The sequence below is a fragment of the Idiotropiscis lumnitzeri genome, unplaced genomic scaffold (assembly GCF_059441095.1).
Source record: "Idiotropiscis lumnitzeri isolate Australia: NSW breed Sydney's pygmy pipehorse unplaced genomic scaffold, RoL_Ilum_1.0 HiC_scaffold_79, whole genome shotgun sequence".
In the NCBI taxonomy this organism is placed as follows: domain Eukaryota; kingdom Metazoa; phylum Chordata; class Actinopteri; order Syngnathiformes; family Syngnathidae; genus Idiotropiscis; species Idiotropiscis lumnitzeri.
This window is the reverse complement of record NW_028283617.1, coordinates 5,362-149,540: the sequence shown is the minus strand read 5'-3', so window position 1 is coordinate 149,540 and position 144,179 is coordinate 5,362.

The following is a 144,179-nucleotide window of genomic DNA, read 5'->3' as shown; positions in this document are numbered from 1 at the left end:
ATCCAAACCTTCACCTGTAAATAAAACGTCCCGACCTGAAGACATCTTAATGTTATTATTTTGTTATACACACAGCGCCGCCAAGTGGAATCAAAAATTTGTTTTTATTTTAATTTTCACGTACTGCACGGTGCCCTTTTGACGAATCCGACTGAAAATTAGTCAGAAAAGACTCACTTACTCTCTGCCGAATTTTGTGACGTTTTGGCAAAAGGCGTGGCTATTACGGTGCTGAAAAGTCCGATTGTACTCTGTGGCAACAAAAGCTCCGGCAACATTACTCAGATGATACTATCTTCTCGAAGTTGTACACATTTGAGGATACTTCAGCCCTGAAGACATCCACCAACTTATTTTTCATCGTAGTAGTAGCGCCACCAACTGGTAAAAGCTAATACAAGTTATTTTTTTGGATGTTTTTCTCCGTGCAACTCAACAAGGTCGCCCTCATATATGCTCGGATGACTGTTTCGGCCATGAGGATGTCACAATACGAAATTCATCCTTTTTCGTGAAAAGTTGTGGGAGTGGCATTGCACTGTTCGGCAATAAAACAACGCTGATTATGAGGTTCTAAATATGAACGACAACTCGTGAAACTTTACACACACATCAGGCAGAGCAAATTTATCAATATTTTATACGTTAGTTGTGCAGCTATTTTGAAATGGCTCGCCATGGCCCTCGAGAAATGTTAAAAAAAGCAGCCCTGGTTGAGTGTTTCACCTCGCTTTTTGTAAATTTTATGGAGTACAGTGAACCCTCGGTTATCGCGGTTAATGGGGACCGAGACCACCCGCGAAAACTGAAAATCCGCGAAGTAGCGGCGCACCTTCAAAAATGCTTAAAAAAAAATACAATATATATAATAAATATATAAATATATATATACGGGGAGAGAGAGAGAGAGTGAAATTGATGTTATAACAAAAAAACCAAATTATTATTAAAACGTATTATTTTTTTATTCCCCAGCCATTCTTTTTGTATTTATTTAATTACTCAGACTTTTACCTGCTGGTACGCCGTCTGGTGTGCCCTGTGAAATGAAAGGTGCCATTCTTTCTTTCTTTATTTATTTATTCATTTATTCATTCATAACTGACAGCTTCGCGCTCCGCTCGTTCCCGGGCGGAAGAGGTGCTCCAATTCGGCTTAACTGTGACACACGCCCACCCTCCTCCCCCGGAGCTTCCATTCGGTTAAACTTAGGGGCCGCTTGGCACCGCCCGTGCCCGGGGAAGGTGCTCCTCTTCGGCTTACTGTGACGCGAGCATGCCCTCCTCCTCCGGAGCTTCCATTCGGTTAAACTTAGGGGCCGCTTGGAACCGCCCGTGGCCGGGGAAGGTGCTCCTCTTCGGCTTACTGTGACGCGAGCATGCCCTCCTCCTCCGGAGCTTCCATTCGGTTAAACTTAGGGGCCGCTTGGAACCGCCCGTGCCCGGGGAAGGTGCTCCTTTTCGGCTTACTGTGACGCGAGCATGCCCTCCTCCTCCGGAGCTTCCATTCGGTTAAACTTAGGGGCCGCTTGGCACCGCCCGTGCCCGGGGAAGGTGCTCCTCTACGGCTTAACTGCCACGCACGCCGGCCGGAGCTCTGGTACTGTCCGAACCGCGCGAAACGTCGCCACCGATCGTGTCCGGGGGAACGTGCTCTTCTTCGTCCACTCTCCTCTTCGCCCACGCTCTTCTTTGGCGCACGCCGGCCGTCTAACCGCTCCAGCGCCCCGTCGTGCCGCTCGGCGAAACTACAATGCGCCCGAATATTTTTTAGACCCGCGAAGCACTGAACCCGCGAAAGGTGAACCGCGAAGTAGCGAGGGTTCACTGTAAAATGAAAATGCTCTTTCAAAAATTAAAACTATCTAAAACTAGTGATGGCAAAATGAAGCCCCATAAAGCAGCCAAGCCCTGCAGGGAAATACTTCACACACGAATGGGCTTCGAGATGCTTCATTTTTCTTGACTACGCCATCCCGTGGACAGAAAAATGTATAACATGCTTGGTGCATGCAATAAAATGGTGAGCTGTAAATCATGCTCTGCTTACCAAACAATATGTATTTGAAGAGTGATTTTAATTGTTCTGTTTTACTTTGTCTTCTCACTTCTCCAATATTCAGACAGCTCCGCAGAGACCAACGTTTCACCCCCACACTGATATAAAATGGACCCAACCGTTTGGGTCTCTTTCCAAATTTGGTACCAAAGCCTCCCCCACAGTGCGGCAGCTATCTTGAATTGGCCCGTTCCCAGAGAGTTTTACTTCATTCAGTGTCATTCAGTATTATTCAAAATCTTTCAGTGTCATTCCAAATCATTCAATGTCATTCACGATCTTTCCACATCCTTCCACCTTCCATCGTTCAGTGTCATTCCACATTCTCTTTGATATATAACATAACATAACAATAACATAATCCTGGGTCAGCAGACACCTAATTAATGTGTTAATACATGATACATTTTTATATAAGCAACACTTATGATTGTAACGTATTTTTAATTCTTTCTAGGCGGGAACTGTCCGAACAAAAAATTCATGCAATTTGTAATTATACACTTTGTCATACAAAAAGTCACTCAGGGCAAGAGAAAAAGAATTGTCACTTGCCCAAGTTGGGCAAGTAATTTGGCCACTCGGGCAAGGCAAATTTTAGTGGCACTTGCCCTATGGGGAAGCAGTTTTTAAAGTTAACTTCGAACCCTGTGATGGTGTCTTGTGACCAGTCTTAATCAGCTGATGTTCCATGAAGGCGTGCCTTACCTGTCACAAGAATGAAGGCAAGTCACGCCCCCCGCTGTCCGTTCACTCCGCCAAGATGCTGCTCCAGGTGGTAGAGAGGATGAAGGCTCCCTTGTCTCTGTTCATGGTTTTTATGCCTCGCTTGCAGATCTCAATTGCTTCTTTGATCCAGCGCTGTAGTTTGTTCTCTCCGGTGCGGATGACCCTGCCCTTCTCCCAGTCCATGATGTGGTTTTCCCTTTTGCAGTGGTCAGTGATTGCTGATTTGTAATGTTCATGTTGTGCTTGTTCTTTTACTGCTCTGATTTTTTAATTTTTTTGACAGGTAAGTCACACCCTCATGGAACATCAGCTGATAAAGACGGGTCTCAAGACACCATCATGCGACACTCTGAAGAAGGCGAAAGACTCGCCGAAACATGTCAGGTAAAAAATTAACCTAAAACATAATTGTCTGCTTTTAATGAATCAGTCAAATATCAATAATAAGAAGACAAAATGAACCTAATACAAATAAATGAATGCTTAATAACTCCCCTGGACATGCTCCTAAAAATCCAAACCTTCACCTGTAAATAAAACGTCCCGACCTGAAGACATCTTAATGTTATTATTTTGTTATACACACAGCGCCGCCAAGTGGAATCAAAAATTTGTTTTTATTTTAATTTTCACGTACTGCACGGTGCCCTTTTGACGAATCCGACTGAAAATTAGTCAGAAAAGACTCACTTACTCTCTGCCGAATTTTGTGACGTTTTGGCAAAAGGCGTGGCTATTACGGTGCTGAAAAGTCCGATTGTACTCTGTGGCAACAAAAGCTCCGGCAACATTACTCAGATGATACTATCTTCTCGAAGTTGTACACATTTGAGGATACTTCAGCCCTGAAGACATCCACCAACTTATTTTTCATCGTAGTAGTAGCGCCACCAACTGGTAAAAGCTAATACAAGTTATTTTTTTGGATGTTTTTCTCCGTGCAACTCAACAAGGTCGCCCTCATATATGCTCGGATGACTGTTTCGGCCATGAGGATGTCACAATACGAAATTCATCCTTTTTCGTGAAAAGTTGTGGGAGTGGCATTGCACTGTTCGGCAATAAAACAACGCTGATTATGAGGTTCTAAATATGAACGACAACTCGTGAAACTTTACACACACATCAGGCAGAGCAAATTTATCAATATTTTATACGTTAGTTGTGCAGCTATTTTGAAATGGCTCGCCATGGCCCTCGAGAAATGTTAAAAAAAGCAGCCCTGGTTGAGTGTTTCACCTCGCTTTTTGTAAATTTTATGGAGTACAGTGAACCCTCGGTTATCGCGGTTAATGGGGACCGAGACCACCCGCGAAAACTGAAAATCCGCGAAGTAGCGGCGCACCTTCAAAAATGCTTAAAAAAAAATACAATATATATAATAAATATATAAATATATATATACGGGGAGAGAGAGAGAGAGTGAAATTGATGTTATAACAAAAAAACCAAATTATTATTAAAACGTATTATTTTTTTATTCCCCAGCCATTCTTTTTGTATTTATTTAATTACTCAGACTTTTACCTGCTGGTACGCCGTCTGGTGTGCCCTGTGAAATGAAAGGTGCCATTCTTTCTTTCTTTATTTATTTATTCATTTATTCATTCATAACTGACAGCTTCGCGCTCCGCTCGTTCCCGGGCGGAAGAGGTGCTCCAATTCGGCTTAACTGTGACACACGCCCACCCTCCTCCCCCGGAGCTTCCATTCGGTTAAACTTAGGGGCCGCTTGGCACCGCCCGTGCCCGGGGAAGGTGCTCCTCTTCGGCTTACTGTGACGCGAGCATGCCCTCCTCCTCCGGAGCTTCCATTCGGTTAAACTTAGGGGCCGCTTGGAACCGCCCGTGGCCGGGGAAGGTGCTCCTCTTCGGCTTACTGTGACGCGAGCATGCCCTCCTCCTCCGGAGCTTCCATTCGGTTAAACTTAGGGGCCGCTTGGAACCGCCCGTGCCCGGGGAAGGTGCTCCTTTTCGGCTTACTGTGACGCGAGCATGCCCTCCTCCTCCGGAGCTTCCATTCGGTTAAACTTAGGGGCCGCTTGGCACCGCCCGTGCCCGGGGAAGGTGCTCCTCTACGGCTTAACTGCCACGCACGCCGGCCGGAGCTCTGGTACTGTCCGAACCGCGCGAAACGTCGCCACCGATCGTGTCCGGGGGAACGTGCTCTTCTTCGTCCACTCTCCTCTTCGCCCACGCTCTTCTTTGGCGCACGCCGGCCGTCTAACCGCTCCAGCGCCCCGTCGTGCCGCTCGGCGAAACTACAATGCCCCCGAATATTTTTTAGACCCGCGAAGCACTGAACCCGCGAAAGGTGAACCGCCAAGTAGCGAGGGTTCACTGTATGTATAAGACCAAGACCTACAAAAAAGACTCTTGGAGCAATGAGCTAGGTTTTACAGGAAGTCGGCCATTTTGAATTTACTTAAAAGGGGGCGGGTCACCACAATGGACTTTGTGTAGAAATTATTATTGGGGCCCGAGCAGCGACCGCGGCGAGGTCCCTATTGTTTTTGTAGAAATTATTATTAGGGCCCGAGCAGCGACCGCTACGAGGTCCCCATTGTTTTTGTGGAAATTATTATTATTATTATTATTAGGGCCCGAGCAGTGACCTGTTTATTTTTTTTAAGCATTTTTGAAGGTGCGCCGCTACTTCGCGGATTTTCAGTTTTCGCGGGTGGTCTCGGTCCCCGTTAACCGCGATAACCGAGGGTTCACTGTACTCCATAAAATTTACAAAAAGCGAGGTGAAACACTCAACCAGAGCTGCTTTTTTTAACATTTCTCGAGGGCCATGGCGAGCCATTTAAAAAAAGCTGCACAACTAACGTATAAAATATTGATAAATTTGCTCGGCCTGATGTGTGTGTAAAGTTTTACAAGTTGTCGTTCATATTTAGAACCTCATAATCAGCTTTGTTTTATTGCCGAACAGTGCAATGCCACTCCCACAACTTTTCATGAAAAAGGACGAATTTCGTATTGTGACATCCTCATGGCCGAAACAGTCATCCGAGCATATATGAGGGCGACCTTGTTGAGTTGCACGGAGAAAAACATCCAAGAAAATAACTTGTATTAGCTTTTACCAGTTGGTGGCGCTACTACTACGATGTAAAATAAGTTGGTAGATGTCTTCAGGGCAGAAGTATCCTCAAATGTGTACAACTTCGAGAAGATAGGATCATCTGAGTCATGTTGCCGGAGCTTTTGTTGCCACAGAGTACAATCGGACTTTTCAGCACCTTAATAGCCACGCCTTTTGCCAAAACGTCACAAAATTCGGCAGAGAGTAAGATCATTGTCTTGAATCTTTTCTGACTCATTTTCAGTCGGATTCGTCAAAAGGGCACCGTGCAGTACGTGAAAATTAAAATAAAAACAAATTTTTGATTCCACTTGGCGGCACTGTGTGTATAACAAAATAATAACATTAAGATGTCTTCAGGTCGGGACGTTTTATTTACAGGTGAAGGTTTGGATTTTTAGGAGCATGTGCAGGGGAGTTATTAAGCATTCATTTATTTGTATTAGGTTCATTTTGTCTTCTTATTATTGATATTTGACTGATTCATTAAAAGCAGACAATTATGTTTTAGGTTAATTTTTTACCTGACATGTTTCGGCGAGTCTTTCGCCTTCTTCAGAGTGTCGCATGATGGTGTCTTGAGCTGATGTTCCATGAGGGTGTGACTTACCTGTCAAAAAAATGAAAAAATCAGAGCAGTAAAAGAACAAGCACAACATGAACATTACAAATCAGCAATCACTGACCACTGCAAAAGGGAAAACCACATCATGGACCGGGAGAAGGGCAGGGTCATCCGCACAGAAGAGAACAAACAACAGCGCTGGATCAGAGAGGCCATTGAGATCTGCAAGCGAGGCATAAAAACCATGAACAGAGACAAGGGAGCCTTCATCCTCTCTACCACCTGGACCAGCATCTTGGCGGAGTGAACGGACAGCGGGGGGCGTGACTTGCCTTCATTCTTGTGACAGGTAAGTCACGCCCTCATGGAACATCAGCTGATAAAGACGGGTCACAAGACAGCATCATGTGACACTCTGAAGAAGGCGAAAGACTTTCGTATTGTGACATGCTCAAGGCCTAAACACTCATCCGAGCAAATATAAGGTAGATTTTGTTCACCTGCCCGGAGAAAAACATCAACGAAAATAATTTGTATTTGTTTTAACCAGTTGGTGGCACTACCACTGCGATCAAAAATAAGTTGGCAGCCGTCTTCAGGGCCTGAATATCCTCAAATGTGAAAGATTTCCAGAAGATGGATCATCTGAATCATTTTGCAGGAACTTTTGTTGCCACGGAGAATAATCAGACTCTGCGGCACCGTAATAGCCACGCCCTTTGAAGGAAAGTCGTAAAAATAGGGATAGAGTAAGATCAATGTCTTGAGTCTTTTCTAGCCAATTTTCAATCGGATTCGTTAAAAGGGCACCGTGCAGTACGTCAAAATGTAAAAATTGATATTGATTGGCGCAAGGTGTATAACTGAATATAAACATATAGATGTCTTCAGATACCGACTCTTTATGTACATGTGAAGTTTTGGATTTTTAGCAGCATGTGCAGGAGAGTTATTAAGCATTTTGTCCATTGCGGCGAAGGAAATCTTAAGTGAAAACTTTGAAGCCCCGCCCCCGTCATATAGTATTTCGGAAACAAAAAATTTTAGCCCCAGTGTTTGTCCCAGGTCTTAAGATGCTCCAGACAGAACTTTAAGGCAATCAGATGAAGCCTTTAGGATCAGGGTGCAAAAGAATGACCCCTGTAAACATGCAAAAAAGGGAAAAAGTCGGACTTTCAAAAATTCATAACTCACTTCCTGTTCATATTAGACGTTACAAAATATAAAATTTTTCGCCATGCCCGATGAGACTGCCAAGTTTGGTGAGTTTTTGTGCATGTTTCGGGGGTCAAAAATGCGATCGAACAATCGGAAAAATAATAATAATACTAATTTCTACAAAAACAATAGGGACTTCGCAGCGGTCGCTGCTCAGGCCCTAATAATAATAATAATAATAATAATAATAATAAAAGTAATAATATTTTCGACAAAAACAATAGGGACCTCGCCGCGGTCGCTGCTCGGGCCCCAATAATAATTTCTACACAAAGTCCATTGTGGTGACCCGCCCCCTTTTAAGTAAATTCAAAATGGCCGACTTCCTGTAAAACCTAGCTCATTGCTCCAAGAGACTTTTTTGTAGGTCTTGGTCTTATACATACAGTGAACCCTCGCTACTTCGCGGTTCACCTTTCGCGGGTTCAGTGCTTCGCGGGTCTAAAAAATATTCGGGGGCATTGTAGTTTCGCCAAGCGGCACGACGGGGCGCTGGAGCGGTTAGACGGCCGGCGTGCGCCGAAGAAGAGCGTGGGCGAAGAGGAGAGTGGACGAAGAAGAGCACGTTCCCCCGGACACGATCGGTGGCGACGTTTCGCGCGGTTCGGACCGTACCAGAGCTCCGGCCGGCGTGCGTGGCAGTTAAGCCGTAGAGGAGCACCTTCCCCGGGCACGGGCGGTGCCAAGCGGCCCCTAAGTTTAACCGAATGGAAGCTCCGGAGGAGGAGGGCATGTTCGCGTCACAGTAAGCCGAAGAGGAGCACCTTCCCCGGGCACGGGCGGTTCCAAGCGGCCCCTAAGTTTAACCGAATGGAAGCTCCGGAGGAGGAGGGCATGCTCGCGTCACAGTAAGCCGAAGAGAAGCACCTTCCCCGGGCACGGGCGGTTCCAAGCGGCCCCTAAGTTTAACCGAATGGAAGCTCCGGAGGAGGAGGGCATGCTCGCGTCACAGTAAGCCGAAGAGGAGCACCTTCCCCGGGCACGGCGGTGCCAAGCGGCCCCTAAGTTTAACCGAATGGAAGCTCCGGGGGAGGAGGGCGGGCGTGTGTCACAGTTAAGCCGAATTGGAGCACCTCTTCTGCCCGGGCACGAGCGGAGCGCGAGGCTGTCAGTTATGAATGAATAAATGAATAAATAAATAAAGAATGCCACCTTTCATTTCACAGGGCACACCGGACGGCGTACCAGCAGGTAAAAGTCGGAGTAATTAAATAAATACAAAAAGAATGGCTGGGGAATAAAAAAATAATACGTTTTAATAATAATTTGGTTTTTTTGTTATAACATGAATTTCACTCTCTCTCTCCCCGTATATATATATATATATATCTATATCTATATATATATATATATATATATATTTATATATTTATTATATATATTGTATATTTTTTTTAAGCATTTTTGAAGGTGCGCCGCTACTTCGCGGATTTTCAGTTTTTGCGGGTGGTCTCGGTCCCCATTAACCGCAATAACCGAGGGTTCACTGTACTCCATAAAATTTACAAAAAGCGAGGTGAAACACTCAACCAGGGCTGCTTTTTTGAACATTTCTCGAGGGCCATGGCGAGCCATTTCAAAAAAGCTGCACAACTAACGTATAAAATATTGATAAATTTGCTCGGCCTGATGTGTGTGTAAAGTTTCACGAGTTGTCGTTCATATTTAGAACCTCATAATTAGCGTTGTTTTATTGCCGAACAGTGCAATGCCACTCCCACAACTTTTCATGAAAAAGGACAAATTTCGTATTATGACATCCTCATGGCCGAAACAGTCATCCGAGCATATATGAGGGCGACCTTGTTGAGTTGCACGGAGAAAAACATCCAAGAAAATAACTTGTATTAGCTTTTACCAGTTGGTGGCGCTACTACTACGATGAAAAATAAGTTGGTAGATGTCTTCAGGGCTGAAGTATCCTCAAATGTGTACAACTTCGAGAAGATAGGATCATCTGAGTCATGTTGCTGGAGCTTTTGTTGCCACAGAGTACAATCGGACTTTTCAGCACCGTAATAGCCACGCCTTTTGCCAAAACGTCACAAAATTCGGCAGAGTAAGATCATTGTCTTGAATCTTTTCTGACTCATTTTCAGTCGGATTCGTCAAAAGGGCACCGTGCAGTACGTGAAAATTAAAATAAAAACAAATTTTTGATTCCACTTGGCGGCACTGTGTGTATAACAAAATAATAACATTAAGATGTCTTCAGGTCGGGACGTTTTATTTACAGGTGAAGGTTTGGATTTTTAGGAGCATGTGCAGGGGAGTTATTAAGCATTCATTTATTTGTATTAGGTTCATTTTGTCTTCTTATTATTGATATTTGACTGATTCATTAAAAGCAGACAATTATGTTTTAGGTTAATTTTTTACCTGACATGTTTCGGCGAGTCTTTCGCCTTCTTCAGAGTGTCGCATGATGGTGTCTTGAGCTGATGTTCCATGAGGGTGTGACTTACCTGTCAAAAAAATGAAAAAAATCAGAGCAGTAAAAGAACAAGCACAACATGAACATTACAAATCAGCAATCACTGACCACTGCAAAAGGGAAAACCACATCATGGACCGGGAGAAGGGCAGGGTCATCCGCACAGAAGAGAACAAACAACAGCGCTGGATCAGAGAGGCCATTGAGATCTGCAAGCGAGGCATAAAAACCATGAACAGAGACAAGGGAGCCTTCATCCTCTCTACCACCTGGACCAGCATCTTGGCGGAGTGAACGGACAGCGGGGGGCGTGACTTGCCTTCATTCTTGTGACAGGTAAGTCACGCCCTCATGGAACATCAGCTGATAAAGACGGGTCACAAGACACCATCATGTGACACTCTGAAGAAGGCGAAAGACTTTCGTATTGTGACATGCTCAAGGCCGAAACACTCATCCGAGCAAATATAAGGTAGATTTTGTTAACATGCCCGGAGAAAAACATCAACGAAAATAATTTGTATTTGTTTTAACCAGTTGGTGGCGCTACCACTGCGATCAAAAATAAGTTGGCAGCCGTCTTCAGGGCCTGAATATCCTCAAATGTGAAAAATTTCGAGAAGATGGATCATCTGAATCATTTTGCAGGAACTTTTGTTGCCACGGAGAATAATCAGACTCTGCGGCACCGTAATAGCCACGCCCTTCGAAGGAAAGTCACAAAAATAGGGATAGAGTAAGATCAATGTCTTGAGTCTTTTCTAGACAATTTTCAATCAGATTCGTTAAAAGGGCACCGTGCAGTACGTCAAAATGTAAAAAATGATATTGATTGGCGCAAGGTGTATAACTGAATATAAACATATAGATGTCTTCAGGTACAGACTCTTTATGTACATGTGAAGTTTTGGATTTGTAGCAGCATGTGCAGGAGAGTTATTAAGCATTTTGTCCATTGCGGCGAAGGAAATCTTAAGTGAAAACTTTGATGCCCCGCCCCCGTCATATAGTATTTCGGAAACAAAAAATTTTAGCCCCAGTGTTTGTCCCAGGTCTTCAGATGCTACAGACAGAATTTTAAGGCAATCAGATGAAGCCTTTAGGATCAGGGTGCAAAAGAATGACCCCTGTAAACATGCAAAAAAGGGCAAAAGTCGGACTTTCAAAAATTCATAACTCACTTCCTGTTCATATTAGACGTTAAAATATCAAATTTTTCGCCATGCCCGATGAGACTGCCAAGTTTGGTGAGTTTTTGTGCATGTTTCGGGGGTCAAAAATGCGATCGAACAATCGGAAAAATAATAATAATAATAATTTCTACAAAAACAATAGGGACTTCGCAGCGGTCGCTGCTCAGGCCCTAATAATAATAATAATAATAATAATAATAAAAGTAATAATATTTTCTACAAAAACAATAGGGACCTCGCCGCGGTCGCTGCTCGGGCCCCAATAATAATTTCTACACAAAGTCCATTGTGGTGACCCGCCCCCTTTTAAGTAAATTCAAAATGGCCGACTTCCTGTAAAACCTAGCTCATTGCTCCAAGAGACTTTTTTGTAGGTCTTGGTCTTATACATACAGTGAACCCTCGCTACTTCGCGGTTCACCTTTCGCGGGTTCAGTGCTTCGCGGGTCTAAAAAATATTCGGGGGCATTGTAGTTTCGCCGAGCGGCACGACGGGGCGCTGGAGCGGTTAGACGGCCGGCGTGCGCCGAAGAAGAGCGTGGGCGAAGAGGAGAGTGGACGAAGAAGAGCACGTTCCCCCGGACACGATCGGTGGCGACGTTTCGCGCGGTTCGGACCGTACCAGAGCTCCGGCCAGCGTGCGTGGCAGTTAAGCCGTAGAGGAGCACCTTCCCCGGGCACGGGCGGTGCCAAGCGGCCCCTAAGTTTAACCGAATGGAAGCTCCGGAGGAGGAGGGCATGCTCGCGTCACAGTAAGCCGAAGAGGAGCACCTTCCCCGGGCACGGGCGGTTCCAAGCGGCCCCTAAGTTTAACCGAATGGAAGCTCCGGAGGAGGAGGGCATGCTCGCGTCACAGTAAGCCGAAGAGGAGCACCTTCCCCGGGCACGGGCGGTGCCAAGCGGCCCCTAAGTTTAACCGAATGGAAGCTCCGGGGGAGGAGGACGGGCGTGTGTCACAGTTAAGCCAAATTGGAGCACCTCTTCTGCCCGGGCACGAGCGGAGCGCGAGGCTGTCAGTTATGAATGAATAAATGAATAAATAAATAAAGAATGCCACCTTTCATTTCACAGGGCACACCGGACGGCGTACCAGCAGGTAAAAGTCGGAGTAATTAAATAAATACAAAAAGAATGGCTGGGGAATAAAAAAATAATACGTTTTAATAATAATTTGGTTTTTTTGTTATAACATGAATTTCACTCTCTCTCTCCCCGTATATATATATATATATATATATATATATATATATATTTCTATATTTATTATATATATTGTATATTTTTTTTAAGCATTTTTGAAGGTGCGCCGCTACTTCGCGGATTTTCAGTTTTCGCGGGTGGTCTCGGTCCCCATTAACCGCGATAACCGAGGGTTCACTGTACTCCATAAAATTTACAAAAAGCGAGGTGAAACACTCAACCAGAGCTGCTTTTTTTTAACATTTCTCGAGGGCCATGGCGAGCCATTTCAAAAAAGCTGCACAACTAACGTATAAAATATTGATAAATTTGCTCGGCCTGATGTGTGTGTAAAGTTTTACGAGTTGTCGTTCATATTTAGAACCTCATAATCAGCTTTGTTTTATTGCCGAACAGTGCAATGCCACTCCCACAACTTTTCACGAAAAATCACGAATTTCGTATTGTGACATCCTCATGGCCGAAACAGTCATCCGAGCATATATGAGGGCGACCTTGTTGAGTTGCACGGAGAAAAACATCCAAGAAAATAACTTGTATTAGCTTTTACCAGTTGGTGGCGCTACTACTACGATGAAAAATAAGTTGGTAGATGTCTTCAGGGCTTAAGTATCCTCAAATGTGTGCAACTTCGAGAAGATAGGATGACCTGAGTCATGTTGCTGGAGCTTTTGTTGCCACAGAGTACAATCGGACTTTTCAGCACCGTAATAGCCACGCCTTTTGCCAAAACGTCACAAAATTCGGCAGAGAGTAAGATCATTGTCTTGAGTCTTTTCTGACTAATTTTCAGTCGGATTCGTCGAAAGGGCACCGTGCAGTACGTGAAAATTAAAATAAAAACAAATTTTTGATTCCACTTGGCGGCACCGTGTGTATAACAAAATAATAACATTAAGATGTCTTCAGGTCGGGACGTTTTATTTAAAGGTGAAGGTTTGGATTTTTAGGAGCATGTGCAGGGGAGTTATTAAGCATTCATTTATTTGTATTAGGTTCATTTTGTCTTCTTATTATTGATATTTGACTGATTCATTAAAAGCAGACAATTATGTTTTAGGTTAATTTTTTACCTGACATGTTTCGGCGAGTCTTTCGCCTTCTTCAGAGTGTCGCATGATGGTGTCTTGAGACCCGTCTTTATCAGCTGATGTTCCATGAGGGTGTGACTTACCTGTCAAAAAAATGAAAAATCAGAGCAGTAAAAGAACAAGCACAACATGAACATTACAAATCAGCAATCACTGACCACTGCAAAAGGGAAAACCACATCATGGACCGGGAGAAGGGCAGGGTCATCCGCACCGAAGAGAACAAACAACAGCGCTGGATCAGAGAGGCCATTGAGATCTGCAAGCGAGGCATAAAAACCATGAACAGAGACAAGGGAGCCTTCATCCTCTCTACCACCTGGAGCAGCATTTTGGCGGAGTGAACGGACAGCGGGGGGCGTGACTTGCCTTCATTCTTGTGACAGGCAAGTCACGCCCTCATGGAACATCAGCTGATAAAGACGGGCCACAAGACACCATCATGTGACACTCTGAAGAAGGCGAAAGACTTTCGTATTGTGACATCCTCAAGGCCTAAACACTCATCCGAGCAAATGTAAGGTAGATTTTGTTAACCTGCCCGGAGAAAAAAATCAATGAAAATGATTTGTATTTGTTTTAACCAGTTGGTGGCGCTACCACTGCGATCAAAAATAAGTTGGCAGCCGTCTTCAGGGCCTGAATATCCTCAAATGTGAAAAATTTCGAGAAGATGGATCATCTGAATCATTTTGCAGGAACTTTTGTTGCCACGGAGAATAATCAGACTCTGCGGCACCGTAATAGCCACGCCCTTCGAAGGAAAGTCACAAAAATAGGGATAGAGTAAGATCAATGTCTTGAGTCTTTTCTAGCCAATTTTCAATCAGATTCGTTAAAAGGGCACCGTGCAGTACGTCAAAATGTAAAAAATGATATTGATTGGCGCAAGGTGTATAACTGAATATAAACATATAGATGTCTTCAGGTACAGACTCTTTATGTACATGTGAAGTTTTGGATTTTTAGCAGCATGTGCAGGAGAGTTATTAAGCATTTTGTCCATTGCGGCGAAGGAAATCTTAAGTGAAAACTTTGATGCCCCGCCCCCGTCATATAGTATTTCGGAAACAAAAAATTTTAGCCCCAGTGTTTGTGCCAGGTCTTCAGATGCTACAGACAGAATTTTAAGGCAATCAGATGAAGCCTTTAGGATCAGGGTGCAAAAGAATGACCCCTGTAAACATGCAAAAAAGGGCAAAAGTCGGACTTTCAAAAATTCATAACTCACTTCCTGTTCATATTAGACGTTAAAATATCAAATTTTTCGCCATGCCCGATGAGACTGCCAAGTTTGGTGAGTTTTTGTGCATGTTTCAGGGGTCAAAAATGCGATCGAACAATCGGAAAAATAATAATAATAATAATTTCGACAAAAACAATAGGGACTTCACAGCGGTCGCTGCTCAGGCCCTAATAATAATAATAATAATAATAATAAAAGTAATAATATTTTCTACAAAAACAATAGGGACCTCGCCGCGGTCGCTGCTCGGGCCCCAATAATAATTTCTACACAAAGTCCATTGTGGTGACCCGCCCCCTTTTAAGTAAATTCAAAATGGCCGACTTCCTGTAAAACCTAGCTCATTGCTCCAAGAGACTTTTTTGTAGGTCTTGGTCTTATACATACAGTGAACCCTCGCTACTTCGCGGTTCACCTTTCGCGGGTTCAGTGCTTCGCGGGTCTAAAAAATATTCGGGGGCATTGTAGTTTCGCCGAGCGGCACGACGGGGCGCTGGAGCGGTTAGACGGCCGGCGTGCGCCGAAGAAGAGCGTGGGCGAAGAGGAGAGTGGACGAAGAAGAGCACATTCCCCCGGACACGATCGGTGGCGACGTTTCGCGCGGTTCGGACCGTACCAGAGCTCCGGCCAGCGTGCGTGGCAGTTAAGCCGTAGAGGAGCACCTTCCCCGGGCACGGGCGGTGCCAAGCGGCCCCTAAGTTTAACCGAATGGAAGCTCCGGAGGAGGAGGGCATGCTCGCGTCACAGTAAGCCGAAGAGGAGCACCTTCCCCGGGCACGGGCGGTTCCAAGCGGCCCCTAAGTTTAACCGAATGGAAGCTCCGGAGGAGGAGGGCATGCTCGCGTCACAGTAAGCCGAAGAGGAGCACCTTCCCCGGGCACGGGCGGTGCCAAGCGGCCCCTAAGTTTAACCGAATGGAAGCTCCGGGGGAGGAGGACGGGCGTGTGTCACAGTTAAGCCAAATTGGAGCACCTCTTCTGCCCGGGCACGAGCGGAGCGCGAGGCTGTCAGTTATGAATGAATAAATGAATAAATAAATAAAGAATGCCACCTTTCATTTCACAGGGCACACCGGACGGCGTACCAGCAGGTAAAAGTCGGAGTAATTAAATAAATACAAAAAGAATGGCTGGGGAATAAAAAAATAATACGTTTTAATAATAATTTGTTTTTTTTGTTATAACATGAATTTCACTCTCTCTCTCCCCGTATATATATATATATATATATATATATATATATATATATATATAAATTTATATATTTATTATATATATTGTATATTTTTTTTAAGCATTTTTGAAGGTGCGCCGCTACTTCGCGGATTTTCAGTTTTCGCGGATGGTCTCGGTCCCCATTAACCGCGATAACCGAGGGTTCACTGTACTCCATAAAATTTACAAAAAGCGAGGTGAAACACTCAACCAGAGCTGCTTTTTTTTAACATTTCTCGAGGGCCATGGCGAGCCATTTCAAAAAAGCTGCACAACTAACGTATAAAATATTGATAAATTTGCTCGGCCTGATGTGTGTGTAAAGTTTTACGAGTTGTCGTTCATATTTAGAACCTCATAATCAGCTTTGTTTTATTGCCGAACAGTGCAATGCCACTCCCACAACTTTTCACGAAAAATCACGAATTTCGTATTGTGACATCCTCATGGCCGAAACAGTCATCCGAGCATATATGAGGGCGACCTTGTTGAGTTGCACGGAGAAAAACATCCAAGAAAATAACTTGTATTAGCTTTTACCAGTTGGTGGCGCTACTACTACGATGTAAAATAAGTTGGTAGATGTCTTCAGGGCTGAAGTATCCTCAAATGTGTACAACTTCGAGAAGATAGGATCATCTGAGTCATGTTGCCGGAGCTTTTGTTGCCACAGAGTACAATCGGACTTTTCAGCACCTTAATAGCCACGCCTTTTGCCAAAACGTCACAAAATTCGGCAGAGAGTAAGATCATTGTCTTGAGTCTTTTCTGACTAATTTTCAGTCGGATTCGTCAAAAGGGCACCGTGCAGTACGTGAAAATTAAAATAAAAACAAATTTTTGATTCCACTTGGCGGCACTGTGTGTATAACAAAATAATAACATTACGATGTCTTCAGGTCGGGACGTTTTATTTACAGGTGAAGGTTTGGATTTTTAGGAGCATGTGCAGGGGAGTTATTAAGCATTCATTTATTTGTATTAGGTTCATTTTGTCTTCTTATTATTGATATTTGACTGATTCATTAAAAGCAGACAATTATGTTTTAGGTTAATTTTTTACCTGACATGTTTCGGCGAGTCTTTCGCCTTCTTCAGAGTGTCGCATGATGGTGTCTTGAGCTGATGTTCCATGAGGGTGTGACTTACCTGTCAAAAAAATGAAAAAAATCAGAGCAGTAAAAGAACAAGCACAACATGAACATTACAAATCAGCAATCACTGACCACTGCAAAAGGGAAAACCACATCATGGACCGGGAGAAGGGCAGGGTCATCCGCACAGAAGAGAACAAACAACAGCGCTGGATCAGAGAGGCCATTGAGATCTGCAAGCGAGGCATAAAAACCATGAACAGAGACAAGGGAGCCTTCATCCTCTCTACCACCTGGACCAGCATCTTGGCGGAGTGAACGGACAGCGGGGGGCGTGACTTGCCTTCATTCTTGTGACAGGTAAGTCACGCCCTCATGGAACATCAGCTGATAAAGACGGGACACAAGACAGCATCATGTGACACTCTGAAGAAGGCGAAAGACTTTCGTATTGTGACATGCTCAAGGCCTAAACACTCATCCGAGCAAATATAAGGTAGATTTTGTTCACCTGCCCGGAGAAAAACATCAACGAAAATAATTTGTATTTGTTTTAACCAGTTGGTGGCGCTACCACTGCGATCAAAAATAAGTTGGCAGCCGTCTTCAGGGCCTGAATATCCTCAAATGTGAAAAATTTCGAGAAGATGGATCATCTGAATCATTTTGCAGGAACTTTTGTTGCCACGGAGAATAATCAGACTCTGCGGCACCGTAATAGCCACGCCCTTCGAAGGAAAGTCACAAAAATAGGGATAGAGTAAGATCAATGTCTTGAGTCTTTTCTAGCCAATTTTCAATCAGATTCGTTAAAAGGGCACCGTGCAGTACGTCAAAATGTAAAAAATGATATTGATTGGCGCAAGGTGTATAACTGAATATAAACATATAGATGTCTTCAGGTACAGACTTTTTATGTACATGTGAAGTTTTGGATTTTTAGCAGCATGTGCAGGAGAGTTATTAAGCATTTTGTCCATTGCGGCGAAGGAAATCTTAAGTGAAAACTTTGAAGACCCGCCCCCGTCATATAGTATTTCGGAAACAAAAAATTTTAGCCCCAGTGTTTGTCCCAGGTCTTCAGATGCTACAGACAGAATTTTAAGGCAATCAGATGAAGCCTTTAGGATCAGGGTGCAAAAGAATGACCCCTGTAAACATGCAAAAAAGGGCAAAAGTCGGACTTTCAAAAATTCATAACTCACTTCCTGTTCATATTAGACGTTAAAATATCAAATTTTTCGCCATGCCCGATGAGACTGCCAAGTTTGGTGAGTTTTTGTGCATGTTTCGGGGGTCAAAAATGCGATCGAACAATCGGAAAAATAATAATAATAATAATTTCTACAAAAACAATAGGGACTTCGCAGCGGTCGCTGCTCAGGCCCTAATAATAATAATAATAATATTAATAATAATAAAAGTAATAATATTTTCTACAAAAACAATAGGGACCTCGCAGCCGTCGCAGCTCGGGCCCTAATAACAATTTCTAGAAAAACAATAGGGACCTCGCAGCGGTCACTGCTCGGGCCCTAATAATAATAATAATAAAAATAATAATAATTTCCACAAAAACAATGGGGACCTCGTAGCGGTCGCTGCTCAGGCCCTATTAATAATTTCTACAAAAACAATAGGGACCTCGCCGCCGTCGCTGCTCGGGCCCCAATAATAATTTCTACACAAAGTCCATTGTGGTGACCCGCCCCCTTTTAAGTAAATTCAAAATGGCCGACTTCCTGTAAAACCTAGCTCATTGCTCCAAGAGACTTTTTTGTAGGTCTTGGTCTTATACATACAGTGAACCCTCGCTACTTCGCGGTTCACCTTTCGCGGGTTCAGTGCTTCGCGGGTCTAAAAAATATTCGGGGGCATTGTAGTTTCGCCGAGCGGCACGACGGGGCGCTGGAGCGGTTAGACGGCCGGCGTGCGCCGAAGAAGAGCGTGGGCGAAGAGGAGAGTGGACGAAGAAGAGCACGTTCTCCCGGACACGATCGGTGGCGACGTTTCGCGCGGTTCGGACCGTACCAGAGCTCCGGCCGGCGTGCGTGGCAGTTAAGCCGTAGAGGAGCACCTTCCCCGGGCACGGGCGGTGCCAAGCGGCCCCTAAGTTTAACCGAATGGAAGCTCCGGAGGAGGAGGGCATGCTCGCGTCACAGTAAGCCGAAGAGGAGCACCTTCCCCGGGCACGGGCGGTTCCAAGCGGCCCCTAAGTTTAACCGAATGGAAGCTCCGGAGGAGGAGGGCATGCTCGCGTCACAGTAAGCCGAAGAGGAGCACCTTCCCCGGGCACGGGCGGTTCCAAGCGGCCCCTAAGTTTAACTGAATGGAAGCTCCGGAGGAGGAGGGCATGCTCGCGTCACAGTAAGCCGAAGAGGAGCACCTTCCCCGGGCACGGGCGGTGCCAAGCGGCCCCTAAGTTTAACAGAATGGAAGTTCCGGGGGAGGAGGGCGGGCGTGTGTCACAGTTAAGCCGAATTGGAGCACCTCTTCCGCCCGGGCACGAGCGGAGCGCGAGGCTGTCAGTTATGAATGAATAAATGAATAAATAAATAAAGAATGCCACCTTTCATTTCACAGGGCACACCGGACGGCGTACCAGCAGGTAAAAGTCGGAGTAATTAAATAAATACAAAAAGAATGGCTGGGGAATAAAAAAATAATACGTTTTAATAATAATTTGGTTTTTTTGTTATAAAATGAATTTCACTCTCTCTCTCCCCGTATATATATATATATATATATATATATATATATCTATATATATATATATTGTATATTTTTTTTAAGCATTTTTGAAGGTGCGCCGCTACTTCGCGGATTTTCAGTTTTCGCGGGTGGTCTCGGTCCCCATTAACCGCGATAACCGAGGGTTCACTGTACTCCATAAAATTTACAAAAAGCGAGGTGAAACACTCAATCAGGCTGCTTTTTTGAACATTTCTCGAGGGCCATGGCGAGCCATTTCAAAAAAGCTGCACAACTAACGTATAAAATATTGATAAATTTGCTCGGCCTGATGTGTGTGTAAAGTTTCACGAGTTGTCGTTCATATTTAGAACCTCATAATCAGCGTTGTTTTATTGCCGAACAGTGCAATGCCACTCCCACAACTTTTCACGAAAAAGGACTAATTTCGTATTGTGACATCCTCATGGCCGAAACAGTCATCCGAGCATATATGAGGGCGACCTTGTTGAGTTGCACGGAGAAAAACATCCAAGAAAATAACTTGTATTAGCTTTTACCAGTTGGTGGCGCTACTACTACGATGTAAAATAAGTTGGTAGATGTCTTCTGGGCTGAAGTATCCTCAAATGTGTACAACTTCGAGAAGATAGGATCATCTGAGTCATGTTGCCGGAGCTTTTGTTGCCACAGAGTACAATCGGACTTTTCAGCACCGTAATAGCCACGCCTTTTGCCAAAACGTCACAAAATTCGGCAGAAAGTAAGATCATTGTCTTGAGTCTTTTCTGACTAATTTTCAGTCGGATTCGTCAAAAGGGCACCGTGCAGTACGTGAAAATTAAAATAAAAACAAATTTTTGATTCCACTTGGCGGCGCTGTGTGTATAACAAAATAATAACATTAAGATGTCTTCAGGTCGGGACGTTTTATTTACAGGTGAAGGTTTGGATTTTTAGGAGCATGTGCAGGGGAGTTATTAAGCATTCATTTATTTGTATTAGGTTCATTTTGTCTTCTTATTATTGATATTTGACTGATTCATTAAAAGCAGACAATTATGTTTTAGGTTAATTTTTTACCTGACATGTTTCGGCGAGTCTTTTGCCTTCTTCAGAGTGTCGCATGATGGTGTCTTGAGACCCGTCTTTATCAGCTGATGTTCCATGAGGGTGTGACTTACCTGTCAAAAAAATGAAAAAATCAGAGCAGTAAAAGAACAAGCACAACATGAACATTACAAATCAGCAATCACTGACCACTGCAAAAGGGAAAACCACATCATGGACCGGGAGAAGGGCAGGGTCATCCGCACCGAAGAGAACAAACAACAGCGCTGGATCAGAGAGGCCATTGAGATCTGCAAGCGAGGCATAAAAACCATGAACAGAGACAAGGGAGCCTTCATCCTCTCTACCACCTGGAGCAGCATTTTGGCGGAGTGAACGGACAGCGGGGGGCGTGACTTGCCTTCATTCTTGTGACAGGTAAGTCACGCCCTCATGGAACATCAGCTGATAAAGACGGGTCACAAGACAGCATCATGTGACACTCTGAAGAAGGCGAAAGACTTTCGTATTGTGACATGCTCAAGGCCTAAACACTCATCCGAGCAAATATAAGGTAGATTTTGTTCACCTGCCCGGAGAAAAACATCAACGAAAATAATTTGTATTTGTTTTAACCAGTTGGTGGCGCTACCACTGCGATCAAAAATAAGTTGGCAGCCGTCTTCAGGACCTGAATATCCTCAAATGTGAAAAATTTCGAGAAGATGGATCATCTGAATCATTTTGCAGGAACTTTTGTTGCCACTGAGAATAATCAGACTCTGCGGCACCGTAATAGCCACGCCCTTCGAAGGAAAGTCACAAAAATAGGGATAGAGTAAGATCAATGTCTTGAGTCTTTTCTAGCCAATTTTCAATCAGATTCGTTAAAAGGGCACCGTGCAGTACGTCAAAATGTAAAAAATGATATTGATTGGCGCAAGGTGTATAACTGAATATAAACATATAGATGTCTTCAGGTACAGACTTTTTATGTACATGTGAAGTCTTGGATTTTTAGCAGCATGTGCAGGAGAGTTATTAAGCATTTTGTCCATTGCGGCGAAGGAAATCTTAAGTGAAAACTTTGAAGACCCGCCCCCGTCATATAGTATTTCGGAAACAAAAAATTTTAGCCCCAGTGTTTGTCCCAGGTCTTCAGATGCTACAGACAGAATTTTAAGGCAATCAGATGAAGCCTTTAGGATCAGGGTGCAAAAGAATGACCCCTGTAAACATGCAAAAAAGGGCAAAAGTCGGACTTTCAAAAATTCATAACTCACTTCCTGTTCATATTAGACGTTAAAATATCAAATTTTTCGCCATGCCCGATGAGACTGCCAAGTTTGGTGAGTTTTTGTGCATGTTTCAGGGGTCAAAAATGCGATCGAACAATCGGAAAAATAATAATAATAATAATTTCGACAAAAACAATAGGGACTTCGCAGCGGTCGCTGCTCAGGCCCTAATAATAATAATAATAATATTAATAATAATAAAAGTAATAATATTTTCTACAAAAACAATAGGGACCTCGCAGCCGTCGCAGCTCGGGCCCTAATAACAATTTCTAGAAAAACAATAGGGACCTCGCAGCGGTCACTGCTCGGGCCCTAATAATAATAATAATAAAAATAATAATAATTTCCACAAAAACAATGGGGACCTCGTAGCGGTCGCTGCTCAGGCCCTAATAATAATTTCTACAAAAACAATAGGGACCTCGCCGCCGTCGCTGCTCGGGCCCCAATAATAATTTCTACACAAAGTCCATTGTGGTGACCCGCCCCCTTTTAAGTAAATTCAAAATGGCCGACTTCCTGTAAAACCTAGCTCATTGCTCCAAGAGACTTTTTTGTAGGTCTTGGTCTTATACATACAGTGAACCCTCGCTACTTCGCGGTTCACCTTTCGCGGGTTCAGTGCTTCGCGGGTCTAAAAAATATTCGGGGGCATTGTAGTTTCGCCGAGCGAAAATAATTTGTATTTGTTTTAACCAGTTGGTGGCGCTACCACTGCGATCAAAAATAAGTTGGCAGCCGTCTTCAGGGCCTGAATATCCTCAAATGGGGCGCTGGAGCGGTTAGACGGCCGGCGTGCGCCGAAGAAGAGCGTGGGCGAAGAGGAGAGTGGACGAAGAAGAGCACGTTCTCCCGGACACGATCGGTGGCGACGTTTCGCGCGGTTCGGACCGTACCAGAGCTCCGGCCGGCGTGCGTGGCAGTTAAGCCGTAGAGGAGCACCTTCCCCGGGCACGGGCGGTGCCAAGCGGCCCCTAAGTTTAACCGAATGGAAGCTCCGGAGGAGGAGGGCATGCTCGCGTCACAGTAAGCCGAAGAGGAGCACCTTCCCCGGGCACGGGCGGTTCCAAGCGGCCCCTAAGTTTAACCGAATGGAAGCTCCGGAGGAGGAGGGCATGCTCGCGTCACAGTAAGCCGAAGAGGAGCACCTTCCCCGGGCACGGGCGGTTCCAAGCGGCCCCTAAGTTTAACTGAATGGAAGCTCCGGAGGAGGAGGGCATGCTCGCGTCACAGTAAGCCGAAGAGGAGCACCTTCCCCGGGCACGGGCGGTGCCAAGCGGCCCCTAAGTTTAACAGAATGGAAGTTCCGGGGGAGGAGGGCGGGCGTGTGTCACAGTTAAGCCGAATTGGAGCACCTCTTCCGCCCGGGCACGAGCGGAGCGCGAGGCTGTCAGTTATGAATGAATAAATGAATAAATAAATAAAGAATGCCACCTTTCATTTCACAGGGCACACCGGACGGCGTACCAGCAGGTAAAAGTCGGAGTAATTAAATAAATACAAAAAGAATGGCTGGGGAATAAAAAAATAATACGTTTTAATAATAATTTGGTTTTTTTGTTATAAAATGAATTTCACTCTCTCTCTCCCCGTATATATATATATATATATATATATATATATATATATCTATATATATATATATTGTATATTTTTTTTAAGCATTTTTGAAGGTGCGCCGCTACTTCGCGGATTTTCAGTTTTCGCGGGTGGTCTCGGTCCCCATTAACCGCGATAACCGAGGGTTCACTGTACTCCATAAAATTTACAAAAAGCGAGGTGAAACACTCAATCAGGGCTGCTTTTTTGAACATTTCTCGAGGGCCATGGCGAGCCATTTAAAAAAAGCTGCACAACTAACGTATAAAATATTGATAAATTTGCTCGGCCTGATGTGTGTGTAAAGTTTCACGAGTTGTCGTTCATATTTAGAACCTCATAATCAGCGTTGTTTTATTGCCGAACAGTGCAATGCCACTCCCACAACTTTTCACGAAAAAGGACTAATTTCGTATTGTGACATCCTCATGGCCGAAACAGTCATCCGAGCATATATGAGGGCGACCTTGTTGAGTTGCACGGAGAAAAACATCCAAGAAAATAACTTGTATTAGCTTTTACCAGTTGGTGGCGCTACTACTACGATGTAAAATAAGTTGGTAGATGTCTTCTGGGCTGAAGTATCCTCAAATGTGTACAACTTCGAGAAGATAGGATCATCTGAGTCATGTTGCCGGAGCTTTTGTTGCCACAGAGTACAATCGGACTTTTCAGCACCGTAATAGCCACGCCTTTTGCCAAAACGTCACAAAATTCGGCAGAGAGTAAGATCATTGTCTTGAGTCTTTTCTGACTAATTTTCAGTCGGATTCGTCAAAAGGGCACCGTGCAGTACGTGAAAATTAAAATAAAAACAAATTTTTGATTCCACTTGGCGGCGCTGTGTGTATAACAAAATAATAACATTAAGATGTCTTCAGGTCGGGACGTTTTATTTACAGGTGAAGGTTTGGATTTTTAGGAGCATGTGCAGGGGAGTTATTAAGCATTCATTTATTTGTATTAGGTTCATTTTGTCTTCTTATTATTGATATTTGACTGATTCATTAAAAGCAGACAATTATGTTTTAGGTTAATTTTTTACCTGACATGTTTCGGCGAGTCTTTTGCCTTCTTCAGAGTGTCGCATGATGGTGTCTTGAGACCCGTCTTTATCAGCTGATGTTCCATGAGGGTGTGACTTACCTGTCAAAAAAATGAAAAAATCAGAGCAGTAAAAGAACAAGCACAACATGAACATTACAAATCAGCAATCACTGACCACTGCAAAAGGGAAAACCACATCATGGACCGGGAGAAGGGCAGGGTCATCCGCACCGAAGAGAACAAACAACAGCGCTGGATCAGAGAGGCCATTGAGATCTGCAAGCGAGGCATAAAAACCATGAACAGAGACAAGGGAGCCTTCATCCTCTCTACCACCTGGAGCAGCATTTTGGCGGAGTGAACGGACAGCGGGGGGCGTGACTTGCCTTCATTCTTGTGACAGGTAAGTCACGCCCTCATGGAACATCAGCTGATAAAGACGGGCCACAAGACACCATCATGTGACACTCTGAAGAAGGCGAAAGACTTTCGTATTGTGACATCCTCAAGGCCTAAACACTCATCCGAGCAAATGTAAGGTAGATTTTGTTAACCTGCCCGGAGAAAAAAATCAACGAAAATAATTTGTATTTGTTTTAACCAGTTGGTGGCGCTACCACTGCGATCAAAAATAAGTTGGCAGCCGTCTTCAGGGCCTGAATATCCTCAAATGTGAAAAATTTCGAGAAGATGGATCATCTGAATCATTTTGCAGGAACTTTTGTTGCCACGGAGAATAATCAGACTCTGCGGCACCGTAATAGCCACGCCCTTCGAAGGAAAGTCACAAAAATAGGGATAGAGTAAGATCAATGTCTTGAGTCTTTTCTAGCCAATTTTCAATCAGATTCGTTAAAAGGGCACCGTGCAGTACGTCAAAATGTAAAAATTGATATTGATTGGCGCAAGGTGTATAACTGAATATAAACATATAGATGTCTTCAGGTACAGACTCTTTATGTACATGTAAAGTTTTGGATTTTTAGCAGCATGTGCAGGAATGTTACTAAGCATTTTGTCCATTGCGGCGAAGGAAATCTTAAGTGAAAACTTTGAAGCCCCGCCCCCGTCATATAGTATTTCGGAAACAAAAAATTTTAGCCCCAGTGTTTGTCCCAGGTCTTCAGATGCTACAGACAGAATTTTAAGGCAATCAGATGAAGCCTTTAGGATCAGGGTGCAAAAGAATGACCCCTGTAAACATGCAAAAAAGGGCAAAAGTCGGACTTTCAAAAATTCATAACTCACTTCCTGTTCATATTAGACGTTAAAATATCAAATTTTTCGCCATGCCCGATGAGACTGCCAAGTTTGGTGAGTTTTTGTGCATGTTTCGGGGGTCAAAAATGCGATCGAACAATCGGAAAAATAATAATAATAATAATTTCTACAAAAACAATAGGGACTTCGCAGCGGTCGCTGCTCAGGCCCTAATAATAATAATAATAATAATAATAAAAGTAATAATGTTTTCTACAAAAACAATAGGGACCTCGCCGCGGTCGCTGCTCGGGGCCCAATAATAATTTCTACACAAAGTCCATTGTGGTGACCCGCCCCCTTTTAAGTAAATTCAAAATGGCCGACTTCCTGTAAAACCTAGCTCATTGCTCCAAGAGACTTTTTTGTAGGTCTTGGTCTTATACATACAGTGAACCCTCGCTACTTCGCGGTTCACCTTTCGCGGGTTCAGTGCTTCGCGGGTCTAAAAAATATTCGGGGGCATTGTAGTTTCGCCGAGCGGCACGACGGGGCGCTGGAGCGGTTAGACGGCCGGCGTGCGCCGAAGAAGAGCGTGGGCGAAGAGGAGAGTGGACGAAGAAGAGCACGTTCCCCCGGACACGATCGGTGGCGACGTTTCGCGCGGTTCGGACCGTACCAGAGCTCCGGCCGGCGTGCGTGGCAGTTAAGCCGTAGAGGAGCACCTTCCCCGGGCACGGGCGGTTCCAAGCGGCCCCTAAGTTTAACCGAATGGAAGCTCCGGAGGAGGAGGGCATGCTCGCGTCACAGTAAGCCGAAGAGGAGCACCTTCCCCGGGCACGGGCGGTGCCAAGCGGCCCCTAAGTTTAACCGAATGGAAGCTCCGGGGGAGGAGGGCGGGCGTGTGTCACAGTTAAGCCAAATTGGAGCACCTCTTCTGCCCGGGCACGAGCGGAGCGCGAGGCTGTCAGTTATGAATGAATAAATGAATAAATAAATAAAGAATGCCACCTTTCATTTCACAGGGCACACCGGACGGCGTACCAGCAGGTAAAAGTCGGAGTAATTAAATAAATACTAAAAGAATGGCTGGGGAATAAAAAAATAATACGTTTTAATAATAATTTGGTTTTTTTGTTATAACATGAATTTCACTCTCTCTCTCCCCGTATATATATATATATATATATATATATATATATATATTATATATATTGTTTATTTTTTTTAAGCATTTTTGAAGGTGCGCCGCTACTTCGCGGATTTTCAGTTTTCGCGGGTGGTCTCGGTCCCCGTTAACCGCGATAACCGAGGGTTCACTGTACTCCATAAAATTTACAAAAAGCGAGGTGAAACACTCAACCAGAGCTGCTTTTTTTAACATTTCTCGAGGGCCATGGCGAGCCATTTCAAAAAAGCTGCACAACTAACGTATAAAATATTGATAAATTTGCTCGGCCTGATGTGTGTGTAAAGTTTTACGAGTTGTCGTTCATATTTAGAACCTCATAATCAGCTTTGTTTTATTGCCGAACAGTGCAATGCCACTCCCACAACTTTTCATGAAAAAGGACGAATTTCGTATTGTGACATCCTCATGGCCGAAACAGTCATCCGAGCATATATGAGGGCGACCTTGTTGAGTTGCACGGAGAAAAACATCCAAGAAAATAACTTGTATTAGCTTTTACCAGTTGGTGGCGCTACTACTACGATGGAAAATAAGTTGGTAGATGTCTTCAGGACTGAAGTATCCTCAAATGTGTACAACTTCGAGAAGATAGGATCATCTGAGTCATGTTGCCGGAGCTTTTGTTGCCACAGAGTACAATCGGACTTTTCAGCACCTTAATAGCCACGCCTTTTGCCAAAACGTCACAAAATTCGGCAGAGAGTAAGATCATTGTCTTGAGTCTTTTCTGACTCATTTTCAGTCGGATTCGTCAAAAGGGCACCGTGCAGTACGTGAAAATTAAAATAAAAACTAATTTTTGATTCCACTTGGCGGCACTGTGTGTATAACAAAATAATAACATTAAGATGTCTTCAGGTCGGGACGTTTTATTTACAGGTGAAGGTTTGGATTTTTAGGAGCATGTGCAGGGGAGTTATTAAGCATTCATTTATTTGTATTAGGTTCATTTTGTCTTCTTATTATTGATATTTGACTGATTCATTAAAAGCAGACAATTATGTTTTAGGTTAATTTTTTACCTGACATGTTTCGGCGAGTCTTTCGCCTTCTTCAGAGTGTCGCATGATGGTGTCTTGAGACCCGTCTTTATCAGCTGATGTTCCATGAGGGTGTGACTTACCTGTCAAAAAAATGAAAAAATCAGAGCAGTAAAAGAACAAGCACAACATGAACATTACAAATCAGCAATCACTGACCACTGCAAAAGGGAAAACCACATCATGGACCGGGAGAAGGGCAGGGTCATCCGCACAGAAGAGAACAAACAACAGCGCTGGATCAGAGAGGCCATTGAGATCTGCAAGCGAGGCATAAAAACCATGAACAGAGACAAGGGAGCCTTCATCCTCTCTACCACCTGGACCAGCATCTTGGCGGAGTGAACGGACAGCGGGGGGCGTGACTTGCCTTCATTCTTGTGACAGGTAAGTCACGCCCTCATGGAACATCAGCTGATAAAGACGGGTCACAAGACAGCATCATGTGACACTCTGAAGAAGGCGAAAGACTTTTGTATTGTGACATGCTCAAGGCCTAAACACTCATCCGAGCAAATATAAGGTAGATTTTGTTCACCTGCCCGGAGAAAAACATCAACGAAAATAATTTGTATTTGTTTTAACCAGTTGGTGGCGCTACCACTGCGATCAAAAATAAGTTGGCAGCCGTTTTCAGGGCCTGAATATCCTCAAATGTGAAAGATTTCCAGAAGATGGATCATCTGAATCATTTTGCAGGAACTTTTGTTGCCACGGAGAATAATCAGACTCTGCGGCACCGTAATAGCCACGCCCTTTGAAGGAAAGTCATAAAAATAGGGATAGAGTAAGATCAATGTCTTGAGTCTTTTCTAGCCAATTTTCAATCGGATTCGTTAAAAGGGCACCATGCAGTACGTCAAAATGTAAAAAATGATATTGATTGGCGCAAGGTGTATAACTGAATATAAACATATAGATGTCTTCAGGTACAGACTCTTTATGTACATGTGAAGTTTTGGATTTTTAGCAGCATGTGCAGGAGAGTTATTAAGCATTTTGTCCATTGCGGCGAAGGAAATCTTAAGTGAAAACTTTGAAGCCCCGCCCCCGTCATATAGTATTTCGGAAACAAAAAATTTTAGCCCCAGTGTTTGTCCCAGGTCTTCAGATGCTACAGACAGAATTTTAAGGCAATCAGATGAAGCCTTTAGGATCAGGGTGCAAAAGAATGACCCCTGTAAACATGCAAAAAAGGGCAAAAGTCGGACTTTCAAAAATTCATAACTCACTTCCTGTTCATATTAGACGTTAAAATATCAAATTTTTCGCCATGCCCGATGAGACTGCCAAGTTTGGTGAGTTTTTGTGCATGTTTCGGGGGTCAAAAATGCGATCGAACAATCGGAAAAATAATAATAATAATAATTTCTACAAAAACAATAGGGACTTCGCAGCGGTCGCTGCTCAGGCCCTAATAATAATAATAATAATAATAATAAAAGTAATAATATTTTCTCCAAAAACAATAGGGACCTCGCCGCGGTCGCGGCTCGGGCCCCAATAATAATTTCTACACAAAGTCCATTGTGGTGACCCGCCACCTTTTAAGTAAATTCAAAATGGCCGACTTCCTGTAAAACCTAGCTCATTGCTCCAAGAGACTTTTTTGTAGGTCTTGGTCTTATACATACAGTGAACCCTCGCTACTTCGCGGTTCACCTTTCGCGGGTTCAGTGCTTCGCGGGTCTAAAAAATATTCGGGGGCATTGTAGTTTCGCCGAGCGGCACGACGGGGCGCTGGAGCGGTTAGACGGCCGGCGTGCGCCGAAGAAGAGCGTGGGCGAAGAGGAGAGTGGACGAAGAAGAGCACGTTCTCCCGGACACGATCGGTGGCGACGTTTCGCGCGGTTCGGACTGTACCAGAGCTCCGGCCAGCGTGCGTGGCAGTTAAGCCGTAGAGGAGCACCTTCCCCGGGCACGGGCGGTGCCAAGCGGCCCCTAAGTTTAACCGAATGGAAGCTCCGGAGGAGGAGGGCATGCTCGCGTCACAATAAGCCGAAGAGGAGCACCTTCCCCGGGCACGGGCGGTTCCAAGCGGCCCCTAAGTTTAACCGAATGGAAGCTCCGGGGGCGGAGGGCGGGCGTGTGTCACAGTTAAGCCAAATTGGAGCACCTCTTCTGCCCGGGCACGAGCGGAGCGCGAGGCTGTCAGTTATGAATGAATAAATGAATAAATAAATAAAGAATGCCACCTTTCATTTCACAGGGCACACCGGACGGCGTACCAGCAGGTAAAAGTCGGAGTAATTAAATAAATACTAAAAGAATGGCTGGGGAATAAAAAAATAATACGTTTTAATAATAATTTGGTTTTTTTGTTATAACATGAATTTCACTCTCTCTCTCCCCGTATATATATATATATATATATATATATATATATATAAATATATATATATTTATTATATATATTGTTTATTTTTTTTAAGCATTTTTGAAGGTGCGCCGCTACTTCGCGGATTTTCAGTTTTCGCGGGTGGTCTCGGTCCCCGTTAACCGCGATAACCGAGGGTTCACTGTACTCCATAAAATTTACAAAAAGCGAGGTGAAACACTCAACCAGAGCTGCTTTTTTTAACATTTCTCGAGGGCCATGGCGAGCCATTTCAAAAAAGCTGCACAACTAACGTATAAAATATTGATAAATTTGCTCGGCCTGATGTGTGTGTAAAGTTTTACGAGTTGTCGTTCATATTTAGAACCTCATAATCAGCTTTGTTTTATTGCCGAACAGTGCAATGCCACTCCCACAACTTTTCACGAAAAAGGACGAATTTCGTATTGTGACATCCTCATGGCCGAAACAGTCATCCGAGCAAATATAAGGTAGATTTTGTTCACCTGCCCGGAGAAAAACATCAACGAAAATAATTTGTATTTGTTTTAACCAGTTGGTGGCGCTACCACTGCGATCAAAAATAAGTTGGCAGCCGTCTTCAGGGCCTGAATATCCTCAAATGTGAAAAATTTCGAGAAGATGGATCATCTGAATCATTTTGCAGGAACTTTTGTTGCCACGGAGAATAATCAGACTCTGCGGCACCGTAATAGCCACGCCCTTCGAAGGAAAGTCACAAAAATAGGGATAGAGTAAGATCAATGTCTTGAGTCTTTTCTAGCCAATTTTCAATCAGATTCGTTAAAAGGGCACCGTGCAGTACGTCAAAATGTAAAAAATGATATTGATTGGCGCAAGGTGTATAACTGAATATAAACATATAGATGTCTTCAGGTACAGACTTTTTATGTACATGTGAAGTTTTGGATTTTTAGCAGCATGTGCAGGAGAGTTATTAAGCATTTTGTCCAATGCGGCGAAGGAAATCTTAAGTGAAAACTTTGAAGCCCCGCCCCCGTCATATAGTATTTCGGAAACAAAAAATTTTAGCCCCAGTGTTTGTCCCAGGTCTTCAGATGCTACAGACAGAATTTTAAGGCAATCAGATGAAGCCTTTAGGATCAGGGTGCAAAAGAATGACCCCTGTAAACATGCAAAAAAGGGCAAAAGTCGGACTTTCAAAAATTCATAACTCACTTCCTGTTCATATTTAGACGTTAAAATATCAAATTTTTCGCCATGCCCGATGAGACTGCCAAGTTTGGTGAGTTTTTGTGCATGTTTCGGGGGTCAAAAATGCGATCGAACAATCGGAAAAATAATAATAATAATAATTTCTACAAAAACAATAGGGACTTCGCAGCGGTCGCTGCTCAGGCCCTAATAATAATAATAATAATATTAATAATAATAAAAGTAATAATATTTTCTACAAAAACAATAGGGACCTCGCAGCCGTCGCAGCTCGGGCCCTAATAACAATTTCTAGAAAAACAATAGGGACCTCGCAGCGGTCACTGCTCGGGCCCTAATAATAATAATAATAAAAATAATAATAATTTCCACAAAAACAATGGGGACCTCGTAGCGGTCGCTGCTCAGGCCCTAATAATAATTTCTACAAAAACAATAGGGACCTCGCCGCCGTCGCTGCTCGGGCCCCAATAATAATTTCTACACAAAGTCCATTGTGGTGACTCGCCCCCTTTTAAGTAAATTCAAAATGGCCGACTTCCTGTAAAACCTAGCTCATTGCTCCAAGAGACTTTTTTGTAGGTCTTGGTCTTATACATACAGTGAACCCTCGCTACTTCGCGGTTCACCTTTCGCGGGTTCAGTGCTTCGCGGGTCTAAAAAATATTCGGGGGCATTGTAGTTTTGCCGAGCGGCACGACGGGGCGCTGGAGCGGTTAGACGGCCGGCGTGCGCCGAAGAAGAGCGTGGGCGAAGAGGAGAGTGGACGAAGAAGAGCACGTTCTCCCGGACACGATCGGTGGCGACGTTTCGCGCGGTTCGGACCGTACCAGAGCTCCGGCCGGCGTGCGTGGCAGTTAAGCCGTAGAGGAGCACCTTCCCCGGGCACGGGCGGTGCCAAGCGGCCCCTAAGTTTAACCGAATGGAAGCTCCGGAGGAGGAGGGCATGCTCGCGTCACAGTAAGCCGAAGAGGAGCACCTTCCCCGGGCACGGGCGGTTCCAAGCGGCCCCTAAGTTTAACCGAATGGAAGCTCCGGAGGAGGAGGGCATGCTCGCGTCACAGTAAGCCGAAGAGGAGCACCTTCCCCGGGCACGGGCGGTTCCAAGCGGCCCCTAAGTTTAACTGAATGGAAGCTCCGGAGGAGGAGGGCATGCTCGCGTCACAGTAAGCCGAAGAGGAGCACCTTCCCCGGGCACGGGCGGTGCCAAGCGGCCCCTAAGTTTAACCGAATGGAAGTTCCGGGGGAGGAGGGCGGGCGTGTGTCACAGTTAAGCCGAATTGGAGCACCTCTTCCGCCCGGGCACGAGCGGAGCGCGAGGCTGTCAGTTATGAATGAATAAATGAATAAATAAATAAAGAATGCCACCTTTCATTTCACAGGGCACACCGGACGGCGTACCAGCAGGTAAAAGTCGGAGTAATTAAATAAATACAAAAAGAATGGCTGGGGAATAAAAAAATAATACGTTTTAATAATAATTTGGTTTTTTTGTTCTAAAATGAATTTCACTCTCTCTCTCCCCGTATATATATATATATATATATATATATATATATTTATTATATATATTGTATATTTTTTTTAAGCATTTTTGAAGGTGCGCCGCTACTTCGCGGATTTTCAGTTTTCGCGGGTGGTCTCGGTCCCCATTAACCGCGATAACCGAGGGTTCACTGTACTCCATAAAATTTACAAAAAGCGAGGTGAAACACTCAACCAGAGCTGCTTTTTTTTAACATTTCTCGAGGGCCATGGCGAGCCATTTCAAAAAAGCTGCACAACTAACTTATAAAATATTGATAAATTTGCTCGGCCTGATGTGTGTGTAAAGTTTTACGAGTTGTCGTTCATATTTAGAACCTCATAATCAGCTTTGTTTTATTGCCGAACAGTGCAATGCCACTCCCACAACTTTTCACGAAAAATCATGAATTTCGTATTGTGACATCCTCATGGCCGAAACAGTCATCCGAGCATATATGAGGGCGACCATGTTGAGTTGCACGGAGAAAAACATCCAAGAAAATAACTTGTATTAGCTTTTACCAGTTGGTGGCGCTACTACTACGATGTAAAATAAGTTGGTAGATGTCTTCAGGGCTGAAGTATCCTCAAATGTGTACAACTTCGAGAAGATAGGATCATCTGAGTCATGTTGCCGGAGCTTTTGTTGCCACAAAGTACAATCGGACTTTTCAGCACCTTAATAGCCACGCCTTTTGCCAAAACGTCACAAAATTCGGCAGAGAGTAAGATCATTGTCTTGAGTCTTTTCTGACTAATTTTCAGTCGGATTCGTCAAAAGGGCACCGTGCAGTACGTGAAAATTAAAATAAAAACAAATTTTTGATTCCACTTGGCGGCACTGTGTGTATAACAAAATAATAACATTAAGATGTCTTCAGGTCGGGACGTTTTATTTACAGGTGAAGGTTTGGATTTTTAGGAGCATGTGCAGGGGAGTTATTAAGCATTCATTTATTTGTATTAGGTTCATTTTGTCTTCTTATTATTGATATTTGACTGATTCATTAAAAGCAGACATTTATGTTTTAGGTTAATTTTTTACCTGACATGTTTCGGCGAGTCTTTCGCCTTCTTCAGAGTGTCGCATGATGGTGTCTTGAGACCAGTCTTTATCAGCTGATGTTCCATGAGGGTGTGACTTACCTGTCAAAAAAATTAAAAAATCAGAGCAGTAAAAGAACAAGCACAACATGAACATTACAAATCAGCAATCACTGACCACTGCAAAAGGGAAAACCACATCATGGACCGGGAGAAGGGCAGGGTCATCCGCACAGAAGAGAACAAACAACAGCGCTGGATCAGAGAGGCCATTGAGATCTGCAAGCGAGGCATAAAAACCATGAACAGAGACAAGGGAACCTTCATCCTCTCTACCACCTGGAGCAGCATTTTGGCGGAGTGAACGGACAGCGGGGGGCGTGACTTGCCTTCGTTCTTGTGACAGGTAAGTCACGCCCTCATGGAACATCAGCTGATAAAGACGGGCCACAAGACACCATCATGTGACACTCTGAAGAAGGCGAAAGACTTTCGTATTGTGACATCCTCAAGGCCTAAACACTCATCCGAGCAAATGTAAGGTAGATTTTGTTAACCTGCCCGGAGAAAAAAATCAACGAAAATAATTTGTATTTGTTTTAACCAGTTGGTGGTGCTACCACTGCGATCAAAAATAAGTTGGCAGCCGTCTTCAGGGCCTGAATATCCTCAAATGTGAAAAATTTCGAGAAGATGGATCATCTGAATCATTTTGCAGGAACTTTTGTTGCCACGGAGAATAATCAGACTCTGCGGCACCGTAATACCCACGCCCTTCGAAGGAAAGTCACAAAAATAGGGATAGAGTAAGATCAATGTCTTGAGTCTTTTCTAGCCAATTTTCAATCAGATTCGTTAAAAGGGCACCGTGCAGTACGTCAAAATGTAAAAAATGATATTGATTGGCGCAAGGTGTATAACTGAATATAAACATATAGATGTCTTCAGGTCCAGACTCTTTATGTACATGTGAAGTTTTGGATTTTTAGCAGCATGTGCAGGAGAGTTATTAAGCATTTTGTCCATAGCGGCGAAGGAAATCTTAAGTGAAAACTTTGATGCCCCGCCCCCGTCATATAGTATTTCGGAAACAAAAAATTTTAGCCCCAGTGTTTGTGCCAGGTCTTCAGATGCTACAGACAGAATTTTAAGGCAATCAGATGAAGCCTTTAGGATCAGGGTGCAAAAGAATGACCCCTGTAAACATGCAAAAAAGGGCAAAAGTCGGACTTTCAAAAATTCATAACTCACTTCCTGTTCATATTAGACGTTAAAATATCAAATTTTTCGCCATGCCCGATGAGACTGCCAAGTTTGGTGAGTTTTTGTGCATGTTTCGGGGGTCAAAAATGCGATCGAACAATCGGAAAAATAATAATAATAATAATTTCTACAAAAACAATAGGGACTTCGCAGCGGTCGCTGCTCAGGCCCTAATAATAATAATAATAATAATAATAAAAGTAATAATATTTTCTACAAAAACAATAGGGACCTCGCAGCCGTCGCAGCTCGGGCCCTAATAACAATTTCTAGAAAAACAATAGGGACCTCGCCGCCGTCGCTGCTCGGGCCCCAATAATAATTTCTACACAAAGTCCATTGTGGTGACCCGCCCCCTTTTAAGTAAATTCAAAATGGCCGACTTCCTGTAAAACCTAGCTCATTGCTCCAAGAGACTTTTTTGTAGGTCTTGGTCTTATACATACAGTGAACCCTCGCTACTTCGCGGTTCACCTTTCGCGGGTTCAGTGCTTCGCGGGTCTAAAAAATATTCGGGGGCATTGTAGTTTCGCCGAGCGGCACGACGGGGCGCTGGAGCGGTTAGACGGCCGGCGTGCGCCGAAGAAGAGCGTGGGCGAAGAGGAGAGTGGACGAAGAAGAGCACGTTCCCCCGTACACGATCGGTGGCGACGTTTCGCGCGGTTCGGACCGTACCAGAGCTCCGGCCAGCGTGCGTGGCAGTTAAGCCGTAGAGGAGCACCTTCCCCGGGCACGGGCGGTGCCAAGCGGCCCCTAAGTTTAACCGAATGGAAGCTCCGGAGGAGGAGGGCATGCTCGCGTCACAGTAAGCCAAAGAGGAGCACCTTCCCCGGGCACGGGCGGTTCCAAGCGGCCCCTAAGTTTAACCGAATGGAAGCTCCGGAGGAGGAGGGCATGCTCGCGTCACAGTAAGCCGAAGAGGAGCACCTTCCCCGGGCACGGGCGGTGCCAAGCGGCCCCTAAGTTTAACCGAATGGAATCTCCGGGGGAGGAGGACGGGCGTGTGTCACAGTTAAGCCAAATTGGAGCACCTCTTCTGCCCGGGCACGAGCGGAGCGCGAGGCTGTCAGTTATGAATGAATAAATAAATAAAGAATGCCACCTTTCATTTCACAGGGCACACCGGACGGCGTACCAGCAGGTAAAAGTCGGAGTAATTAAATAAATACAAAAAGAATGGCTGGGGAATAAAAAAATAATACGTTTTAATAATAATTTGGTTTTTTTGTTATAACATGAATTTCACTCTCTCTCTCCCCGTATATATATATATATATATATATTTATTATATATATTGTATATTTTTTTTAAGCATTTTTGAAGGTGCGCCGCTACTTCGCGGATTTTCAGTTTTCGCGGGTGGTCTCGGTCCCCATTAACCGCGATAACCGAGGGTTCACTGTATTCCATAAAATTTACAAAAAGCGAGGTGAAACACTCAACCAGAGCTGCTTTTTTTAACATTTCTCGAGGGCCATGGCGAGCCATTTCAAAAAAGCTGCACAACTAACGTATAAAATATTGATAAATTTGCTCGGCCTGATGTGTGTGTAAAGTTTTACGAGTTGTCGTTCATATTTAGAACCTAATAATCAGCTTTGTTTTATTGCCGAACAGTGCAATGCCACTCCCACAACTTTTCACGAAAAAGGACGAATTTCGTATTGTGACATCCTCATGGCCGAAACAGTCATCCGAGCATATATGAGGGCGACCTTGTTGAGTTGCATGGAGAAAAACATCCAAGAAAATAACTTGTATTAGCTTTTACCAGTTGGTGGCGCTACTACTACGATGTAAAATAAGTTGGTAGATGTCTTCAGGGCTGAAGTATCCTCAAATGTGTACAATTCGAGAAGATAGGATCATCTGAGTCATGTTGCCGGAGCTTTTGTTGCCACAGAGTACAATCGGACTTTTCAGCACCTTAATAGCCACGCCTTTTGCCAAAACGTCACAAAATTCGGCAGAGAGTAAGATCATTGTCTTGAGTCTTTTCTGACTAATTTTCAGTCGGATTCGTCAAAAGGGCACCGTGCAGTACGTGAAAATTAAAATAAAAACAAATTTTTGATTCCACTTGGCGGCACTGTGTGTATAACAAAATAATAACATTACGATGTCTTCAGGTCGGGACGTTTTATTTACAGGTGAAGGTTTGGATTTTTAGGAGCATGTGCAGGGGAGTTATTAAGCATTCATTTATTTGTATTAGGTTCATTTTGTCTTCTTATTATTGATATTTGACTGATTCATTAAAAGCAGACAATTATGTTTTAGGTTAATTTTTTACCTGACATGTTTCGGCGAGTCTTTCGCCTTCTTCAGAGTGTCGCATGATGGTGTCTTGAGCTGATGTTCCATGAGGGTGTGACTTACCTGTCAAAAAAATGAAAAAAATCAGAGCAGTAAAAGAACAAGCACAACATGAACATTACAAATCAGCAATCACTGACCACTGCAAAAGGGAAAACCACATCATGGACCGGGAGAAGGGCAGGGTCATCCGCACAGAAGAGAACAAACAACAGCGCTGGATCAGAGAGGCCATTGAGATCTGCAAGCGAGGCATAAAAACCATGAACAGAGACAAGGGAGCCTTCATCCTCTCTACCACCTGGACCAGCATCTTGGCGGAGTGAACGGACAGCGGGGGGCGTGACTTGCCTTCATTCTTGTGACAGGTAAGTCACGCCCTCATGGAACATCAGCTGATAAAGACGGGTCACAAGACACCATCATGTGACACTCTGAAGAAGGCGAAAGACTTTCATATTGTGACATGCTCAAGGCCTAAACACTCATCCGAGCAAATATAAGGTAGATTTTGTTAACATGCCCGGAGAAAAGCATCAACGAAAATAATTTGTATTTGTTTTAACCAGTTGGTGGCGCTACCACTGCGATCAAAAATAAGTTGGCAGCCGTCTTCAGGGCCTGAATATCCTCAAATGTGAAAAACTTCGAGAAGATGGATCATCTGAATCATTTTGCAGGAACTTTTGTTGCCACGGAGAATAATCAGACTCTGCGGCACCGTAATAGCCACGCCCTTCGAAGGAAAGTCACAAAAATAGGGATAGAGTAAGATCAATGTCTTGAGTCTTTTCTAGCCAATTTTCAATCAGATCCGTTAAAAGGGCACCGTGCAGTACGTCAAAATGTAAAAAATGATATTGATTGGCGCAAGGTGTATAACTGAATATAAACATATAGATGTCTTCAGGTACAGACTCTTTATGTACATGTGAAGTTTTGGATTTTTAGCAGCATGTGCAGGAGAGTTATTAAGCATTTTGTCCATTGCGGCGAAGGAAATCTTAAGTGAAAACTTTGATGCCCCGCCCCCGTCATATAGTATTTCGGAAACAAAAAATTTTAGCCCCAGTGTTTGTGCCAGGTCTTCAGATGCTACAGACAGAATTTTAAGGCAATCAGATGAAGCCTTTAGGATCAGGGTGCAAAAGAATGACCCCTGTAAACATGCAAAAAAGGGCAAAAGTCGGACTTTCAAAAATTCATAACTCACTTCCTGTTCATATTAGACGTTAAAATATCAAATTTTTCGCCATGCCCGATGAGACTGCCAAGTTTGGTGAGTTTTTGTGCATGTTTCGGGGGTCAAAAATGCGATCGAACAATCGGAAAAATAATAATAATAATAATTTCTACAAAAACAATAGGGACTTCGCAGCGGTCGCTGCTCAGGCCCTAATAATAATAATAATAATAATAATAAAAGTAATAATATTTTCTACAAAAACAATTGGGACCTCGCCGTGGTCGCTGCTCGGGCCCCAATAATAATTTCTACACAAAGTCCATTGTGGTGACCCGCCCCCTTTTAAGTAAATTCAAAATGGCCGACTTCCTGTAAAACCTAGCTCATTGCTCCAAGAGACTTTTTTGTAGGTCTTGGTCTTATACATACAGTGAACCCTCGCTACTTCGCGGTTCACCTTTCGCGGGTTCAGTGCTTCGCGGGTCTAAAAAATATTCGGGGGCATTGTAGTTTCGCCGAGCGGCACGACGGGGCGCTGGAGCGGTTAGACGGCCGGCGTGCGCCGAAGAAGAGCGTGGGCGAAGAGGAGAGTGGACGAAGAAGAGCACGTTCCCCCGGACACGATCGGTGGCGACGTTTCGCGCGGTTCGGACCGTACCAGAGCTCCGGCCAGCGTGCGTGGCAGTTAAGCCGTAGAGGAGCACCTTCCCCGGGCACGGGCGGTGCAAAGCGGCCCCTAAGTTTAACCGAATGGAAGCTCCGGAGGAGGAGGGCATGCTCGCGTCACAGTAAGCCGAAGAGGAGCACCTTCCCCGGGCACGGGCGGTTCCAAGCGGCCCCTAAGTTTAACCGAATGGAAGCTCCGGAGGAGGAGGGCATGCTCGCGTCACAGTAAGCCGAAGAGGAGCACCTTCCCCGGGCACGGGCGGTGCCAAGCGGCCCCTAAGTTTAACCGAATGGAAGCTCCGGGGGAGGAGGACGGGCGTGTGTCACAGTTAAGCCAAATTGGAGCACCTCTTCTGCCCGGGCACGAGCGGAGCGCGAGGCTGTCAGTTATGAATGAATAAATGAATAAATAAATAAAGAATGCCACCTTTCATTTCACAGGGCACACCGGACGGCGTACCAGCAGGTAAAAGTCGGAGTAATTAAATAAATACAAAAAGAATGGCTGGGGAATAAAAAAAGTAATACGTTTTAATAATAATTTGGTTTTTTTGTTATAAAATGAATTTCACTCTCTCTCTCCCCGTATATATATATATATATATATATATATATATATATATATATTTATTATATATATTGTATATTTTTTTTAAGCATTTTTGAAGGTGCGCCGCTACTTCGCGGATTTTCAGTTTTCGCGGGTGGTCTCGGTCCCCATTAACCGCGATAACCGAGGGTTCACTGTACTCCATAAAATTTACAAAAAGCGAGGTGAAACACTCAATCAGGGCTGCTTTTTTTAACATTTCTCGAGGGCCATGGCGAGCCATTTAAAAAAAGCTGCACAACTAACGTATAAAATATTGATAAATTTGCTCGGCCTGATGTGTGTGTAAAGTTTCACGAGTTGTCGTTCATATTTAGAACCTCATAATCAGCGTTGTTTTATTGCCGAACAGTGCAATGCCACTCCCACAACTTTTCACGAAAAAGGACAAATTTCGTATTGTGACATCCTCATGGCCGAAACAGTCATCCGAGCATATATGAGGGCGACCTTGTTGAGTTGCACGGAGAAAAACATCCAAGAAAATAACTTGTATTAGCTTTTACCAGTTGGTGGCGCTACTACTACGATGAAAAATAAGTCGGTAGATGTCTTCAGGGCTGAATTATCCTCAAATGTGTACAACTTCGAGAAGATAGGATCATCTGAGTCATGTTGCCGGAGCTTTTGTTGCCACAGAGTACAATCGGACTTTTCAGCACCTTAATAGCCACGCCTTTTGCCAAAACGTCACAAAATTCGGCAGAGAGTAAGATCATTGTCTTGAGTCTTTTCTGACTAATTTTCAGTCGGATTCGTCAAAAGGGCACCGTGCAGTATGTGAAAATTTAAATAAAAACAAATTTTTGATTCCACTTGGCGGCACTGTGTGTATAACAAAATAATAACATTAAGATGTCTTCAGGTCGGGACGTTTTATTTACAGGTGAAGGTTTGGATTTTTAGGAGCATGTGCAGGGGAGTTATTAAGCATTCATTTATTTGTATTAGGTTCATTTTGTCTTCTTATTATTGATATTTGACTGATTCATTAAAAGCAGACAATTATGTTTGAGGTTAATTTTTTACCTGACATGTTTCGGCGAGTCTTTTGCCTTCTTCAGAGTGTCGCATGATGGTGTCTTGAGACCCGTCTTTATCAGCTGATGTTCCATGAGGGTGTGACTTACCTGTCAAAAAAATGAAAAAATCAGAGCAGTAAAAGAACAAGCACAACATGAACATTACAAATCAGCAATCACTGACCACTGCAAAAGGGAAAACCACATCATGGACCGGGAGAAGGGCAGGGTCATCCGCACCGAAGAGAACAAACAACAGCGCTGGATCAGAGAGGCCATTGAGATCTGCAAGCGAGGCATAAAAACCATGAACAGAGACAAGGGAGCCTTCATCCTCTCTACCACCTGGAGCAGCATTTTGGCGGAGTGAACGGACAGCGGGGGGCGTGACTTGCCTTCATTCTTGTGACAGGTAAGTCACGCCCTCATGGAACATCAGCTGATAAAGACGGGTCACAAGACAGCATCATGTGACACTCTGAAGAAGGCGAAAGACTTTCGTATTGTGACATGCTCAAGGCCTAAACACTCATCCGAGCAAATATAAGGTAGATTTTGTTCACCTGCCCGGAGAAAAACATCAACGAAAATAATTTGTATTTGTTTTAACCAGTTGGTGGCGCTACCACTGCGATCAAAAATAAGTTGGCAGCCGTCTTCAGGACCTGAATATCCTCAAATGTGAAAAATTTCGAGAAGATGGATCATCTGAATCATTTTGCAGGAACTTTTGTTGCCACTGAGAATAATCAGACTCTGCGGCACCGTAATAGCCACGCCCTTCGAAGGAAAGTCACAAAAATAGGGATAGAGTAAGATCAATGTCTTGAGTCTTTTCTAGCCAATTTTCAATCAGATTCGTTAAAAGGGCACCGTGCAGTACGTCAAAATGTAAAAAATGATATTGATTGGCGCAAGGTGTATAACTGAATATAAACATATAGATGTCTTCAGGTACAGACTTTTTATGTACATGTGAAGTCTTGGATTTTTAGCAGCATGTGCAGGAGAGTTATTAAGCATTTTGTCCATTGCGGCGAAGGAAATCTTAAGTGAAAACTTTGAAGACCCGCCCCCGTCATATAGTATTTCGGAAACAAAAAATTTTAGCCCCAGTGTTTGTCCCAGGTCTTCAGATGCTACAGACAGAATTTTAAGGCAATCAGATGAAGCCTTTAGGATCAGGGTGCAAAAGAATGACCCCTGTAAACATGCAAAAAAGGGCAAAAGTCGGACTTTCAAAAATTCATAACTCACTTCCTGTTCATATTAGACGTTAAAATATCAAATTTTTCGCCATGCCCGATGAGACTGCCAAGTTTGGTGAGTTTTTGTGCATGTTTCAGGGGTCAAAAATGCGATCGAACAATCGGAAAAATAATAATAATAATAATTTCGACAAAAACAATAGGGACTTCGCAGCGGTCGCTGCTCAGGCCCTAATAATAATAATAATAATATTAATAATAATAAAAGTAATAATATTTTCTACAAAAACAATAGGGACCTCGCAGCCGTCGCAGCTCGGGCCCTAATAACAATTTCTAGAAAAACAATAGGGACCTCGCAGCGGTCACTGCTCGGGCCCTAATAATAATAATAATAAAAATAATAATAATTTCCACAAAAACAATGGGGACCTCGTAGCGGTCGCTGCTCAGGCCCTAATAATAATTTCTACAAAAACAATAGGGACCTCGCCGCCGTCGCTGCTCGGGCCCCAATAATAATTTCTACACAAAGTCCATTGTGGTGACCCGCCCCCTTTTAAGTAAATTCAAAATGGCCGACTTCCTGTAAAACCTAGCTCATTGCTCCAAGAGACTTTTTTGTAGGTCTTGGTCTTATACATACAGTGAACCCTCGCTACTTCGCGGTTCACCTTTCGCGGGTTCAGTGCTTCGCGGGTCTAAAAAATATTCGGGGGCATTGTAGTTTCGCCGAGCGAAAATAATTTGTATTTGTTTTAACCAGTTGGTGGCGCTACCACTGCGATCAAAAATAAGTTGGCAGCCGTCTTCAGGGCCTGAATATCCTCAAATGGGGCGCTGGAGCGGTTAGACGGCCGGCGTGCGCCGAAGAAGAGCGTGGGCGAAGAGGAGAGTGGACGAAGAAGAGCACGTTCTCCCGGACACGATCGGTGGCGACGTTTCGCGCGGTTCGGACCGTACCAGAGCTCCGGCCGGCGTGCGTGGCAGTTAAGCCGTAGAGGAGCACCTTCCCCGGGCACGGGCGGTGCCAAGCGGCCCCTAAGTTTAACCGAATGGAAGCTCCGGAGGAGGAGGGCATGCTCGCGTCACAGTAAGCCGAAGAGGAGCACCTTCCCCGGGCACGGGCGGTTCCAAGCGGCCCCTAAGTTTAACCGAATGGAAGCTCCGGAGGAGGAGGGCATGCTCGCGTCACAGTAAGCCGAAGAGGAGCACCTTCCCCGGGCACGGGCGGTTCCAAGCGGCCCCTAAGTTTAACTGAATGGAAGCTCCGGAGGAGGAGGGCATGCTCGCGTCACAGTAAGCCGAAGAGGAGCACCTTCCCCGGGCACGGGCGGTGCCAAGCGGCCCCTAAGTTTAACAGAATGGAAGTTCCGGGGGAGGAGGGCGGGCGTGTGTCACAGTTAAGCCGAATTGGAGCACCTCTTCCGCCCGGGCACGAGCGGAGCGCGAGGCTGTCAGTTATGAATGAATAAATGAATAAATAAATAAAGAATGCCACCTTTCATTTCACAGGGCACACCGGACGGCGTACCAGCAGGTAAAAGTCGGAGTAATTAAATAAATACAAAAAGAATGGCTGGGGAATAAAAAAATAATACGTTTTAATAATAATTTGGTTTTTTTGTTATAAAATGAATTTCACTCTCTCTCTCCCCGTATATATATATATATATATATATATATATATATATATCTATATATATATATATTGTATATTTTTTTTAAGCATTTTTGAAGGTGCGCCGCTACTTCGCGGATTTTCAGTTTTCGCGGGTGGTCTCGGTCCCCATTAACCGCGATAACCGAGGGTTCACTGTACTCCATAAAATTTACAAAAAGCGAGGTGAAACACTCAATCAGGGCTGCTTTTTTGAACATTTCTCGAGGGCCATGGCGAGCCATTTAAAAAAAGCTGCACAACTAACGTATAAAATATTGATAAATTTGCTCGGCCTGATGTGTGTGTAAAGTTTCACGAGTTGTCGTTCATATTTAGAACCTCATAATCAGCGTTGTTTTATTGCCGAACAGTGCAATGCCACTCCCACAACTTTTCACGAAAAAGGACTAATTTCGTATTGTGACATCCTCATGGCCGAAACAGTCATCCGAGCATATATGAGGGCGACCTTGTTGAGTTGCACGGAGAAAAACATCCAAGAAAATAACTTGTATTAGCTTTTACCAGTTGGTGGCGCTACTACTACGATGTAAAATAAGTTGGTAGATGTCTTCTGGGCTGAAGTATCCTCAAATGTGTACAACTTCGAGAAGATAGGATCATCTGAGTCATGTTGCCGGAGCTTTTGTTGCCACAGAGTACAATCGGACTTTTCAGCACCGTAATAGCCACGCCTTTTGCCAAAACGTCACAAAATTCGGCAGAGAGTAAGATCATTGTCTTGAGTCTTTTCTGACTAATTTTCAGTCGGATTCGTCAAAAGGGCACCGTGCAGTACGTGAAAATTAAAATAAAAACAAATTTTTGATTCCACTTGGCGGCGCTGTGTGTATAACAAAATAATAACATTAAGATGTCTTCAGGTCGGGACGTTTTATTTACAGGTGAAGGTTTGGATTTTTAGGAGCATGTGCAGGGGAGTTATTAAGCATTCATTTATTTGTATTAGGTTCATTTTGTCTTCTTATTATTGATATTTGACTGATTCATTAAAAGCAGACAATTATGTTTTAGGTTAATTTTTTACCTGACATGTTTCGGCGAGTCTTTTGCCTTCTTCAGAGTGTCGCATGATGGTGTCTTGAGACCCGTCTTTATCAGCTGATGTTCCATGAGGGTGTGACTTACCTGTCAAAAAAATGAAAAAATCAGAGCAGTAAAAGAACAAGCACAACATGAACATTACAAATCAGCAATCACTGACCACTGCAAAAGGGAAAACCACATCATGGACCGGGAGAAGGGCAGGGTCATCCGCACCGAAGAGAACAAACAACAGCGCTGGATCAGAGAGGCCATTGAGATCTGCAAGCGAGGCATAAAAACCATGAACAGAGACAAGGGAGCCTTCATCCTCTCTACCACCTGGAGCAGCATTTTGGCGGAGTGAACGGACAGCGGGGGGCGTGACTTGCCTTCATTCTTGTGACAGGTAAGTCACGCCCTCATGGAACATCAGCTGATAAAGACGGGCCACAAGACACCATCATGTGACACTCTGAAGAAGGCGAAAGACTTTCGTATTGTGACATCCTCAAGGCCTAAACACTCATCCGAGCAAATGTAAGGTAGATTTTGTTAACCTGCCCGGAGAAAAAAATCAACGAAAATAATTTGTATTTGTTTTAACCAGTTGGTGGCGCTACCACTGCGATCAAAAATAAGTTGGCAGCCGTCTTCAGGGCCTGAATATCCTCAAATGTGAAAAATTTCGAGAAGATGGATCATCTGAATCATTTTGCAGGAACTTTTGTTGCCACGGAGAATAATCAGACTCTGCGGCACCGTAATAGCCACGCCCTTCGAAGGAAAGTCACAAAAATAGGGATAGAGTAAGATCAATGTCTTGAGTCTTTTCTAGCCAATTTTCAATCAGATTCGTTAAAAGGGCACCGTGCAGTACGTCAAAATGTAAAAATTGATATTGATTGGCGCAAGGTGTATAACTGAATATAAACATATAGATGTCTTCAGGTACAGACTCTTTATGTACATGTAAAGTTTTGGATTTTTAGCAGCATGTGCAGGAATGTTACTAAGCATTTTGTCCATTGCGGCGAAGGAAATCTTAAGTGAAAACTTTGAAGCCCCGCCCCCGTCATATAGTATTTCGGAAACAAAAAATTTTAGCCCCAGTGTTTGTCCCAGGTCTTCAGATGCTACAGACAGAATTTTAAGGCAATCAGATGAAGCCTTTAGGATCAGGGTGCAAAAGAATGACCCCTGTAAACATGCAAAAAAGGGCAAAAGTCGGACTTTCAAAAATTCATAACTCACTTCCTGTTCATATTAGACGTTAAAATATCAAATTTTTCGCCATGCCCGATGAGACTGCCAAGTTTGGTGAGTTTTTGTGCATGTTTCGGGGGTCAAAAATGCGATCGAACAATCGGAAAAATAATAATAATAATAATTTCTACAAAAACAATAGGGACTTCGCAGCGGTCGCTGCTCAGGCCCTAATAATAATAATAATAATAATAATAAAAGTAATAATGTTTTCTACAAAAACAATAGGGACCTCGCCGCGGTCGCTGCTCGGGGCCCAATAATAATTTCTACACAAAGTCCATTGTGGTGACCCGCCCCCTTTTAAGTAAATTCAAAATGGCCGACTTCCTGTAAAACCTAGCTCATTGCTCCAAGAGACTTTTTTGTAGGTCTTGGTCTTATACATACAGTGAACCCTCGCTACTTCGCGGTTCACCTTTCGCGGGTTCAGTGCTTCGCGGGTCTAAAAAATATTCGGGGGCATTGTAGTTTCGCCGAGCGGCACGACGGGGCGCTGGAGCGGTTAGACGGCCGGCGTGCGCCGAAGAAGAGCGTGGGCGAAGAGGAGAGTGGACGAAGAAGAGCACGTTCCCCCGGACACGATCGGTGGCGACGTTTCGCGCGGTTCGGACCGTACCAGAGCTCCGGCCGGCGTGCGTGGCAGTTAAGCCGTAGAGGAGCACCTTCCCCGGGCACGGGCGGTTCCAAGCGGCCCCTAAGTTTAACCGAATGGAAGCTCCGGAGGAGGAGGGCATGCTCGCGTCACAGTAAGCCGAAGAGGAGCACCTTCCCCGGGCACGGGCGGTGCCAAGCGGCCCCTAAGTTTAACCGAATGGAAGCTCCGGGGGAGGAGGGCGGGCGTGTGTCACAGTTAAGCCAAATTGGAGCACCTCTTCTGCCCGGGCACGAGCGGAGCGCGAGGCTGTCAGTTATGAATGAATAAATGAATAAATAAATAAAGAATGCCACCTTTCATTTCACAGGGCACACCGGACGGCGTACCAGCAGGTAAAAGTCGGAGTAATTAAATAAATACTAAAAGAATGGCTGGGGAATAAAAAAATAATACGTTTTAATAATAATTTGGTTTTTTTGTTATAACATGAATTTCACTCTCTCTCTCCCCGTATATATATATATATATATATATATATATATATATATTATATATATTGTTTATTTTTTTTAAGCATTTTTGAAGGTGCGCCGCTACTTCGCGGATTTTCAGTTTTCGCGGGTGGTCTCGGTCCCCGTTAACCGCGATAACCGAGGGTTCACTGTACTCCATAAAATTTACAAAAAGCGAGGTGAAACACTCAACCAGAGCTGCTTTTTTTAACATTTCTCGAGGGCCATGGCGAGCCATTTCAAAAAAGCTGCACAACTAACGTATAAAATATTGATAAATTTGCTCGGCCTGATGTGTGTGTAAAGTTTTACGAGTTGTCGTTCATATTTAGAACCTCATAATCAGCTTTGTTTTATTGCCGAACAGTGCAATGCCACTCCCACAACTTTTCATGAAAAAGGACGAATTTCGTATTGTGACATCCTCATGGCCGAAACAGTCATCCGAGCATATATGAGGGCGACCTTGTTGAGTTGCACGGAGAAAAACATCCAAGAAAATAACTTGTATTAGCTTTTACCAGTTGGTGGCGCTACTACTACGATGGAAAATAAGTTGGTAGATGTCTTCAGGACTGAAGTATCCTCAAATGTGTACAACTTCGAGAAGATAGGATCATCTGAGTCATGTTGCCGGAGCTTTTGTTGCCACAGAGTACAATCGGACTTTTCAGCACCTTAATAGCCACGCCTTTTGCCAAAACGTCACAAAATTCGGCAGAGAGTAAGATCATTGTCTTGAGTCTTTTCTGACTCATTTTCAGTCGGATTCGTCAAAAGGGCACCGTGCAGTACGTGAAAATTAAAATAAAAACTAATTTTTGATTCCACTTGGCGGCACTGTGTGTATAACAAAATAATAACATTAAGATGTCTTCAGGTCGGGACGTTTTATTTACAGGTGAAGGTTTGGATTTTTAGGAGCATGTGCAGGGGAGTTATTAAGCATTCATTTATTTGTATTAGGTTCATTTTGTCTTCTTATTATTGATATTTGACTGATTCATTAAAAGCAGACAATTATGTTTTAGGTTAATTTTTTACCTGACATGTTTCGGCGAGTCTTTCGCCTTCTTCAGAGTGTCGCATGATGGTGTCTTGAGACCCGTCTTTATCAGCTGATGTTCCATGAGGGTGTGACTTACCTGTCAAAAAAATGAAAAAATCAGAGCAGTAAAAGAACAAGCACAACATGAACATTACAAATCAGCAATCACTGACCACTGCAAAAGGGAAAACCACATCATGGACCGGGAGAAGGGCAGGGTCATCCGCACAGAAGAGAACAAACAACAGCGCTGGATCAGAGAGGCCATTGAGATCTGCAAGCGAGGCATAAAAACCATGAACAGAGACAAGGGAGCCTTCATCCTCTCTACCACCTGGACCAGCATCTTGGCGGAGTGAACGGACAGCGGGGGGCGTGACTTGCCTTCATTCTTGTGACAGGTAAGTCACGCCCTCATGGAACATCAGCTGATAAAGACGGGTCACAAGACAGCATCATGTGACACTCTGAAGAAGGCGAAAGACTTTTGTATTGTGACATGCTCAAGGCCTAAACACTCATCCGAGCAAATATAAGGTAGATTTTGTTCACCTGCCCGGAGAAAAACATCAACGAAAATAATTTGTATTTGTTTTAACCAGTTGGTGGCGCTACCACTGCGATCAAAAATAAGTTGGCAGCCGTTTTCAGGGCCTGAATATCCTCAAATGTGAAAGATTTCCAGAAGATGGATCATCTGAATCATTTTGCAGGAACTTTTGTTGCCACGGAGAATAATCAGACTCTGCGGCACCGTAATAGCCACGCCCTTTGAAGGAAAGTCATAAAAATAGGGATAGAGTAAGATCAATGTCTTGAGTCTTTTCTAGCCAATTTTCAATCGGATTCGTTAAAAGGGCACCATGCAGTACGTCAAAATGTAAAAAATGATATTGATTGGCGCAAGGTGTATAACTGAATATAAACATATAGATGTCTTCAGGTACAGACTCTTTATGTACATGTGAAGTTTTGGATTTTTAGCAGCATGTGCAGGAGAGTTATTAAGCATTTTGTCCATTGCGGCGAAGGAAATCTTAAGTGAAAACTTTGAAGCCCCGCCCCCGTCATATAGTATTTCGGAAACAAAAAATTTTAGCCCCAGTGTTTGTCCCAGGTCTTCAGATGCTACAGACAGAATTTTAAGGCAATCAGATGAAGCCTTTAGGATCAGGGTGCAAAAGAATGACCCCTGTAAACATGCAAAAAAGGGCAAAAGTCGGACTTTCAAAAATTCATAACTCACTTCCTGTTCATATTAGACGTTAAAATATCAAATTTTTCGCCATGCCCGATGAGACTGCCAAGTTTGGTGAGTTTTTGTGCATGTTTCGGGGGTCAAAAATGCGATCGAACAATCGGAAAAATAATAATAATAATAATTTCTACAAAAACAATAGGGACTTCGCAGCGGTCGCTGCTCAGGCCCTAATAATAATAATAATAATAATAATAAAAGTAATAATATTTTCTCCAAAAACAATAGGGACCTCGCCGCGGTCGCGGCTCGGGCCCCAATAATAATTTCTACACAAAGTCCATTGTGGTGACCCGCCACCTTTTAAGTAAATTCAAAATGGCCGACTTCCTGTAAAACCTAGCTCATTGCTCCAAGAGACTTTTTTGTAGGTCTTGGTCTTATACATACAGTGAACCCTCGCTACTTCGCGGTTCACCTTTCGCGGGTTCAGTGCTTCGCGGGTCTAAAAAATATTCGGGGGCATTGTAGTTTCGCCGAGCGGCACGACGGGGCGCTGGAGCGGTTAGACGGCCGGCGTGCGCCGAAGAAGAGCGTGGGCGAAGAGGAGAGTGGACGAAGAAGAGCACGTTCTCCCGGACACGATCGGTGGCGACGTTTCGCGCGGTTCGGACTGTACCAGAGCTCCGGCCAGCGTGCGTGGCAGTTAAGCCGTAGAGGAGCACCTTCCCCGGGCACGGGCGGTGCCAAGCGGCCCCTAAGTTTAACCGAATGGAAGCTCCGGAGGAGGAGGGCATGCTCGCGTCACAATAAGCCGAAGAGGAGCACCTTCCCCGGGCACGGGCGGTTCCAAGCGGCCCCTAAGTTTAACCGAATGGAAGCTCCGGGGGCGGAGGGCGGGCGTGTGTCACAGTTAAGCCAAATTGGAGCACCTCTTCTGCCCGGGCACGAGCGGAGCGCGAGGCTGTCAGTTATGAATGAATAAATGAATAAATAAATAAAGAATGCCACCTTTCATTTCACAGGGCACACCGGACGGCGTACCAGCAGGTAAAAGTCGGAGTAATTAAATAAATACTAAAAGAATGGCTGGGGAATAAAAAAATAATACGTTTTAATAATAATTTGGTTTTTTTGTTATAACATGAATTTCACTCTCTCTCTCCCCGTATATATATATATATATATATATATATATATATATAAATATATATATATTTATTATATATATTGTTTATTTTTTTTAAGCATTTTTGAAGGTGCGCCGCTACTTCGCGGATTTTCAGTTTTCGCGGGTGGTCTCGGTCCCCGTTAACCGCGATAACCGAGGGTTCACTGTACTCCATAAAATTTACAAAAAGCGAGGTGAAACACTCAACCAGAGCTGCTTTTTTTAACATTTCTCGAGGGCCATGGCGAGCCATTTCAAAAAAGCTGCACAACTAACGTATAAAATATTGATAAATTTGCTCGGCCTGATGTGTGTGTAAAGTTTTACGAGTTGTCGTTCATATTTAGAACCTCATAATCAGCTTTGTTTTATTGCCGAACAGTGCAATGCCACTCCCACAACTTTTCACGAAAAAGGACGAATTTCGTATTGTGACATCCTCATGGCCGAAACAGTCATCCGAGCAAATATAAGGTAGATTTTGTTCACCTGCCCGGAGAAAAACATCAACGAAAATAATTTGTATTTGTTTTAACCAGTTGGTGGCGCTACCACTGCGATCAAAAATAAGTTGGCAGCCGTCTTCAGGGCCTGAATATCCTCAAATGTGAAAAATTTCGAGAAGATGGATCATCTGAATCATTTTGCAGGAACTTTTGTTGCCACGGAGAATAATCAGACTCTGCGGCACCGTAATAGCCACGCCCTTCGAAGGAAAGTCACAAAAATAGGGATAGAGTAAGATCAATGTCTTGAGTCTTTTCTAGCCAATTTTCAATCAGATTCGTTAAAAGGGCACCGTGCAGTACGTCAAAATGTAAAAAATGATATTGATTGGCGCAAGGTGTATAACTGAATATAAACATATAGATGTCTTCAGGTACAGACTTTTTATGTACATGTGAAGTTTTGGATTTTTAGCAGCATGTGCAGGAGAGTTATTAAGCATTTTGTCCAATGCGGCGAAGGAAATCTTAAGTGAAAACTTTGAAGCCCCGCCCCCGTCATATAGTATTTCGGAAACAAAAAATTTTAGCCCCAGTGTTTGTCCCAGGTCTTCAGATGCTACAGACAGAATTTTAAGGCAATCAGATGAAGCCTTTAGGATCAGGGTGCAAAAGAATGACCCCTGTAAACATGCAAAAAAGGGCAAAAGTCGGACTTTCAAAAATTCATAACTCACTTCCTGTTCATATTTAGACGTTAAAATATCAAATTTTTCGCCATGCCCGATGAGACTGCCAAGTTTGGTGAGTTTTTGTGCATGTTTCGGGGGTCAAAAATGCGATCGAACAATCGGAAAAATAATAATAATAATAATTTCTACAAAAACAATAGGGACTTCGCAGCGGTCGCTGCTCAGGCCCTAATAATAATAATAATAATATTAATAATAATAAAAGTAATAATATTTTCTACAAAAACAATAGGGACCTCGCAGCCGTCGCAGCTCGGGCCCTAATAACAATTTCTAGAAAAACAATAGGGACCTCGCAGCGGTCACTGCTCGGGCCCTAATAATAATAATAATAAAAATAATAATAATTTCCACAAAAACAATGGGGACCTCGTAGCGGTCGCTGCTCAGGCCCTAATAATAATTTCTACAAAAACAATAGGGACCTCGCCGCCGTCGCTGCTCGGGCCCCAATAATAATTTCTACACAAAGTCCATTGTGGTGACTCGCCCCCTTTTAAGTAAATTCAAAATGGCCGACTTCCTGTAAAACCTAGCTCATTGCTCCAAGAGACTTTTTTGTAGGTCTTGGTCTTATACATACAGTGAACCCTCGCTACTTCGCGGTTCACCTTTCGCGGGTTCAGTGCTTCGCGGGTCTAAAAAATATTCGGGGGCATTGTAGTTTTGCCGAGCGGCACGACGGGGCGCTGGAGCGGTTAGACGGCCGGCGTGCGCCGAAGAAGAGCGTGGGCGAAGAGGAGAGTGGACGAAGAAGAGCACGTTCTCCCGGACACGATCGGTGGCGACGTTTCGCGCGGTTCGGACCGTACCAGAGCTCCGGCCGGCGTGCGTGGCAGTTAAGCCGTAGAGGAGCACCTTCCCCGGGCACGGGCGGTGCCAAGCGGCCCCTAAGTTTAACCGAATGGAAGCTCCGGAGGAGGAGGGCATGCTCGCGTCACAGTAAGCCGAAGAGGAGCACCTTCCCCGGGCACGGGCGGTTCCAAGCGGCCCCTAAGTTTAACCGAATGGAAGCTCCGGAGGAGGAGGGCATGCTCGCGTCACAGTAAGCCGAAGAGGAGCACCTTCCCCGGGCACGGGCGGTTCCAAGCGGCCCCTAAGTTTAACTGAATGGAAGCTCCGGAGGAGGAGGGCATGCTCGCGTCACAGTAAGCCGAAGAGGAGCACCTTCCCCGGGCACGGGCGGTGCCAAGCGGCCCCTAAGTTTAACCGAATGGAAGTTCCGGGGGAGGAGGGCGGGCGTGTGTCACAGTTAAGCCGAATTGGAGCACCTCTTCCGCCCGGGCACGAGCGGAGCGCGAGGCTGTCAGTTATGAATGAATAAATGAATAAATAAATAAAGAATGCCACCTTTCATTTCACAGGGCACACCGGACGGCGTACCAGCAGGTAAAAGTCGGAGTAATTAAATAAATACAAAAAGAATGGCTGGGGAATAAAAAAATAATACGTTTTAATAATAATTTGGTTTTTTTGTTCTAAAATGAATTTCACTCTCTCTCTCCCCGTATATATATATATATATATATATATATATATATTTATTATATATATTGTATATTTTTTTTAAGCATTTTTGAAGGTGCGCCGCTACTTCGCGGATTTTCAGTTTTCGCGGGTGGTCTCGGTCCCCATTAACCGCGATAACCGAGGGTTCACTGTACTCCATAAAATTTACAAAAAGCGAGGTGAAACACTCAACCAGAGCTGCTTTTTTTTAACATTTCTCGAGGGCCATGGCGAGCCATTTCAAAAAAGCTGCACAACTAACTTATAAAATATTGATAAATTTGCTCGGCCTGATGTGTGTGTAAAGTTTTACGAGTTGTCGTTCATATTTAGAACCTCATAATCAGCTTTGTTTTATTGCCGAACAGTGCAATGCCACTCCCACAACTTTTCACGAAAAATCATGAATTTCGTATTGTGACATCCTCATGGCCGAAACAGTCATCCGAGCATATATGAGGGCGACCATGTTGAGTTGCACGGAGAAAAACATCCAAGAAAATAACTTGTATTAGCTTTTACCAGTTGGTGGCGCTACTACTACGATGTAAAATAAGTTGGTAGATGTCTTCAGGGCTGAAGTATCCTCAAATGTGTACAACTTCGAGAAGATAGGATCATCTGAGTCATGTTGCCGGAGCTTTTGTTGCCACAAAGTACAATCGGACTTTTCAGCACCTTAATAGCCACGCCTTTTGCCAAAACGTCACAAAATTCGGCAGAGAGTAAGATCATTGTCTTGAGTCTTTTCTGACTAATTTTCAGTCGGATTCGTCAAAAGGGCACCGTGCAGTACGTGAAAATTAAAATAAAAACAAATTTTTGATTCCACTTGGCGGCACTGTGTGTATAACAAAATAATAACATTAAGATGTCTTCAGGTCGGGACGTTTTATTTACAGGTGAAGGTTTGGATTTTTAGGAGCATGTGCAGGGGAGTTATTAAGCATTCATTTATTTGTATTAGGTTCATTTTGTCTTCTTATTATTGATATTTGACTGATTCATTAAAAGCAGACATTTATGTTTTAGGTTAATTTTTTACCTGACATGTTTCGGCGAGTCTTTCGCCTTCTTCAGAGTGTCGCATGATGGTGTCTTGAGACCAGTCTTTATCAGCTGATGTTCCATGAGGGTGTGACTTACCTGTCAAAAAAATTAAAAAATCAGAGCAGTAAAAGAACAAGCACAACATGAACATTACAAATCAGCAATCACTGACCACTGCAAAAGGGAAAACCACATCATGGACCGGGAGAAGGGCAGGGTCATCCGCACAGAAGAGAACAAACAACAGCGCTGGATCAGAGAGGCCATTGAGATCTGCAAGCGAGGCATAAAAACCATGAACAGAGACAAGGGAACCTTCATCCTCTCTACCACCTGGAGCAGCATTTTGGCGGAGTGAACGGACAGCGGGGGGCGTGACTTGCCTTCGTTCTTGTGACAGGTAAGTCACGCCCTCATGGAACATCAGCTGATAAAGACGGGCCACAAGACACCATCATGTGACACTCTGAAGAAGGCGAAAGACTTTCGTATTGTGACATCCTCAAGGCCTAAACACTCATCCGAGCAAATGTAAGGTAGATTTTGTTAACCTGCCCGGAGAAAAAAATCAACGAAAATAATTTGTATTTGTTTTAACCAGTTGGTGGTGCTACCACTGCGATCAAAAATAAGTTGGCAGCCGTCTTCAGGGCCTGAATATCCTCAAATGTGAAAAATTTCGAGAAGATGGATCATCTGAATCATTTTGCAGGAACTTTTGTTGCCACGGAGAATAATCAGACTCTGCGGCACCGTAATACCCACGCCCTTCGAAGGAAAGTCACAAAAATAGGGATAGAGTAAGATCAATGTCTTGAGTCTTTTCTAGCCAATTTTCAATCAGATTCGTTAAAAGGGCACCGTGCAGTACGTCAAAATGTAAAAAATGATATTGATTGGCGCAAGGTGTATAACTGAATATAAACATATAGATGTCTTCAGGTCCAGACTCTTTATGTACATGTGAAGTTTTGGATTTTTAGCAGCATGTGCAGGAGAGTTATTAAGCATTTTGTCCATAGCGGCGAAGGAAATCTTAAGTGAAAACTTTGATGCCCCGCCCCCGTCATATAGTATTTCGGAAACAAAAAATTTTAGCCCCAGTGTTTGTGCCAGGTCTTCAGATGCTACAGACAGAATTTTAAGGCAATCAGATGAAGCCTTTAGGATCAGGGTGCAAAAGAATGACCCCTGTAAACATGCAAAAAAGGGCAAAAGTCGGACTTTCAAAAATTCATAACTCACTTCCTGTTCATATTAGACGTTAAAATATCAAATTTTTCGCCATGCCCGATGAGACTGCCAAGTTTGGTGAGTTTTTGTGCATGTTTCGGGGGTCAAAAATGCGATCGAACAATCGGAAAAATAATAATAATAATAATTTCTACAAAAACAATAGGGACTTCGCAGCGGTCGCTGCTCAGGCCCTAATAATAATAATAATAATAATAATAAAAGTAATAATATTTTCTACAAAAACAATAGGGACCTCGCAGCCGTCGCAGCTCGGGCCCTAATAACAATTTCTAGAAAAACAATAGGGACCTCGCCGCCGTCGCTGCTCGGGCCCCAATAATAATTTCTACACAAAGTCCATTGTGGTGACCCGCCCCCTTTTAAGTAAATTCAAAATGGCCGACTTCCTGTAAAACCTAGCTCATTGCTCCAAGAGACTTTTTTGTAGGTCTTGGTCTTATACATACAGTGAACCCTCGCTACTTCGCGGTTCACCTTTCGCGGGTTCAGTGCTTCGCGGGTCTAAAAAATATTCGGGGGCATTGTAGTTTCGCCGAGCGGCACGACGGGGCGCTGGAGCGGTTAGACGGCCGGCGTGCGCCGAAGAAGAGCGTGGGCGAAGAGGAGAGTGGACGAAGAAGAGCACGTTCCCCCGTACACGATCGGTGGCGACGTTTCGCGCGGTTCGGACCGTACCAGAGCTCCGGCCAGCGTGCGTGGCAGTTAAGCCGTAGAGGAGCACCTTCCCCGGGCACGGGCGGTGCCAAGCGGCCCCTAAGTTTAACCGAATGGAAGCTCCGGAGGAGGAGGGCATGCTCGCGTCACAGTAAGCCAAAGAGGAGCACCTTCCCCGGGCACGGGCGGTTCCAAGCGGCCCCTAAGTTTAACCGAATGGAAGCTCCGGAGGAGGAGGGCATGCTCGCGTCACAGTAAGCCGAAGAGGAGCACCTTCCCCGGGCACGGGCGGTGCCAAGCGGCCCCTAAGTTTAACCGAATGGAATCTCCGGGGGAGGAGGACGGGCGTGTGTCACAGTTAAGCCAAATTGGAGCACCTCTTCTGCCCGGACACGAGCGGAGCGCGAGGCTGTCAGTTATGAATGAATAAATAAATAAAGAATGCCACCTTTCATTTCACAGGGCACACCGGACGGCGTACCAGCAGGTAAAAGTCGGAGTAATTAAATAAATACAAAAAGAATGGCTGGGGAATAAAAAAATAATACGTTTTAATAATAATTTGGTTTTTTTGTTATAACATGAATTTCACTCTCTCTCTCCCCGTATATATATATATATATATATATTTATTATATATATTGTATATTTTTTTTAAGCATTTTTGAAGGTGCGCCGCTACTTCGCGGATTTTCAGTTTTCGCGGGTGGTCTCGGTCCCCATTAACCGCGATAACCGAGGGTTCACTGTACTCCATAAAATTTACAAAAAGCGAGGTGAAACACTCAACCAGAGCTGCTTTTTTTAACATTTCTCGAGGGCCATGGCGAGCCATTTCAAAAAAGCTGCACAACTAACGTATAAAATATTGATAAATTTGCTCGGCCTGATGTGTGTGTAAAGTTTTACGAGTTGTCGTTCATATTTAGAACCTAATAATCAGCTTTGTTTTATTGCCGAACAGTGCAATGCCACTCCCACAACTTTTCACGAAAAAGGACGAATTTCGTATTGTGACATCCTCATGGCCGAAACAGTCATCCGAGCATATATGAGGGCGACCTTGTTGAGTTGCATGGAGAAAAACATCCAAGAAAATAACTTGTATTAGCTTTTACCAGTTGGTGGCGCTACTACTACGATGTAAAATAAGTTGGTAGATGTCTTCAGGGCTGAAGTATCCTCAAATGTGTACAATTCGAGAAGATAGGATCATCTGAGTCATGTTGCCGGAGCTTTTGTTGCCACAGAGTACAATCGGACTTTTCAGCACCTTAATAGCCACGCCTTTTGCCAAAACGTCACAAAATTCGGCAGAGAGTAAGATCATTGTCTTGAGTCTTTTCTGACTAATTTTCAGTCGGATTCGTCAAAAGGGCACCGTGCAGTACGTGAAAATTAAAATAAAAACAAATTTTTGATTCCACTTGGCGGCACTGTGTGTATAACAAAATAATAACATTACGATGTCTTCAGGTCGGGACGTTTTATTTACAGGTGAAGGTTTGGATTTTTAGGAGCATGTGCAGGGGAGTTATTAAGCATTCATTTATTTGTATTAGGTTCATTTTGTCTTCTTATTATTGATATTTGACTGATTCATTAAAAGCAGACAATTATGTTTTAGGTTAATTTTTTACCTGACATGTTTCGGCGAGTCTTTCGCCTTCTTCAGAGTGTCGCATGATGGTGTCTTGAGCTGATGTTCCATGAGGGTGTGACTTACCTGTCAAAAAAATGAAAAAAATCAGAGCAGTAAAAGAACAAGCACAACATGAACATTACAAATCAGCAATCACTGACCACTGCAAAAGGGAAAACCACATCATGGACCGGGAGAAGGGCAGGGTCATCCGCACAGAAGAGAACAAACAACAGCGCTGGATCAGAGAGGCCATTGAGATCTGCAAGCGAGGCATAAAAACCATGAACAGAGACAAGGGAGCCTTCATCCTCTCTACCACCTGGACCAGCATCTTGGCGGAGTGAACGGACAGCGGGGGGCGTGACTTGCCTTCATTCTTGTGACAGGTAAGTCACGCCCTCATGGAACATCAGCTGATAAAGACGGGTCACAAGACACCATCATGTGACACTCTGAAGAAGGCGAAAGACTTTCATATTGTGACATGCTCAAGGCCTAAACACTCATCCGAGCAAATATAAGGTAGATTTTGTTAACATGCCCGGAGAAAAACATCAACGAAAATAATTTGTATTTGTTTTAACCAGTTGGTGGCGCTACCACTGCGATCAAAAATAAGTTGGCAGCCGTCTTCAGGGCCTGAATATCCTCAAATGTGAAAAACTTCGAGAAGATGGATCATCTGAATCATTTTGCAGGAACTTTTGTTGCCACGGAGAATAATCAGACTCTGCGGCACCGTAATAGCCACGCCCTTCGAAGGAAAGTCACAAAAATAGGGATAGAGTAAGATCAATGTCTTGAGTCTTTTCTAGCCAATTTTCAATCAGATCCGTTAAAAGGGCACCGTGCAGTACGTCAAAATGTAAAAAATGATATTGATTGGCGCAAGGTGTATAACTGAATATAAACATATAGATGTCTTCAGGTACAGACTCTTTATGTACATGTGAAGTTTTGGATTTTTAGCAGCATGTGCAGGAGAGTTATTAAGCATTTTGTCCATTGCGGCGAAGGAAATCTTAAGTGAAAACTTTGATGCCCCGCCCCCGTCATATAGTATTTCGGAAACAAAAAATTTTAGCCCCAGTGTTTGTGCCAGGTCTTCAGATGCTACAGACAGAATTTTAAGGCAATCAGATGAAGCCTTTAGGATCAGGGTGCAAAAGAATGACCCCTGTAAACATGCAAAAAAGGGCAAAAGTCGGACTTTCAAAAATTCATAACTCACTTCCTGTTCATATTAGACGTTAAAATATCAAATTTTTCGCCATGCCCGATGAGACTGCCAAGTTTGGTGAGTTTTTGTGCATGTTTCGGGGGTCAAAAATGCGATCGAACAATCGGAAAAATAATAATAATAATAATTTCTACAAAAACAATAGGGACTTCGCAGCGGTCGCTGCTCAGGCCCTAATAATAATAATAATAATAATAATAAAAGTAATAATATTTTCTACAAAAACAATTGGGACCTCGCCGTGGTCGCTGCTCGGGCCCCAATAATAATTTCTACACAAAGTCCATTGTGGTGACCCGCCCCCTTTTAAGTAAATTCAAAATGGCCGACTTCCTGTAAAACCTAGCTCATTGCTCCAAGAGACTTTTTTGTAGGTCTTGGTCTTATACATACAGTGAACCCTCGCTACTTCGCGGTTCACCTTTCGCGGGTTCAGTGCTTCGCGGGTCTAAAAAATATTCGGGGGCATTGTAGTTTCGCCGAGCGGCACGACGGGGCGCTGGAGCGGTTAGACGGCCGGCGTGCGCCGAAGAAGAGCGTGGGCGAAGAGGAGAGTGGACGAAGAAGAGCACGTTCCCCCGGACACGATCGGTGGCGACGTTTCGCGCGGTTCGGACCGTACCAGAGCTCCGGCCAGCGTGCGTGGCAGTTAAGCCGTAGAGGAGCACCTTCCCCGGGCACGGGCGGTGCAAAGCGGCCCCTAAGTTTAACCGAATGGAAGCTCCGGAGGAGGAGGGCATGCTCGCGTCACAGTAAGCCGAAGAGGAGCACCTTCCCCGGGCACGGGCGGTTCCAAGCGGCCCCTAAGTTTAACCGAATGGAAGCTCCGGAGGAGGAGGGCATGCTCGCGTCACAGTAAGCCGAAGAGGAGCACCTTCCCCGGGCACGGGCGGTGCCAAGCGGCCCCTAAGTTTAACCGAATGGAAGCTCCGGGGGAGGAGGACGGGCGTGTGTCACAGTTAAGCCAAATTGGAGCACCTCTTCTGCCCGGGCACGAGCGGAGCGCGAGGCTGTCAGTTATGAATGAATAAATGAATAAATAAATAAAGAATGCCACCTTTCATTTCACAGGGCACACCGGACGGCGTACCAGCAGGTAAAAGTCGGAGTAATTAAATAAATACAAAAAGAATGGCTGGGGAATAAAAAAAGTAATACGTTTTAATAATAATTTGGTTTTTTTGTTATAAAATGAATTTCACTCTCTCTCTCCCCGTATATATATATATATATATATATATATATATATATATATATTTATTATATATATTGTATATTTTTTTTAAGCATTTTTGAAGGTGCGCCGCTACTTCGCGGATTTTCAGTTTTCGCGGGTGGTCTCGGTCCCCATTAACCGCGATAACCGAGGGTTCACTGTACTCCATAAAATTTACAAAAAGCGAGGTGAAACACTCAATCAGGGCTGCTTTTTTTAACATTTCTCGAGGGCCATGGCGAGCCATTTAAAAAAAGCTGCACAACTAACGTATAAAATATTGATAAATTTGCTCGGCCTGATGTGTGTGTAAAGTTTCACGAGTTGTCGTTCATATTTAGAACCTCATAATCAGCGTTGTTTTATTGCCGAACAGTGCAATGCCACTCCCACAACTTTTCACGAAAAAGGACAAATTTCGTATTGTGACATCCTCATGGCCGAAACAGTCATCCGAGCATATATGAGGGCGACCTTGTTGAGTTGCACGGAGAAAAACATCCAAGAAAATAACTTGTATTAGCTTTTACCAGTTGGTGGCGCTACTACTACGATGAAAAATAAGTCGGTAGATGTCTTCAGGGCTGAATTATCCTCAAATGTGTACAACTTCGAGAAGATAGGATCATCTGAGTCATGTCAGCTTTTGTTGCCACAGAGTACAATCGGACTTTTCAGCACCTTAATAGCCACGCCTTTTGCCAAAACGTCACAAAATTCGGCAGAGAGTAAGATCATTGTCTTGAGTCTTTTCTGACTAATTTTCAGTCGGATTCGTCAAAAGGGCACCGTGCAGTATGTGAAAATTTAAATAAAAACAAATTTTTGATTCCACTTGGCGGCACTGTGTGTATAACAAAATAATAACATTAAGATGTCTTCAGGTCGGGACGTTTTATTTACAGGTGAAGGTTTGGATTTTTAGGAGCATGTGCAGGGGAGTTATTAAGCATTCATTTATTTGTATTAGGTTCATTTTGTCTTCTTATTATTGATATTTGACTGATTCATTAAAAGCAGACAATTATGTTTGAGGTTAATTTTTTACCTGACATGTTTCGGCGAGTCTTTTGCCTTCTTCAGAGTGTCGCATGATGGTGTCTTGAGACCCGTCTTTATCAGCTGATGTTCCATGAGGGTGTGACTTACCTGTCAAAAAAATGAAAAAATCAGAGCAGTAAAAGAACAAGCACAACATGAACATTACAAATCAGCAATCACTGACCACTGCAAAAGGGAAAACCACATCATGGACTGGGAGAAGGGCAGGGTCATCCGCACAGAAGAGAACAAACAACAGCGCTGGATCAGAGAGGCCATTGAGATCTGCAAGCGAGGCATAAAAACCATGAACAGAGACAAGGGAGCCTTCATCCTCTCTACCACCTGGACCAGCATCTTGGCGGAGTGAACGGACAGCGGGGGGCGTGACTTGCCTTCATTCTCGTGACAGGTAAGTCACGCCCTCATGGAACATCAGCTGATAAAGACGGGTCACAAGACACCATCATGTGACACTCTGAAGAAGGCGAAAGACTTTCGTATTGTGACATCCTCAAGGTCTAAACACTCATCCGAGCAAATATAAGGTAGATTTTGTTAACCTGCCCGGAGAAAAACATCAACGAAAATAATTTGTATTTGTTTTAACCAGTTGGTGGCGCTACCACTGCGATCAAAATTAAGTTGGCAGCCGTCTTCAGGGCCTGAATATCCTCAAATGTGAAAGATTTCCAGAAGATGGATCATCTGAATCATTTTGCAGGAACTTTTGTTGCCACGGAGAATAATCAGACTCTGCGGCACCGTAATAGCCACGCCCTTTGAAGGAAAGTCATAAAAATAGGGATAGAGTAAGATCAATGTCTTGAGTCTTTTCTAGCCAATTTTCAGTCGGATTCGTTAAAAGGGCACCGTGCAGTACGTCAAAATGTAAAGATTTATATTGATTGGCGCAAGGTGTATAACTGAATATAAACATATAGATGTCTTCAGGTACCGACTCTTTATGTACATGTGAAGTTTTGGATTTTTAGCAGCACGTGCAGGAGAGTTATTAAGCATTTTGTCCATTGCGGCGAAGGAAATCTTAAGTGAAAACTTTGAAGCCCCGCCCCCGTCATATAGTATTTCGGAAACAAAAAATTTTAGCCCCAGTGTTTGTCCCAGGTCTTAAGATGCTCCAGACAGAACTTTAAGGCAATCAGATGAAGCCTTTAGGATCAGGGTGCAAAAGAATGACCCCTGTAAACATGCAAAAAAGGGCAAAAGTCGGACTTTCAAAAATTCATAACTCACTTCCTGTTCATATTAGACGTTAAAAAATATAAAATTTTTCGCCATGCCCGATGAGACTGCCAAGTTTGGTGAGTTTTTGTGCATGTTTCGGGGGTCAAAAATGCGATCGAACAATCGGAAAAATAATAATAATAATAATTCCTACAAAAACAATAGGGACTTCGCAGCGGTCGCTGCTCAGGCCCTAATAATAATAATAATAATAATAATAATAAAAGTAATAATATTTTCTACAAAAACAATAGGGACCTCGCGGCGGTCGCTGCTCGGGCCCCAATAATAATTTCTACACAAAGTCCATTGTGGTGACCCGCCCCCTTTTAAGTAAATTCAAAATGGCCGACTTCCTGTAAAACCTAGCTCATTGCTCCAAGAGACTTTTTTGTAGGTCTTGGTCTTATACATACAGTGAACCCTCGCTACTTCGCGGTTCACCTTTCGCGGGTTCAGTGCTTCGCGGGTCTAAAAAATATTCGGGGGCATTGTAGTTTCGCCGAGCGGCACGACGGGGCGCTGGAGCGGTTAGACGGCCGGCGTGCGCCGAAGAAGAGCGTGGGCGAAGAGGAGAGTGGACGAAGAAGAGCACGTTCCCCCGGACACGATCGGTGGCGACGTTTCGCGCGGTTCGGACCGTACCAGAGCTCCGGCCGGCGTGCGTGGCAGTTAAGCCATAGAGGAGCACCTTCCCCGGGCACGGGCGGTGCCAAGCGGCCCCTAAGTTTAACCGAATGGAAGCTCCGGAGGAGGAGGGCATGTTCGCGTCACAGTAAGCCGAAGAGGAGCACCTTCCCCGGGCACGGGCGGTTCCAAGCGGCCCCTGAGTTTAACCGAATGGAAGCTCCGGAGGAGGAGGGCATGCTCGCGTCACAGTAAGCCGAAGAGGAGCACCTTCCCCGGGCACGGGCGGTTCCAAGCGGCCCCTAAGTTTAACCGAATGGAAGCTCCGGAGGAGGAGGGCATGCTCGCGTCACAGTAAGCCGAAGAGTAGCACCTTCCCCGGGCACGGCGGTGCCAAGCGGCCCCTAAGTTTAACCGAATGGAAGCTCCGGGGGAGGAGGGCGGGCGTGTGTCACAGTTAAGCCGAATTGGAGCACCTCTTCTGCCCGGGCACGAGCGGAGCGCGAGGCTGTCAGTTATGAATGAATAAATGAATAAATAAATAAAGAATGCCACCTTTCATTTCACAGGGCACACCGGACGGCGTACCAGCAGGTAAAAGTCGGAGTAATTAAATAAATACAAAAAGAATGGCTGGGGAATAAAAAAATAATACGTTTTAATAATAATTTGGTTTTTTTGTTATAAAATGAATTTCACTCTCTCTCTCCCCGTATATATATATATATATATATATTTATTATATACATTGTATATTTTTTTTAAGCATTTTTGAAGGTGCGCCGCTACTTCGCGGATTTTCAGTTTTCGCGGGTGGTCTCGGTCCCCATTAACCGCGATAACCGAGGGTTCACTGTACTCCATAAAATTTACAAAAAGCGAGGTGAAACACTCAATCAGGGCTGCTTTTTTTAACATTTCTCGAGGGCCATGGCGAGCCATTTCAAAAAAGCTGCACAACTAACGTATAAAATATTGATAAATTTGCTCGGCCTGATGTGTGTGTTAAGTTTCACGAGTTGTCGTTCATATTTAGAACCTCATAATCAGCGTTGTTTTATTGCCGAACAGTGCAATGCCACTCCCAAAACTTTTCACGAAAAAGGACAAATTTCGTATTGTGACATCCTCATGGCCGAAACAGTCATCCGAGCATATATGAGGGCAACCTTGTTGAGTTGCACGGAGAAAAACATCCAAGAAAATAACTTGTATTAGCTTTTACCAGTTGGTGGCGCTACTACTACGATGAAAAATAAGTCGGTAGATGTCTTCAGGGCTGAAGTATCCTCAAATGTGTACAACTTCGAGATGATAGGATCATCTGAGTCATGTTGCCGGAGCTTTTGTTGCCACAGAGTACAATCGGACTTTTCAGCACCGTAATAGCCACGCCTTTTGCCAAAACGTCACAAAATTCGGCAGAGAGTAAGATCATTGTCTTGAGTCTTTTCTGACTAATTTTCAGTCGGATTCGTCAAAAGGGCACCGTGCAGTACGTGAAAATTAAAATAAAAACAAATTTTTGATTCCACTTGGCGGCACTGTGTGTATAACAAAATAATAACATTAAGATGTCTTCAGGTCGGGACGTTTTATTTACAGGTGAAGGTTTGGATTTTTAGGAGCATGTGCAGGGGAGTTATTAAGCATTCATTTATTTGTATTAGGTTCATTTTGTCTTCTTATTATTGATATTTGACTGATTCATTAAAAGCAGACAATTATGTTTTAGGTTAATTTTTTCACTGACATGTTTCGGCGAGTCTTTCGCCTTCTTCAGAGTGTCGCATGATGGTGTCTTGAGCTGATGTTCCATGAGGGTGTGACTTACCTGTCAAAAAAATGAAAAAAATCAGAGCAGTAAAAGAACAAGCACAACATGAACATTACAAATCAGCAATCACTGACCACTGCAAAAGGGAAAACCACATCATGGACCGGGAGAAGGGCAGGGTCATCCGCACAGAAGAGAACAAACAACAGCGCTGGATCAGAGAGGCCATTGAGATCTGCAAGCGAGGCATAAAAACCATGAACAGAGACAAGGGAGCCTTCATCCTCTCTACCACCTGGACCAGCATCTTGGCGGAGTGAACGGACAGCGGGGGGCGTGACTTGCCTTCATTCTTGTGACAGGTAAGTCACGCCCTCATGGAACATCATCTGATAAAGACGGGTCACAAGGCACCATCATGTGACACTCTGAAGAAGGCGAAAGACTTTCGTATTGTGACATGCTCAAGGCCTAAACACTCATCCGAGCAAATATAAGGTAGATTTTGTTAACCTGCCCGGAGAAAAACATCAACGAAAATAATTTGTATTTGTTTTAACCAGTTGGTGGCGCTACCACTGCGATCAAAAATAAGTTGGCAGCCGTCTTCAGGGCCTGAATATCCTCAAATGTGAAAAATTTCGAGAAGATGGATCATCTGAATCATTTTGCAGGAACTTTTGTTGCCACGGAGAATAATCAGACTCTGCGGCACCGTAATAGCCACGCCCTTCGAAGGAAAGTCACAAAAATAGGGATAGAGTAAGATCAATGTCTTGAGTCTTTTCTAGCCAATTTTCAATCAGATTCGTTAAAAGGGCACCGTGCAGTACGTCAAAATGTAAAAAATGATATTGATTGGCGCAAGGTGTATAACTGAATATAAACATATAGATGTCTTCAGGTACAGACTCTTTATGTACATGTGAAGTTTTGGATTTTTAGCAGCATGTGCAGGAGAGTTATTAAGCATTTTGTCCATTGCGGCGAAGGAAATCTTAAGTGAAAACTTTGAAGCCCCGCCCCCGTCATATAGTATTTCGGAAACAAAAAATTTTAGCCCCAGTGTTTGTCCCAGGTCTTCAGATGCTACAGACAGAATTTTAAGGCAATCAGATGAAGCCTTTAGGATCAGGGTGCAAAAGAATGACCCCTGTAAACATGCAAAAAAGGGCAAAAGTCGGACTTTCAAAAATTCATAACTCACTTCCTGTTCATATTAGACGTTAAAATATCAAATTTTTCGCCATGCCCGATGAGACTGCCAAGTTTGGTGAGTTTTTGTGCATGTTTCGGGGGTCAAAAATGCGATCGAACAATCGGAAAAATAATAATAATAATAATTTCTACAAAAACAATAGGGACTTCGCAGCGGTCGCTGCTCAGGCCCTAATAATAATAATAATAATAATAATAAAAGTAATAATATTTTCTACAAAAACAATAGGGACCTCGCCGCGGTCGCTGCTCGGGCCCCAATAATAATTTCTACACAAAGTCCATTGTGGTGACCCGCCCCCTTTTAAGTAAATTCAAAATGGCCGACTTCCTGTAAAACCTAGCTCATTGCTCCAAGAGACTTTTTTGTAGGTCTTGGTCTTATACATACAGTGAACCCTCGCTACTTCGCGGTTCACCTTTCGCGGGTTCAGTGCTTCGCGGGTATAAAAAATATTCGGGGGCATTGTAGTTTCGCCGAGCGGCACGACGGGGCGCTGGAGCGGTTAGACGGCCGGCGTGCGCCGAAGAAGAGCGTGGGCGAAGAGGAGAGTGGACGAAGAAGAGCACGTTCCCCCGGACACGATCGGTGGCGACGTTTCGCGCGGTTCGGACCGTACCAGAGCTCCGGCCGGCGTGCGTGGAAGTTAAGCCGTAGAGGAGCACCTTCCCCGGGCACGGGCGGTGCCAAGCGGCCCCTAAGTTTAACCGAATGGAAGCTCCGGAGGAGGAGGGCATGCTCGCGTCACAGTAAGCCGAAGAGGAGCACCTTCCCCGGGCACGGGCGGTTCCAAGCGGCCCCTAAGTTTAACCGAATGGAAGCTCCGCAGGAGGAGGGCATGCTCGCGTCACAGTAAGCCGAAGAGGAGCACCTTCCCCGGGCACGGGCGGTGCCAAGCGGCCCCTAAGTTTAACCGAATGGAAGCTCCGGGGGAGGAGGGCGGGCGTGTGTCACAGTTAAGCCAAAATGGAGCACCTCTTCTGCCCGGGCACGAGCGGAGCGCGAGGCTGTCAGTTATGAATGAATAAATGAATAAATAAATAAAGAATGCCACCTTTCATTTCACAGGGCACACCGGACGGCGTACCAGCAGGTAAAAGTCGGAGTAATTAAATAAATACAAAAAGAATGGCTGGGGAATAAAAAAATAATACGTTTTAATAATAATTTGGTTTTTTTGTTATAACATGAATTTCACTCTCTCTCTCTCTCTCCCCCCGTATATATATATATATATATATATATATATATATATATATATATATATATATTTATATATTTATTATATATATTGTATATTTTTTTTTTGCATTTTTGAAGGTGCGCCGCTACTTCGCGGATTTTCAGTTTTCGCGGGTGGTCTCGGTCCCCATTAACCGCGATAACCGAGGGTTCACTGTACTCCATAAAATTTACAAAAAGCGAGGTGAAACACTCAACCAGAGCTGCTTTTTTTTAACATTTCTCGAGGGCCATGGCGAGCCATTTCAAAAAAGCTGCACAACTAACGTATAAAATATTGATAAATTTGCTCGGCCTGATGTGTGTGTAAAGTTTTACGAGTTGTCGTTCATATTTAGAACCTCATAATCAGCTTTGTTTTATTGCCGAACAGTGCAATGCCACTCCACAGCTTTTCACGAAAAATCACGAATTTCGTATTGTGACATCCTCATGGCCGAAACAGTCATCCGAGCATATATGAGGGCGACCTTGTTGAGTTGCACGGAGAAAAACATCCAAGAAAATAACTTGTATTAGCTTTTACCAGTTGGTGGCGCTACTACTACGATGTAAAATAAGTTGGTAGATGTCTTCAGGGCTGAAGTATCCTCAAATGTGTACAACTTCGAGAAGATAGGATCATCTGAGTCATGTTGCCGGAGCTTTTGTTGCCACAGAGTACAATCGGACTTTTCAGCACCTTAATAGCCACGCCTTTTGCCAAAACGTCACAAAATTCGGCAGAGAGTAAGATCATTGTCTTGAGTCTTTTCTGACTAATTTTCAGTCGGATTCGTCAAAAGGGCACCGTGCAGTACGTGAAAATTAAAATAAAAACAAATTTTTGATTCCACTTGGCGGCACTGTGTGTATAACAAAATAATAACATTAAGATGTCTTCAGGTCGGGACGTTTTATTTACAGGTGAAGGTTTGGATTTTTAGGAGCATGTGCAGGGGAGTTATTAAGCATTCCTTTATTTGTATTAGGTTCATTTTGTCTTCTTATTATTGATATTTGACTGATTCATTAAAAGCAGACAATTATGTTTTAGGTTAATTTTTTACCTGACATGTTTCGGCGAGTCTTTCGCCTTCTTCAGAGTGTCGCATGATGGTGTCTTGAGCTGATGTTCCATGAGGGTGTGACTTACCTGTCAAAAAAATGAAAAAATCAGAGCAGTAAAAGAACAAGCACAACATGAACATTACAAATCAGCAATCACTGACCACTGCAAAAGGGAAAACCACATCATGGACCGGGAGAAGGGCAGGGTCATCCGCACAGAAGAGAACAAACAACAGCGCTGGATCAGAGAGGCCATTGAGATCTGCAAGCGAGGCATAAAAACCATGAACAGAGACAAGGGAGCCTTCATCCTCTCTACCACCTGGACCAGCATCTTGGCGGAGTGAACGGACAGCGGGGGGCGTGACTTGCCTTCATTCTTGTGACAGGTAAGTCACGCCCTCATGGAACATCAGCTGATAAAGACGGGTCACAAGACACCATCATGTGACACTCAGAAGAAGGCGAAAGACTTTCGTATTGTGACATGCTCAAGGCCTAAACACTCATCCGAGCAAATATAAGGTAGATTTTGTTAACCTGCCCGGAGAAAAACATCAACGAAAATAATTTGTATTTGTTTTAACCAGTTGGTGGCGCTACCACTGCGATCAAAAATAAGTTGGCAGCCATCTTCAGGGCCTGAATATCCTCAAATGTGAAAGATTTCCAGAAGATGGATCATCTGAATCATTTTGCAGGAACTTTTGTTGCCACGGAGAATAATCAGACTCTGCGGCACCGTAATAGCCACGCCCTTTGAAGGAAAGTCATAAAAATAGGGATAGAGTAAGATCAATGTCTTGAGTCTTTTCTAGCCAATTTTCAGTCGGATTCGTTAAAAGGGCACCGTGCAGTACGTCAAAATGTAAAGATTTATATTGATTGGCGCAAGGTGTATAACTGAATATAAACATATAGATGTCTTCAGGTACAGACTCTTTATGTAAATGTGAAGTTTTGGATTTTTAGCATCACGTGCAGGAGAGTTATTAAGCATTTTGTCCATTGCGGCGAAGGAAATCTTAAGTGAAAACTTTGAAGCCCCGCCCCCGTCATATAGTATTTCGGAAACAAAAAATTTTAGCCCCAGTGTTTGTCCCATGTCTTAAGATGCTCCAGACAGAACTTTAAGGCAATCAGATGAAGCCTTTAGGATCAGGGTGCAAAAGAATGACCCCTGTAAACATGCAAAAAAGGGCAAAAGTCGGACTTTCAAAAATTCATAACTCACTTCCTGTTCATATTAGACGTTAAAATATCAAATTTTTCGCCATGCCCGATGAGACTGCCAAGTTTGGTGAGTTTTTGTGCATGTTTCGGGGGTCAAAAATGCGATCGAACAATCGGAAAAATAATAATAATAATAATTTCTACAAAAACAATAGGGACTTCGCAGCGGTCGCTGCTCAGGCCCTAATAATAATAATAATAATAATAATAATAAAAGTAATAATATTTTCTACAAAAACAATAGGGACCTCGCCGCGGTCGCTGCTCGGGCCCCAATAATAATTTCTACACAAAGTCCATTGTGGTGACCCGCCCCCTTTTAAGTAAATTAAAAATGGCCGACTTCCTGTAAAACCTAGCTCATTGCTCCAAGAGACTTTTTTGTAGGTCTTGGTCTTATACATACAGTGAACCCTCGCTACTTCGCGGTTCACCTTTCGCGGGTTCAGTGCTTCGCGGGTCTAAAAAATATTCGGGGGCATTGTAGTTTCGCCGAGCGGCACGACGGGGCGCTGGAGCGGTTAGACGGCCGGCGTGCGCCGAAGAAGAGCGTGGGCGAAGAGGAGAGTGGACGAAGAAGAGCACGTTCCCCCGGACACGATCGGTGGCGACGTTTCGCGCGGTTCGGACCGTACCAGAGCTCCGGCCAGCGTGCGTGGCAGTTAAGCCGTAGAGGAGCACCTTTCCCGGGCACGGGCGGTGCCAAGCGGCCCCTAAGTTTAACCGAATGGAAGCTCCGGAGGAGGAGGGCATGCTCGCGTCACAGTAAGCCGAAGAGGAGCACCTTCCCCGGGCACGGGCGGTTCCAAGCGGCCCCTAAGTTTAACCGAATGGAAGCTCCGCAGGAGGAGGGCATGCTCGCGTCACAGTAAGCCGAAGAGGAGCACCTTCCCCGGGCACGGGCGGTGCCAAGCGGCCCCTAAGTTTAACCGAATGGAAGCTCCGGGGGAGGAGGGCGGGCGTGTGTCACAGTGAAGCCGAATTGGAGCACCTCTTCTGCCCGGGCACGAGCGGAGCGCGAGGCTGTCAGTTATGAATGAATAAATGAATGAATAAATAAATATATATATATATATATTTATTATATATATTGTATATTTTTTTTAAGCATTTTTGAAGGTGCGCCGCTACTTCGCGGATTTTCAGTTTTTGCGGGTGGTCTCGGTCCCCATTAACCGCGATAACCGAGGGTTCACTGTACTCCATAAAATTTACAAAAAGCGAGGTGAAACACTCAACCAGGGCTGCTTTTTTGAACATTTCTCGAGGGCCATGGCGAGCCATTTCAAAAAAGCTGCACAACTAACGTATAAAATATTGATAAATTTGCTCGGCCTGATGTGTGTGTAAAGTTTCACGAGTTGTCGTTCATATTTAGAACCTCATAATCAGCTTTGTTTTATTGCCGAACAGTGCAATGCCACTCCCACAACTTTTCATGAAAAAGGACGAATTTCGTATTGGGACATCCTCATGGCCGAAACAGTCATCCGAGCATATATGAGGGCGACCTTGTTGAGTTGCACGGAGAAAAACATCCAAGAAAATAACTTGTATTAGCTTTTACCAGTTGGTGGCGCTACTACTACGATGAAAAATAAGTTGGTAGATGTCTTCAGGGCTTAAGTATCCTCAAATGTGTGCAACTTCGAGAAGATAGGATCACCTGAGTCATGTTGCTGGAGCTTTTGTTGCCACAGAGTACAATCGGACTTTTCAGCACCGTAATAGCCACGCCTTTTGCCAAAACGTCACAAAATTCGGCAGAGAGTAAGATCATTGTCTTGAGTCTTTTCTGACTAATTTTCAGTCGGATTCGTCGAAAGGGCACCGTGCAGTACGTGAAAATTAAAATAAAAACAAATTTTTGATTCCACTTGGCGGCACTGTGTGTATAACAAAATAATAACATTAAGATGTCTTCAGGTCGGGACGTTTTATTTACAGGTGAAGGTTTGGATTTTTAGGAGCATGTGCAGGGGAGTTATTAAGCATTCATTTATTTGTATTAGGTTCATTTTGTCTTCTTATTATTGATATTTGACTGATTCATTAAAAGCAGACAATTATGTTTTAGGTTAATTTTTTCACTGACATGTTTCGGCGAGTCTTTCGCCTTCTTCAGAGTGTCGCATGATGGTGTCTTGAGCTGATGTTCCATGAGGGTGTGACTTACCTGTCAAAAAAATGAAAAAAATCAGAGCAGTAAAAGAACAAGCACAACATGAACATTACAAATCAGCAATCACTGACCACTGCAAAAGGGAAAACCACATCATGGACCGGGAGAAGGGCAGGGTCATCCGCACAGAAGAGAACAAACAACAGCGCTGGATCAGAGAGGCCATTGAGATCTGCAAGCGAGGCATAAAAACCATGAACAGAGACAAGGGAGCCTTCATCCTCTCTACCACCTGGACCAGCATCTTGGCGGAGTGAACGGACAGCGGGGGGCGTGACTTGCCTTCATTCTCGTGACAGGTAAGTCACGCCCTCATGGAACATCAGCTGATAAAGACGGGTCACAAGACACCATCATGTGAAACTCTGAAGAAGGCGAAAGACTTTCGTATTGTGACATCCTCAAGGCCTAAACACTCATCCGAGCAAATATAAGGTAGATTTTGTTAACCTGCCCGGAGAAAAACATCAACGAAAATAATTTGTATTTGTTTTAACCAGTTGGTGGCGCTACCACTGCGATCAAAAATAAGTTGGCAGCCGTCTTCAGGGCCTGAATATCCTCAAATGTGAAAAATTTCGAGAAGATGGATCATCTGAATCATTTTGCAGGAACTTTTGTTGCCACGGAGAATAATCAGACTCTGCGGCACCGTAATAGCCACGCCCTTCGAAGGAAAGTCACAAAAATAGGGATAGAGTAAGATCAATGTCTTGAGTCTTTTCTAGCCAATTTTCAATCAGATTCGTTAAAAGGGCACCGTGCAGTACGTCAAAATGTAAAAAATGATATTGATTGGCGCAAGGTGTATAACTGAATATAAACATATAGATGTCTTCAGGTACCGACTCTTTATGTACATGTGAAGTTTTGGATTTTTAGCAGCACGTGCAGGAGAGTTATTAAGCATTTTGTCCATTGCGGCGAAGGAAATCTTAAGTGAAAACTTTGAAGCCCCGCCCCCGTCATATAGTATTTCGGAAACAAAAATTTTTAGCCCCAGTGTTTGTCCCAGGTCTTAAGATGCTCCAGACAGAATTTTAAGGCAATCAGATGAAGCCTTTAGGATCAGGGTGCAAAAGAATGACCCCTGTAAACATGCAAAAAAGGGCAAAAATCGGACTTTCAAAAATTCATAACTCACTTCCTGTTCATATTAGACGTTAAAATATTAAATTTTTCGCCATGCCCGATGAGACTGCCAAGTTTGGTGAGTTTTTGTGCATGTTTCGGGGGTCAAAAATGCGATCGAACAATCGGAAAAATAATAATAATAATAATTTCTACAAAAACAATAGGGACCTCGCCGCGGTCGCTGCTCGGGCCCCAATAATAATTTCTACACAAAGTCCATTGTGGTGACCCGCCCCCTTTTAAGTAAATTCAAAATGGCCGACTTCCTGTAAAACCTAGCTCATTGCTCCAAGAGACTTTTTTGTAGGTCTTGGTCTTATACATACAGTGAACCCTCGCTACTTCGCGGTTCACCTTTCGCGGGTTCAGTGCTTCGCGGGTCTAAAAAATATTCGGGGGCATTGTAGTTTCGCCGAGCGGCACGACGGGGCGCTGGAGCAGTTAGACGGCCGGCGTGCGCCGAAGAAGAGCGTGGGCGAAGAGGAGAGTGGACGAAGAGAGCACGTTCCCCCGGACACGATCGGTGGCGACGTTTCGCGCGGTTCGGACCGTACCAGAGCTCCGGCCGGCGTGCGTGGCAGTTAAGCCGTAGAGGAGCACCTTTCCCGGGCACGGGCGGTGCCAAGCGGCCCCTAAGTTTAACCGAATGGAAGCTCCGGAGGAGGAGGGCATGCTCGCGTCACAGTAAGCCGAAGAGGAGCACCTTCCCCGGGCACGGGCGGTTCCAAGCGGCCCCTAAGTTTAACCGAATGGAAGCTACGCAGGAGGAGGGCATGCTCGCGTCACAGTAAGCCGAAGAGGAGCACCTTCCCCGGGCACGGGCGGTGCCAAGCGGCCCCTAAGTTTAACCGAATGGAAGCTCCGGGGGAGGAGGGCGGGCGTGTGTCACAGTGAAGCCGAATTGGAGCACCTCTTCTGCCCGGGCACGAGCGGAGCGCGAGGCTGTCAGTTATGAATGAATAAATGAATGAATAAATAAAGAATGCCACCTTTCATTTCACAGGGCACACCGGACGGCGTACCAGCAGGTAAAAGTCGGAGTAATTAAATAAATACAAAAAGAATGGTTGGGGAATAAAAAAATAATAAGTTTTAATAATAATTTGTTTTTTTTGTTATAACATGAATTTCACTCTCTGTCTCTCTCTCTCCCCCCGTATATATATATATATATATATATATATATATATATATATATATATTTATATATTTATTATATATATTGTATATTTTTTTTAAGCATTTTTGAAGGTGCGCCGCTACTTCGCGGATTTTCAGTTTTTGCGGGTGGTCTCGGTCCCCATTAACCGCGATAACCGAGGGTTCACTGTACTCCATAAAATTTACAAAAAGCGAGGTGAAACACTCAACCAGGGCTGCTTTTTTGAACATTTCTCGAGGGCCATGGCGAGCCATTTCAAAAAAGCTGCACAACTAACGTATAAAATATTGATAAATTTGCTCGGCCTGATGTGTGTGTAAAGTTTCACGAGTTGTCGTTCATATTTAGAACCTCATAATCAGCTTTGTTTTATTGCCGAACAGTGCAATGCCACTCCCACAACTTTTCATGAAAAAGGACGAATTTCGTATTGTGACATCCTCATGGCCGAAACAGTCATCCGAGCATATATGAGGGCGACCTTGTTGAGTTGCACGGAGAAAAACATCCAAGAAAATAACTTGTATTAGCTTTTACCAGTTGGTGGCGCTACTACTACGATGAAAAATAAGTTGGTAGATGTCTTCAGGGCTTAAGTATCCTCAAATGTGTGCAACTTCGAGAAGATAGGATCACCTGAGTCATGTTGCTGGAGCTTTTGTTGCCACAGAGTACAATCGGACTTTTCAGCACCGTAATAGCCACGCCTTTTGCCAAAACGTCACAAAATTCGGCAGAGAGTAAGATCATTGTCTTGAGTCTTTTCTGACTAATTTTCAGTCGGATTCGTCGAAAGGGCACCGTGCAGTACGTGAAAATTAAAATAAAAACAAATTTTTGATTCCACTTGGCGGCACTGTGTGTATAACAAAATAATAACATTAAGATGTATTCAGGTCGGGACGTTTTATTTACAGGTGAAGGTTTGGATTTTTAGGAGCATGTGCAGGGGAGTTATTAAGCATTCATTTATTTGTATTAGGTTCATTTTGTCTTCTTATTATTGATATTTGACTGATTCATTAAAAGCAGACAATTATGTTTTAGGTTAATTTTTTACCTGACATGTTTCGGCGAGTCTTTCGCCTTCTTCAGAGTGTCGCATGATGGTGTCTTGAGACCCGTCTTTATCAGCTGATGTTCCATGAGGGTGTGACTTACCTGTCAAAAAAATGAAAAATCAGAGCAGTAAAAGAACAAGCACAACATGAACATTACAAATCAGCAATCACTGACCACTGCAAAAGGGAAAACCACATCATGGACCGGGAGAAGGGCAGGGTCATCCGCACCGAAGAGAACAAACAACAGCGCTGGATCAGAGAGGCCATTGAGATCTGCAAGCGAGGCATAAAAACCATGAACAGAGACAAGGGAGCCTTCATCCTCTCTACCACCTGGAGCAGCATTTTGGCGGAGTGAACGGACAGCGGGGGGCGTGACTTGCCTTCATTCTTGTGACAGGTAAGTCACGCCCTCATGGAACATCAGCTGATAAAGACGGGCCACAAGACACCATCATGTGACACTCTGAAGAAGGCGAAAGACTTTCGTATTGTGACATCCTCAAGGCCTAAACACTCATCCGAGCAAATGTAAGGTAGATTTTGTTAACCTGCCCGGAGAAAAAAATCAACGAAAATAATTTGTATTTGTTTTAACCAGTTGGTGGCGCTACCACTGCGATCAAAAATAAGTTGGCAGCCGTCTTCAGGGCCTGAATATCCTCAAATGTGAAAAATTTCGAGAAGATGGATCATCTGAATCATTTTGCAGGAACTTTTGTTGCCACGGAGAATAATCAGACTCTGCGGCACCGTAATAGCCACGCCCTTCGAAGGAAAGTCACAAAAATAGGGATAGAGTAAGATCAATGTCTTGAGTCTTTTCTAGCCAATTTTCAATCAGATTCGTTAAAAGGGCACCGTGCAGTACGTCAAAATGTAAAAAATGATATTGATTGGCGCAAGGTGTATAACTGAATATAAACATATAGATGTCTTCAGGTACCGACTCTTTATGTACATGTGAAGTTTTGGATTTTTAGCAGCACGTGCAGGAGAGTTATTAAGCATTTTGTCCATTGCGGCGAAGGAAATCTTAAGTGAAAATTTTGAAGCCCCGCCCCCGTCATATAGTATTTCGGAAACAAAAATTTTTAGCCCCAGTGTTTGTCCCAGGTCTTAAGATGCTCCAGACAGAATTTTAAGGCAATCAGATGAAGCCTTTAGGATCAGGGTGCAAAAGAATGACCCCTGTAAACATGCAAAAAAGGGCAAAAATCGGACTTTCAAAAATTCATAACTCACTTCCTGTTCATATTAGACGTTAAAATATCAAATTTTTCGCCATGCCCGATGAGACTGCCAAGTTTGGTGAGTTTTTGTGCATGTTTCGGGGGTCAAAAATGCGATCGAACAATCGGAAAAATAATAATAATAATAATTTCTACAAAAACAATAGGGACCTCACCGCGGTCGCTGCTCGGGCCCCAATAATAATTTCTACACAAAGTCCATTGTGGTGACCCGCCCCCTTTTAAGTAAATTCAAAATGGCCGACTTCCTGTAAAACCTAGCTCATTGCTCCAAGAGACTTTTTTGTAGGTCTTGGTCTTATACATACAGTGAACCTTCGCTACTTCGCGGTTCACCTTTCGCGGGTTCAGTGCTTCGCGGGTCTAAAAAATATTCGGGGGCATTGTAGTTTCGCCGAGCGGCACGACGGGGCGCTGGAGCAGTTAGACGGCCGGCGTGCGCCGAAGAAGAGCGTGGGCGAAGAGGAGAGTGGACGAAGAGAGCACGTTCCCCCGGACACGATCGGTGGCGACGTTTCGCGCGGTTCGGACCGTACCAGAGCTCCGGCCGGCGTGCGTGGCAGTAAAGCCGTAGAGGAGCACCTTCCCCGGGCACGGGCGGTGCCAAGCGGCCCCTAAGTTTAACCGAATGGAAGCTCCGGAGGAGGAGGGCATGCTCGCGTCACAGTAAGCCGAAGAGGAGCACCTTCCCCGGGCACGGGCGGTTCCAAGCGGCCCCTAAGTTTAACCGAATGGAAGCTCCGCAGGAGGAGGGCATGCTCGCGTCACAGTAAGCCGAAGAGGAGCACCTTCCCCGGGCACGGGCGGTGCCAAGCGGCCCCTAAGTTTAACCGAATGGAAGCTCCGGGGGAGGAGGGCGGGCGTGTGTCACAGTGAAGCCGAATTGGAGCACCTCTTCTGCCCGGGCACGAGCGGAGCGCGAGGCTGTCAGTTATGAATGAATAAATGAATGAATAAATAAAGAATGCCACCTTTCATTTCACAGGGCACACCGGACGGCGTACCAGCAGGTAAAAGTCGGAGTAATTAAATAAATACAAAAAGAATGGTTGGGGAATAAAAAAATAATAAGTTTTAATAATAATTTGTTTTTTTTGTTATAACATGAATTTCACTCTCTGTCTCTCTCTCTCCCCCGTATATATATATATATATATATATATATATATATATATATATATATATATATATATATATATATATATATATATATATATATATATATATATATATATATATTTATATATTTATTATATATATTGTATATTTTTTTTAAGCATTTTTGAAGGTGCGCCGCTACTTCGCGGATTTTCAGTTTTTGCGGGTGGTCTCGGTCCCCATTAACCGCGATAACCGAGGGTTCACTGTACTCCATAAAATTTACAAAAAGCGAGGTGAAACACTCAACCAGGGCTGCTTTTTTGAACATTTCTCGAGGGCCATGGCGAGCCATTTCAAAAAAGCTGCACAACTAACGTATAAAATATTGATAAATTTGCTCGGCCTGATGTGTGTGTAAAGTTTCACGAGTTGTCGTTCATATTTAGAACCTCATAATCAGCTTTGTTTTATTGCCGAACAGTGCAATGCCACTCCCACAACTTTTCATGAAAAAGGACGAATTTCGTATTGTGACATCCTCATGGCCGAAACAGTCATCCGAGCATATATGAGGGCGACCTTGTTGAGTTGCACGGAGAAAAACATCCAAGAAAATAACTTGTATTAGCTTTTACCAGTTGGTGGCGCTACTACTACGATGAAAAATAAGTTGGTAGATGTCTTCAGGGCTTAAGTATCCTCAAATGTGTGCAACTTCGAGAAGATAGGATCACCTGAGTCATGTTGCTGGAGCTTTTGTTGCCACAGAGTACAATCGGACTTTTCAGCACCGTAATAGCCACGCCTTTTGCCAAAACGTCACAAAATTCGGCAGAGAGTAAGATCATTGTCTTGAGTCTTTTCTGACTAATTTTCAGTCGGATTCGTCGAAAGGGCACCGTGCAGTACGTGAAAATTAAAATAAAAACAAATTTTTGATTCCACTTGGCGGCACTGTGTGTATAACAAAATAATAACATTAAGATGTCTTCAGGTCGGGACGTTTTATTTACAGGTGAAGGTTTGGATTTTTAGGAGCATGTGCAGGGGAGTTATTAAGCATTCATTTATTTGTATTAGGTTCATTTTGTCTTCTTATTATTGATATTTGACTGATTCATTAAAAGCAGACAATTATGTTTTAGGTTAATTTTTTACCTGACATGTTTCGGCGAGTCTTTCGCCTTCTTCAGAGTGTCGCATGATGGTGTCTTGAGACCCGTCTTTATCAGCTGATGTTCCATGAGGGTGTGACTTACCTGTCAAAAAAATGAAAAATCAGAGCAGTAAAAGAACAAGCACAACATGAACATTACAAATCAGCAATCACTGACCACTGCAAAAGGGAAAACCACATCATGGACCGGGAGAAGGGCAGGGTCATCCGCACCGAAGAGAACAAACAACAGCGCTGGATCAGAGAGGCCATTGAGATCTGCAAGCGAGGCATAAAAACCATGAACAGAGACAAGGGAGCCTTCATCCTCTCTACCACCTGGAGCAGCATTTTGGCGGAGTGAACGGACAGCGGGGGGCGTGACTTGCCTTCATTCTTGTGACAGGTAAGTCACGCCCTCATGGAACATCAGCTGATAAAGACGGGCCACAAGACACCATCATGTGACACTCTGAAGAAGGCGAAAGACTTTCGTATTGTGACATCCTCAAGGCCTAAACACTCATCCGAGCAAATGTAAGGTAGATTTTGTTAACCTGCCCGGAGAAAAAAATCAACGAAAATAATTTGTATTTGTTTTAACCAGTTGGTGGCGCTACCACTGCGATCAAAAATAAGTTGGCAGCCGTCTTCAGGGCCTGAATATCCTCAAATGTGAAAAATTTCGAGAAGATGGATCATCTGAATCATTTTGCAGGAACTTTTGTTGCCACGGAGAATAATCAGACTCTGCGGCACCGTAATAGCCACGCCCTTCGAAGGAAAGTCACAAAAATAGGGATAGAGTAAGATCAATGTCTTGAGTCTTTTCTAGCCAATTTTCAATCAGATTCGTTAAAAGGGCACCGTGCAGTACGTCAAAATGTAAAAAATGATATTGATTGGCGCAAGGTGTATAACTGAATATAAACATATAGATGTCTTCAGGTACAGACTCTTTATGTACATGTGAAGTTTTGGATTTTTAGCAGCATGTGCAGGAGAGTTATTAAGCATTTTGTCCATTGCGGCGAAGGAAATCTTAAGTGAAAACTTTGATGCCCCGCCCCCGTCATATAGTATTTCGGAAACAAAAAATTTTAGCCCCAGTGTTTGTGCCAGGTCTTCAGATGCTACAGACAGAATTTTAAGGCAATCAGATGAAGCCTTTAGGATCAGGGTGCAAAAGAATGACCCCTGTAAACATGCAAAAAAGGGCAAAAGTCGGACTTTCAAAAATTCATAACTCACTTCCTGTTCATATTAGACGTTAAAATATCAAATTTTTCGCCATGCCCGATGAGACTGCCAAGTTTGGTGAGTTTTTGTGCATGTTTCGGGGGTCAAAAATGCGATCGAACAATCGGAAAAATAATAATAATAATTTCTACAAAAACAATAGGGACTTCGCAGCGGTCGCTGCTCAGGCCCTAATAATAATAATAATAATAATAATAAAAGTAATAATATTTTCTACAAAAACAATAGGGACCTCGCCACGGTCGCTGCTCGGGCCCCAATAATAATTTCTACACAAAGTCCATTGTGGTGACCCGCCCCCTTTTAAGTAAATTCAAAATGGCCGACTTCCTGTAAAACCTAGCTCATTGCTCCAAGAGACTTTTTTGTAGGTCTTGATCTTATACATACAGTGAACCCTCGCTACTTCGCGGTTCACCTTTCGCGGGTTCAGTGCTTCGCGGGTCTAAAAAATATTCGGGGGCATTGTAGTTTCGCCGAGCGGCACGACGGGGCGCTGGAGCGGTTAGACGGCCGGCGTGCGCCGAAGAAGAGCGTGGGCGAAGAGGAGAGTGGACGAAGAAGAGCACGTTCCCCCGGACACGATCGGTGGCGACGTTTCGCGCGGTTCGGACCGTACCAGAGCTCCGGCCAGCGTGCGTGGCAGTTAAGCCGTAGAGGAGCACCTTCCCCGGGCACGGGCAGTGCCAAGCGGCCCCTAAGTTTAACCGAATGGAAGCTCCGGAGGAGGAGGGCATGCTCGCGTCACAGTAAGCCGAAGAGGAGCACCTTCCCCGGGCACGGGCGGTTCCAAGCGGCCCCTAAGTTTAACCGAATGGAAGCTCCGGAGGAGGAGGGCATGCTCGCGTCACAGTAAGCCGAAGAGGAGCACCTTCCCCGGGCACGGGCGGTGCCAAGCGGCCCCTAAGTTTAACCGAATGGAAGCTCCGGGGGAGGAGGACGGGCGTGTGTCACAGTTAAGCCAAATTGGAGCACCTCTTCTGCCCGGGCACGAGCGGAGCGCGAGGCTGTCAGTTATGAATGAATAAATGAATAAATAAATAAAGAATGCCACCTTTCATTTCACAGGGCACACCGGACGGCGTACCAGCAGGTAAAAGTCGGAGTAATTAAATAAATACAAAAAGAATGGCTGGGGAATAAAAAAATAATACGTTTTAATAATAATTTGTTTTTTTTGTTATAACATGAATTTCACTCTCTCTCTCCCCGTATATATATATATATATATATATATATATATATATATATATATATATTTATATATTTATTATATATATTGTATTTTTTTTTTAAGCATTTTTGAAGGTGCGCCGCTACTTCGCGGATTTTCAGTTTTCGCGGGTGGTCTCGGTCCCCATTAACCGCGATAACCGAGGGTTCACTGTACTCCATAAAATTTACAAAAAGCGAGGTGAAACACTCAACCAGAGCTGCTTTTTTTTAACATTTCTGGAGGGCCATGGCGAGCCATTTCAAAAAAGCTGCACAACTAACGTATAAAATATTGATAAATTTGCTCGGCCTGATGTGTGTGTAAAGTTTTACGAGTTGTCGTTCATATTTAGAACCTCATAATCAGCTTTGTTTTATTGCTGAACAGTGCAATGCCACTCCCACAACTTTTCACGAAAAATCACGAATTTCGTATTGTGACATCCTCATGGCCGAAACAGTCATCCGAGCATATATGAGGGCGACCTTGTTGAGTTGCACGGAGAAAAACATCCAAGAAAATAACTTGTATTAGCTTTTACCAGTTGGTGGCGCTACTACTACGATGTAAAATAAGTTGGTAGATGTCTTCAGGGCTGAAGTATCCTCAAATGTGTACAACTTCGAGAAGATAGGATCATCTGAGTCATGTTGCCGGAGCTTTTGTTGCCACAGAGTACAATCGGACTTTTCAGCACCTTAATAGCCACGCCTTTTGCCAAAACGTCACAAAATTCGGCAGAGAGTAAGATCATTGTCTTAAGTCTTTTCTGACTAATTTTCAGTCGGATTCGTCAAAAGGGCACCATGCAGTACGTGAAAATTAAAATAAAAACAAATTTTTGATTCCACTTGGCGGCACTGTGTGTATAACAAAATAATAACATTAAGATGTCTTCAGGTCGGGACGTTTTATTTACAGGTGAAGGTTTGGATTTTTAGGAGCATGTGCAGGGGAGTTATTAAGCATTCATTTATTTGTATTAGGTTCATTTTGTCTTCTTATTATTGATATTTGACTGATTCATTAAAAGCAGACAATTATGTTTTAGGTTAATTTTTTACCTGACATGTTTCGGCGAGTCTTTCGCCTTCTTCAGAGTGTCGCATGATGGTGTCTTGAGCTGATGTTCCATGAGGGTGTGACTTACCTGTCAAAAAAATGAAAAAATCAGAGCAGTAAAAGAACAAGCACAACATGAACATTACAAATCAGCAATCACTGACCACTGCAAAAGGGAAAACCACATCATGGACCGGGAGAAGGGCAGGGTCATCCGCACAGAAGAGAACAAACAACAGCGCTGGATCAGAGAGGCCATTGAGATCTGCAAGCGAGGCATAAAAACCATGAACAGAGACAAGGGAGCCTTCATCCTCTCTACCACCTGGACCAGCATCTTGGCGGAGTGAACGGACAGCGGGGGGCGTGACTTGCCTTCATTCTTGTGACAGGTAAGTCACGCCCTCATGGAACATCAGCTGATAAAGACGGGTCACAAGACACCATCATGTGACACTCTGAAGAAGGCGAAAGACTTTCGTATTGTGACATGCTCAAGGCCTAAACACTCATCCGAGCAAATATAAGGTAGATTTTGTTAACCTGCCCGGAGAAAAACATCAACGAAAATAATTTGTATTTGTTTTAACCAGTTGGTGGCGCTACCACTGCGATCAAAAATAAGTTGGCAGCCGTCTTCAGGGCCTGAATATCCTCAAATGTGAAAGATTTCCAGAAGATGGATCATCTGAATCATTTTGCAGGAACTTTTGTTGCCACGGAGAATAATCAGACTCTGCGGCACCGTAATAGCCACGCCCTTTGAAGGAAAGTCATAAAAATAGGGATAGAGTAAGATCAATGTCTTGAGTCTTTTCTAGCCAATTTTCAGTCGGATTCGTTAAAAGGGCACCGTGCAGTACGTCAAAATGTAAACATTTATATTGATTGGCGCAAGGTGTATAACTGAATATAAACATATAGATGTCTTCAGGTACCGACTCTTTATGTACATGTGAAGTTTTGGATTTTTAGCAGCACGGGCAGGAGAGTTATTAAGCATTTTGTCCATTGCGGCGAAGGAAATCTTAAGTGAAAACTTTGAAGCCCCGCCCCCGTCATATAGTATTTCGGAAACAAAAAATTTTAGCCCCAGTGTTTGTCCCAGGTCTTAAGATGCTCCAGACAGAACTTTAAGGCAATCAGATGAAGCCTTTAGGATCAGGGTGCAAAAGAATGACCCCTGTAAACATGCAAAAAAGGGCAAAAGTCGGACTTTCAAAAATTCATAACTCACTTCCTGTTCATATTAGACGTTAAAAAATATCAAATTTTTCGCCATGCCCGATGAGACTGCCAAGTTTGGTGAGTTTTTGTGCATGTTTCGGGGGTCAAAAATGCGATCGAACAATCGGAAAAATAATAATAATAATAATTTCTACAAAAACAATAGGGACTTCGCAGCGGTCGCTGCTCAGGCCCTAATAATAATAATAATAATAATAATAATAATAATAAAAGTAATAATATTTTCTACAAAAACAATAGGGACCTCGCCGCGGTCGCTGCTCGGGCCCCAATAATAATTTCTACACAAAGTCCATTGTGGAGACCCGCCCCCTTTTAAGTAAATTCAAAATGGCCGACTTCCTGTAAAACCTAGCTCATTGCTCCAAGAGACTTTTTTGTAGGTCTTGGTCTTATACATACAGTGAACCCTCGCTACTTCGAGGTTCACCTTTCGCGGGTTCAGTGCTTCGCGGGTCTAAAAAATATTCGGGGGCATTGTAGTTTCGCCGAGCGGCACGACGGGGCGCTGGAGCGGTTAGACGGCCGGCGTGCGCCGAAGAAGAGCGTGGGCGAAGAGGAGAGTGGACGAAGAAGAGCACGTTCCCCCGGACACGATCGGTGGCGACGTTTCGCGCGGTTCGGACCGTACCAGAGCTCCGGCCGGCGTGCGTGGCAGTTAAGCCGTAGAGGAGCACCTTCCCCGGGCACGGGCGGTTCCAAGCGGCCCCTGAGTTTAACCGAATGGAAGCTCCGGAGGAGGAGGGCATGCTCGCGTCACAGTAAGCCGAAGAGGAGCACCTTCCCCGGGCACGGGCGGTTCCAAGCGGCCCCTAAGTTTAACCGAATGGAAGCTCCGGAGGAGGAGGGCATGCTCGCGTCACAGTAAGCCGAAGAGGAGCACCTTCCCCGGGCACGGGCGGTGCCAAGCGGCCCCTAAGTTTAACCGAATGGAAGCTCCGGGGGAGGAGGGCGGGCGTGTGTCACAGTTAAGCCGAATTGGAGCACCTCTTCTGCCGGGCACAAGCGGAGCGCGAGGCTGTCAGTTATGAATGAATAAATGAATAAATAAATAAAGAATGCCACCTTTCATTTCACAGGGCACACCGGACGGCGTACCAGCAGGTAAAAGTCGGAGTAATTAAATAAATACAAAAAGAATGGTTGGGGAATAAAAAAATAATAAGTTTTAATAATAATTTGTTTTTTTTGTTATAACATGAATTTCACTCTCTCTCTCTCTCTCTCCCCCGTATATATATATATATATATATATATATATATATATATATATATATATATATATATATATTTATTATATATTTTTTTTAAGCATTTTTGAAGGTGCGCCGCTACTTCGCGGATTTTCAGTTTTCGCGGGTGGTCTCGGTCCCCATTAACCGCGATAACCGAGGGTTCACTGTACTCCATAAAATTTACAAAAAGCGAGGTGAAACACTCAACCAGGGCTGCTTTTTTGAACATTTCTCGAGGGCCATGGCGAGCCATTTCAAAAAAGCTGCACAACTAACGTATAAAATATTGATAAATTTGCTCGGCCTGATGTGTGTGTAAAGTTTCACGAGTTGTCGTTCATATTTAGAACCTCATAATCAGCTTTGTTTTATTGCCGAACAGTGCAATGCCACTCCCACAACTTTTCATGAAAAAGGACGAATTTCGTATTGTGACATCCTCATGGCCGAAACAGTCATCCGAGCATATATGAGGGCGACCTTGTTGAGTTGCACGGAGAAAAACATCCAAGAAAATAACTTGTATTAGCTTTTACCAGTTGGGGGCGCTACTACTACGATGAAAAATAAGTTGGTAGATGTCTTCAGGGCTGAAGTATCCTCAAATGTGTGCAACTTCGAGAAGATAGGATCATCTGAGTCATGTTGCTGGAGCTTTTGTTGCCACAGAGTACAATCGGACTTTTCAGCACCGTAATAGCCACGCCTTTTGCCAAAACGTCACAAAATTCGGCAGAGAGTAAGATCATTGTCTTGAGTCTTTTCTGACTAATTTTCAGTCGGATTCGTCGAAAGGGCACCGTGCAGTACGTGACAATTAAAATAAAAACAAATTTTTGATTCCACTTGGCGGCACTGTGTGTATAACAAAATAATAACATTAAGATGTCTTCAGGTCGGGACGTTTTATTTACAGGTGAAGGTTTGGATTTTTAGGAGCATGTGCAGGGGAGTTATTAAGCATTCATTTATTTGTATTAGGTTCATTTTGTCTTCTTATTATTGATATTTGACTGATTCATTAAAAGCAGACAATTATGTTTTAGGTTAATTTTTTACCTGACATGTTTCGGCGAGTCTTTCGCCTACTTCAGAGTGTCGCATGATGGTGTCTTGAGCTGATGTTCCATGAGGGTGTGACTTACCTGTCAAAAAAATGAAAAAAATCAGAGCAGTAAAAGAACAAGCACAACATGAACATTACAAATCAGCAATCACTGACCACTGCAAAAGGGAAAACCACATCATGGACCGGGAGAAGGGCAGGGTCATCCGCACAGAAGAGAACAAACAACAGCGCTGGATCAGAGAGGCCATTGCGATCTGCAAGCGAGGCATAAAAACCATGAACAGAGACAAGGGAGCCTTCATCCTCTCTACCACCTGGACCAGCATCTTGGCGGAGTGAACGGACAGCGGGGGGCGTGACTTGCCTTCATTCTTGTGACAGGTAAGTCACGCCCTCATGGAACATCAGCTGATAAAGGCGGGTCACAAGACACCATCATGTGACACTCTGAAGAAGGCGAAAGACTTTCGTATTGTGACATGCTCAAGGCCTAAACACTCATCCGAGCAAATATAAGGTAGATTTTGTTAACATGCCCGGAGAAAAACATCAACGAAAATAATTTATATTTGTTTTAACCAGTTGGTGGCGCTACCACTGCGATCAAAAATAAGTTGGCAGCCGTCTTCAGGGCCTGAATATCCTCAAATGTGAAAAATTTCGAGAAGATGGATCATCTGAATCATTTTGCAGGAACTTTTGTTGCCACGGAGAATAATCAGACTCTGCGGCACCGTAATAGCCACGCCCTTCGAAGGAAAGTCACAAAAATAGGGATAGAGTAAGATCAATGTCTTGAGTCTTTTCTAGCCAATTTTCAATCAGATTCGTTAAAAGGGCACCGTGCAGTACGTCAAAATGTAAAAAATGATATTGATTGGCGCAAGGTGTATAACTGAATATAAACATATAGATGTCTTCAGGTACAGACTCTTTATGTACATGTGAAGTTTTGGATTTTTAGCAGCATGTGCAGGAGAGTTATTAAGCATTTTGTCCATTGCGGCGAAGGAAATCTTAAGTGAAAACTTTGATGCCCCGCCCCCGTCATATAGTATTTCGGAAACAAAAATTTTTAGCCCCAGTGTTTGTCCCAGGTCTTCAGATGCTACAGACAGAATTTTAAGGCAATCAGATGAAGCCTTTAGGATCAGGGTGCAAAAGAATGACCCCTGTAAACATGCAAAAAAGGGCAAAAGTCGGACTTTCAAAAATTCATAACTCACTTCCTGTTCATATTAGACGTTAAAATATCAAATTTTTCGCCATGCCCGATGAGACTGCCAGGTTTGGTGAGTTTTTGTGCATGTTTCGGGGGTCAAAAATGCGATCGAACAATCGGAAAAATAATAATAATAATTTCTACAAAAACAATAGGGACTTCGCAGCGGTCGCTGCTCAGGCCCTAATAATAATAATAATAATAATAATAAAAGTAATAATATTTTCTACAAAAACAATAGGGACCTCGCCGCGGTCGCTGCTCGGGCCCCAATAATAATTTCTACACAAAGTCCATTGTGGTGACCCGCCCCCTTTTAAGTAAATTCAAAATGGCCGACTTCCTGTAAAACCTAGCTCATTGCTCCAAGAGACTTTTTTGTAGGTCTTGGTCTTATACATACAGTGAACCCTCGCTACTTCGCGGTTCACCTTTCGCAGGTTCAGTGCTTCGCGGGTCTAAAAAATATTCGGGGGCATTGTAGTTTCGCCGAGCGGCACGACGGGGCGCTGGAGCGGTTAGACGGCCGGCGTGCGCCGAAGAAGAGCGTGGGCGAAGAGGAGAGTGGACGAAGAAGAGCACGTTCCCCCGGACACGATCGGTGGCGACGTTTCGCGCGGTTCGGACCGTACCAGAGCTCCGGCCAGCGTGCGTGGCAGTTAAGCCGTAGAGGAGCACCTTCCCCGGGCACGGGCGGTGCCAAGCGGCCCCTAAGTTTAACCGAATGGAAGCTCCGGAGGAGGAGGGCATGCTCGCGTCACAGTAAGCCGAAGAGGAGCACCTTCCCCGGGCACGGGCGGTTCCAAGCGGCCCCTAAGTTTAACCGAATGGAAGCTCCGGAGGAGGAGGGCATGCTCGCGTCACAGTAAGCCGAAGAGGAGCACCTACCCCGGGCACGGGCGGTGCCAAGCGGCCCCTAAGTTTAACCGAATGGAAGCTCCGGACGGAGGAGGACGGGCGTGTGTCACAGTTAAGCCAAATTGGAGCACCTCTTCTGCCCGGGCACGAGCGGAGCGCGAGGCTGTCAGTTATGAATGAATAAATGAATAAATAAATAAAGAATGCCACCTTTCATTTCACAGGGCACACCGGACGGCGTACCAGCAGGTAAAAGTCGGAGTAATTAAATAAATACAAAAAGAATGGCTGGGGAATAAAAAAATAATACGTTTTAATAATAATTTGGTTTTTTTGTTATAACATGAATTTCACTCTCTCTCTCCCCGTATATATATATATATATATATATATATATATATATATATATATATATATATATATATATATATATATATATATATATATATATATATATTATTATATATATTGTATATTTTTTTTAAGCATTTTTGAAGGTGCGCCGCTACTTCGCGGATTTTCAGTTTTCGCGGATGGTCTCGGTCCCCATTAACGGCGATAACCGAGGGTTCACTGTACTCCATAAAATTTACAAAAAGCGAGGTGAAACACTCAACCAGAGCTGCTTTTTTTTAACATTTCTCGAGGGCCATGGCGAGCCATTTCAAAAAAGCTGCACAACTAACGTATAAAATATTGATAAATTTGCTCGGCCTGATGTGTGTGTAAAGTTTTACGAGTTGACGTTCATATTTAGAACCTCATAATCAGCTTTGTTTTATTGCCGAACAGTGCAATGCCACTCCCACAACTTTTCACGAAAAATCACGAATTTCGTATTGTGACATCCTCATGGCCGAAACAGTCATCCGAGCATATATGAGGGCGACCTTGTTGAGTTGCACGGAGAAAAACATCCAAGAAAATAACTTGTATTAGCTTTTACCAGTTGGTGGCGCTACTACTACGATGTAAAATAAGTTGGTAGATGTCTTCAGGGCTGAAGTATCCTCAAATGTGTACAACTTCGAGAAGATAGGATCATCTGAGTCATGTTGCCGGAGCTTTTGTTGCCACAGAGTACAATCGGACTTTTCAGCACCTTAATAGCCACGCCTTTTGCCAAAACGTCACAAAATTCGGCAGAGAGTAAGATCATTGTCTTGAGTCTTTTCTGACTAATTTTCAGTCGGATTCGTCAAAAGGGCACCGTGCAGTACGTGAAAATTAAAATAAAAACAAATTTTTGATTCCACTTGGCGGCACTGTGTGTATAACAAAATAATAACATTAAGATGTCTTCAGGTCGGGACGTTTTATTTACAGGTGAAGGTTTGGATTTTTAGGAGCATGTGCAGGGGAGTTATTAAGCATTCATTTATTTGTATTAGGTTCATTTTGTCTTCTTATTATTGATATTTGACTGATTCATTAAAAGCAGACAATTATGTTTTAGGTTAATTTTTTACCTGACATGTTTCGGCGAGTCTTTCGCCTTCTTCAGAGTGTCGCATGATGGTGTCTTGAGACCCGTCTTTATCAGCTGATGTTCCATGAGGGTGTGACTTACCTGTCAAAAAAATGAAAAATCAGAGCAGTCAAAGAACAAGCACAACATGAACATTACAAATCAGCAATCACTGACCACTGCAAAAGGGAAAACCACATCATGGACCGGGAGAAGGGCAGGGTCATCCGCACCGAAGAGAACAAACAACAGCGCTGGATCAGAGAGGCCATTGAGATCTGCAAGCGAGGCATAAAAACCATGAACAGAGACAAGGGAGCCTTCATCCTCTCTACCACCTGGAGCAGCATTTTGGCGGAGTGAACGGACAGCGGGGGGCGTGACTTGCCTTCATTCTTGTGACAGGTAAGTCACGCCCTCATGGAACATCAGCTGATAAAGACGGGTCACAAGACAGCATCATGTGACACTCTGAAGAAGGCGAAAGACTTTCGTATTGTGACATGCTCAAGGCCTAAACACTCATCCGAGCAAATATAAGGTAGATTTTGTTAACCTGCCCGGAGAAAAACATCAACGAAAATAATTTGTATTTGTTTTAACCAGTTGGTGGCGCTACCACTGCGATCAAAAATAAGTTGGCAGCCGTCTTCAGGGCCTGAATATCCTCAAATGTGAAAGATTTCCAGAAGATGGATCATCTGAATCATTTTGCAGGAACTTTTGTTGCCACGGAGAATAATCAGACTCTGCGGCACCGTAATAGCCACGCCCTTTGAAGGAAAGTCATAAAAATAGGGATAGAGTAAGATCAATGTCTTGAGTCTTTTCTAGCCAATTTTCAGTCGGATTCGTTAAAAGGGCACCGTGCAGTACGTCAAAATGTAAACATTTATATTGATTGGCGCAAGGTGTATAACTGAATATAAACATATAGATGTCTTCAGGTACCGACTCTTTATGTACATGTGAAGTTTTGGATTTTTAGCAGCACGGGCAGGAGAGTTATTAAGCATTTTGTCCATTGCGGCGAAGGAAATCTTAAGTGAAAACTTTGAAGCCCCGCCCCCGTCATATAGTATTTCGGAAACAAAAAATTTTAGCCCCAGTGTTTGTCCCAGGTCTTAAGATGCTCCAGACAGAACTTTAAGGCAATCAGATGAAGCCTTTAGGATCAGGGTGCAAAAGAATGACCCCTGTAAACATGCAAAAAAGGGCAAAAGTCGGACTTTCAAAAATTCATAACTCACTTCCTGTTCATATTAGACGTTAAAAAATATCAAATTTTTCGCCATGCCCGATGAGACTGCCAAGTTTGGTGAGTTTTTGTGCATGTTTCGGGGGTCAAAAATGCGATCGAACAATCGGAAAAATAATAATAATAATAATTTCTACAAAAACAATAGGGACTTCGCAGCGGTCGCTGCTCAGGCCCTAATAATAATAATAATAATAATAATAATAATAATAAAAGTAATAATATTTTCTACAAAAACAATAGGGACCTCGCCGCGGTCGCTGCTCGGGCCCCAATAATATTTTCTACACAAAGTCCATTGTGGAGACCCGCCCCCTTTTAAGTAAATTCAAAATGGCCGACTTCCTGTAAAACCTAGCTCATTGCTCCAAGAGACTTTTTTGTAGGTCTTGGTCTTATACATACAGTGAACCCTCGCTACTTCGAGGTTCACCTTTCGCGGGTTCAGTGCTTCGCGGGTCTAAAAAATATTCGGGGGCATTGTAGTTTCGCCGAGCGGCACGACGGGGCGCTGGAGCGGTTAGACGGCCGGCGTGCGCCGAAGAAGAGCGTGGGCGAAGAGGAGAGTGGACGAAGAAGAGCACGTTCCCCCGGACACGATCGGTGGCGACGTTTCGCGCGGTTCGGACCGTACCAGAGCTCCGGCCGGCGTGCGTGGCAGTTAAGCCGTAGAGGAGCACCTTCCCCGGGCACGGGCGGTTCCAAGCGGCCCCTGAGTTTAACCGAATGGAAGCTCCGGAGGAGGAGGGCATGCTCGCGTCACAGTAAGCCGAAGAGGAGCACCTTCCCCGGGCACGGGCGGTTCCAAGCGGCCCCTAAGTTTAACCGAATGGAAGCTCCGGAGGAGGAGGGCATGCTCGCGTCACAGTAAGCCGAAGAGGAGCACCTTCCCCGGGCACGGGCGGTGCCAAGCGGCCCCTAAGTTTAACCGAATGGAAGCTCCGGGGGAGGAGGGCGGGCGTGTGTCACAGTTAAGCCGAATTGGAGCACCTCTTCTGCCGGGCACAAGCGGAGCGCGAGGCTGTCAGTTATGAATGAATAAATGAATAAATAAATAAAGAATGCCACCTTTCATTTCACAGGGCACACCGGACGGCGTACCAGCAGGTAAAAGTCGGAGTAATTAAATAAATACAAAAAGAATGGTTGGGGAATAAAAAAATAATAAGTTTTAATAATAATTTGTTTTTTTTGTTATAACATGAATTTCACTCTCTCTCTCTCTCTCTCCCCCCGTATATATATATATATATATATATATATATATATATATATATATTTATATATTTATTATATATTTTTTTTAAGCATTTTTGAAGGTGCGCCGCTACTTCGCGGATTTTCAGTTTTCGCGGGTGGTCTCGGTCCCCATTAACCGCGATAACCGAGGGTTCACTGTACTCCATAAAATTTACAAAAAGCGAGGTGAAACACTCAACCAGGGCTGCTTTTTTGAACATTTCTCGAGGGCCATGGCGAGCCATTTCAAAAAAGCTGCACAACTAACGTATAAAATATTGATAAATTTGCTCGGCCTGATGTGTGTGTAAAGTTTCACGAGTTGTCGTTCATATTTAGAACCTCATAATCAGCTTTGTTTTATTGCCGAACAGTGCAATGCCACTCCCACAACTTTTCATGAAAAAGGACGAATTTCGTATTGTGACATCCTCATGGCCGAAACAGTCATCCGAGCATATATGAGGGCGACCTTGTTGAGTTGCACGGAGAAAAACATCCAAGAAAATAACTTGTATTAGCTTTTACCAGTTGGGGGCGCTACTACTACGATGAAAAATAAGTTGGTAGATGTCTTCAGGGCTGAAGTATCCTCAAATGTGTGCAACTTCGAGAAGATAGGATCATCTGAGTCATGTTGCTGGAGCTTTTGTTGCCACAGAGTACAATCGGACTTTTCAGCACCGTAATAGCCACGCCTTTTGCCAAAACGTCACAAAATTCGGCAGAGAGTAAGATCATTGTCTTGAGTCTTTTCTGACTAATTTTCAGTCGGATTCGTCGAAAGGGCACCGTGCAGTACGTGACAATTAAAATAAAAACAAATTTTTGATTCCACTTGGCGGCACTGTGTGTATAACAAAATAATAACATTAAGATGTCTTCAGGTCGGGACGTTTTATTTACAGGTGAAGGTTTGGATTTTTAGGAGCATGTGCAGGGGAGTTATTAAGCATTCATTTATTTGTATTAGGTTCATTTTGTCTTCTTATTATTGATATTTGACTGATTCATTAAAAGCAGACAATTATGTTTTAGGTTAATTTTTTACCTGACATGTTTCGGCGAGTCTTTCGCCTACTTCAGAGTGTCGCATGATGGTGTCTTGAGCTGATGTTCCATGAGGGTGTGACTTACCTGTCAAAAAAATGAAAAAAATCAGAGCAGTAAAAGAACAAGCACAACATGAACATTACAAATCAGCAATCACTGACCACTGCAAAAGGGAAAACCACATCATGGACCGGGAGAAGGGCAGGGTCATCCACACAGAAGAGAACAAACAACAGCGCTGGATCAGAGAGGCCATTGAGATCTGCAAGCGAGGCATAAAAACCATGAACAGAGACAAGGGAGCCTTCATCCTCTCTACCACCTGGACCAGCATCTTGGCGGAGTGAACGGACAGCGGGGGGCGTGACTTGCCTTCATTCTTGTGACAGGTAAGTCACGCCCTCATGGAACATCAGCTGATAAAGGCGGGTCACAAGACACCATCATGTGACACTCTGAAGAAGGCGAAAGACTTTCGTATTGTGACATGCTCAAGGCCTAAACACTCATCCGAGCAAATATAAGGTAGATTTTGTTAACATGCCCGGAGAAAAACATCAACGAAAATAATTTATATTTGTTTTAACCAGTTGGTGGCGCTACCACTGCGATCAAAAATAAGTTGGCAGCCGTCTTCAGGGCCTGAATATCCTCAAATGTGAAAAATTTCGAGAAGATGGATCATCTGAATCATTTTGCAGGAACTTTTGTTGCCACGGAGAATAATCAGACTCTGCGGCACCGTAATAGCCACGCCCTTCGAAGGAAAGTCACAAAAATAGGGATAGAGTAAGATCAATGTCTTGAGTCTTTTCTAGCCAATTTTCAATCAGATTCGTTAAAAGGGCACCGTGCAGTACGTCAAAATGTAAAAAATGATATTGATTGGCGCAAGGTGTATAACTGAATATAAACATATAGATGTCTTCAGGTACAGACTCTTTATGTACATGTGAAGTTTTGGATTTTTAGCAGCATGTGCAGGAGAGTTATTAAGCATTTTGTCCATTGCGGCGAAGGAAATCTTAAGTGAAAACTTTGATGCCCCGCCCCCGTCATATAGTATTTCGGAAACAAAAAATTTTAGCCCCAGTGTTTGTCCCAGGTCTTCAGATGCTACAGACAGAATTTTAAGGCAATCAGATGAAGCCTTTAGGATCAGGGTGCAAAAGAATGACCCCTGTAAACATGCAAAAAAGGGCAAAAGTCGGACTTTCAAAAATTCAGAACTCACTTCCTGTTCATATTAGACGTTAAAATATCAAATTTTTCGCCATGCCCGATGAGACTGCCAGGTTTGGTGAGTTTTTGTGCATGTTTCGGGGGTCAAAAATGCGATCGAACAATCGGAAAAATAATAATAATAATTTCTACAAAAACAATAGGGACTTCGCAGCGGTCGCTGCTCAGGCCCTAATAATAATAATAATAATAATAATAAAAGTAATAATATTTTCTACAAAAACAATAGGGACCTCGCCGCGGTCGCTGCTCGGGCCCCAATAATAATTTCTACACAAAGTCCATTGTGGTGACCCGCCCCCTTTTAAGTAAATTCAAAATGGCCGACTTCCTGTAAAACCTAGCTCATTGCTCCAAGAGACTTTTTTGTAGGTCTTGGTCTTATACATACAGTGAACCCTCGCTACTTCGCGGTTCACCTTTCGCAGGTTCAGTGCTTCGCGGGTCTAAAAAATATTCGGGGGCATTGTAGTTTCGCCGAGCGGCACGACGGGGCGCTGGAGCGGTTAGACGGCCGGCGTGCGCCGAAGAAGAGCGTGGGCGAAGAGGAGAGTGGACGAAGAAGAGCACGTTCCCCCGGACACGATCGGTGGCGACGTTTCGCGCGGTTCGGACCGTACCAGAGCTCCGGCCAGCGTGCGTGGCAGTTAAGCCGTAGAGGAGCACCTTCCCCGGGCACGGGCGGTGCCAAGCGGCCCCTAAGTTTAACCGAATGGAAGCTCCGGAGGAGGAGGGCATGCTCGCGTCACAGTAAGCCGAAGAGGAGCACCTTCCCCGGGCACGGGCGGTTCCAAGCGGCCCCTAAGTTTAACCGAATGGAAGCTCCGGAGGAGGAGGGCATGCTCGCGTCACAGTAAGCCGAAGTGGAGCACCTTCCCCGGGCACGGGCGGTGCCAAGCGGCCCCTAAGTTTAACCGAATGGAAGCTCCGGACGGAGGAGGACGGGCGTGTGTCACAGTTAAGCCAAATTGGAGCACCTCTTCTGCCCGGGCACGAGCGGAGCGCGAGGCTGTCAGTTATGAATGAATAAATGAATAAATAAATAAAGAATGCCACCTTTCATTTCACAGGGCACACCGGACGGCGTACCAGCAGGTAAAAGTCGGAGTAATTAAATAAATACAAAAAGAATGGCTGGGGAATAAAAAAATAATACGTTTTAATAATAATTTGGTTTTTTTGTTATAACATGAATTTCACTCTCTCTCTCCCCGTATATATATATATATATATATATATATATATATATTTATTATATATATTGTATATTTTTTTTAAGCATTTTTGAAGGTGCGCCGCTACTTCGCGGATTTTCAGTTTTCGCGGATGGTCTCGGTCCCCATTAACCGCGATAACCGAGGGTTCACTGTACTCCATAAAATTTACAAAAAGCGAGGTGAAACACTCAACCAGAGCTGCTTTTTTTTAACATTTCTCGAGGGCCATGGCGAGCCATTTCAAAAAAGCTGCACAACTAACGTATAAAATATTGATAAATTTGCTCGGCCTGATGTGTGTGTAAAGTTTTACGAGTTGTCGTTCATATTTAGAACCTCATAATCAGCTTTGTTTTATTGCCGAACAGTGCAATGCCACTCCCACAACTTTTCACGAAAAATCACGAATTTCGTATTGTGACATCCTCATGGCCGAAACAGTCATCCGAGCATATATGAGGGCGACCTTGTTGAGTTGCACGGAGAAAAACATCCAAGAAAATAACTTGTATTAGCTTTTACCAGTTGGTGGCGCTACTACTACGATATAAAATAAGTTGGTAGATGTCTTCAGGGCTGAAGTATCCTCAAATGTGTACAACTTCGAGAAGATAGGATGATCTGAGTCATGTTGCCGGAGCTTTTGTTGCCACAGAGTACAATCGGACTTTTCAGCACCTTAATAGCCACGCCTTTTGCCAAAACGTCACAAAATTCGGCAGAGAGTAAGATCATTGTCTTGAGTCTTTTCTGACTAATTTTCAGTCGGATTCGTCAAAAGGGCACCGTGCAGTACGTGAAAATTAAAATAAAAACAAATTTTTGATTCCACTTGGCGGCACTGTGTGTATAACAAAATAATAACATTAAGATGTCTTCAGGTCGGGACGTTTTATTTACAGGTGAAGGTTTGGATTTTTAGGAGCATGTGCAGGGGAGTTATTAAGCATTCATTTATTTGTATTAGGTTCATTTTGTCTTCTTATTATTGATATTTGACTGATTCATTAAAAGCAGACAATTATGTTTTAGGTTAATTTTTTACCTGACATGTTTCGGCGAGTCTTTCGCCTTCTTCAGAGTGTCGCATGATGGTGTCTTGAGACCCGTCTTTATCAGCTGATGTTCCATGAGGGTGTGACTTACCTGTCAAAAAAATGAAAAATCAGAGCAGTAAAAGAACAAGCACAACATGAACATTACAAATCAGCAATCACTGACCACTGCAAAAGGGAAAACCACATCATGGACCGGGAGAAGGGCAGGGTCATCCGCACCGAAGAGAACAAACAACAGCGCTGGATCAGAGAGGCCATTGAGATCTGCAAGCGAGGCATAAAAACCATGAACAGAGACAAGGGAGCCTTCATCCTCTCTACCACCTGGAGCAGCATTTTGGCGGAGTGAACGGACAGCGGGGGGCGTGACTTGCCTTCATTCTTGTGACAGGTAAGTCACGCCCTCATGGAACATCAGCTGATAAAGACGGGCCACAAGACACCATCATGTGACACTCTGAAGAAGGCGAAAGACTTTCGTATTGTGACATCCTCAAGGCCTAAACACTCATCCGAGCAAATGTAAGGTAGATTTTGTTAACCTGCCCGGAGAAAAAAATCAACGAAAATGATTTGTATTTGTTTTAACCAGTTGGTGGCGCTACCACTGCGATCAAAAATAAGTTGGCAGCCGTCTTCAGGGCCTGAATATCCTCAAATGTGAAAAATTTCGAGAAGATGGATCATCTGAATCATTTTGCAGGAACTTTTGTTGCCACGGAGAATAATCAGACTCTGCGGCACCGTAATAGCCACGCCCTTCGAAGGAAAGTCACAAAAATAGGGATAGAGTAAGATCAATGTCTTGAGTCTTTTCTAGCCAATTTTCAATCAGATTCGTTAAAAGGGCACCGTGCAGTACGTCAAAATGTAAAAAATGATATTGATTGGCGCAAGGTGTATAACTGAATATAAACATATAGATGTCTTCAGGTACAGACTCTTTATGTACATGTGAAGTTTTGGATTTTTAGCAGCATGTGCAGGAGAGTTATTAAGCATTTTGTCCATTGCGGCGAAGGAAATCTTAAGTGAAAACTTTGATGCCCCGCCCCCGTCATATAGTATTTCGGAAACAAAAAATTTTAGCCCCAGTGTTTGTGCCAGGTCTTCAGATGCTACAGACAGAATTTTAAGGCAATCAGATGAAGCCTTTAGGATCAGGGTGCAAAAGAATGACCACTGTAAACATGCAAAAAAGGGCAAAAGTCGGACTTTCAAAAATTCATAACTCACTTCCTGTTCATATTAGACGTTAAAATATCAAATTTTTCGCCATGCCCGATGAGACTGCCAAGTTTGGTGAGTTTTTGTGCATGTTTCGGGGGTCAAAAATGCGATCGAACAATCGGAAAAATAATAATAATAATAATTTCTACAAAAACAATAGGGACTTCGCAGCGGTCGCTGCTCAGACCCTAATAATAATAATAATAATAATAATAATAAAAGTAATAATATCTTCTACAAAAACAATAGGGACCTCGCCGCGGTCGCTGCTCGGGCCCCAATAATAATTTCTACACAAAGTCCATTGTGGTGACCCGCCCCCTTTTCAGTAAATTCAAAATGGCCGACTTCCTGTAAAACCTAGCTCATTGCTCCAAGAGACTTTTTTGTAGGTCTTGGTCTTATACATACAGTGAACCCTCGCTACTTCGCGGTTCACCTTTCGCGGGTTCAGTGCTTCGCGGGTCTAAAAAATATTCGGGGGCATTGTAGTTTCGCCGAGCGGCACGACGGGGCGCTGGAGCGGTTAGACGGCCGGCGTGCGCCGAAGAAGAGCGTGGGCGAAGAGGAGAGTGGACGAAGAAGAGCACGTTCCCCCGGACACGATCGGTGGCGACGTTTCGCGCGGTTCGGACCGTACCAGAGCTCCGGCCAGCGTGCGTGGCAGTTAAGCCGTAGAGGAGCACCTTCCCCGGGCACGGGCAGTGCCAAGCGGCCCCTAAGTTTAACCGAATGGAAGCTCCGGAGGAGGAGGGCATGCTCGCGTCACAGTAAGCCGAAGAGGAGCACCTTCCCCGGGCACGGGCGGTTCCAAGCGGCCCCTAAGTTTAACCGAATGGAAGCTCCGGAGGAGGAGGGCATGCTCGCGTCACAGTAAGCCGAAGAGGAGCACCTTCCCCGGGCACGGGCGGTGCCAAGCGGCCCCTAAGTTTAACCGAATGGAAGCTCCGGGGGAGGAGGACGGGCGTGTGTCACAGTTAAGCCAAATTGGAGCACCTCTTCTGCCCGGGCACGAGCGGAGCGCGAGGCTGTCAGTTATGAATGAATAAATAAATAAAGAATGCCACCTTTCATTTCACAGGGCACACCGGACGGCGTACCAGCAGGTAAAAGTCGGAGTAATTAAATAAATACAAAAAGAATGGCTGGGGAATAAAAAAATAATACGTTTTAATAATAATTTGTTTTTTTTGTTATAACATGAATTTCACTCTCTCTCTCCCCGTATATATATATATATATATATATATATATATATATATATATATGTATATATTTATATATTTATTATATATATTGTATATTTTTTTTAAGCATTTTTGAAGGTGCGCCGCTACTTCGCGGATTTTCAGTTTTCGCGGGTGGTCTCGGTCCCCATTAACCGCGATAACCGAGGGTTCACTGTACTCCATAAAATTTACAAAAAGCGAGGTGAAACACTCAACCAGAGCTGCTTTTTTTTAACATTTCTCGAGGGCCATGGCGAGCCATTTCAAAAAAGCTGCACAACTAACGTATAAAATATTGATAAATTTGCTCGGCCTGATGTGTGTGTAAAGTTTTACGAGTTGTCGTTCATATTTAGAACCTCATAATCAGCTTTGTTTTATTGCTGAACAGTGCAATGCCACTCCCACAACTTTTCACGAAAAATCACGAATTTCGTATTGTGACATCCTCATGGCCGAAACAGTCATCCGAGCATATATGAGGGCGACCTTGTTGAGTTGCACGGAGAAAAACATCCAAGAAAATAACTTGTATTAGCTTTTACCAGTTGGTGGCGCTACTACTACGATGTAAAATAAGTTGGTAGATGTCTTCAGGGCTGAAGTATCCTCAAATGTGTACAACTTCGAGAAGATAGGATCATCTGAGTCATGTTGCCGGAGCTTTTGTTGCCACAGAGTACAATCGGACTTTTCAGCACCTTAATAGCCACGCCTTTTGCCAAAACGTCACAAAATTCGGCAGAGAGTAAGATCATTGTCTTAAGTCTTTTCTGACTAATTTTCAGTCGGATTCGTCAAAAGGGCACCATGCAGTACGTGAAAATTAAAATAAAAACAAATTTTTGATTCCACTTGGCGGCACTGTGTGTATAACAAAATAATAACATTAAGATGTCTTCAGGTCGGGACGTTTTATTTACAGGTGAAGGTTTGGATTTTTAGGAGCATGTGCAGGGGAGTTATTAAGCATTCATTTATTTGTATTAGGTTCATTTTGTCTTCTTATTATTGATATTTGACTGATTCATTAAAAGCAGACAATTATGTTTTAGGTTAATTTTTTACCTGACATGTTTCGGCGAGTCTTTCGCCTTCTTCAGAGTGTCGCATGATGGTGTCTTGAGCTGATGTTCCATGAGGGTGTGACTTACCTGTCAAAAAAATGAAAAAATCAGAGCAGTAAAAGAACAAGCACAACATGAACATTACAAATCAGCAATCACTGACCACTGCAAAAGGGAAAACCACATCATGGACCGGGAGAAGGGCAGGGTCATCCGCACAGAAGAGAACAAACAACAGCGCTGGATCAGAGAGGCCATTGAGATCTGCAAGCGAGGCATAAAAACCATGAACAGAGACAAGGGAGCCTTCATCCTCTCTACCACCTGGACCAGCATCTTGGCGGAGTGAACGGACACCGGGGGGCGTGACTTGCCTTCATTCTTGTGACAGGTAAGTCACGCCCTCATGGAACATCAGCTGATAAAGACGGGTCACAAGACACCATCATGTGACACTCTGAAGAAGGCGAAAGACTTTCGTATTGTGACATGCTCAAGGCCTAAACACTCATCCGAGCAAATATAAGGTAGATTTTGTTAACCTGCCCGGAGAAAAACATCAACGAAAATAATTTGTATTTGTTTTAACCAGTTGGTGGCGCTACCACTGCGATCAAAAATAAGTTGGCAGCCGTCTTCAGGGCCTGAATATCCTCAAATGTGAAAGATTTCCAGAAGATGGATCATCTGAATCATTTTGCAGGAACTTTTGTTGCCACGGAGAATAATCAGACTCTGCGGCACCGTAATAGCCACGCCCTTTGAAGGAAAGTCATAAAAATAGGGATAGAGTAAGATCAATGTCTTGAGTCTTTTCTAGCCAATTTTCAGTCGGATTCGTTAAAAGGGCACCGTGCAGTACGTCAAAATGTAAACATTTATATTGATTGGCGCAAGGTGTATAACTGAATATAAACATATAGATGTCTTCAGGTACCGACTCTTTATGTACATGTGAAGTTTTGGATTTTTAGCAGCACGGGCAGGAGAGTTATTAAGCATTTTGTCCATTGCGGCGAAGGAAATCTTAAGTGAAAACTTTGAAGCCCCGCCCCCGTCATATAGTATTTCGGAAACAAAAAATTTTAGCCCCAGTGTTTGTCCCAGGTCTTAAGATGCTCCAGACAGAACTTTAAGGCAATCAGATGAAGCCTTTAGGATCAGGGTGCAAAAGAATGACCCCTGTAAACATGCAAAAAAGGGCAAAAGTCGGACTTTCAAAAATTCATAACTCACTTCCTGTTCATATTAGACGTTAAAAAATATCAAATTTTTCGCCATGCCCGATGAGACTGCCAAGTTTGGTGAGTTTTTGTGCATGTTTCGGGGGTCAAAAATGCGATCGAACAATCGGAAAAATAATAATAATAATAATTTCTACAAAAACAATAGGGACTTCGCAGCGGTCGCTGCTCAGGCCCTAATAATAATAATAATAATAATAATAATAATAATAAAAGTAATAATATTTTCTACAAAAACAATAGGGACCTCGCCGCGGTCGCTGCTCGGGCCCCAATAATAATTTCTACACAAAGTCCATTGTGGAGACCCGCCCCCTTTTAAGTAAATTCAAAATGGCCGACTTCCTGTAAAACCTAGCTCATTGCTCCAAGAGACTTTTTTGTAGGTCTTGGTCTTATACATACAGTGAACCCTCGCTACTTCGAGGTTCACCTTTCGCGGGTTCAGTGCTTCGCGGGTCTAAAAAATATTCGGGGGCATTGTAGTTTCGCCGAGCGGCACGACGGGGCGCTGGAGCGGTTAGACGGCCGGCGTGCGCCGAAGAAGAGCGTGGGCGAAGAGGAGAGTGGACGAAGAAGAGCACGTTCCCCCGGACACGATCGGTGGCGACGTTTCGCGCGGTTCGGACCGTACCAGAGCTCCGGCCGGCGTGCGTGGCAGTTAAGCCGTAGAGGAGCACCTTCCCCGGGCACGGGCGGTTCCAAGCGGCCCCTGAGTTTAACCGAATGGAAGCTCCGGAGGAGGAGGGCATGCTCGCGTCACAGTAAGCCGAAGAGGAGCACCTTCCCCGGGCACGGGCGGTTCCAAGCGGCCCCTAAGTTTAACCGAATGGAAGCTCCGGAGGAGGAGGGCATGCTCGCGTCACAGTAAGCCGAAGAGGAGCACCTTCCCCGGGCACGGGCGGTGCCAAGCGGCCCCTAAGTTTAACCGAATGGAAGCTCCGGGGGAGGAGGGCGGGCGTGTGTCACAGTTAAGCCGAATTGGAGCACCTCTTCTGCCGGGCACAAGCGGAGCGCGAGGCTGTCAGTTATGAATGAATAAATGAATAAATAAATAAAGAATGCCACCTTTCATTTCACAGGGCACACCGGACGGCGTACCAGCAGGTAAAAGTCGGAGTAATTAAATAAATACAAAAAGAATGGTTGGGGAATAAAAAAATAATAAGTTTTAATAATAATTTGTTTTTTTTGTTATAACATGAATTTCACTCTCTCTCTCCCCCCGTATATATATATATATATATATATATATATATATATATATATATATATATATATATATATATATATATATATATATATATATATATATATATTTATATATTTATTATATATTTTTTTTAAGCATTTTTGAAGGTGCGCCGCTACTTCGCGGATTTTCAGTTTTCGCGGGTGGTCTCGGTCCCCATTAACCGCGATAACCGAGGGTTCACTGTACTCCATAAAATTTACAAAAAGCGAGGTGAAACACTCAACCAGGGCTGCTTTTTTGAACATTTCTCGAGGGCCATGGCGAGCCATTTCAAAAAAGCTGCACAACTAACGTATAAAATATTGATAAATTTGCTCGGCCTGATGTGTGTGTAAAGTTTCACGAGTTGTCGTTCATATTTAGAACCTCATAATCAGCTTTGTTTTATTGCCGAACAGTGCAATGCCACTCCCACAACTTTTCATGAAAAAGGACGAATTTCGTATTGTGACATCCTCATGGCCGAAACAGTCATCCGAGCATATATGAGGGCGACCTTGTTGAGTTGCACGGAGAAAAACATCCAAGAAAATAACTTGTATTAGCTTTTACCAGTTGGGGGCGCTACTACTACGATGAAAAATAAGTTGGTAGATGTCTTCAGGGCTGAAGTATCCTCAAATGTGTGCAACTTCGAGAAGATAGGATCATCTGAGTCATGTTGCTGGAGCTTTTGTTGCCACAGAGTACAATCGGACTTTTCAGCACCGTAATAGCCACGCCTTTTGCCAAAACGTCACAAAATTCGGCAGAGAGTAAGATCATTGTCTTGAGTCTTTTCTGACTAATTTTCAGTCGGATTCGTCGAAAGGGCACCGTGCAGTACGTGACAATTAAAATAAAAACAAATTTTTGATTCCACTTGGCGGCACTGTGTGTATAACAAAATAATAACATTAAGATGTCTTCAGGTCGGGACGTTTTATTTACAGGTGAAGGTTTGGATTTTTAGGAGCATGTGCAGGGGAGTTATTAAGCATTCATTTATTTGTATTAGGTTCATTTTGTCTTCTTATTATTGATATTTGACTGATTCATTAAAAGCAGACAATTATGTTTTAGGTTAATTTTTTACCTGACATGTTTCGGCGAGTCTTTCGCCTACTTCAGAGTGTCGCATGATGGTGTCTTGAGCTGATGTTCCATGAGGGTGTGACTTACCTGTCAAAAAAATGAAAAAAATCAGAGCAGTAAAAGAACAAGCACAACATGAACATTACAAATCAGCAATCACTGACCACTGCAAAAGGGAAAACCACATCATGGACCGGGAGAAGGGCAGGGTCATCCGCACAGAAGAGAACAAACAACAGCGCTGGATCAGAGAGGCCATTGAGATCTGCAAGCGAGGCATAAAAACCATGAACAGAGACAAGGGAGCCTTCATCCTCTCTACCACCTGGACCAGCATCTTGGCGGAGTGAACGGACAGCGGGGGCGTGACTTGCCTTCATTCTTGTGACAGGTAAGTCACGCCCTCATGGAACATCAGCTGATAAAGGCGGGTCACAAGACACCATCATGTGACACTCTGAAGAAGGCGAAAGACTTTCGTATTGTGACATGCTCAAGGCCTAAACACTCATCCGAGCAAATATAAGGTAGATTTTGTTAACATGCCCGGAGAAAAACATCAACGAAAATAATTTATATTTGTTTTAACCAGTTGGTGGCGCTACCACTGCGATCAAAAATAAGTTGGCAGCCGTCTTCAGGGCCTGAATATCCTCAAATGTGAAAAATTTCGAGAAGATGGATCATCTGAATCATTTTGCAGGAACTTTTGTTGCCACGGAGAATAATCAGACTCTGCGGCACCGTAATAGCCACGCCCTTCGAAGGAAAGTCACAAAAATAGGGACAGAGTAAGATCAATGTCTTGAGTCTTTTCTAGCCAATTTTCAATCAGATTCGTTACAAGGGCACCGTGCAGTACGTCAAAATGTAAAAAATGATATTGATTGGCGCAAGGTGTATAACTGAATATAAACATATAGATGTCTTCAGGTACAGACTCTTTATGTACATGTGAAGTTTTGGATTTTTAGCAGCATGTGCAGGAGAGTTATTAAGCATTTTGTCCATTGCGGCGAAGGAAATCTTAAGTGAAAACTTTGATGCCCCGCCCCCGTCATATAGTATTTCGGAAACAAAAAATTTTAGCCCCAGTGTTTGTCCCAGGTCTTCAGATGCTACAGACAGAATTTTAAGGCAATCAGATGAAGCCTTTAGGATCAGGGTGCAAAAGAATGACCCCTGTAAACATGCAAAAAAGGGCAAAAGTCGGACTTTCAAAAATTCATAACTCACTTCCTGTTCATATTAGACGTTAAAATATCAAATTTTTCGCCATGCCCGATGAGACTGCCAGGTTTGGTGAGTTTTTGTGCATGTTTCGGGGGTCAAAAATGCGATCGAACAATCGGAAAAATAATAATAATAATTTCTACAAAAACAATAGGGACTTCGCAGCGGTCGCTGCTCAGGCCCTAATAATAATAATAATAATAATAATAAAAGTAATAATATTTTCTACAAAAACAATAGGGACCTCGCCGCGGTCGCTGCTCGGGCCCCAATAATAATTTCTACACAAAGTCCATTGTGGTGACCCGCCCCCTTTTAAGTAAATTCAAAATGGCCGACTTCCTGTAAAACCTAGCTCATTGCTCCAAGAGACTTTTTTGTAGGTCTTGGTCTTATACATACAGTGAACCCTCGCTACTTCGCGGTTCACCTTTCGCAGGTTCAGTGCTTCGCGGGTCTAAAAAATATTCGGGGGCATTGTAGTTTCGCCGAGCGGCACGACGGGGCGCTGGAGCGGTTAGACGGCCGGCGTGCGCCGAAGAAGAGCGTGGGCGAAGAGGAGAGTGGACGAAGAAGAGCACGTTCCCCCGGACACGATCGGTGGCGACGTTTCGCGCGGTTCGGACCGTACCAGAGCTCCGGCCAGCGTGCGTGGCAGTTAAGCCGTAGAGGAGCACCTTCCCCGGGCACGGGCGGTGCCAAGCGGCCCCTAAGTTTAACCGAATGGAAGCTCCGGAGGAGGAGGGCATGCTCGCGTCACAGTAAGCCGAAGAGGAGCACCTTCCCCGGGCACGGGCGGTTCCAAGCGGCCCCTAAGTTTAACCGAATGGAAGCTCCGGAGGAGGAGGGCATGCTCGCGTCACAGTAAGCCGAAGAGGAGCACCTTCCCCGGGCACGGGCGGTGCCAAGCGGCCCCTAAGTTTAACCGAATGGAAGCTCCGGACGGAGGAGGACGGGCGTGTGTCACAGTTAAGCCAAATTGGAGCACCTCTTCTGCCCGGGCACGAGCGGAGCGCGAGGCTGTCAGTTATGAATGAATAAATGAATAAATAAATAAAGAATGCCACCTTTCATTTCACAGGGCACACCGGACGGCGTACCAGCAGGTAAAAGTCGGAGTAATTAAATAAATACAAAAAGAATGGCTGGGGAATAAAAAAATAATACGTTTTAATAATAATTTGGTTTTTTTGTTATAACATGAATTTCACTCTCTCTCTCCCCGTATATATATATATATATATATATATATATATATATATATATATATATATTTATTATATATATTGTATATTTTTTTTAAGCATTTTTGAAGGTGCGCCGCTACTTCGCGGATTTTCAGTTTTCGCGGGTGGTCTCGGTCCCCATTAACCGCGATAAGCGAGGGTTCACTGTACTCCATAAAATTTACAAAAAGCGAGGTGAAACACTCAACCAGAGCTGCTTTTTTTTAACATTTCTCGAGGGCCATGGCGAGCCATTTCAAAAAAGCTGCACAACTAACGTATAAAATATTGATAAATTTGCTCGGCCTGATGTGTGTGTAAAGTTTTACGAGTTGTCGTTCATATTTAGAACCTCATAATCAGCTTTGTTTTATTGCCGAACAGTGCAATGCCACTCCCACAACTTTTCACGAAAAATCACGAATTTCGTATTGTGACATCCTCATGGCCGAAACAGTCATCCGAGCATATATGAGGGCGACCTTGTTGAGTTGCACGGAGAAAAACATCCAAGAAAATAACTTGTATTAGCTTTTACCAGTTGGTGGCGCTACTACTACGATATAAAATAAGTTGGTAGATGTCTTCAGGGCTGAAGTATCCTCAAATGTGTACAACTTCGAGAAGATAGGATGATCTGAGTCATGTTGCCGGAGCTTTTGTTGCCACAGAGTACAATCGGACTTTTCAGCACCTTAATAGCCACGCCTTTTGCCAAAACGTCACAAAATTCGGCAGAGAGTAAGATCATTGTCTTGAGTCTTTTCTGACTAATTTTCAGTCGGATTCGTCAAAAGGGCACCGTGCAGTACGTGAAAATTTAAATAAAAACAAATTTTTGATTCCACTTGGCGGCACTGTGTGTATAACAAAATAATAACATTAAGATGTCTTCAGGTCGGGACGTTTTATTTACAGGTGAAGGTTTGGATTTTTAGGAGCATGTGCAGGGGAGTTATTAAGCATTCATTTATTTGTATTAGGTTCATTTTGTCTTCTTATTATTGATATTTGACTGATTCATTAAAAGCAGACAATTATGTTTTAGGTTAATTTTTTACCTGACATGTTTCGGCGAGTCTTTCGCCTTCTTCAGAGTGTCGCATGATGGTGTCTTGAGACCCGTCTTTATCAGCTGATGTTCCATGAGGGTGTGACTTACCTGTCAAAAAAATGAAAAATCAGAGCAGTAAAAGAACAAGCACAACATGAACATTACAAATCAGCAATCACTGACCACTGCAAAAGGGAAAACCACATCATGGACCGGGAGAAGGGCAGGGTCATCCGCACCGAAGAGAACAAACAACAGCGCTGGATCAGAGAGGCCATTGAGATCTGCAAGCGAGGCATAAAAACCATGAACAGAGACAAGGGAGCCTTCATCCTCTCTACCACCTGGAGCAGCATTTTGGCGGAGTGAACGGACAGCGGGGGGCGTGACTTGCCTTCATTCTTGTGACAGGTAAGTCACGCCCTCATGGAACATCAGCTGATAAAGACGGGCCACAAGACACCATCATGTGACACTCTGAAGAAGGCGAAAGACTTTCGTATTGTGACATCCTCAAGGCCTAAACACTCATCCGAGCAAATGTAAGGTAGATTTTGTTAACCTGCCCGGAGAAAAAAATCAACGAAAATGATTTGTATTTGTTTTAACCAGTTGGTGGCGCTACCACTGCGATCAAAAATAAGTTGGCAGCCGTCTTCAGGGCCTGAATATCCTCAAATGTGAAAAATTTCGAGAAGATGGATCATCTGAATCATTTTGCAGGAACTTTTGTTGCCACGGAGAATAATCAGACTCTGCGGCACCGTAATAGCCACGCCCTTCGAAGGAAAGTCACAAAAATAGGGATAGAGTAAGATCAATGTCTTGAGTCTTTTCTAGCCAATTTTCAATCAGATTCGTTAAAAGGGCACCGTGCAGTACGTCAAAATGTAAAAAATGATATTGATTGGCGCAAGGTGTATAACTGAATATAAACATATAGATGTCTTCAGGTACAGACTCTTTATGTACATGTGAAGTTTTGGATTTTTAGCAGCATGTGCAGGAGAGTTATTAAGCATTTTGTCCATTGCGGCGAAGGAAATCTTAAGTGAAAACTTTGATGCCCCGCCCCCGTCATATAGTATTTCGGAAACAAAAAATTTTAGCCCCAGTGTTTGTCCCAGGTCTTCAGATGCTACAGACAGAATTTTAAGGCAATCAGATGAAGCCTTTAGGATCAGGGTGCAAAAGAATGACCCCTGTAAACATGCAAAAAAGGGCAAAAGTCGGACTTTCAAAAATTCATAACTCACTTCCTGTTCATATTAGACGTTAAAATATCAAATTTTTCGCCATGCCCGATGAGACTGCCAGGTTTGGTGAGTTTTTGTGCATGTTTCGGGGGTCAAAAATGCGATCGAACAATCGGAAAAATAATAATAATAATTTCTACAAAAACAGCGGTCGCTGCTCAGGCCCTAATAATAATAATAATAATAATAATAAAAGTAATAATATTTTCTACAAAAACAATAGGGACCTCGCCGCGGTCGCTGCTCGGGCCCCAATAATAATTTCTACACAAAGTCCATTGTGGTGACCCGCCCCCTTTTAAGTAAATTCAAAATGGCCGACTTCCTGTAAAACCTAGCTCATTGCTCCAAGAGACTTTTTTGTAGGTCTTGGTCTTATACATACAGTGAACCCTCGCTACTTCGCGGTTCACCTTTCGCAGGTTCAGTGCTTCGCGGGTCTAAAAAATATTCGGGGGCATTGTAGTTTCGCCGAGCGGCACGACGGGGCGCTGGAGCGGTTAGACGGCCGGCGTGCGCCGAAGAAGAGCGTGGGCGAAGAGGAGAGTGGACGAAGAAGAGCACGTTCCCCCGGACACGATCGGTGGCGACGTTTCGCGCGGTTCGGACCGTACCAGAGCTCCGGCCAGCGTGCGTGGCAGTTAAGCCGTAGAGGAGCACCTTCCCCGGGCACGGGCGGTGCCAAGCGGCCCCTAAGTTTAACCGAATGGAAGCTCCGGAGGAGGAGGGCATGCTCGCGTCACAGTAAGCCGAAGAGGAGCACCTTCCCCGGGCACGGGCGGTTCCAAGCGGCCCCTAAGTTTAACCGAATGGAAGCTCCGGAGGAGGAGGGCATGCTCGCGTCACAGTAAGCCGAAGAGGAGCACCTTCCCCGGGCACGGGCGGTGCCAAGCGGCCCCTAAGTTTAACCGAATGGAAGCTCCGGGGGAGGAGGACGGGCGTGTGTCACAGTTAAGCCAAATTGGAGCACCTCTTCTGCCCGGGCACGAGCTGAGCGCGAGGCTGTCAGTTATGAATGAATAAATGAATAAATAAATAAAGAATGCCACCTTTCATTTCACAGGGCACACCGGACGGCGTACCAGCAGGTAAAAGTCGGAGTAATTAAATAAATACAAAAAGAATGGCTGGGGAATAAAAAAATAATACGTTTTAATAATAATTTGGTTTTTTTGTTATAACATGAATTTCACTCTCTCTCTCCCCGTATATATATATATATATATATATATATATATATATATATATATATATATATATATATTTATTATATATATTGTATATTTTTTTTAAGCATTTTTGAAGGTGCGCCGCTACTTCGCGGATTTTCAGTTTTCGCGGGTGGTCTCGGTCCCCATTAACCGCGATAACCGAGGGTTCACTGTACTCCATAAAATTTACAAAAAGCGAGGTGAAACACTCAACCAGAGCTGCTTTTTTTTAACATTTCTCGAGGGCCATGGCGAGCCATTTCAAAAAAGCTGCACAACTAACGTATAAAATATTGATAAATTTGCTCGGCCTGATGTGTGTGTAAAGTTTTACGAGTTGTCGTTCATATTTAGAACCTCATAATCAGCTTTGTTTTATTGCCGAACAGTGCAATGCCACTCCCACAACTTTTCACGAAAAATCACGAATTTCGTATTGTGACATCCTCATGGCCGAAACAGTCATCCGAGCATATATGAGGGCGACCTTGTTGAGTTGCACGGAGAAAAACATCCAAGAAAATAACTTGTATTAGCTTTTACCAGTTGGTGGCGCTACTACTACGATATAAAATAAGTTGGTAGATGTCTTCAGGGCTGAAGTATCCTCAAATGTGTACAACTTCGAGAAGATAGGATGATCTGAGTCATGTTGCCGGAGCTTTTGTTGCCACAGAGTACAATCGGACTTTTCAGCACCTTAATAGCCACGCCTTTTGCCAAAACGTCACAAAATTCGGCAGAGAGTAAGATCATTGTCTTGAGTCTTTTCTGACTAATTTTCAGTCGGATTCGTCAAAAGGGCACCGTGCAGTACGTGAAAATTTAAATAAAAACAAATTTTTGATTCCACTTGGCGGCACTGTGTGTATAACAAAATAATAACATTAAGATGTCTTCAGGTCGGGACGTTTTATTTACAGGTGAAGGTTTGGATTTTTAGGAGCATGTGCAGGGGAGTTATTAAGCATTCATTTATTTGTATTAGGTTCATTTTGTCTTCTTATTATTGATATTTGACTGATTCATTAAAAGCAGACAATTATGTTTTAGGTTAATTTTTTACCTGACATGTTTCGGCGAGTCTTTCGCCTTCTTCAGAGTGTCGCATGATGGTGTCTTGAGACCCGTCTTTATCAGCTGATGTTCCATGAGGGTGTGACTTACCTGTCAAAAAAATGAAAAATCAGAGCAGTAAAAGAACAAGCACAACATGAACATTACAAATCAGCAATCACTGACCACTGCAAAAGGGAAAACCACATCATGGACCGGGAGAAGGGCAGGGTCATCCGCACCGAAGAGAACAAACAACAGCGCTGGATCAGAGAGGCCATTGAGATCTGCAAGCGAGGCATAAAAACCATGAACAGAGACAAGGGAGCCTTCATCCTCTCTACCACCTGGAGCAGCATTTTGGCGGAGTGAACGGACAGCGGGGGGCGTGACTTGCCTTCATTCTTGTGACAGGTAAGTCACGCCCTCATGGAACATCAGCTGATAAAGACGGGCCACAAGACACCATCATGTGACACTCTGAAGAAGGCGAAAGACTTTCGTATTGTGACATCCTCAAGGCCTAAACACTCATCCGAGCAAATGTAAGGTAGATTTTGTTAACCTGCCCGGAGAAAAAAATCAACGAAAATGATTTGTATTTGTTTTAACCAGTTGGTGGCGCTACCACTGCGATCAAAAATAAGTTGGCAGCCGTCTTCAGGGCCTGAATATCCTCAAATGTGAAAAATTTCGAGAAGATGGATCATCTGAATCATTTTGCAGGAACTTTTGTTGCCACGGAGAATAATCAGACTCTGCGGCACCGTAATAGCCACGCCCTTCGAAGGAAAGTCACAAAAATAGGGATAGAGTAAGATCAATGTCTTGAGTCTTTTCTAGCCAATTTTCAATCAGATTCGTTAAAAGGGCACCGTGCAGTACGTCAAAATGTAAAAAATGATATTGATTGGCGCAAGGTGTATAACTGAATATAAACATATAGATGTCTTCAGGTACAGACTCTTTATGTACATGTGAAGTTTTGGATTTTTAGCAGCATGTGCAGGAGAGTTATTAAGCATTTTGTCCATTGCGGCGAAGGAAATCTTAAGTGAAAACTTTGATGCCCCGCCCCCGTCATATAGTATTTCGGAAACAAAAAATTTTAGCCCCAGTGTTTGTCCCAGGTCTTCAGATGCTACAGACAGAATTTTAAGGCAATCAGATGAAGCCTTTAGGATCAGGGTGCAAAAGAATGACCCCTGTAAACATGCAAAAAAGGGCAAAAGTCGGACTTTCAAAAATTCATAACTCACTTCCTGTTCATATTAGACGTTAAAATATCAAATTTTTCGCCATGCCCGATGAGACTGCCAGGTTTGGTGAGTTTTTGTGCATGTTTCGGGGGTCAAAAATGCGATCGAACAATCGGAAAAATAATAATAATAATTTCTACAAAAACAATAGGGACTTCGCAGCGGTCGCTGCTCAGGCCCTAATAATAATAATAATAATAATAATAAAAGTAATAATATTTTCTACAAAAACAATAGGGACCTCGCCGCGGTCGCTGCTCGGGCCCCAATAATAATTTCTACACAAAGTCCATTGTGGTGACCCGCCCACTTTTAAGTAAATTCAAAATGGCCGACTTCCTGTAAAACCTAGCTCATTGCTCCAAGAGACTTTTTTGTAGGTCTTGGTCTTATACATACAGTGAACCCTCGCTACTTCGCGGTTCACCTTTCGCAGGTTCAGTGCTTCGCGGGTCTAAAAAATATTCGGGGGCATTGTAGTTTCGCCGAGCGGCACGACGGGGCGCTGGAGCGGTTAGACGGCCGGCGTGCGCCGAAGAAGAGCGTGGGCGAAGAGGAGAGTGGACGAAGAAGAGCACGTTCCCCCGGACACGATCGGTGGCGACGTTTCGCGCGGTTCGGACCGTACCAGAGCTCCGGCCAGCGTGCGTGGCAGTTAAGCCGTAGAGGAGCACCTTCCCCGGGCACGGGCGGTGCCAAGCGGCCCCTAAGTTTAACCGAATGGAAGCTCCGGAGGAGGAGGGCATGCTCGCGTCACAGTAAGCCGAAGAGGAGCACCTTCCCCGGGCACGGGCGGTTCCAAGCGGCCCCTAAGTTTAACCGAATGGAAGCTCCGGAGGAGGAGGGCATGCTCGCGTCACAGTAAGCCGAAGAGGAGCACCTTCCCCGGGCACGGGCGGTGCCAAGCGGCCCCTAAGTTTAACCGAATGGAAGCTCCGGGGGAGGAGGACGGGCGTGTGTCACAGTTAAGCCAAATTGGAGCACCTCTTCTGCCCGGGCACGAGCTGAGCGCGAGGCTGTCAGTTATGAATGAATAAATGAATAAATAAATAAAGAATGCCACCTTTCATTTCACAGGGCACACCGGACGGCGTACCAGCAGGTAAAAGTCGGAGTAATTAAATAAATACAAAAAGAATGGCTGGGGAATAAAAAAATAATACGTTTTAATAATAATTTGGTTTTTTTGTTATAACATGAATTTCACTCTCTCTCTCCCCGTATATATATATATATATATATATATATACATATATATATATATATATATATATATATATATTTATTATATATATTGTATATTTTTTTTAAGCATTTTTGAAGGTGCGCCGCTACTTCGCGGATTTTCAGTTTTCGCGGGTGGTCTCGGTCCCCATTAACCGCGATAACCGAGGGTTCACTGTACTCCATAAAATTTACAAAAAGCGAGGTGAAACACTCAACCAGAGCTGCTTTTTTTTAACATTTCTCGAGGGCCATGGCGAGCCATTTCAAAAAAGCTGCACAACTAACGTATAAAATATTGATAAATTTGCTCGGCCTGATGTGTGTGTAAAGTTTCACGAGTTGTCGTTCATATTTAGAACCTCATAATCAGCTTTGTTTTATTGCCGAACAGTGCAATGCCACTCCCACAACTTTTCATGAAAAAGGACGAATTTCGTATTGTGACATCCTCATGGCCGAAACAGTCATCCGAGCATATATGAGGGCGACCTTGTTGAGTTGCACGGAGAAAAACATCCAAGAAAATAACTTGTATTAGCTTTTACCAGTTGGGGGCGCTACTACTACGATGAAAAATAAGTTGGTAGATGTCTTCAGGGCTGAAGTATCCTCAAATGTGTGCAACTTCGAGAAGATAGGATCATCTGAGTCATGTTGCTGGAGCTTTTGTTGCCACAGAGTACAATCGGACTTTTCAGCACCGTAATAGCCACGCCTTTTGCCAAAACGTCACAAAATTCGGCAGAGAGTAAGATCATTGTCTTGAGTCTTTTCTGACTAATTTTCAGTCGGATTCGTCGAAAGGGCACCGTGCAGTACGTGACAATTAAAATAAAAACAAATTTTTTATTCCACTTGGCGGCACTGTGTGTATAACAAAATAATAACATTAAGATGTCTTCAGGTCGGGACGTTTTATTTACAGGTGAAGGTTTGGATTTTTAGGAGCATGTGCAGGGGAGTTATTAAGCATTCATTTATTTGTATTAGGTTCATTTTGTCTTCTTATTATTGATATTTGACTGATTCATTAAAAGCAGACAATTATGTTTTAGGTTAATTTTTTACCTGACATGTTTCGGCGAGTCTTTCGCCTACTTCAGAGTGTCGCATGATGGTGTCTTGAGCTGATGTTCCATGAGGGTGTGACTTACCTGTCAAAAAAATGAAAAAAATCAGAGCAGTAAAAGAACAAGCACAACATGAACATTACAAATCAGCAATCACTGACCACTGCAAAAGGGAAAACCACATCATGGACCGGGAGAAGGGCAGGGTCATCCGCACAGAAGAGAACAAACAACAGCGCTGGATCAGAGAGGCCATTGAGATCTGCAAGCGAGGCATAAAAACCATGAACAGAGACAAGGGAGCCTTCATCCTCTCTACCACCTGGACCAGCATCTTGGCGGAGTGAACGGACAGCGGGGGCGTGACTTGCCTTCATTCTTGTGACAGGTAAGTCACGCCCTCATGGAACATCAGCTGATAAAGGCGGGTCACAAGACACCATCATGTGACACTCTGAAGAAGGCGAAAGACTTTCGTATTGTGACATGCTCAAGGCCTAAACACTCATCCGAGCAAATATAAGGTAGATTTTGTTAACATGCCCGGAGAAAAACATCAACGAAAATAATTTATATTTGTTTTAACCAGTTGGTGGCGCTACCACTGCGATCAAAAATAAGTTGGCAGCCGTCTTCAGGGCCTGAATATCCTCAAATGTGAAAAATTTCGAGAAGATGGATCATCTGAATCATTTTGCAGGAACTTTTGTTGCCACGGAGAATAATCAGACTCTGCGGCACCGTAATAGCCACGCCCTTCGAAGGAAAGTCACAAAAATAGGGATAGAGTAAGATCAATGTCTTGAGTCTTTTCTAGCCAATTTTCAATCAGATTCGTTAAAAGGGCACCGTGCAGTACGTCAAAATGTAAAAAATGATATTGATTGGCGCAAGGTGTATAACTGAATATAAACATATAGATGTCTTCAGGTACAGACTCTTTATGTACATGTGAAGTTTTGGATTTTTAGCAGCATGTGCAGGAGAGTTATTAAGCATTTTGTCCATTGCGGCGAAGGAAATCTTAAGTGAAAACTTTGATGCCCCGCCCCCGTCATATAGTATTTCGGAAACAAAAAATTTTAGCCCCAGTGTTTGTCCCAGGTCTTCAGATGCTACAGACAGAATTTTAAGGCAATCAGATGAAGCCTTTAGGATCAGGGTGCAAAAGAATGACCCCTGTAAACATGCAAAAAAGGGCAAAAGTCGGACTTTCAAAAATTCATAACTCACTTCCTGTTCATATTAGACGTTAAAATATCAAATTTTTCGCCATGCCCGATGAGACTGCCAGGTTTGGTGAGTTTTTGTGCATGTTTCGGGGGTCAAAAATGCGATCGAACAATCGGAAAAATAATAATAATAATTTCTACAAAAACAATAGGGACTTCGCAGCGGTCGTTGCTCAGGCCCTAATAATAATAATAATAATAATAATAAAAGTAATAATATTTTCTACAAAAACAATAGGGACCTCGCCGCGGTCGCTGCTCGGGCCCCAATAATAATTTCTACACAAAGTCCATTGTGGTGACCCGCCCCCTTTTAAGTAAATTCAAAATGGCCGACTTCCTGTAAAACCTAGCTCATTGCTCCAAGAGACTTTTTTGTAGGTCTTGGTCTTATACATACAGTGAACCCTCGCTACTTCGCGGTTCACCTTTCGCAGGTTCAGTGCTTCGCGGGTCTAAAAAATATTCGGGGGCATTGTAGTTTCGCCGAGCGGCACGACGGGGCGCTGGAGCGGTTAGACGGCCGGCGTGCGCCGAAGAAGAGCGTGGGCGAAGAGGAGAGTGGACGAAGAAGAGCACGTTCCCCCGGACACGATCGGTGGCGACGTTTCGCGCGGTTCGGACCGTACCAGAGCTCCGGCCAGCGTGCGTGGCAGTTAAGCCGTAGAGGAGCACCTTCCCCGGGCACGGGCGGTGCCAAGCGGCCCCTAAGTTTAACCGAATGGAAGCTCCGGAGGAGGAGGGCATGCTCGCGTCACAGTAAGCCGAAGAGGAGCACCTTCCCCGGGCACGGGCGGTTCCAAGCGGCCCCTAAGTTTAACCGAATGGAAGCTCCGGAGGAGGAGGGCATGCTCGCGTCACAGTAAGCCGAAGAGGAGCACCTTCCCCGGGCACGGGCGGTGCCAAGCGGCCCCTAAGTTTAACCGAATGGAAGCTCCGGGGGAGGAGGACGGGCGTGTGTCACAGTTAAGCCAAATTGGAGCACCTCTTCTGCCCGGGCACGAGCTGAGCGCGAGGCTGTCAGTTATGAATGAATAAATGAATAAATAAATAAAGAATGCCACCTTTCATTTCACAGGGCACACCGGACGGCGTACCAGCAGGTAAAAGTCGGAGTAATTAAATAAATACAAAAAGAATGGCTGGGGAATAAAAAAATAATACGTTTTAATAATAATTTGGTTTTTTTGTTATAACATGAATTTCACTCTCTCTCTCCCCGTATATATATATATATATATATATATATACATATATATATATATATATATATATATATATATATATTTATTATATATATTGTATATTTTTTTTAAGCATTTTTGAAGGTGCGCCGCTACTTCGCGGATTTTCAGTTTTCGCGGGTGGTCTCGGTCCCCATTAACCGCGATAACCGAGGGTTCACTGTACTCCATAAAATTTACAAAAAGCGAGGTGAAACACTCAACCAGAGCTGCTTTTTTTTAACATTTCTCGAGGGCCATGGCGAGCCATTTCAAAAAAGCTGCACAACTAACGTATAAAATATTGATAAATTTGCTCGGCCTGATGTGTGTGTAAAGTTTTACGAGTTGTCGTTCATATTTAGAACCTCATAATCAGCTTTGTTTTATTGCCGAACAGTGCAATGCCACTCCCACAACTTTTCACGAAAAATCACGAATTTCGTATTGTGACATCCTCATGGCCGAAACAGTCATCCGAGCATATATGAGGGCGACCTTGTTGAGTTGCACGGAGAAAAACATCCAAGAAAATAACTTGTATTAGCTTTTACCAGTTGGTGGCGCTACTACTACGATATAAAATAAGTTGGTAGATGTCTTCAGGGCTGAAGTATCCTCAAATGTGTACAACTTCGAGAAGATAGGATGATCTGAGTCATGTTGCCGGAGCTTTTGTTGCCACAGAGTACAATCGGACTTTTCAGCACCTTAATAGCCACGCCTTTTGCCAAAACGTCACAAAATTCGGCAGAGAGTAAGATCATTGTCTTGAGTCTTTTCTGACTAATTTTCAGTCGGATTCGTCAAAAGGGCACCGTGCAGTACGTGAAAATTAAAATAAAAACAAATTTTTGATTCCACTTGGCGGCACTGTGTGTATAACAAAATAATAACATTAAGATGTCTTCAGGTCGGGACGTTTTATTTACAGGTGAAGGTTTGGATTTTTAGGAGCATGTGCAGGGGAGTTATTAAGCATTCATTTATTTGTATTAGGTTCATTTTGTCTTCTTATTATTGATATTTGACTGATTCATTAAAAGCAGACAATTATGTTTTAGGTTAATTTTTTACCTGACATGTTTCGGCGAGTCTTTCGCCTTCTTCAGAGTGTCGCATGATGGTGTCTTGAGACCCGTCTTTATCAGCTGATGTTCCATGAGGGTGTGACTTACCTGTCAAAAAAATGAAAAATCAGAGCAGTAAAAGAACAAGCACAACATGAACATTACAAATCAGCAATCACTGACCACTGCAAAAGGGAAAACCACATCATGGACCGGGAGAAGGGCAGGGTCATCCGCACCGAAGAGAACAAACAACAGCGCTGGATCAGAGAGGCCATTGAGATCTGCAAGCGAGGCATAAAAACCATGAACAGAGACAAGGGAGCCTTCATCCTCTCTACCACCTGGAGCAGCATTTTGGCGGAGTGAACGGACAGCGGGGGGCGTGACTTGCCTTCATTCTTGTGACAGGTAAGTCACGCCCTCATGGAACATCAGCTGATAAAGACGGGCCACAAGACACCATCATGTGACACTCTGAAGAAGGCGAAAGACTTTCGTATTGTGACATCCTCAAGGCCTAAACACTCATCCGAGCAAATGTAAGGTAGATTTTGTTAACCTGCCCGGAGAAAAAAATCAACGAAAATGATTTGTATTTGTTTTAACCAGTTGGTGGCGCTACCACTGCGATCAAAAATAAGTTGGCAGCCGTCTTCAGGGCCTGAATATCCTCAAATGTGAAAAATTTCGAGAAGATGGATCATCTGAATCATTTTGCAGGAACTTTTGTTGCCACGGAGAATAATCAGACTCTGCGGCACCGTAATAGCCACGCCCTTCGAAGGAAAGTCACAAAAATAGGGATAGAGTAAGATCAATGTCTTGAGTCTTTTCTAGCCAATTTTCAATCAGATTCGTTAAAAGGGCACCGTGCAGTACGTCAAAATGTAAAAAATGATATTGATTGGCGCAAGGTGTATAACTGAATATAAACATATAGATGTCTTCAGGTACAGACTCTTTATGTACATGTGAAGTTTTGGATTTTTAGCAGCATGTGCAGGAGAGTTATTAAGCATTTTGTCCATTGCGGCGAAGGAAATCTTAAGTGAAAACTTTGATGCCCCGCCCCCGTCATATAGTATTTCGGAAACAAAAAATTTTAGCCCCAGTGTTTGTGCCAGGTCTTCAGATGCTACAGACAGAATTTTAAGGCAATCAGATGAAGCCTTTAGGATCAGGGTGCAAAAGAATGACCCCTGTAAACATGCAAAAAAGGGCAAAAGTCGGACTTTCAAAAATTCATAACTCACTTCCTGTTCATATTAGACGTTAAAATATCAAATTTTTCGCCATGCCCGATGAGACTGCCAAGTTTGGTGAGTTTTTGTGCATGTTTCAGGGGTCAAAAATGCGATCGAACAATCGGAAAAATAATAATAATAATAATTTCAACAAAAACAATAGGGACTTCGCAGCGGTCGCTGCTCAGGCCCTAATAATAATAATAATAATAATAATAAAAGTAATAATATTTTCTACAAAAACAATAGGGACCTCGCCGCGGTCGCTGCTCGGGCCCCAATAATAATTTCTACACAAAGTCCATTGTGGTGACCCGCCCCCTTTTAAGTAAATTCAAAATGGCCGACTTCCTGTAAAACCTAGCTCATTGCTCCAAGAGACTTTTTTGTAGGTCTTGGTCTTATACATACAGTGAACCCTCGCTACTTCGCGGTTCACCTTTCGCGGGTTCAGTGCTTCGCGGGTCTAAAAAATATTCGGGCGCATTGTAGTTTCGCCGAGCGGCACGACGGGGCGCTGGAGCGGTTAGACGGCCGGCGTGCGCCGAAGAAGAGCGTGGGCGAAGAGGAGAGTGGACGAAGAAGAGCACGTTCCCCCGGACACGATCGGTGGCGACGTTTCGCGCGGTTCGGACCGTACCAGAGCTCCGGCCAGCGTGCGTGGCAGTTAAGCCGTAGAGGAGCACCTTCCCCGGGCACGGGCAGTGCCAAGCGGCCCCTAAGTTTAACCGAATGGAAGCTCCGGAGGAGGAGGGCATGCTCGCGTCACAGTAAGCCGAAGAGGAGCACCTTCCCCGGGCACGGGCGGTTCCAAGCGGCCCCTAAGTTTAACCGAATGGAAGCTCCGGAGGAGGAGGGCATGCTCGCGTCACAGTAAGCCGAAGAGGAGCACCTTCCCCGGGCACGGGCGGTGCCAAGCGGCCCCTAAGTTTAACCGAATGGAAGCTCCGGGGGAGGAGGACGGGCGTGTGTCACAGTTAAGCCAAATTGGAGCACCTCTTCTGCCCGGGCACGAGCGGAGCGCGAGGCTGTCAGTTATGAATGTATAAATGAATAAATAAATAAAGAATGCCACCTTTCATTTCACAGGGCACACCGGACGGCGTACCAGCAGGTAAAAGTCGGAGTAATTAAATAAATACAAAAAGAATGGCTGGGGAATAAAAAAATAATACGTTTTAATAATAATTTGTTTTTTTTGTTATAACATGAATTTCACTCTCTCTCTCCCCGTATATATATATATATATATATATATATATATATATATATATTTATATATTTATTATATATATTGTATATTTTTTTTAAGCATTTTTGAAGGTGCGCCGCTACTTCGCGGATTTTCAGTTTTCGCGGGTGGTCTCGGTCCCCATTAACCGCGATAACCGAGGGTTCACTGTACTCCATAAAATTTACAAAAAGCGAGGTGAAACACTCAACCAGAGCTGCTTTTTTTTAACATTTCTCGAGGGCCATGGCGAGCCATTTCAAAAAAGCTGCACAACTAACGTATAAAATATTGATAAATTTGCTCGGCCTGATGTGTGTGTAAAGTTTTACGAGTTGTCGTTCATATTTAGAACCTCATAATCAGCTTTGTTTTATTGCTGAACAGTGCAATGCCACTCCCACAACTTTTCACGAAAAATCACGAATTTCGTATTGTGACATCCTCATGGCCGAAACAGTCATCCGAGCATATATGAGGGCGACCTTGTTGAGTTGCACGGAGAAAAACATCCAAGAAAATAACTTGTATTAGCTTTTACCAGTTGGTGGCGCTACTACTACGATGTAAAATAAGTTGGTAGATGTCTTCAGGGCTGAAGTATCCTCAAATGTGTACAACTTCGAGAAGATAGGATCATCTGAGTCATGTTGCCGGAGCTTTTGTTGCCACAGAGTACAATCGGACTTTTCAGCACCTTAATAGCCACGCCTTTTGCCAAAACGTCACAAAATTCGGCAGAGAGTAAGATCATTGTCTTAAGTCTTTTCTGACTAATTTTCAGTCGGATTCGTCAAAAGGGCACCATGCAGTACGTGAAAATTAAAATAAAAACAAATTTTTGATTCCACTTGGCGGCACTGTGTGTATAACAAAATAATAACATTAAGATGTCTTCAGGTCGGGACGTTTTATTTACAGGTGAAGGTTTGGATTTTTAGGAGCATGTGCAGGGGAGTTATTAAGCATTCATTTATTTGTATTAGGTTCATTTTGTCTTCTTATTATTGATATTTGACTGATTCATTAAAAGCAGACAATTATGTTTTAGGTTAATTTTTTACCTGACATGTTTCGGCGAGTCTTTCGCCTTCTTCAGAGTGTCGCATGATGGTGTCTTGAGCTGATGTTCCATGAGGGTGTGACTTACCTGTCAAAAAAATGAAAAAATCAGAGCAGTAAAAGAACAAGCACAACATGAACATTACAAATCAGCAATCACTGACCACTGCAAAAGGGAAAACCACATCATGGACCGGGAGAAGGGCAGGGTCATCCGCACAGAAGAGAACAAACAACAGCGCTGGATCAGAGAGGCCATTGAGATCTGCAAGCGAGGCATAAAAACCATGAACAGAGACAAGGGAGCCTTCATCCTCTCTACCACCTGGACCAGCATCTTGGCGGAGTGAACGGACAGCGGGGGGCGTGACTTGCCTTCATTCTTGTGACAGGTAAGTCACGCCCTCATGGAACATCAGCTGATAAAGACGGGTCACAAGACACCATCATGTGACACTCTGAAGAAGGCGAAAGACTTTCGTATTGTGACATGCTCAAGGCCTAAACACTCATCCGAGCAAATATAAGGTAGATTTTGTTAACCTGCCCGGAGAAAAACATCAACGAAAATAATTTGTATTTGTTTTAACCAGTTGGTGGCGCTACCACTGCGATCAAAAATAAGTTGGCAGCCGTCTTCAGGGCCTGAATATCCTCAAATGTGAAAGATTTCCAGAAGATGGATCATCTGAATCATTTTGCAGGAACTTTTGTTGCCACGGAGAATAATCAGACTCTGCGGCACCGTAATAGCCACGCCCTTTGAAGGAAAGTCATAAAAATAGGGATAGAGTAAGATCAATGTCTTGAGTCTTTTCTAGCCAATTTTCAGTCGGATTCGTTAAAAGGGCACCGTGCAGTACGTCAAAATGTAAACATTTATATTGATTGGCGCAAGGTGTATAACTGAATATAAACATATAGATGTCTTCAGGTACCGACTCTTTATGTACATGTGAAGTTTTGGATTTTTAGCAGCACGGGCAGGAGAGTTATTAAGCATTTTGTCCATTGCGGCGAAGGAAATCTTAAGTGAAAACTTTGAAGCCCCGCCCCCGTCATATAGTATTTCGGAAACAAAAAATTTTAGCCCCAGTGTTTGTCCCAGGTCTTAAGATGCTCCAGACAGAACTTTAAGGCAATCAGATGAAGCCTTTAGGATCAGGGTGCAAAAGAATGACCCCTGTAAACATGCAAAAAAGGGCAAAAGTCGGACTTTCAAAAATTCATAACTCACTTCCTGTTCATATTAGACGTTAAAAAATATCAAATTTTTCGCCATGCCCGATGAGACTGCCAAGTTTGGTGAGTTTTTGTGCATGTTTCGGGGGTCAAAAATGCGATCGAACAATCGGAAAAATAATAATAATAATAATTTCTACAAAAACAATAGGGACTTCGCAGCGGTCGCTGCTCAGGCCCTAATAATAATAATAATAATAATAATAATAATAATAAAAGTAATAATATTTTCTACAAAAACAATAGGGACCTCGCCGCGGTCGCTGCTCGGGCCCCAATAATAATTTCTACACAAAGTCCATTGTGGAGACCCGCCCCCTTTTAAGTAAATTCAAAATGGCCGACTTCCTGTAAAACCTAGCTCATTGCTCCAAGAGACTTTTTTGTAGGTCTTGGTCTTATACATACAGTGAACCCTCGCTACTTCGAGGTTCACCTTTCGCGGGTTCAGTGCTTCGCGGGTCTAAAAAATATTCGGGGGCATTGTAGTTTCGCCGAGCGGCACGACGGGGCGCTGGAGCGGTTAGACGGCCGGCGTGCGCCGAAGAAGAGCGTGGGCGAAGAGGAGAGTGGACGAAGAAGAGCACGTTCCCCCGGACACGATCGGTGGCGACGTTTCGCGCGGTTCGGACCGTACCAGAGCTCCGGCCAGCGTGCGTGGCAGTTAAGCCGTAGAGGAGCACCTTCCCCGGGCACGGGCGGTGCCAAGCGGCCCCTAAGTTTAACCGAATGGAAGCTCCGGAGGAGGAGGGCATGCTCGCGTCACAGTAAGCCGAAGAGGAGCACCTTCCCCGGGCACGGGCGGTTCCAAGCGGCCCCTAAGTTTAACCGAATGGAAGCTCCGGAGGAGGAGGGCATGCTCGCGTCACAGTAAGCCGAAGAGGAGCACCTTCCCCGGGCACGGGCGGTGCCAAGCGGCCCCTAAGTTTAACCGAATGGAAGCTCCGGGGGAGGAGGACGGGCGTGTGTCACAGTTAAGCCAAATTGGAGCACCTCTTCTGCCCGGGCACGAGCGGAGCGCGAGGCTGTCAGTTATGAATGAATAAATGAATAAATAAATAAAGAATGCCACCTTTCATTTCACAGGGCACACCGGACGGCGTACCAGCAGGTAAAAGTCGGAGTAATTAAATAAATACAAAAAGAATGGCTGGGGAATAAAAAAATAATACGTTTTAATAATAATTTGGTTTTTTTGTTATAACATGAATTTCACTCTCTCTCTCCCCGTATATATATATATATATATATATATATATATATATATATATATATTTATTATATATATTGTATATTTTTTTTAAGCATTTTTGAAGGTGCGCCGCTACTTCGCGGATTTTCAGTTTTCGCGGGTGGTCTCGGTCCCCATTAACCGCGATAACCGAGGGTTCACTGTACTCCATAAAATTTACAAAAAGCGAGGTGAAACACTCAACCAGAGCTGCTTTTTTTTAACATTTCTCGAGGGCCATGGCGAGCCATTTCAAAAAAGCTGCACAACTAACGTATAAAATATTGATAAATTTGCTCGGCCTGATGTGTGTGTAAAGTTTTACGAGTTGTCGTTCATATTTAGAACCTCATAATCAGCTTTGTTTTATTGCCGAACAGTGCAATGCCACTCCCACAACTTTTCACGAAAAATCACGAATTTCGTATTGTGACATCCTCATGGCCGAAACAGTCATCCGAGCATATATGAGGGCGACCTTGTTGAGTTGCACGGAGAAAAACATCCAAGAAAATAACTTGTATTAGCTTTTACCAGTTGGTGGCGCTACTACTACGATATAAAATAAGTTGGTAGATGTCTTCAGGGCTGAAGTATCCTCAAATGTGTACAACTTCGAGAAGATAGGATGATCTGAGTCATGTTGCCGGAGCTTTTGTTGCCACAGAGTACAATCGGACTTTTCAGCACCTTAATAGCCACGCCTTTTGCCAAAACGTCACAAAATTCGGCAGAGAGTAAGATCATTGTCTTAAGTCTTTTCTGACTAATTTTCAGTCGGATTCGTCAAAAGGGCACCATGCAGTACGTGAAAATTAAAATAAAAACAAATTTTTGATTCCACTTGGCGGCACTGTGTGTATAACAAAATAATAACATTAAGATGTCTTCAGGTCGGGACGTTTTATTTACAGGTGAAGGTTTGGATTTTTAGGAGCATGTGCAGGGGAGTTATTAAGCATTCATTTATTTGTATTAGGTTCATTTTGTCTTCTTATTATTGATATTTGACTGATTTATTAAAAGCAGACAATTATGTTTTAGGTTAATTTTTTACCTGACATGTTTCGGCGAGTCTTTCGCCTTCTTCAGAGTGTCGCATGATGGTGTCTTGAGCTGATGTTCCATGAGGGTGTGACTTACCTGTCAAAAAAATGAAAAAATCAGAGCAGTAAAAGAACAAGCACAACATGAACATTACAAATCAGCAATCACTGACCACTGCAAAAGGGAAAACCACATCATGGACCGGGAGAAGGGCAGGGTCATCCGCACAGAAGAGAACAAACAACAGCGCTGGATCAGAGAGGCCATTGAGATCTGCAAGCGAGGCATAAAAACCATGAACAGAGACAAGGGAGCCTTCATCCTCTCTACCACCTGGACCAGCATCTTGGCGGAGTGAACGGACAGCGGGGGGCGTGACTTGCCTTCATTCTTGTGACAGGTAAGTCACGCCCTCATGGAACATCAGCTGATAAAGACGGGTCACAAGACACCATCATGTGACACTCTGAAGAAGGCGAAAGACTTTCGTATTGTGACATGCTCAAGGCCTAAACACTCATCCGAGCAAATATAAGGTAGATTTTGTTAACCTGCCCGGAGAAAAACATCAACGAAAATAATTTGTATTTGTTTTAACCAGTTGGTGGCGCTACCACTGCGATCAAAAATAAGTTGGCAGCCGTCTTCAGGGCCTGAATATCCTCAAATGTGAAAGATTTCCAGAAGATGGATCATCTGAATCATTTTGCAGGAACTTTTGTTGCCACGGAGAATAATCAGACTCTGCGGCACCGTAATAGCCACGCCCTTTGAAGGAAAGTCATAAAAATAGGGATAGAGTAAGATCAATGTCTTGAGTCTTTTCTAGCCAATTTTCAGTCGGATTCGTTAAAAGGGCACCGTGCAGTACGTCAAAATGTAAACATTTATATTGATTGGCGCAAGGTGTATAACTGAATATAAACATATAGATGTCTTCAGGTACCGACTCTTTATGTACATGTGAAGTTTTGGATTTTTAGCAGCACGGGCAGGAGAGTTATTAAGCATTTTGTCCATTGCGGCGAAGGAAATCTTAAGTGAAAACTTTGAAGCCCCGCCCCCGTCATATAGTATTTCGGAAACAAAAAATTTTAGCCCCAGTGTTTGTCCCAGGTCTTAAGATGCTCCAGACAGAACTTTAAGGCAATCAGATGAAGCCTTTAGGATCAGGGTGCAAAAGAATGACCCCTGTAAACATGCAAAAAAGGGCAAAAGTCGGACTTTCAAAAATTCATAACTCACTTCCTGTTCATATTAGACGTTAAAAAATATCAAATTTTTCGCCATGCCCGATGAGACTGCCAAGTTTGGTGAGTTTTTGTGCATGTTTCGGGGGTCAAAAATGCGATCGAACAATCGGAAAAATAATAATAATAATAATTTCTACAAAAACAATAGGGACTTCGCAGCGGTCGCTGCTCAGGCCCTAATAATAATAATAATAATAATAATAATAATAATAAAAGTAATAATATTTTCTACAAAAACAATAGGGACCTCGCCGCGGTCGCTGCTCGGGCCCCAATAATAATTTCTACACAAAGTCCATTGTGGAGACCCGCCCCCTTTTAAGTAAATTCAAAATGGCCGACTTCCTGTAAAACCTAGCTCATTGCTCCAAGAGACTTTTTTGTAGGTCTTGGTCTTATACATACAGTGAACCCTCGCTACTTCGAGGTTCACCTTTCGCGGGTTCAGTGCTTCGCGGGTCTAAAAAATATTCGGGGGCATTGTAGTTTCGCCGAGCGGCACGACGGGGCGCTGGAGCGGTTAGACGGCCGGCGTGCGCCGAAGAAGAGCGTGGGCGAAGAGGAGAGTGGACGAAGAAGAGCACGTTCCCCCGGACACGATCGGTGGCGACGTTTCGCGCGGTTCGGACCGTACCAGAGCTCCGGCCAGCGTGCGTGGCAGTTAAGCCGTAGAGGAGCACCTTCCCCGGGCACGGGCGGTGCCAAGCGGCCCCTAAGTTTAACCGAATGGAAGCTCCGGAGGAGGAGGGCATGCTCGCGTCACAGTAAGCCGAAGAGGAGCACCTTCCCCGGGCACGGGCGGTTCCAAGCGGCCCCTAAGTTTAACCGAATGGAAGCTCCGGAGGAGGAGGGCATGCTCGCGTCACAGTAAGCCGAAGAGGAGCACCTTCCCCGGGCACGGGCGGTGCCAAGCGGCCCCTAAGTTTAACCGAATGGAAGCTCCGGGGGAGGAGGACGGGCGTGTGTCACAGTTAAGCCAAATTGGAGCACCTCTTCTGCCCGGGCACGAGCGGAGCGCGAGGCTGTCAGTTATGAATGAATAAATGAATAAATAAATAAAGAATGCCACCTTTCATTTCACAGGGCACACCGGACGGCGTACCAGCAGGTAAAAGTCGGAGTAATTAAATAAATACAAAAAGAATGGCTGGGGAATAAAAAAATAATACGTTTTAATAATAATTTGGTTTTTTTGTTATAACATGAATTTCACTCTCTCTCTCCCCGTATATATATATATATATATATATATATATATATATATATATATATATATATTTATTATATATATTGTATATTTTTTTTAAGCATTTTTGAAGGTGCGCCGCTACTTCGCGGATTTTCAGTTTTCGCGGGTGGTCTCGGTCCCCATTAACCGCGATAACCGAGGGTTCACTGTACTCCATAAAATTTACAAAAAGCGAGGTGAAACACTCAACCAGAGCTGCTTTTTTTTAACATTTCTCGAGGGCCATGGCGAGCCATTTCAAAAAAGCTGCACAACTAACGTATAAAATATTGATAAATTTGCTCGGCCTGATGTGTGTGTAAAGTTTTACGAGTTGTCGTTCATATTTAGAACCTCATAATCAGCTTTGTTTTATTGCCGAACAGTGCAATGCCACTCCCACAACTTTTCACGAAAAATCACGAATTTCGTATTGTGACATCCTCATGGCCGAAACAGTCATCCGAGCATATATGAGGGCGACCTTGTTGAGTTGCACGGAGAAAAACATCCAAGAAAATAACTTGTATTAGCTTTTACCAGTTGGTGGCGCTACTACTACGATATAAAATAAGTTGGTAGATGTCTTCAGGGCTGAAGTATCCTCAAATGTGTACAACTTCGAGAAGATAGGATGATCTGAGTCATGTTGCCGGAGCTTTTGTTGCCACAGAGTACAATCGGACTTTTCAGCACCTTAATAGCCACGCCTTTTGCCAAAACGTCACAAAATTCGGCAGAGAGTAAGATCATTGTCTTGAGTCTTTTCTGACTAATTTTCAGTCGGATTCGTCAAAAGGGCACCGTGCAGTACGTGAAAATTAAAATAAAAACAAATTTTTGATTCCACTTGGCGGCACTGTGTGTATAACAAAATAATAACATTAAGATGTCTTCAGGTCGGGACGTTTTATTTACAGGTGAAGGTTTGGATTTTTAGGAGCATGTGCAGGGGAGTTATTAAGCATTCATTTATTTGTATTAGGTTCATTTTGTCTTCTTATTATTGATATTTGACTGATTCATTAAAAGCAGACAATTATGTTTTAGGTTAATTTTTTACCTGACATGTTTCGGCGAGTCTTTCGCCTTCTTCAGAGTGTCGCATGATGGTGTCTTGAGACCCGTCTTTATCAGCTGATGTTCCATGAGGGTGTGACTTACCTGTCAAAAAAATGAAAAATCAGAGCAGTAAAAGAACAAGCACAACATGAACATTACAAATCAGCAATCACTGACCACTGCAAAAGGGAAAACCACATCATGGACCGGGAGAAGGGCAGGGTCATCCGCACCGAAGAGAACAAACAACAGCGCTGGATCAGAGAGGCCATTGAGATCTGCAAGCGAGGCATAAAAACCATGAACAGAGACAAGGGAGCCTTCATCCTCTCTACCACCTGGAGCAGCATTTTGGCGGAGTGAACGGACAGCGGGGGGCGTGACTTGCCTTCATTCTTGTGACAGGTAAGTCACGCCCTCATGGAACATCAGCTGATAAAGACGGGCCACAAGACACCATCATGTGACACTCTGAAGAAGGCGAAAGACTTTCGTATTGTGACATCCTCAAGGCCTAAACACTCATCCGAGCAAATGTAAGGTAGATTTTGTTAACCTGCCCGGAGAAAAAAATCAACGAAAATGATTTGTATTTGTTTTAACCAGTTGGTGGCGCTACCACTGCGATCAAAAATAAGTTGGCAGCCGTCTTCAGGGCCTGAATATCCTCAAATGTGAAAAATTTCGAGAAGATGGATCATCTGAATCATTTTGCAGGAACTTTTGTTGCCACGGAGAATAATCAGACTCTGCAGCACCGTAATAGCCACGCCCTTCGAAGGAAAGTCACAAAAATAGGGATAGAGTAAGATCAATGTCTTGAGTCTTTTCTAGCCAATTTTCAATCAGATTCGTTAAAAGGGCACCGTGCAGTACGTCAAAATGTAAAAAATGATATTGATTGGCGCAAGGTGTATAACTGAATATAAACATATAGATGTCTTCAGGTACAGACTCTTTATGTACATGTGAAGTTTTGGATTTTTAGCAGCATGTGCAGGAGAGTTATTAAGCATTTTGTCCATTGCGGCGAAGGAAATCTTAAGTGAAAACTTTGATGCCCCGCCCCCGTCATATAGTATTTCGGAAACAAAAAATTTTAGCCCCAGTGTTTGTGCCAGGTCTTCAGATGCTACAGACAGAATTTTAAGGCAATCAGATGAAGCCTTTAGGATCAGGGTGCAAAAGAATGACCCCTGTAAACATGCAAAAAAGGGCAAAAGTCGGACTTTCAAAAATTCATAACTCACTTCCTGTTCATATTAGACGTTAAAATATCAAATTTTTCGCCATGCCCGATGAGACTGCCAAGTTTGGTGAGTTTTTGTGCATGTTTCAGGGGTCAAAAATGCGATCGAACAATCGGAAAAATAATAATAATAATAATTTCAACAAAAACAATAGGGACTTCGCAGCGGTCGCTGCTCAGGCCCTAATAATAATAATAATAATAATAATAAAAGTAATAATATTTTCTACAAAAACAATAGGGACCTCGCCGCGGTCGCTGCTCGGGCCCCAATAATAATTTCTACACAAAGTCCATTGTGGTGACCCGCCCCCTTTTAAGTAAATTCAAAATGGCCGACTTCCTGTAAAACCTAGCTCATTGCTCCAAGAGACTTTTTTGTAGGTCTTGGTCTTATACATACAGTGAACCCTCGCTACTTCGCGGTTCACCTTTCGCGGGTTCAGTGCTTCGCGGGTCTAAAAAATATTCGGGCGCATTGTAGTTTCGCCGAGCGGCACGACGGGGCGCTGGAGCGGTTAGACGGCCGGCGTGCGCCGAAGAAGAGCGTGGGCGAAGAGGAGAGTGGACGAAGAAGAGCACGTTCCCCCGGACACGATCGGTGGCGACGTTTCGCGCGGTTCGGACCGTACCAGAGCTCCGGCCAGCGTGCGTGGCAGTTAAGCCGTAGAGGAGCACCTTCCCCGGGCACGGGCAGTGCCAAGCGGCCCCTAAGTTTAACCGAATGGAAGCTCCGGAGGAGGAGGGCATGCTCGCGTCACAGTAAGCCGAAGAGGAGCACCTTCCCCGGGCACGGGCGGTTCCAAGCGGCCCCTAAGTTTAACCGAATGGAAGCTCCGGAGGAGGAGGGCATGCTCGCGTCACAGTAAGCCGAAGAGGAGCACCTTCCCCGGGCACGGGCGGTGCCAAGCGGCCCCTAAGTTTAACCGAATGGAAGCTCCGGGGGAGGAGGACGGGCGTGTGTCACAGTTAAGCCAAATTGGAGCACCTCTTCTGCCCGGGCACGAGCGGAGCGCGAGGCTGTCAGTTATGAATGTATAAATGAATAAATAAATAAAGAATGCCACCTTTCATTTCACAGGGCACACCGGACGGCGTACCAGCAGGTAAAAGTCGGAGTAATTAAATAAATACAAAAAGAATGGCTGGGGAATAAAAAAATAATACGTTTTAATAATAATTTGTTTTTTTTGTTATAACATGAATTTCACTCTCCCTCTCCCCGTATATATATATATATATATATATATATATATATATATATATATATATTTATATATTTATTATATATATTGTATATTTTTTTTAAGCATTTTTGAAGGTGCGCCGCTACTTCGCGGATTTTCAGTTTTCGCGGGTGGTCTCGGTCCCCATTAACCGCGATAACCGAGGGTTCACTGTACTCCATAAAATTTACAAAAAGCGAGGTGAAACACTCAACCAGAGCTGCTTTTTTTTAACATTTCTCGAGGGCCATGGCGAGCCATTTCAAAAAAGCTGCACAACTAACGTATAAAATATTGATAAATTTGCTCGGCCTGATGTGTGTGTAAAGTTTTACGAGTTGTCGTTCATATTTAGAACCTCATAATCAGCTTTGTTTTATTGCTGAACAGTGCAATGCCACTCCCACAACTTTTCACGAAAAATCACGAATTTCGTATTGTGACATCCTCATGGCCGAAACAGTCATCCGAGCATATATGAGGGCGACCTTGTTGAGTTGCACGGAGAAAAACATCCAAGAAAATAACTTGTATTAGCTTTTACCAGTTGGTGGCGCTACTACTACGATGTAAAATAAGTTGGTAGATGTCTTCAGGGCTGAAGTATCCTCAAATGTGTACAACTTCGAGAAGATAGGATCATCTGAGTCATGTTGCCGGAGCTTTTGTTGCCACAGAGTACAATCGGACTTTTCAGCACCTTAATAACCACGCCTTTTGCCAAAACGTCACAAAATTCGGCAGAGAGTAAGATCATTGTCTTAAGTCTTTTCTGACTAATTTTCAGTCGGATTCGTCAAAAGGGCACCATGCAGTACGTGAAAATTAAAATAAAAACAAATTTTTGATTCCACTTGGCGGCACTGTGTGTATAACAAAATAATAACATTAAGATGTCTTCAGGTCGGGACGTTTTATTTACAGGTGAAGGTTTGGATTTTTAGGAGCATGTGCAGGGGAGTTATTAAGCATTCATTTATTTGTATTAGGTTCATTTTGTCTTCTTATTATTGATATTTGACTGATTCATTAAAAGCAGACAATTATGTTTTAGGTTAATTTTTTACCTGACATGTTTCGGCGAGTCTTTCGCCTTCTTCAGAGTGTCGCATGATGGTGTCTTGAGCTGATGTTCCATGAGGGTGTGACTTACCTGTCAAAAAAATGAAAAAATCAGAGCAGTAAAAGAACAAGCACAACATGAACATTACAAATCAGCAATCACTGACCACTGCAAAAGGGAAAACCACATCATGGACCGGGAGAAGGGCAGGGTCATCCGCACAGAAGAGAACAAACAACAGCGCTGGATCAGAGAGGCCATTGAGATCTGCAAGCGAGGCATAAAAACCATGAACAGAGACAAGGGAGCCTTCATCCTCTCTACCACCTGGACCAGCATCTTGGCGGAGTGAACGGACAGCGGGGGGCGTGACTTGCCTTCATTCTTGTGACAGGTAAGTCACGCCCTCATGGAACATCAGCTGATAAAGACGGGTCACAAGACACCATCATGTGACACTCTGAAGAAGGCGAAAGACTTTCGTATTGTGACATGCTCAAGGCCTAAACACTCATCCGAGCAAATATAAGGTAGATTTTGTTAACCTGCCCGGAGAAAAACATCAACGAAAATAATTTGTATTTGTTTTAACCAGTTGGTGGCGCTACCACTGCGATCAAAAATAAGTTGGCAGCCGTCTTCAGGGCCTGAATATCCTCAAATGTGAAAGATTTCCAGAAGATGGATCATCTGAATCATTTTGCAGGAACTTTTGTTGCCACGGAGAATAATCAGACTCTGCGGCACCGTAATAGCCACGCCCTTTGAAGGAAAGTCATAAAAATAGGGATAGAGTAAGATCAATGTCTTGAGTCTTTTCTAGCCAATTTTCAGTCGGATTCGTTAAAAGGGCACCGTGCAGTACGTCAAAATGTAAACATTTATATTGATTGGCGCAAGGTGTATAACTGAATATAAACATATAGATGTCTTCAGGTACCGACTCTTTATGTACATGTGAAGTTTTGGATTTTTAGCAGCACGGGCAGGAGAGTTATTAAGCATTTTGTCCATTGCGGCGAAGGAAATCTTAAGTGAAAACTTTGAAGCCCCGCCCCCGTCATATAGTATTTCGGAAACAAAAGATTTTAGCCCCAGTGTTTGTCCCAGGTCTTAAGATGCTCCAGACAGAACTTTAAGGCAATCAGATGAAGCCTTTAGGATCAGGGTGCAAAAGAATGACCCCTGTAAACATGCAAAAAAGGGCAAAAGTCGGACTTTCAAAAATTCATAACTCACTTCCTGTTCATATTAGACGTTAAAAAATATCAAATTTTTCGCCATGCCCGATGAGACTGCCAAGTTTGGTGAGTTTTTGTGCATGTTTCGGGGGTCAAAAATGCGATCGAACAATCGGAAAAATAATAATAATAATAATTTCTACAAAAACAATAGGGACTTCGCAGCGGTCGCTGCTCAGGCCCTAATAATAATAATAATAATAATAATAATAATAATAATAAAAGTAATAATATTTTCTACAAAAACAATAGGGACCTCGCCGCGGTCGCTGCTCGGGCCCCAATAATAATTTCTACACAAAGTCCATTGTGGAGACCCGCCCCCTTTTAAGTAAATTCAAAATGGCCGACTTCCTGTAAAACCTAGCTCATTGCTCCAAGAGACTTTTTTGTAGGTCTTGGTCTTATACATACAGTGAACCCTCGCTACTTCGAGGTTCACCTTTCGCGGGTTCAGTGCTTCGCGGGTCTAAAAAATATTCGGGGGCATTGTAGTTTCGCCGAGCGGCACGACGGGGCGCTGGAGCGGTTAGACGGCCGGCGTGCGCCGAAGAAGAGCGTGGGCGAAGAGGAGAGTGGACGAAGAAGAGCACGTTCCCCCGGACACGATCGGTGGCGACGTTTCGCGCGGTTCGGACCGTACCAGAGCTCCGGCCGGCGTGCGTGGCAGTTAAGCCGTAGAGGAGCACCTTCCCCGGGCACGGGCGGTTCCAAGCGGCCCCTGAGTTTAACCGAATGGAAGCTCCGGAGGAGGAGGGCATGCTCGCGTCACAGTAAGCCGAAGAGGAGCACCTTCCCCGGGCACGGGCGGTTCCAAGCGGCCCCTAAGTTTAACCGAATGGAAGCTCCGGAGGAGGAGGGCATGCTCGCGTCACAGTAAGCCGAAGAGGAGCACCTTCCCCGGGCACGGGCGGTGCCAAGCGGCCCCTAAGTTTAACCGAATGGAAGCTCCGGGGGAGGAGGGCGGGCGTGTGTCACAGTTAAGCCGAATTGGAGCACCTCTTCTGCCGGGCACAAGCGGAGCGCGAGGCTGTCAGTTATGAATGAATAAATGAATAAATAAATAAAGAATGCCACCTTTCATTTCACAGGGCACACCGGACGGCGTACCAGCAGGTAAAAGTCGGAGTAATTAAATAAATACAAAAAGAATGGTTGGGGAATAAAAAAATAATAAGTTTTAATAATAATTTGTTTTTTTTGTTATAACATGAATTTCACTCTCTCTCTCTCTCTCTCCCCCCGTATATATATATATATATATATATATATATATATATATATTATATATTTATTATATATTTTTTTTAAGCATTTTTGAAGGTGCGCCGCTACTTCGCGGATTTTCAGTTTTCGCGGGTGGTCTCGGTCCCCATTAACCGCGATAACCGAGGGTTCACTGTACTCCATAAAATTTACAAAAAGCGAGGTGAAACACTCAACCAGGGCTGCTTTTTTGAACATTTCTCGAGGGCCATGGCGAGCCATTTCAAAAAAGCTGCACAACTAACGTATAAAATATTGATAAATTTGCTCGGCCTGATGTGTGTGTAAAGTTTCACGAGTTGTCGTTCATATTTAGAACCTCATAATCAGCTTTGTTTTATTGCCGAACAGTGCAATGCCACTCCCACAACTTTTCATGAAAAAGGACGAATTTCGTATTGTGACATCCTCATGGCCGAAACAGTCATCCGAGCATATATGAGGGCGACCTTGTTGAGTTGCACGGAGAAAAACATCCAAGAAAATAACTTGTATTAGCTTTTACCAGTTGGGGGCGCTACTACTACGATGAAAAATAAGTTGGTAGATGTCTTCAGGGCTGAAGTATCCTCAAATGTGTGCAACTTCGAGAAGATAGGATCATCTGAGTCATGTTGCTGGAGCTTTTGTTGCCACAGAGTACAATCGGACTTTTCAGCACCGTAATAGCCACGCCTTTTGCCAAAACGTCACAAAATTCGGCAGAGAGTAAGATCATTGTCTTGAGTCTTTTCTGACTAATTTTCAGTCGGATTCGTCGAAAGGGCACCGTGCAGTACGTGACAATTAAAATAAAAACAAATTTTTTATTCCACTTGGCGGCACTGTGTGTATAACAAAATAATAACATTAAGATGTCTTCAGGTCGGGACGTTTTATTTACAGGTGAAGGTTTGGATTTTTAGGAGCATGTGCAGGGGAGTTATTAAGCATTCATTTATTTGTATTAGGTTCATTTTGTCTTCTTATTATTGATATTTGACTGATTCATTAAAAGCAGACAATTATGTTTTAGGTTAATTTTTTACCTGACATGTTTCGGCGAGTCTTTCGCCTACTTCAGAGTGTCGCATGATGGTGTCTTGAGCTGATGTTCCATGAGGGTGTGACTTACCTGTCAAAAAAATGAAAAAAATCAGAGCAGTAAAAGAACAAGCACAACATGAACATTACAAATCAGCAATCACTGACCACTGCAAAAGGGAAAACCACATCATGGACCGGGAGAAGGGCAGGGTCATCCGCACAGAAGAGAACAAACAACAGCGCTGGATCAGAGAGGCCATTGCGATCTGCAAGCGAGGCATAAAAACCATGAACAGAGACAAGGGAGCCTTCATCCTCTCTACCACCTGGACCAGCATCTTGGCGGAGTGAACGGACAGCGGGGGGCGTGACTTGCCTTCATTCTTGTGACAGGTAAGTCACGCCCTCATGGAACATCAGCTGATAAAGGCGGGTCACAAGACACCATCATGTGACACTCTGAAGAAGGCGAAAGACTTTCGTATTGTGACATGCTCAAGGCCTAAACACTCATCCGAGCAAATATAAGGTAGATTTTGTTAACATGCCCGGAGAAAAACATCAACGAAAATAATTTATATTTGTTTTAACCAGTTGGTGGCGCTACCACTGCGATCAAAAATAAGTTGGCAGCCGTCTTCAGGGCCTGAATATCCTCAAATGTGAAAAATTTCGAGAAGATGGATCATCTGAATCATTTTGCAGGAACTTTTGTTGCCACGGAGAATAATCAGACTCTGCGGCACCGTAATAGCCACGCCCTTCGAAGGAAAGTCACAAAAATAGGGATAGAGTAAGATCAATGTCTTGAGTCTTTTCTAGCCAATTTTCAATCAGATTCGTTAAAAGGGCACCGTGCAGTACGTCAAAATGTAAAAAATGATATTGATTGGCGAAAGGTGTATAACTGAATATAAACATATAGATGTCTTCAGGTACAGACTCTTTATGTACATGTGAAGTTTTGGATTTTTAGCAGCATGTGCAGGAGAGTTATTAAGCATTTTGTCCATTGCGGCGAAGGAAATCTTAAGTGAAAACTTTGATGCCCCGCCCCCGTCATATAGTATTTCGGAAACAAAAAATTTTAGCCCCAGTGTTTGTCCCAGGTCTTCAGATGCTACAGACAGAATTTTAAGGCAATCAGATGAAGCCTTTAGGATCAGGGTGCAAAAGAATGACCCCTGTAAACATGCAAAAAAGGGCAAAAGTCGGACTTTCAAAAATTCATAACTCACTTCCTGTTCATATTAGACGTTAAAATATCAAATTTTTCGCCATGCCCGATGAGACTGCCAGGTTTGGTGAGTTTTTGTGCATGTTTCGGGGGTCAAAAATGCGATCGAACAATCGGAAAAATAATAATAATAATTTCTACAAAAACAATAGGGACTTCGCAGCGGTCGCTGCTCAGGCCCTAATAATAATAATAATAATAATAATAAAAGTAATAATATTTTCTACAAAAACAATAGGGACCTCGCCGCGGTCGCTGCTCGGGCCCCAATAATAATTTCTACACAAAGTCCATTGTGGTGACCCGCCCCCTTTTAAGTAAATTCAAAATGGCCGACTTCCTGTAAAACCTAGCTCATTGCTCCAAGAGACTTTTTTGTAGGTCTTGGTCTTATACATACAGTGAACCCTCGCTACTTCGCGGTTCACCTTTCGCAGGTTCAGTGCTTCGCGGGTCTAAAAAATATTCGGGGGCATTGTAGTTTCGCCGAGCGGCACGACGGGGCGCTGGAGCGGTTAGACGGCCGGCGTGCGCCGAAGAAGAGCGTGGGCGAAGAGGAGAGTGGACGAAGAAGAGCACGTTCCCCCGGACACGATCGGTGGCGACGTTTCGCGCGGTTCGGACCGTACCAGAGCTCCGGCCAGCGTGCGTGGCAGTTAAGCCGTAGAGGAGCACCTTCCCCGGGCACGGGCGGTGCCAAGCGGCCCCTAAGTTTAACCGAATGGAAGCTCCGGAGGAGGAGGGCATGCTCGCGTCACAGTAAGCCGAAGAGGAGCACCTTCCCCGGGCACGGGCGGTTCCAAGCGGCCCCTAAGTTTAACCGAATGGAAGCTCCGGAGGAGGAGGGCATGCTCGCGTCACAGTAAGCCGAAGAGGAGCACCTTCCCCGGGCACGGGCGGTGCCAAGCGGCCCCTAAGTTTAACCGAATGGAAGCTCCGGGGGAGGAGGACGGGCGTGTGTCACAGTTAAGCCAAATTGGAGCACCTCTTCTGCCCGGGCACGAGCGGAGCGCGAGGCTGTCAGTTATGAATGAATAAATGAATAAATAAATAAAGAATGCCACCTTTCATTTCACAGGGCACACCGGACGGCGTACCAGCAGGTAAAAGTCGGAGTAATTAAATAAATACAAAAAGAATGGCTGGGGAATAAAAAAATAATACGTTTTAATAATAATTTGGTTTTTTTGTTATAACATGAATTTCACTCTCTCTCTCCCCGTATATATATATATATATATATATATATATATATATATATATATATATATATATATATATATATATATATATATATATATATATTATTATATATATTGTATATTTTTTTTAAGCATTTTTGAAGGTGCGCCGCTACTTCGCGGATTTTCAGTTTTCGCGGGTGGTCTCGGTCCCCATTAACCGCGATAACCGAGGGTTCACTGTACTCCATAAAATTTACAAAAAGCGAGGTGAAACACTCAACCAGAGCTGCTTTTTTTTAACATTTCTCGAGGGCCATGGCGAGCCATTTCAAAAAAGCTGCACAACTAACGTATAAAATATTGATAAATTTGCTCGGCCTGATGTGTGTGTAAAGTTTTACGAGTTGTCGTTCATATTTAGAACCTCATAATCAGCTTTGTTTTATTGCCGAACAGTGCAATGCCACTCCCACAACTTTTCACGAAAAATCACGAATTTCGTATTGTGACATCCTCATGGCCGAAACAGTCATCCGAGCATATATGAGGGCGACCTTGTTGAGTTGCACGGAGAAAAACATCCAAGAAAATAACTTGTATTAGCTTTTACCAGTTGGTGGCGCTACTACTACGATATAAAATAAGTTGGTAGATGTCTTCAGGGCTGAAGTATCCTCAAATGTGTACAACTTCGAGAAGATAGGATGATCTGAGTCATGTTGCCGGAGCTTTTGTTGCCACAGAGTACAATCGGACTTTTCAGCACCTTAATAGCCACGCCTTTTGCCAAAACGTCACAAAATTTGGCAGAGAGTAAGATCATTGTCTTGAGTCTTTTCTGACTAATTTTCAGTCGGATTCGTCAAAAGGGCACCGTGCAGTACGTGAAAATTAAAATAAAAACAAATTTTTGATTCCACTTGGCGGCACTGTGTGTATAACAAAATAATAACATTAAGATGTCTTCAGGTCGGGACGTTTTATTTACAGGTGAAGGTTTGGATTTTTAGGAGCATGTGCAGGGGAGTTATTAAGCATTCATTTATTTGTATTAGGTTCATTTTGTCTTCTTATTATTGATATTTGACTGATTCATTAAAAGCAGACAATTATGTTTTAGGTTAATTTTTTACCTGACATGTTTCGGCGAGTCTTTCGCCTTCTTCAGAGTGTCGCATGATGGTGTCTTGAGACCCGTCTTTATCAGCTGATGTTCCATGAGGGTGTGACTTACCTGTCAAAAAAATGAAAAATCAGAGCAGTAAAAGAACAAGCACAACATGAACATTACAAATCAGCAATCACTGACCACTGCAAAAGGGAAAACCACATCATGGACCGGGAGAAGGGCAGGGTCATCCGCACCGAAGAGAACAAACAACAGCGCTGGATCAGAGAGGCCATTGAGATCTGCAAGCGAGGCATAAAAACCATGAACAGAGACAAGGGAGCCTTCATCCTCTCTACCACCTGGAGCAGCATTTTGGCGGAGTGAACGGACAGCGGGGGGCGTGACTTGCCTTCATTCTTGTGACAGGTAAGTCACGCCCTCATGGAACATCAGCTGATAAAGACGGGCCACAAGACACCATCATGTGACACTCTGAAGAAGGCGAAAGACTTTCGTATTGTGACATCCTCAAGGCCTAAACACTCATCCGAGCAAATGTAAGGTAGATTTTGTTAACCTGCCCGGAGAAAAAAATCAACGAAAATGATTTGTATTTGTTTTAACCAGTTGGTGGCGCTACCACTGCGATCAAAAATAAGTTGGCAGCCGTCTTCAGGGCCTGAATATCCTCAAATGTGAAAAATTTCGAGAAGATGGATCATCTGAATCATTTTGCAGGAACTTTTGTTGCCACGGAGAATAATCAGACTCTGCGGCACCGTAATAGCCACGCCCTTCGAAGGAAAGTCACAAAAATAGGGATAGAGTAAGATCAATGTCTTGAGTCTTTTCTAGCCAATTTTCAATCAGATTCGTTAAAAGGGCACCGTGCAGTACGTCAAAATGTAAAAAATGATATTGATTGGCGCAAGGTGTATAACTGAATATAAACATATAGATGTCTTCAGGTACAGACTCTTTATGTACATGTGAAGTTTTGGATTTTTAGCAGCATGTGCAGGAGAGTTATTAAGCATTTTGTCCATTGCGGCGAAGGAAATCTTAAGTGAAAACTTTGATGCCCCGCCCCCGTCATATAGTATTTCGGAAACAAAAAATTTTAGCCCCAGTGTTTGTGCCAGGTCTTCAGATGCTACAGACAGAATTTTAAGGCAATCAGATGAAGCCTTTAGGATCAGGGTGCAAAAGAATGACCCCTGTAAACATGCAAAAAAGGGCAAAAGTCGGACTTTCAAAAATTCATAACTCACTTCCTGTTCATATTAGACGTTAAAATATCAAATTTTTCGCCATGCCCGATGAGACTGCCAAGTTTGGTGAGTTTTTGTGCATGTTTCAGGGGTCAAAAATGCGATCGAACAATCGGAAAAATAATAATAATAATAATTTCAACAAAAACAATAGGGACTTCGCAGCGGTCGCTGCTCAGGCCCTAATAATAATAATAATAATAATAATAAAAGTAATAATATTTTCTACAAAAACAATAGGGACCTCGCCGCGGTCGCTGCTCGGGCCCCAATAATAATTTCTACACAAAGTCCATTGTGGTGACCCGCCCCCTTTTAAGTAAATTCAAAATGGCCGACTTCCTGTAAAACCTAGCTCATTGCTCCAAGAGACTTTTTTGTAGGTCTTGGTCTTATACATACAGTGAACCCTCGCTACTTCGCGGTTCACCTTTCGCGGGTTCAGTGCTTCGCGGGTCTAAAAAATATTCGGGCGCATTGTAGTTTCGCCGAGCGGCACGACGGGGCGCTGGAGCGGTTAGACGGCCGGCGTGCGCCGAAGAAGAGCGTGGGCGAAGAGGAGAGTGGACGAAGAAGAGCACGTTCCCCCGGACACGATCGGTGGCGACGTTTCGCGCGGTTCGGACCGTACCAGAGCTCCGGCCAGCGTGCGTGGCAGTTAAGCCGTAGAGGAGCACCTTCCCCGGGCACGGGCAGTGCCAAGCGGCCCCTAAGTTTAACCGAATGGAAGCTCCGGAGGAGGAGGGCATGCTCGCGTCACAGTAAGCCGAAGAGGAGCACCTTCCCCGGGCACGGGCGGTTCCAAGCGGCCCCTAAGTTTAACCGAATGGAAGCTCCGGAGGAGGAGGGCATGCTCGCGTCACAGTAAGCCGAAGAGGAGCACCTTCCCCGGGCACGGGCGGTGCCAAGCGGCCCCTAAGTTTAACCGAATGGAAGCTCCGGGGGAGGAGGACGGGCGTGTGTCACAGTTAAGCCAAATTGGAGCACCTCTTCTGCCCGGGCACGAGCGGAGCGCGAGGCTGTCAGTTATGAATGTATAAATGAATAAATAAATAAAGAATGCCACCTTTCATTTCACAGGGCACACCGGACGGCGTACCAGCAGGTAAAAGTCGGAGTAATTAAATAAATACAAAAAGAATGGCTGGGGAATAAAAAAATAATACGTTTTAATAATAATTTGTTTTTTTTGTTATAACATGAATTTCACTCTCTCTCTCCCCGTATATATATATATATATATATATATATATTTATATATTTATTATATATATTGTATTTTTTTTTTAAGCATTTTTGAAGGTGCGCCGCTACTTCGCGGATTTTCAGTTTTCGCGGGTGGTCTCGGTCCCCATTAACCGCGATAACCGAGGGTTCACTGTACTCCATAAAATTTACAAAAAGCGAGGTGAAACACTCAACCAGAGCTGCTTTTTTTTAACATTTCTCGAGGGCCATGGCGAGCCATTTCAAAAAAGCTGCACAACTAACGTATAAAATATTGATAAATTTGCTCGGCCTGATGTGTGTGTAAAGTTTTACGAGTTGTCGTTCATATTTAGAACCTCATAATCAGCTTTGTTTTATTGCTGAACAGTGCAATGCCACTCCCACAACTTTTCACGAAAAATCACGAATTTCGTATTGTGACATCCTCATGGCCGAAACAGTCATCCGAGCATATATGAGGGCGACCTTGTTGAGTTGCACGGAGAAAAACATCCAAGAAAATAACTTGTATTAGCTTTTACCAGTTGGTGGCGCTACTACTACGATGTAAAATAAGTTGGTAGATGTCTTCAGGGCTGAAGTATCCTCAAATGTGTACAACTTCGAGAAGATAGGATCATCTGAGTCATGTTGCCGGAGCTTTTGTTGCCACAGAGTACAATCGGACTTTTCAGCACCTTAATAGCCACGCCTTTTGCCAAAACGTCACAAAATTCGGCAGAGAGTAAGATCATTGTCTTAAGTCTTTTCTGACTAATTTTCAGTCGGATTCGTCAAAAGGGCACCATGCAGTACGTGAAAATTAAAATAAAAACAAATTTTTGATTCCACTTGGCGGCACTGTGTGTATAACAAAATAATAACATTAAGATGTCTTCAGGTCGGGACGTTTTATTTACAGGTGAAGGTTTGGATTTTTAGGAGCATGTGCAGGGGAGTTATTAAGCATTCATTTATTTGTATTAGGTTCATTTTGTCTTCTTATTATTGATATTTGACTGATTTATTAAAAGCAGACAATTATGTTTTAGGTTAATTTTTTACCTGACATGTTTCGGCGAGTCTTTCGCCTTCTTCAGAGTGTCGCATGATGGTGTCTTGAGCTGATGTTCCATGAGGGTGTGACTTACCTGTCAAAAAAATGAAAAAATCAGAGCAGTAAAAGAACAAGCACAACATGAACATTACAAATCAGCAATCACTGACCACTGCAAAAGGGAAAACCACATCATGGACCGGGAGAAGGGCAGGGTCATCCGCACAGAAGAGAACAAACAACAGCGCTGGATCAGAGAGGCCATTGAGATCTGCAAGCGAGGCATAAAAACCATGAACAGAGACAAGGGAGCCTTCATCCTCTCTACCACCTGGACCAGCATCTTGGCGGAGTGAACGGACAGCGGGGGGCGTGACTTGCCTTCATTCTTGTGACAGGTAAGTCACGCCCTCATGGAACATCAGCTGATAAAGACGGGTCACAAGACACCATCATGTGACACTCTGAAGAAGGCGAAAGACTTTCGTATTGTGACATGCTCAAGGCCTAAACACTCATCCGAGCAAATATAAGGTAGATTTTGTTAACCTGCCCGGAGAAAAACATCAACGAAAATAATTTGTATTTGTTTTAACCAGTTGGTGGCGCTACCACTGCGATCAAAAATAAGTTGGCAGCCGTCTTCAGGGCCTGAATATCCTCAAATGTGAAAGATTTCCAGAAGATGGATCATCTGAATCATTTTGCAGGAACTTTTGTTGCCACGGAGAATAATCAGACTCTGCGGCACCGTAATAGCCACGCCCTTTGAAGGAAAGTCATAAAAATAGGGATAGAGTAAGATCAATGTCTTGAGTCTTTTCTAGCCAATTTTCAGTCGGATTCGTTAAAAGGGCACCGTGCAGTACGTCAAAATGTAAACATTTATATTGATTGGCGCAAGGTGTATAACTGAATATAAACATATAGATGTCTTCAGGTACCGACTCTTTATGTACATGTGAAGTTTTGGATTTTTAGCAGCACGGGCAGGAGAGTTATTAAGCATTTTGTCCATTGCGGCGAAGGAAATCTTAAGTGAAAACTTTGAAGCCCCGCCCCCGTCATATAGTATTTCGGAAACAAAAAATTTTAGCCCCAGTGTTTGTCCCAGGTCTTAAGATGCT